Source organism: Myripristis murdjan, chromosome 4 (genome assembly GCF_902150065.1).
Source record: "Myripristis murdjan chromosome 4, fMyrMur1.1, whole genome shotgun sequence".
Lineage (NCBI taxonomy): Eukaryota > Metazoa > Chordata > Actinopteri > Holocentriformes > Holocentridae > Myripristis > Myripristis murdjan.
The window spans coordinates 8713897-8835792 of NC_043983.1; the positions used below are offsets into that span (position 1 = coordinate 8713897).

General features: G+C 42.5%; 5 protein-coding genes across 13 annotated transcripts; 2 read left to right on the plus strand and 3 right to left on the minus strand.

The window, feature by feature from the left end:
* Positions 1–1251: 1251 nt before the first annotated feature.
* Positions 1252–14740, minus strand: alkal1 (ALK and LTK ligand 1). Of its 3 annotated transcripts, none has more exons than XM_030050500.1 (6): positions 14550–14740; positions 11610–11891; positions 9000–9053; positions 8304–8387; positions 6531–6604; positions 1252–1788 (listed from the first exon to the last, which is right to left on the minus strand). In XM_030050500.1, the coding sequence occupies exons 1-5, from the start codon at positions 14596–14598 to the stop codon at positions 6540–6542; spliced, it is 534 nt and encodes a 177-aa protein (XP_029906360.1). In that variant the 5' UTR covers positions 14599–14740; the 3' UTR covers positions 1252–1788; positions 6531–6539. The 3 variants fall into 3 exon arrangements, with proteins under 3 accessions (XP_029906360.1, XP_029906361.1, XP_029906362.1); XM_030050501.1 differs by having other exon boundaries at positions 8304–8384; positions 14550–14739; XM_030050502.1 differs by lacking the exon at positions 14550–14740 and adding an exon at positions 12243–12354.
* LOC115358476 (dynein regulatory complex protein 11) lies at positions 13957–21610 on the plus strand. 2 transcript variants are annotated; one of them, XM_030050474.1, is made up of 19 exons: positions 13957–14120; positions 14699–15026; positions 15674–15793; positions 15982–16167; positions 16303–16374; positions 16793–16998; positions 17130–17214; positions 17329–17454; positions 17559–17640; positions 18009–18115; positions 18433–18513; positions 18607–18668; positions 18833–18915; positions 19303–19410; positions 19695–19894; positions 20484–20570; positions 20684–20861; positions 20982–21220; positions 21367–21610. In XM_030050474.1, exons 1-19 carry the CDS (start codon positions 14110–14112, stop codon positions 21478–21480), a joined length of 2475 nt encoding a protein of 824 aa, XP_029906334.1. In that variant the 5' UTR covers positions 13957–14109; the 3' UTR covers positions 21481–21610. The 2 variants fall into 2 exon arrangements, with proteins under 2 accessions (XP_029906334.1, XP_029906335.1); XM_030050475.1 differs by having other exon boundaries at positions 17562–17640.
* A 4007-nt stretch (positions 21611–25617) lies between these two features.
* obscna (obscurin, cytoskeletal calmodulin and titin-interacting RhoGEF a) lies at positions 25618–74020 on the plus strand. The gene is made up of 76 exons (XM_030050473.1): positions 25618–25657; positions 25766–26032; positions 27361–27522; positions 27718–27822; positions 28217–28483; positions 28753–29022; positions 29302–29568; positions 29728–29991; positions 30140–30406; positions 31147–31416; positions 31602–31868; positions 32055–32321; positions 33869–34141; positions 34233–34496; positions 35056–35322; positions 35977–36243; positions 36519–36788; positions 37339–37605; positions 37834–38109; positions 38957–39223; positions 39339–39365; positions 41117–41383; positions 41771–42037; positions 43044–43310; positions 43886–44152; positions 44728–44994; positions 45450–45716; positions 46147–46416; positions 46636–46914; positions 47101–47358; positions 47541–47807; positions 48031–48297; positions 48719–48985; positions 49129–49395; positions 50202–50468; positions 51044–53323; positions 53422–53491; positions 53598–53692; positions 53820–53929; positions 54112–54312; positions 54455–54537; positions 54913–55086; positions 56213–56372; positions 56494–56595; positions 56862–57026; positions 57792–57950; positions 58055–58232; positions 58367–58480; positions 58714–58881; positions 59204–59306; positions 59401–59530; positions 59785–59890; positions 61890–61998; positions 62210–62343; positions 62424–62536; positions 62616–62784; positions 63031–63118; positions 63209–63409; positions 63509–63569; positions 63664–63741; positions 63842–64014; positions 64296–64322; positions 64439–64591; positions 64905–64950; positions 65055–65132; positions 65375–67127; positions 67406–67534; positions 67645–67767; positions 68400–68567; positions 68892–68988; positions 69472–69711; positions 71507–71730; positions 71864–71878; positions 72143–72239; positions 72785–72934; positions 73219–74020. The coding sequence occupies exons 1-76, from the start codon at positions 25618–25620 to the stop codon at positions 73397–73399; spliced, it is 17640 nt and encodes a 5879-aa protein (XP_029906333.1). The 3' UTR covers positions 73400–74020.
* guk1b (guanylate kinase 1b) lies at positions 74019–82386 on the minus strand. 6 transcript variants are annotated; one of them, XM_030050492.1, is made up of 9 exons: positions 82236–82386; positions 80651–80766; positions 80360–80401; positions 78820–78945; positions 77364–77460; positions 75943–76081; positions 75552–75636; positions 75092–75177; positions 74024–74840 (listed from the first exon to the last, which is right to left on the minus strand). In XM_030050492.1, exons 2-9 carry the CDS (start codon positions 80760–80762, stop codon positions 74808–74810), a joined length of 720 nt encoding a protein of 239 aa, XP_029906352.1. In that variant the 5' UTR covers positions 80763–80766; positions 82236–82386; the 3' UTR covers positions 74024–74807. The 6 variants fall into 6 exon arrangements, with proteins under 6 accessions (XP_029906356.1, XP_029906352.1, XP_029906351.1 ...); XM_030050491.1 differs by having other exon boundaries at positions 75092–75173; positions 75548–75636; XM_030050495.1 differs by lacking the exon at positions 78820–78945.
* Positions 82387–83296: 910 nt separating this feature from the next.
* On the minus strand, positions 83297–112524 carry rnf220b (ring finger protein 220b). Its single transcript, XM_030050483.1, has 15 exons — positions 111933–112524; positions 94318–94444; positions 93236–93278; positions 93046–93138; positions 92118–92160; positions 91747–91836; positions 89325–89368; positions 88868–88955; positions 88294–88390; positions 87691–87750; positions 87288–87346; positions 86993–87083; positions 84917–85025; positions 84132–84206; positions 83297–84041 (listed from the first exon to the last, which is right to left on the minus strand). The coding sequence occupies exons 1-15, from the start codon at positions 112522–112524 to the stop codon at positions 83970–83972; spliced, it is 1683 nt and encodes a 560-aa protein (XP_029906343.1). The 3' UTR covers positions 83297–83969.
* Positions 112525–121896: the final 9372 nt, after the last annotated feature.

Here is a 121896-nt window from a genome sequence, read left to right on the forward strand (position 1 = left end):
GATGGGTAGTAAAAAGTTTGCAGGAGTGAGATTCTAACCTTACTTGTTTGGCAAGTGGCTGGTTGGCTAGTGTCTCACAGGCTATGACACACCTTGTTAACTATGCAAACTGTTGACAAGTCAAAGCATTCATTAACCCTTTGATGCATGAATTATGAAAGCCTGAATCAAGATTTTTTTCTTATGTGTTTTTACTCTTCTTAGGGCATGAACACTTTTGTGAGTCTCCATACTTCTTTAAGGATGCAGGACTGGTGTTACCATGTCATGATACTAGTAGTAATATGTTTTCAGCAACAAGAATTGACAGTCTCTGCATAAACCTCAATGGTGGGGAGCAGCAGAGAGCATTCTAACAGCTGATATGCAATTCCACCATTGAAACCTCTGCATTTAGGAGAAATGACTTTAAAACAGCTGTCCACTGTGGTGATCGCTATGCGCCAAATTAAAACCTGGTTGTATGTGGCATCATTTACACCAGGAAGTACACTGTGATTATAAGTGTCCTTGGTTTTGTTGACAACCAGAGGGTTCTAATAGGGTCTTAGACAGCTGCTCACATTATCATTCAAATAACGTTACATTAACAAGTCCTTTGGTAAATTACATATCGAAAGTGCAATTCTTATTTCACTCAACCCTCAGAATTGGTGTTTTACTGGTGTGGTTTGGTTTTGCTGGTCTTAAAATCAGATGAAGGCTGAGAGGGAGACAATAAAGAGTCATTTTTTGTGTGCTTGAATTGCTTAACATCCTATTGCCCAACAGTCTGAGATTTTTGAAAGCTGAGTGAATGTGGATGTGTGTATGTGTGTGTGCGTGTGTGTGTGTGTCCATGTGTGTTCTCCAGAGACAAACAGAAAAAATCTGCCAAACATTTTTGAAATGAACTCCAGTTCAGAAGGGGGAATTCAGCAATGGTAACACCTGCTTCCACCCATAGGGGATTGCATCACTAAGGTGCTGAGAAACATTAACTTTCAAACTTTCCTGACAGAAAAAAAAATATTTATAACACTACAGCCAGTCTGTAGTGAAACTCTTGTCTGTTTAATGCTTTTAACACATTTTAAATGACGCTGAGCAGAGAATTGTTTATACATTAATTCTCAAGGCTGTGGGGCGTCTTCATTAAGAGACCTTTAATAGTTTAATAGTTTAATAGTTTATTTGCAAAGCCCATTACACCTCCTTCCTCCACAAGGCTGCCCCCCTCAACCCCCTCCCCTCCAAGGATAGCAAAATATGCTGTGCTTCAATATCTTTATTGTTCGGTACTGCAGTGCATTATCACCATTGTCGTCATTCCACATGTTCTCATTGTCAGAAATCACTCAAGTGCCAAATAAAATATAATGAAGACAATGACAGAGCATGGCAGATGTTTCAGACCAAGGCAGCCCATCTCAGAATATGATATCAACAAAAGAAAAATGGGAAAGGAATTCACACGATGAGGGATAAGAAATGCTTCGCCCGCACCAAATGAAACCTTTACCAAAATTATCATATTTTGGATGATTGTGAATAATTCTATACATACCCCTCCAATAAATAGGTGTATTTAATATTAAATTAATGTTTCCTTAAAAATACACAGTACATACAGTTCAAGGTACATTAAAATAAAAAGTATATCTATTCAAAATAACCAAGCATTTTCAATATCAACAACAAGAACAACAAAAATAGAAAGACTATAAACAAAACAATGTTCTTATGACTGCTGTGGATTTGAAGGCACTTCCTTGGCAACACATAGATCCCTCTTTCAGTATTTTGGACCTGAAACAAAATAAAGTAAAAATTAAAAACTTAATAGTAATAAAACAAAAAAGACATCCTATTAAAACATATCCAATTCATGCACTGTGTGATTCTACGTAATGTTCTTCTGTATAGTGTTGACAAGACACATCTTTGGCTTGCTAAAGTAGATGAGAAAGTGGTAAAAGGGGACAATGAATGGATGTGGCCTGTCATTTCTGGTATTCCTAGATGTTATATGTACAGACTTAGCTCCTTCAGAAATGACCAAGATGACTCAATAATGAATCACTTAATATGCCTCCAAAGGTCCCCCGTTTGTGACATACATTTGGCAGATTTCTCAGAACAGTGCAGACAGGATCTCATTATGTGGTTCACTTGCGAAACTGAATACCTGCTAATGTGTCAGTCTCTCCAATTTTCCAATCAAAAGAATTCCTATACCACGAAAAACTAAAACGGTCACTTCTGGAAATTTTCATCACCAGCTACACCTAATTGCATTAATTCACTGAGACCATGTGCTTTCTCTCAGATTTGGTTCTTGGACTAAACACCTATGAGCGCATCAGAGCTGCTGTCGTCAAAAGATCACATTAACAAAGGGTTATTAGCCTGTGACTGCCTCAAAAATTAATCCACTTAAGATAGTCTGAGTCTTTCTCTGTCATCGTCTGGTGAACCTATGATGAGCTTTTAATATTCAATAAGTCCATATTTACGAAGTCAAAAGTTTGTCTCAGTTAGCCTATGGATGCAGTACTTTAATACTGGGAATGTGTACAACGGTGGTTCTAGCATCCAGGTCCACTTCCAAATCGAAGGTTACGACATTGTAACCATAGTTCTATATGCACAGGTCGAGCCCTCTATTGGGCTCTGTGGGTAATACTCTCCTCCAATCATATGCGCAGAGTAGCTCACTGAAATTTGCATAAACGCAGTTGGTCAATCAGGACAGCCTTCCTAGGGTGGGCAGAGGATGCCAAGCTGCTGGCATCTGTAACCCTCTTCAGTGAGCGGTAAAGGAGGGTCCATATTGCAGGATCCATAGTTAGAGGGCTCCACCTGTGCTTTCCGGCCAAGGGTTAAAATATTATAATCTTCGCTCTATCTCACACAATGAATGAATACCCTGATGTGACATTATCATCAGACAACAGCCTCACTAAGTCCTGACTGACTACAGGTTAATTGCCACCACCCTCATCGATCGCTAGATCGCTTAAGTGAAAAAAAAAAAAAAAACATAAGAGGCCCAATGTTGCCCCGTAAAACCAGGTGGATCAGCAGACCTGATCTCACAGACACATCCTACTCATCTCATTACTCGGGTCAAGGAGCATGGAAGAATGCAGGTAACATGTATAATGCCACGGGTGTCAGGTGTAAAAATAGGTGATGCTCAAACCCTCCTTTCCACAAATCCTGCGTTGTTGCAGCAAGCACAGACCTCAAAAAGGAACTTGTCATGTCCAAGCGATAGACCCATATGAATGGACAGGGTAGACCACAATGCTGCTTTGTATATGTTATCAACACTCAACCCACTGAAAAAAAAAAAAAAAAAACACTGCCACTGCCACACAGCATGCCAAGTGTATAAGCACTGTAGTGGTAGGGTCTCTTCCTGCCTGCCAATAGGCTTAGGAGATGCACTCACAAAACCATAAGGTAAAGAACTTCTTGGATAGGTCTTTGCCAGCTACACCATCCCCATCGGGGCCTGTGTTCAACATAACATACCAACGCACGGCTGGCATGAGAGCAGCAGATGCAATTTTTCCTGTTTGTCTCCAGCATGGGGTGGAAGACAAAACAAATCTAGCTGTATTATTTTTGACCAAAATTAAGTCCTTATTCTTGTTCTTGGTAAAAAAGGGGGTCTTTGGTCTGAGAGTGGCACCACTAGTCATCATAAAGCAGAGTGGAGCTAACCCTAACCCTAACCCTAACCCTGAACCAAAGGGGCACTCAATGTCAATGCAAGCAGCAAAGCTGCCTTCAGTGACAGCGCTCTCAGGGAGGAGCACTACATAGGCTCATATGGCTCCTGGCTAGAACCTACACACTAACACCAGTTCCCGTTGGGGGTTGAAGACACTCATCACTGGGTGTTGTCTCCTGATCCCTTAAAGGAAACATTTAAACATTCAGCCTTCAGAGACAAAGGTGCTCTGAGGTCCACAGCCACAGGACCTCTGATATCTTCAACAGGGATGACAGATGCTGTTGGGTCCCCAAGTATTGCAGGTTGCTGTGCACCAATGGAGGAATGGTTACCAGACAATGGTTGTGCTTCTTGGCATCTAAGCGGAGACTGGCAAATCATCTTTGCAGGATTCTCGGGCACAATGGAACCACTGGGTGCTTTGGGTTGCTGCCATGAACCCAAAGACCTGCAGTGCTGTCACAACTGACCCCTGCCGCCATCAGTGTACAGCTTTCAGTAGGGTTGTCTGTCTGTCGCCATAAAGCCTGTAGCTTGGCTGAGTTAAGCATGATGCCCAGATAGTCTGCCTGTTGGCGTGACTGAAATCCTAACTCGGTTATGTGTAAGATCAACTGGGCTGTGTGAAATCGTGCCCATTCTTTGGACCTGGCCTTGACAATGAGATCATCTAGATAAAAGAAGACCCTCATGTCCAAGCTGCACAATGGATGAAGTGCTGTAACCACACATTTGCTGAAAGTGCAGGGGCTCAGGGAGTAGCCAAACAATAGTCTGTTGTACTTGTACATTGCTTCCTGAAATGCGAAACGCAGGAATTTCCTGTGTTCTGGTGCCACCTTGACATGAACACTTGTTTCAGGTCGATTTTGGTGGAGCTGTTACCTGGCTGCACCAGCTCCAGTAATCTCTTCATGGTTAACATGCAGAACATTTTGCGAAAGACGCAACGGTTCAGAAGGCAGAGATCTAACGAAGTAGCTTAAGTAAAACTCTTCTGTCTGTTGTGAGTGGGAACGAAAGATACAGCCTGTTTCTGTAACATGTCCTGGGTCTCTTAGGGAAAAAAATCTATCTCTTTTTGGGAGGATAAATTTACCTCCCAATGCTGTTGAAAGGAGGAGGGACCGAGAAAAACTGGACTCCCTCTAGCTCAAATTCACTCTTGGCATAGCTGAGTACCGGCTTGTCATAGCACCTACAGTGTCTCCACTGCTGCTGGTGTTGGAGAAATGCTGACCGTCATGAGATACAGCACATTCAGGTGTGTCCTCAACAGGTGCCATGTGGTTGAGGCTGCATGCCCACCCAGCACAGTGACCAAGCCCGGGCACTCCTTGCTCTGTTGGTGATTCCAATCCGTTGGAGGTCTGGCTTGCTTCCAGTGACCTCCTCTTGCTATTTGCTGAAGAGGGTTATGGATTATGGCAGCTTGGTATGCTGCCTTATATACTGTGCAGACCACGCACAGGCTAGGCAAACCATCTTGACTGGCGGACTGTGTTTATTCAAATTTCAGTGAGGTAGTCCGCGTGTATGATTAGAGGAGAGTTTCACCCACACAGTCCAGTAGAGTGCAGAGCCTGTCTGAGATAGAGCTATTGTTTCCCAGATCTGGTTTTCTGTGTCTTATTCTACTTTTCTCAAATTGTATGTCTCTTATTATGGTTCTAATTTATTTTATTATGATTCAAATTCATTGTGCTGCTGCTGCTGTCTTGGCCATCTTTCCCATATGAAAAAAATCCTTGATCTCAATGGGACTAGCTTCAAGGTTTAATAAAAGAGCACATAGAGACCAAAAACAAATAAAAAAGCATTTACTCAACATTTCCCATTCCTTTACCAACACACAAATCAGGGTCCTACACTGACTTGGACATCAAATTCAAGGGCTACTCAGTGACTGATGATTGGTATGATTAGAGTGAAGGACTTAACTGGCATGTTTTGAGGACATTGTAAAGGGTTTTAACTTATGATCTTGTTAAGTCAAGAACTCAGGGGTGAAATCATCAAAGCTGTGTCCATCTCAGCACAAATATCCATCATAAGGGTTTTCCTCAGAAAGTGTTTATCCTGTATGAACAGAAACCTGACAGCTGAGGCATACTGCTGAATTTGGGTGCTATATTTTAACAGAAATCAGGGGCCCTCAGTGTCATTTAGTCATTTTCAAAAGTTTTTAAAGCTGAATATTACCACAAACTTTCAAAGAATGTGTAGAGGTGGTGACTAATGACATGAGGACGTTAAACTTACAACCTGACTTTTGAAAAAATATAGATTTTCACCTTTTTTCAGCAATGTTTGAATGTATGAAAGTTGGGTCAGATCACATAACCAGCTGCCCTTTATTATGATGACTTGTATGTGAGCAAAATGACTTTTAATTTATGATATGATTGGCTATTTTCAGCCAATTAAGACTAACGTTAAGTAAAAGTTAAATATATCAGAGCCTCTTTCTGACTAGAAGCTGTTTTCAAAGGTCAAATAATATTGTTGTCTGAGACCATGCAAATGCAGGACAGATGTGCTAGCAGCATATGTTTGTGATTATGTGAAAACAAGTTTTCCTCAGTATTTATATGCGGCATCACTTGCAGATGTCAGACACACATTAGAATACAACTGACTGACCAACAGCAGGGAATCTGGCTGGAAAATGTTGCACAATTATATCTTAATTACATCTGTCCATCATGTGCATCATAATTAATTCAAGTTCCCTTTGAAGAATTAAGGCATGTTGAGAAAGAATAAAAGTATCTCCACCCAAGCAGAGGAAAGCACTTTTACTTACATGCAATATCTATGATTGCGTGCAGAGTGGACTCAATGCTAATCGTGTTAGCAATCTCGCACATCTTTTGTAATCTGAAAAAAGAGAATATAAAAATGGGAAAAGGGCTATTAATCATCATATGCCCCCAAGCTCTCCTGTCTTTGAATTAAAGTGATAGTTTGGATCTGTACCTATATAGTGGTATTTGCTGCTAAATGCAGGTGTGTTGCTGCTGAAAATTGTGTTGTTTTCTAACCCATATCTACCTCATTCATTTTGGAGCAGTATACTCCTGGTGAAACACGGAAGGATTTAATGGATAAACTTTGGTGGATGTATTGCATGTGCAGCGACCAGAAAATACCACTATATATTATCTGGGCAAGAATGAGAACTATCACTATATAAACCCAAAGATATCACTTGTGTCTATAAACACATGTTTGAAAGTTGGAACCTGAATAAAAAGTATTATTCTGAAATAATGGTTATTAAAAATCATGCTGACTGGAACATATTTCTACACCTAACATTCATGTTTTGTTCAACAGATTCAAAACAAATAGTTTTATGTACTGCCAGACCTTCATCTGTGAACATTGCCAATCAAAATGTGAACAAGACTGAACAAAGAAAGTTATTAAACCAGTGAAATAAACATAAGTGAGTAGCAGGGTGGTGCTGACATCAGAGAGGGTGTTGTGCCACATCTGCATACAGACTACACAGCTCCACTTTCATGGGTTTCCAGTATAAACATCAGGGCAATCATGATGAAGAATGGACTGATACTGTTGAATGCAACAACACCCCGCCCAATCCCAGGCCAAATAACACATAAATGAATCGATCTCCAACTGCATGTTGTCTGCTACAGAATGTCCTCCTATCTGGCCTGGGAGAAGTGCTAGAGGCCAGCGAATGAGATGATAAATTGCTATAAGCACACATGTTCTCCCTTACTTTACTGTGGGGAGGTTCCAAAAAACGAACTCAACTATCGACAGTCCATCAAAGCTAGGCAATCGCACAGGGCCTCTAGGCCGTAGGCCTGTTGATGCTCATTTGACGGCACCGCAAAATACATGGAGGGAGGGAGAGCAACTTCATTTATTGATTCATCATGTTCATAATAAAGCAAAAGACTAGCTGAACAGATATGCATCTGTGACAAGAAGCCACCATCTGATGTCATTGTCCAATTTCAGCCTGAAGTCATTTTTCCATTTCTCCAATGTAAACAACCCTAACAAACTGTCTAATCAGTCAGTTTGAAAACTGAATGTACATTGTTTATGTAATTCAATGTAATCCAATGAATGTGGGTGAATCTGCTTAGTGAAACTACTGACTTGCCAGTGTCTATGAGTTATCCACGAAGGAGAAGCAATTATATTGTCTACGCAAGTAATACTCTGAATAATGAAGTTGTCAGCTCGGCTATGACACTGCTGCCATTACATGCTCATTCACAGCGGGATGACTAGGACTGGCAAAAACTCTTACGCTGAAGGGGATATTGCTTCAACTGAGATGGTTTTGGTCATGACAAGTAAAGTGGAGGAATAGCAGGAGAGTATTATTTTTGCAGACAAACTAATTCACAGCAGAGATCGAGAACCACCAGAGTGTATCTCTGTCCCTCTAGAGTACTAGAGGGACATAGATACTCGTTTATAGTACAGCAATTTCATCCTTGATAAAATGAAACCAGAAACATCTTTGTAGTGATAAAGCAAAGATATAATACATGATGCATACAGTAACATAACAGTAGAAAGGCATACATACATGCTGGTCTTGAGCAATCCCTTGTGTTGTGATAAAGTCTATGAAAGTGTGTTCTGCATTCCGATGAGAACTTGACTGGTCCTGCTTAATAGAAAAGGTCTCATCAGGCAAAAGGAATGAAAGACCCCATAAGCTCTATTATTTCCTTTTAAGCTACATAGCTTTGCCTAAGACCACAGTCAATCAGTAAGTGATGAATGAAAAGAAAAGCAAGTAACAAAATAATATCTTAGAATATGTGGTTATGGACTCAACAGGTTTTTAGCATTTCTCTTCAGTACTTTAGAGATGACATCTGTGTTATTTCTGCACCAGCAGCAGGTTTCCAAATGTTCTCACCATAACGAAGACAAGGGCTGGTCTAGAGACAAATAATCAGCTTTACTTCACATTGCCCTCAACTTTACTCTGTTGGCTTCAAACCAGGTAAGTTTTAAGTTTCTCTGCACTGTTAAGTGAAAGCTGGAAACCCTCTGCTGGACCACAGCAGTGTTCATGCAGCTTTATGGGACTTCATCTTACACTGTCTTATAAAAAGGACTGAAAAGGTCTCCTCAAATTGGAAAAGTGAGTAGTTTAGATAAAAGAAGCATGGGAAATGTACCAGTTATACTCTTGCAAAGTCTGTACTGAGTTAAGCTGCAATAAAAACTGTTTTCACAGTTACAGTGACGATTTTAATGGCAATTTTCTTACCTGTGAAATGCTGAATGAATTTGTCCTTCAGGTTTACCTCTCTAGGAACAATCTCTGGAAAACAGAACTTCTGTTAGCTTCATAATGTTTGATTATGCATGGGAGACAAAAAAATATAACAGTTTGTCACTGTCAAATTTACCTAGCCCTGCATCTATCGTGTATTACGCTGGAAGAATTTCCAAACATTTTGTCTTGCAGATGGAAACAGTATTGAATCTTTCATAAACACTTTGACTATTTTTCCCATTTACTTTTCCACAGCAGACATTCCAAATTAAACGACAAATTTCAAGATAGCTGAAATTGCTGAATTCTGAAAATTAAAGCTGTGACATAAAATTGTACAAAATGAATTGAGCAACCCCAGTTCAACTGCAAACATGCAGCAAACATGACATGATGTGAGAGCAGTCATTAATGCAGGGGTAAGTCATAAGGTGAAGGCCAGTAAGAACACAAAGCCCACCCCTCCCTATGCGATGTCCACCCAGCCAGTGCATGCAGGTGTCTGGTAACACATCGGGCATGCTAACAGGCTAAAGAGATTATTGTTTAGGAGTTGTAATGCTGATTAATGTCATGACAATAATTCCATGCAAGTAGTTAGGCTGACATTATGTTAGCCCCCAAACCTATGAATATGTAGTACTTGCTGTGGGACAACAGTTAAAAATGATCATTTAACCAACTTTGAAACAGAGGAAGTCATGGCAGGAGTTTTGATTTCGATGCAAACCTCTCATAAGGCCTTATAAGGCAAAAGGACAAATCAGCTCTAATCACTTTAAATAAGAGAAATAAACAGGCCTCTTGGTCTTATGGTTATATAAGGAGATACAGACATGTAATTAGGAATCTAGCCTAAAGCCAGGCGTGACGAGTGAAATCGTCAGGTAAATTGTTACAGCCAATATTGTTTTGGCTGCTGACGCCCTGCCATTTAAAATGCATGTCAATAAGCAATATATGGGATTAGATAAATGAGTTTCAGTCTAACACGTACCGCCTCTGCCAGTATGCAAAAAGAGAGACCTTGGAGTTGCAGCCAGTTATATATGTAGATGGATGAGTTTCTCTGCTTATCAAATAATGTCTAACATTATAATGAAGTCGTGATAAAGAGCTGAGCACTTCATAGCCATGGGACTTCAGGAGAAGAAAGAAATGTTTTTGCAGGTATTTCTTTTGTTTCCTCCTCACTGCATGCAAAACATCCATCCACGTGTGGCTGTAGTGCTTGGGTAATGTCACATGCACCGATTGTGAATATGCTACATTTAATATCCTCAAATGGTAAATTCCGTCCAGTCAGTGGTCTGAGAGAGGTGCTTTTCCAATTGCATAAGCCAGGGGCCGAGACAGCTCTTGAACAATGATCCAGCCACTCTTTGACCTGCACAATGTAACATCACTAAAAATGTGATCTGACAGATAATTATGACTGAGTCTGACAATCCAAATAAACATACAGTACATCTAGAGCTGAATCTTCCCAGTAACACTCCACTATGTGCAATCCTAGACTACAGTCCTAAGTGAACTTTGTTTGCTGCAGCAATAAAAACACGTACATGAAGGGTCTGTCAAGGATACTTTTTCTTTATTACAATATGAATTGGGAAATCCTCAAAGGCAACTTGTGGCTTGACTCGTCTTACTTAAATGGCTAAATTCCAGTCAGGACATATTACATTATGTAAGCCATTAAAGGCACAGCAACACCAAGCACATTCTTGCTTGTCGGAGCCCAAAATGATACATCAAAGCTACGATTTATTCAAGGGAAATAATCAAAGCTCAATAATAGTGGTAAGAATGCAATATCCAACAAAACCTGGACTTAAATAGTCTACATGGATCAGACAGGCACTTGTAAAGGCTTTTCATCTTGTGTCACTCCATAACCAAAACAGGTATATGACCAAAATACTGTGGTGCAGGGCCATTAGGCTTCATGAATGTTACCGCGTAGCCCTGTTGTGTGTGATGGTTTATGCAGAGATGCCTGCGATTGGAGATGCTTTCAGGAACGTCATAGAGGAGGGGAGGGAGGGGGGGTCATTCATGTTTAAGATTCCACAGTGAATCATACTGAATGAATCATTCACAAGTTTGGCTTGACAATGCTCCGTCTAAATGAATTCCATGATACCTATCAACCTTACAATCCATCTCTCCATAAATTAGCATTTGAAAGAGGGGGTGATGTGTCCATTGAGGTGAAAAGTGTACAGATGGAGAGAAACACTATTTTGTCAGTGTCTCGAGTGTGATAAATCTGCCATAGTCTATATCCCACACAGGTGCACTACACCTGCCTTTTGTAACAATTTGGAATTTAGTGAAACAGGGATGTACAGAAAGATCTATAACACAGTTGTTGCTTGCCAGTCCTGATTTCACTGTTCCACATGTCTTAGATCAAGAAAAACATAAAACAAACAAACAAACAAACAAACAAAATAATAATTCACATTCCAGCCAACCTAAGTTATGTTCTTAAATGAGGTGTGCTGCAGACACCCGACCAATGACAGCTGTCTCCCACGGTAAAATGAGGATTAGCCATTCATCATCAGGGGCTAAAAATAAATCTTATCAGCTTACCTATGGGTCTACTGTTATCCAGCCTAGGAACATAGAAAGGCTTTTCGCGGGAGGAGAACTTCATGTCTTGGGCTGCAGTGAAGAGTCCACTGCTATAGCGCCTGGAGACGGGCTTGTCCCGTTGCTGGCTGTCTCCGATAACCTGCAAGATTAGATCCAACAGGGTCCTTTTCTCTTTCTGCTTGACCTCCTTGCTGTCCATGCACTGGCCCGAGGTGATGAGCAGAAGGAAGATAGTCAACACTATGTGCCATTTCCTCTCTACCTGCATGGCTTCACTGTCTGAAAAGACAAGCAAATAGAAGTCAAGTTACATTACACAGCTGCTGTTTCTATTAAATCCTATTTTTTTTTTTTTAACTAAAATAAATCCCTAATTGCATTCTAGCAATGCAACATGGATAACTGTGCATCTTTGCATAACAGATGTCTTAAGATCTTGCCACTAGAGATCCTTTGCATTTGTCATTGCTCAACAGTAACACCCAAAGTTTACAATGTCCATTGCCTCTAAGTGGTCTGGTACCCTAAACTCCAATAGTTTGTGTTAATTTCAAATAAACTGTAAGTCACTATGCATCTAAGATGATTTACTGCACATAGAAGAACAAGTCAATCTAACTTCTAACTTACTAGTCTGGGAGTGAAAGATGCTTATGTCCTGTAGAGTGGACACAGTTGTCTTCAGCAAATTCCTCCAGTCGTTGTCTGCGGTCCCGACGGCAGAGAGAACAGCCAGCAGATCGCGTTCACCACCGTCTTTCTTGAAATAATGCGTCCCGTTTTATACGAGGAGCCAGCTTCTTGAAGGTAATACAATCGATTTCGAGTGGGTGGCAAAGCAATGTTGACATCTTTGGTTCAATTTCTAGTGGCAGTCGCTCCCTTTGGCACGCGCCCCCCCTTTTACGCACCGAAACATCATTAGATGTAGTCAACTCCAAAAAGAACTTAATATTTTCCAGCAAAGCAATGTTGAATGTTAACATGCAAAGAACGCTCCTATTGAAATCTCCATTGGCAAAAAATGGGGGGGAAATACCTTGATGGCGCAGCGGTGCGTAAAAAGTAGTTTCCAAAGTAGGTTATTGAGCAACTTGTTGGATGTTGGATGCAGACAGAGGAGAGTCTGTGGGTCTGGAAGCTTAAAGCTGACCTGTCAGCTAATTGACGTGCCGATGTTTTTGTTCATCGATGTCCAAGTCTTGTGACCGCCTAAGCGCTGCAGAGAATGCGCTCTCAGGATCAACCCTCAGACTGTTTTCCAGCCCCAGTGAATAGAAATCTAATAATTGTGGATTAGGTTTTAATACTGAAAACTAAAGCTAGTGCGCCTAACTTTACAGACTAAAGAGGAGCAGCCTATAATGATGAGTGTTAATATTCATCTATCACTTCTGACATGGGTTTGATATTCACTTTCTGTTCTCTTGGCATTTTATCAAACAGCAGACTACAGTAATGTAGTAGGCTATTTGGATTTTGCTTGCGTCCCATGCTCTGCGGTGATGCATGAGGAGCAAAGTTTCTGGCACAGCACTGACCATATTTAGCCTCTCAAACTGTGAAAGTGTGACTGTGGCTTCGGGAATCTGAAGGAAGGACGTCACCTAGTGGTGCCATGGCCTGTCCGTGTCGCGCACTGTGAAATTAATTGCTTGAATAGCTGCATGCCATTAACAACTTATTTCTGAATGCCGAAGTACACACATTGCGCTGCGTATCCTGTCATCTTCTCATTTACTGTCCAACTGGTGCCGTCGTCTACACCCCTTTTTGCAGAGGTGGTGGTTCCCCACGTTAATTCATAAATATCTTGCGGGCCTCAGGGCTCCTGTCAGCTAGACTCCCAGGGTGCACTCCTGCATCTGACTTCTCCATCATGTAGCACATTAACCCAGGAGTCAGTGTGGAACAGTCTGTAGGCCTGAACCATGACCAATCACTGTTGGGCATACAGTTACTAATATGAAAATAAATATAAATATAATAATAATAAATAAATACATAAATAATATAAATATAAAAATAAAGCGTGCTTTATTAAGGTTCACGTAAATTGGATTTGATTAACTTCTCAATAAACATAATGTAGTGATTGTTAAATCAACAACAACGACAAAATAACAACAACAACAACAACAATAATAATAACGATGATGATGATAACAATAACAATAACAATAATCATCATCATCCTCGTATGATTTACATATATGGGGGTACTATCTTCTTCTTCTTTTTTTTTTTTTTTAATTAAAAAAATATGTATGCAGACCTAAAAAGGTGGAGTAACGGTGGCTATTTGCATTTGTCCAGGGTGTCTACTTCCGGAGTCTCCGTTACTATGGTCACAAACCGAACAACGGCAACACTAGAAACAGCTCTAATTTTTTTTTATACACCGCCGTGTTATTTGGCTGAGCTAATGGGAGATAACAGGATAAGACCTTAGATATGAAGCACTGAAAATAAAAGTAGTGCCTGTGCCTGCAGAGCCATGTCGCAGAGGTAAAGTTGCGCTCCAGCAGCAGCGGACCTTTAAGATGTGCTACCACGGTAGCCAGCGGCTACCTTAGTCTTAAGCTTAGTTTTGGGGAAAACAAAGTTTAAACAAGAGCTCAGAGAAACGTCACACTATCTAAGTATAACGTTAAGTTAATAAAATCATAAGTAGCTAACTTTGGATAGTGACCTCTTGTACTCCCTTCACAAGTTTGCAGTTGTGCTGCATGAGGACACTGACTGCGCTAGCTTGAGGCTGGACAGTGGGAACTGGGTTAAGGTTTGCGGTTTACTTTAGGATGGATTTTAAAAACAAACCGTTGCGCTTTTGTAAATTATGGACGATACATACAGTAGGCTCTATCTGTAACGTAGCCACAGGGTCTCAGGTTAAATACGGCAATATTAATGATAGGTTAGATATCACATGCTCACCAGGCTTTGAAGCACACATTAATGCTGCTACTGAATGAATTGTGGTCATTGGCTCTGCTTTGAACTGCAGTGATATTCCAGCTTGACTATTGCTTGCATATCATGAATGAAGAGGATCACAACTCATGAGACGTTTTCCTCTGTTCCAGGACATACAATAAACTGTGGGCGGGTGCCCAGGTGGAGTTGAGTAGTCTGCTGACTCAAGAGCTCCCTCCTCAGCCGCTTCGCCCAGAGAGAGACAGGGTAGTGTTCTTCCAGCGTGTGGCCACCCTCTATGTGCGCTACCTTCAAATCTTCAGACAGCTGGTGGAGGCCCATGACCAGGTGGTCCACCCCCAGAAGAGGTCTGTCATTCGGATGATTCTGGATGGTGTGATGGGGAGAGTGCTGGAGCTCAAGAATGAAATGGTGGAGAAGGAATTCTCTGAGTACCACTACATGGACGATGTGCTCCAGGACCTGAAGCTCACACCAGTGAGTTTAAGTAAAGTATAATGAAACTGGACTATCAAGTAGCACACTGACATGTAGTTCACTTATCCATCATCCATGCAGGATAATGTCATTGACAGTTCACTGTGATATAACAGTAGCTCTTCAATAATGCACCTCCTTTGATTTTTTTTTTTTTCCAGCCAAGTACCTCCTGACCAGTGAAAAAAAAAAAGATAGAAAAAAAGCTTGTCTGTGTCTGAAATAGCAACCTGGTACTGATGATGGCTCTGTTTTTGCTTCTTTTTCTGTATCGCTGCTATGTTTCAACCACAAATCCATTTTCTTGATTTTTGTCTGGCTTCCTGTTCATAGCAAACAATCGTCCTCACTCGAGCAGATTTAAACCAGAAACACACACATTTGACACATTAGGAATACCTGGAGTGAACACTGAATATGAAACATAGTTTATCAAAATTACATTTACATTTTTAATGAACATATTGTTGCATAGGCTAATTATTTTAGGAATTATGCATGGCTTTTAAAAAAATAACATTTAAAAAAATCTCTCGTACCCCCTGCAGTACTCCAACATACCCCTAGGGTTATGGGTCCCCATTTGAGAACCACTGCACTGTAGTGACATTCATGACTGTCATCTGCTGTCTTTGTTTTCTCTCTAGGAAGCCATAGAGATCCCCATTCCTCGCTATTTTCTTAGTGAACGCAGCAAAGAAATCCAAGAGCGAAAGGTGATGCTCACAAACATCTTCAACATTATGGATGTTACAGAAGACCCTAACGTGAGTAGATTGGCTACATCTTGTTTTAAGTGTGGAAAAAACACTGGAAAACAGCATAAATGGTAGTTATCATTCATTTGTTGTTTTCAGCAAAGATTACAGTTTTTGATCAAGAATGTCTCTTAGTCCTGATGACGGTATTTCGTTTGACACATTATTACTGAGTTTGTCTTTCTATGCTCGCACAGTCCTTATTAACCCGGAGTCTGAGTCAAGAGGAAGCCATTAAGATCATCCAGGTGGCAGAGAGGGCCCGTCAGGGACGGCTCAGGGCAAAACTAATTGGAGAGATACACAGGGTTATGGATAGGCAGTGGGGGACCAAAGACACGGGGCCGGATGACATTGAGTTGGCTGTGGTCTGCATCCAGAGGGTACCCTATCATCAGATTAACACTAAGTACCTCTCCCTCGCACACTAGACTGTAATTTCTTATTAGAACTTGACAGACATAAGCACGGAAATGTATGGCAATCATGAGGAAAGACGTGTTTAACATTATTTGCAGGTGTGGAGAGGTTACATACAGAGGAAAAGGACAAAGAGGGCTCGAGAGGAAGAGCTGATTTTTCTGGGAATGGTGAGTCAAATGGGCCATCACTTGACGCTAATTATCTTGCACTGTAAAAATAGGTCCATGGCTTCTCACAGAGCCACTAGTACTTGGAACTATAACAGCGACTGAATGTTAAATAATATGTATACTGTCAGATGCTTTATCTTCTCTAAATCATATGCACGGTTGTCATGCTTGAGGGAAAAAAAAAAAAACATCCAAGTATCCAAGCATACTGGCATTCTGCTTCACACATATTTCTCAAAAGGAAGAAATATATTGGTGCTTACATCTTTAAGTAGAAGTGGGAAGAATATGTTTGTGCCTAGATAATTTTTTGTCTCTCAGCTTTTGACTTATGTGCCTTTATGAGGACCTGGAACAAACAAAGGAGTGAAGGCCGTTTCCATTAAAATATGATTGTTTCCTGCATGTCTCTCAGATCATGGATCCAAATCACCAGCAGCCCTGCCCTGCAACACTCACTACCCTAGCCAATAAAGTTTGTACACGAACTAAACAAGAGGAATACGAGGAAGACTACCAGAAATCCATAGTGGCCATCACAAACAAGCTACGAGTTGTGGAGGGGCCTGAAATGATGGAGACCATGAAAGAACAAATCCGACAGTGGTTCATTGAATGCCAGTACGATGGCCCAGAGGGGATTGTTGTGATTGTTTTGATATAATTGCGGCGTATTCACACAGTTAGACTATGAATTTAAGTAGTTGTGTTTTTACTGAATTTTATCCCCCTTTTTGTGTGCATTTCAATAGTGATGCAACAGGATCTTTTCCAGACTACCCAGATGAAGAAGAAGGAGGCTCAGCTCTTATCTTTGCTGAGAAAACCCCTCAACAGGTACAGCACACCTTCAATCAAATATATAATACACTGCATGCTTTTACAGTAATTCACCTAAAAAGAAGGGAGTTTTTTTTTTTTTTTGAGAATCCATACGTATTTTTTTTTCAGCTGATGGAAGAAATAGCTGCAAAGGAAGAGGAGGAAGCAAACGACAAGCCGAAAGGGAAGGAAGAAAAAAAAGACAAGGGGAAGAAAGACAAGGGGAAGAAAGACAAGGGGAAGGATGGACAGGAGGTAAAGGCTTGCACATGTATGAAGTGCAGCTGTGTTTTACTGTGTTATGAACTGTAGCTGATTTCAGGATGTTTGCAACATGTGAGCCTTCTTCTGACCCGTAGGAGGAGGAGGAGGAGGCAGGGCTGAAGATGCTACCTTCAGCTTTTCTGTCTGATTTGGAAGTGGGAAACAAAACCTTTGAAGGTAGGCTGAATAAAGAAGGACATGGTAGTTGGTTATTGGAGTGAAAGGGAGCTTTACTATATTTACACCAACACTAGACACACATGGGCCACTTTCCTACAGTGCAGCTAGCTTGACAATATTAGTAGGTTTTAATTTTTAGCATTTTACTTTTGTTTAGAATGGAGGTCTTCAAATATATAGAAATTAGGCACATCTAGGGTTTAGATTTAGTTGAGGTCTAGTCCAAAACCATATACGTGGGAATCTGCAACCTAGGAATGAGCATATAACATGTCAGCGTGTTTTCTCATTTCTCTGGGTATTCCCCAACTCTCAATATACATCGTTATTTACCCAAGATGAAGCCTGAATCAAATGTTTGGCAGATGTTTGGCAGAACCGCAGCGAGTCCACAAACTTCAGCCAGAGGCACGAGGCTGAGCTCATCAAGGAGGAGAAGAGGAAAGAGATAGAGGCAGAGATTCGCCTTAAGGTGATGTTGACGGCAGAAACCCATGCAAAAAGTTTTGGAAGCATTTCTAGTTATGTGCAACACTTAAACTCAGCGACTGAAGTGAAATCCCATAGTTGTAATCCTACATTCTTATATTGTTGGATATTCAGATATAATGCTGTCATGAATTTCTGCTTTGGAAGACCAATAAAAATTCTATTCTGCCAAGGATGAGAGAATGATGCAGTGTTCTGGTATATATAAGTTGTATATATAAGTTGTCAGCACTGATATTTATAGTGTCTGTGTCACTGATGTTTAAAACTGATCAATGTGCTTTGCTATCTCTGTCTCAGGTGGATGAGCTGATGAGACAAGAGCTGGCCAACTGGAAGCTCGTTGTAGATAAAGACAAGGGTACCAGAGGAAATCCCAAGGTATTAACATGTGGAAGAGAAATAAGAGCAATCCACGTGCTCATTTTTTTTATTACACTGAGCTGCGTGCTGATGATTTATTTTACTTCCTAGAAAAAGAAAGCATCCAAGAGTGGGAAGAAGAAAAAAAAGGACAAAGATCTGACTGCTGATAGGTGAGGTTTGACTCTGCTGGCTGCTGGGCAGACTCGCAAGTGGTGGAGTGCAACTTTTTGTAGCATATCACCTCACGCACAGCATCGAGTTGTATGCAATCCACAGAATTAGCAACATGCAAATGCTTGAGAACGTGATGGCATCGTTTATTCACGTCTAATAGGAGTCTTGAGTCTCTGTGTCAGGAGCTGGTGGAACAGGGCTTGTTGAAAAAGGCAGATAATGTTAAGCTGCAGGATTACTTGGGTAAGATATATATGTTGTTTTGTTGAGATTGGTGTGCAGACTTTCACAGCTACATTTTTCTTACTGTTTTCATAATCAAATGTCATCTTTTGATCTGTTCTGGCTTTTCAACACTTTATGAACAACTGAAATCGATTATGCAGGCACATTGTGATCACAAACAAGTTGTAAAATCCTCAAGGGGTCTGGATTTGTTTTAGTGGTGATGTGCTGCCCTCTTCTGGTTTGCATTTGCCAAAACACCATTTTATTGAACCACAATCTCAAACTGTTAAATAACAAAACAGTAATTAGATCTGGATATATATTTTCATCCTTTCCTGCAGTCTTCATGAAATACTTCTCATTAATATGGCTGGTCTCATAGTTGTTTCCTCTTGTTCCTAGGTGACTATAGCTACCTTGGGACCACGCTAAGGCAACATGACATCGAACCTATGCCGACGTTATCTGATGTGCGGCAGGTCTTAGCTTTGTATGCAGTTTTACCTTTAGGTATGATGGCAGATTCGTTCCTTGCATGCTTTGTGCTTGCAGTGCCATGTTTGAACCCAGCTCATAAGCTCTCTTACGCATAATCTTCTTCCCTGTTTCTACTGTATACTTTAAAATGAAGCAGAAATACAAAAGACCATTTTAAAAACAACATTAAGGATAACGCTTATTAATTTGAGGTTATTTGCCATTAAGAATAATGTCACTATAAAAAAACAACCTTTCAGCACAGAGCACTTTATAGTTAACATCATCGTTGGTGATGAGCTGTGTGTTGTTTGAAGGTTCCCAGGTTGTCCACGAGAAGGCTCCCCTCATCAAGGCCATCCTGCTGGCAGGGCCGGCAGGTGTGGGGAAGAAAATGTTGGTCCACGCCATCTGCCAGGAGACAGGTGCCAACCTGTTCGACCTGTCTCCTCTGAATATTGCAGGAAAGTACCCAGGCAAGAGTGGGCTTGCCATGATGCTTCACATGGTCTTTAAGGTAACGCAGTGGTATCCAGGCAAAACACCCCTCAGACTCGTTTTTAGACAAAAAAGTAAATTAATGATTAAGTTCATCATTGTTTTTTTGTTTTTTTTTTTGAGAGAGTGATTGTCTTGCCACCACGCTACAGTACAGGGCATGCGTAATGTTATGTCCTCACTATGGCATCTGCGTGTGTGTTTATGTGTAGACACATCCTCCAAAATGTGAACACAAGAACTTGATACCAATACAGGATAGAATTATAATACTTACTCTAGAAATTCCCCAGTTGAGTAGATAATCTAATTAGATTTTGGAGTATCCTACTGCATAAATAAGAAATATCTGATTTTCTTGAAACTGCTCTTTAATGATTTAATACACAGAGTTCATATTAATATCACCCATGTGTTAAGTGAAGTCAAGTATGTTGGCACAGAAGTATTTTTAAAGTAATGCATTCATGTTCGTAATTAATTATCGTATTAGCATAATTTATTGGGCAGCTTAAGTGCCTCACAATGCAATTTGGCCAGAAATCAAATCACATAAAAAAATCAAATCAAATCAAAAGCTAAGACAAGTCAAAATCATCTCTACACAGGTTGCAAGATTGATGCAGCCCTCAGTGATATGGATTGGAGATGCAGAGAAAATGTTCTACAAGAAAGTTCCCAAGGAAGAAAAAGAGGTATTCCTGACAAGGATAAAGACTGAGAGGCAATATTACCTTAATATGTTATATTAATTTGACAGTTATCAGAGCAGAAATGATGATTGAAAATGTTTTTCATGTGTACTCAGTTAGATCCCAAACGTCTGAAGAAAGACTTGCCCAAGGTCCTCAAGTCGATCAAAGGGGAGGATCGTGTTCTTGTGGTGGGAACAGCCAAAGACCCGCTAAGTGCTGATATCAAGTCACTTTGTAAGATGTACAGCAAAATCATCCTCATCCCGAGACCCGACTACGGCTCAAGATATAGTAAGCATAAATGCATTTTGAGAGAAAGTTGAGATATCATGCCTCTATGCTCACATCAACAGATCATGAGTGACATTCCTGTTGGCATGACAAATGACCTTTGACTCTGTTTGTCTTCAGTCATGTGGGAGCAACTAATCAGAAAGAACGGAGGTGAGGTAACCAAAGCCCTGGACCTCAGCTCCTTGGCCAAGATTTCTGACGGCTACACACCAGGTCACCTGGTCCAGGTGATCCGCAGCATTCTGACGGAGCGTCGCATCCTGCAGCAAGCAAGGAGACCTCTGACTGCTGCTGAGTTTGTTGCCCCGCTAGCCAAGATCGATCCTGTGTTTCAGAACGAGGAAGAGGCCCTCAAAGTATAGTGGACATGTCATATTTATGACTTTTTTTTTATACTTTCATGTTTGTAGCTGTTTTAATGCTAATCGCTGTTAATTCACGCAAGAGATTTGTTTTGTTTTCCCTTTAATCGTTGATTTTCTTTATTCCTGTGTATCTCCAGAACTGGTATGCAAAGACTCCCCTGGGAAAGAAGCGAGCTAAGGCTGCCACAGGAAAGGATGAAGAGGAGGCACCTGTCAAAGGCAAGGACGTAAAGAAGAAAGGAAAAAAATAAGTTAGTCATCATATATTTACCACAAAAAAATGGACTCGTATTCAGAATAGCGCTCTGTTTAAGTGTCTTTAGTCTCTGCAAAAACTAATAGATGAACATATAAATGAATAAATAAATAAGTAAATAAACAAACTTGTAATAATAATCCTGTTTTCCTGTTGTGTGATTTTCTGCTAGTGGTTGCCAGTTACAGTTACAATTACAATTATCAATGCTGTTGGAGTTCTCCACCCCTAGATAGCAGTGGGATCTTAATGGAGGATGCAGTCATAGTCACTTCTATTAAAAGAGATCTGAGGCCACAACTCTCACGCTCTACATGGGACTGGAGACAGTCTGTAAGGATGGGTACTAACCCCTGTCTTGTGACCATCAAATGCACTTGTAAGAATAGGGCATTATTATCAATTTGTCCAATTTTCTGAAATCACTAAAATAATCTATATCTGCATTATGTTTTGTTTTCAGTTTATAATTGGGGTTATTGTGCTTTGAACAATGTTACGCTGACCTACTACATTTATATTTAAGTAACTCATCATATACACCCATGTACCATGAACCAGACAAACAGTCTGAATATCAATTAACAGAAATTCAGAGGTCCAGCTGTAGTCGGCAGTCAACTCTCATGGCTAGTTGTCAGACTCAAGGCCACACTGTAATTAGATGTGCCAAGTCCGGCTGTACCCTTCACTTCAGTCAAGGGCATCTAATCTTATTCTGCTGTAGAGCAATGGCTGCTGGGAAACTGAAGCTGGGTTGTGGTGGTGGTGATGTTCATGACATTTAAATGAAACAGTAGCTTGTTTTAGTTCACTCCATTCCTTAGGTACTCAACTTTCTAACTCTGTTTTCGGTTACCTGGCCTGGGTAACATCCTGAGGGCTTATGGCAAGGCAGTGACATGGTTGTGATAGGATTTATTGGTTAAACAGACCTAGATTCCCTCGCTAAGACTCGCTGTCAGGTGTGGACAGCATGGACCACAGGAAATGTGAGACACAGCGCGAGTGTTTCCAAACAAGTCTCTGGAGGCTTAGGTGGAGTGTTCAGCTGTTTTGTCAACTTCTAAATGCACTCAGCACATCCTCACATTGCCACAGTCCCCTCAGCGTCACTCTATTTTTAGCCTCCTTGAACCATCAATCGGACGTGAGGTCCCACCTTTAAAGCAAAATCTCAAGTTGATCAGTTAATCAGCATTATCCATTGACATGATTTCCCCAGGAGAGAGGTCATCCCGTTTAGAAAAGAGAATCCTAAAAATGCTAATATCTGTTGGATCTACAGAGCCAAATGCATTCAGGTATATCTTGACTGTCTCCCCGTTCCCGCTCACATCCCCAGAAAACTGATGAAGGCTTTATTAGAAATGAGGTTGTAGAAATCTGAAACGTGAGATTGCTTCGCCAACGTCTGGCCGCCATGCCACTCTCAGCGATGATGGGTTGTTTTTTATGCAGCAGCAGCAGTACAGCACAGAGATTATCCTGTCGATAGGGTTTCACTGGACTTAGTGGGACTCAGTGGCACTTGGACCTGTCTGTCAAACAGAAGGAAAAACAATGCTGGGGAGCGCTGGCTTTGTCCTGTCTGACTGTCTGGACCAGGGAAACGCCACAAATTAAACCCTGTGTAAATTGCCAAACTTAACTTGAGGTATCTTAGAGTAGGAGGAGCTAAAGGTGGGTAGGTTGTCATATCAGACTTTTAAACTGGAGTAAATATTTGTATAACTGTTATTATAAGTGCTTCTTCAGCTGTTAATTTTGAGCTCCATCATTACAAACATACAGTAGCAAACCATATTATCCTTGACTATAAAGTCAGCAATAGACTTCGCTAAGGAATGCAGGTCAGGTGTTACTGAAGAGAGAATGTGTTTTAGTGTGTGCAGAGGCGCAGGTGTATCTGTAACTGCATTTTTGCGTATATACAGACACGGACTCATTCATAGGTGACGGCCCTGTGAAATGGGAGCTTAGTATCGCTTAATCTCTGGTGACCTTTCAACCGTAGTTCCAGCGGAAACTCCCTATGGACGTCCAAGCAGTTTGATCTCTAACTCGAGGCTTAAGCGACTGACAGATATGGGTCACCATGGCAAAGAGCACATGATTAAATCACATCAGTCATCTTTAGTGTGCAGAATTTGCTGCTGCCATCTTGGCCAGCCCCCCTTGCTGAAGGAGATCTTTGATGTCAGTGGGATTAACCTGGTGGTAAAAAAAAAGAAAAAAAAAAGAAAAAAGCTCTGATATAATTTTCGGTCAAAGAGCTGCAATGGAAATCAATGCATCACAACACATTTGCTTGTACATTTTTTAACATGCAATTTTTTTCACATTCACCTACATCATTACCTTGAACACTTTACAACTTGGTTCTATTTGATAATGCCTTGGATGTTAATTTAAATCGAAAAATCTTTATATCTATAAATATATAAAGTTTAGTTTTGGTTTAGGTAGAGGTTCTGTTGATGCTGGATGTGAGTTTCCTCACACTATTAAAGCCAAGGCTATCTTAGCCCTCATAATGACAGAAAGCTATTTTGGAGGCTCGTGTGTAGAGAGAGATATGTCAGCTGTTCAGTACTAGGCTCCATCAATGCAGGAAAAAAAAAAAGAGAAAGCACTATAGGCTCTCTGCTTTGGGGACCAGGACACAGCCTGCTAACCTGGGTATGTTCTCCTCTGGCCAAACTTTTGTTGTTAATATTAAAGGACTTAGGAGAAACAAGACAAAGCTTGGATAGATCTGTGGATGTTTTTTTTCCCATCTTTTGGTGTCCATGTGAAAGTGGGTTATATGCTTTCTCAGCGCAGCGAGAGGGAATGCAAAATGATATTTTTCTTGGAATATAGCTGTACAAACTGAAGGTGGGTGTACTGCAGGTGGCCTAGCACGGTCCTGTATTGTTTTTGGTATTTTGGCTGAGTCTCTATTCATTATGATTGTTTGTATACCTCAGGAGAGCTGGTGGGGCAAAACTACAGTATAATGGAATGTGGTGCGTATGGAATAGTCCTTAAAGCGTATTTTGTGCAGTTGTATTAATTAAAGAGAAAGGTCTTGATAGTCAAATCATTGGTTAGCTGTTATGAGTTTACTCTACTCACTGCAGTGGTATTGTTTTGGCTGTATTGTAAGTCTTTTTTGCTGGCCTTGAAATTCTCTCATTAGACATACATCATGTTGAATACCAATGAAGGTAATGTGGATTGCATTGATTGCAAATGGAGTGTTGCTGTATGACGCAATAACAGATAAGGTGGTGATGTAATGATCTAGGATGCTCGTCCCCCATGACGTACTCAGACAAGCTCATGTTCCTGATGGTAGCTGTTAGGAGCCAGCCTCTCAGAGAGGTGTTGTGTTCTCAAATGTCATATCAATCAGTTCAGTTCAGTGCCAGTTCTCCTTTAGCCCTTTTGTTTTGTTTCTTCCTCCTCTCAGTTTGGCACAGCCTGATGGAGGTGGCATTATAGCCGAGTCTATATTGGTGGTGCTGAGCTCAGCCACGCGAGGTGACAAAGATTACTCTGCTCTTCATAACTGAAAAGGGTTGGCACGCCGACACAGAGATCAACCATGTGAGAGTAATGTCCATCTTGATGGGTCAAAACCTTCCCAGGCACCCGAGCTGCCATTTTGGACGGGATAGATTGTGAGAATGTATCATTTTTAGCCTGAAAGGAATTTGTCTTGCACATGAAACCTGGATTTGTCTTGAGCATGGGTTCAAAACATGTCCACTGCACACGCTGCTGATTCATTGCATAAATTAGACACTAGTTCACGCACGCATTGCATAAATTGTGCATCAGTTCATCCACAAAAAATAACAGGACATTCCTGGAAAGAATTCAGTACTTGAATGCAAAGTATGAATGAGATGCTAAATGATTGTTTTTAAATTGTGGTCTGAAAGCAGGATTGAATATTATGAGAGATCATTAGTGATTTTCTTAGCGAGAAACTGATATATTATGTTTTATTTATTGTATTATAGTCCTAACCCCACAGTCCCCTTAGATATTAAAGTGGTGGAAAGCCAAAGAGATTCCTGCATCATTGAGAGAAGACAAGCATTTTGACAAGAACTGGTTTGGCCATTCAACCAGCTCAGTCATGGGAGACAATAAAACTGGAGGAATAGTAGCGGCTGCAAGTAAGTGGTCTTTGTCCACAGAGTTGTGACTTTCCAAATTATTGTACCGGGAGTGGGTGTCTTTTGACTCGGACAATGTTTATGTGACTTTGCATACATGTGTGTCAGAGAACCGTCTGCAGGTGGTGAAGGGGTTAGAGGACATGGTGGTGTGTGAGTGTGAGAGCTGCTCCCTCGAGGTGACCCTCAACCTGGCCTACATAGAGGGTGTGTGGACTAGGGACGGGACCCAGCTCAAGTCTAAGCCCACCTGTCGTATCAGCACCCACGGGAAAAGACACAGCCTCATACTGACCAGGGTGGCTTTGGGAGACGCAGGCCTGTTCTCTTTTCAGGCCAATGGCATTCAGACCTCAGGGAGACTCATTGTCACAGGTAAGCTGGTACATACAGTGGTGGAAAAAAGTTTTCAGACACCCCATGCATTTGTGAAATACTGCATTAAGAATCACTCTTAGGTCTTCAAGTGCAATTTCTTTTAGTACAGTCACAGCCAAAATACTAAACAAATCCTAAAAAAGCCATTAAAAACTTAAAATTGATTGGTTCCATAAAAACACATAAGAAATTTTGAGTATTGGGTCATTTTGGTACCAGTGATGAAGGTCGTTCTTTTTATTAAAAGACACAATTTTTGTTGCCAAGCTTGGTGTCTATATAAAGCCAGCACATTTGAAAGTTCTTCAGACACAAAAATGGCTAAAACAAGGAACCTAACGCAGGAAACACGCCTGAAGATAAAGATTCTCAGCCAGGAAGGTTACAGCTGCCGCCAGATAGCCAGGAAGTGCAGATGCAGTCCTTCAGCAGTTGGATACACTTTGCAGAAATACAGACAAACCAACAGCTTGGAAGACAAACCAAGATCTGGGCGTCCGAGGGTTTCTTCAGCAAGAAATGACCGCATTCTGATCCGCATGTGCAGGCAAAACCGCCGAATGACATCACAGGAGCTTCAGCAGCAGTGGTCAAACCAAATTGGTGTCCAGTGCTCCACCCGCACTGTACGTGGCCGACTTTTAGATCATGGCTTAAGGTCCTACAAGGCTATCAAGAAGCCCCTGATCAATGAGAGACAGAGGCTAGCCCGGCGTTGTCGGCCCAGGCACACAAGAACTGGACAGCCAGGAACTGGACGAAGATTCTGTGGTCAGAAGAATTTGTCAAGAATTTAGTTTTGTTAGTTTTTCTTGTAAACAATAAACAAAAAAAAAATGTAATTTGTATTTGTTTGTATCTGTCTAATGCAGCCACACATTTTGAAACACAAAAAAAGATTTTTCCACAAATATTTCATGATAATATTTGAGATTGTGTAAAATTTTAAGGGTGTCCGAAAACGTTTTTCCACCACTGTATAGTCAACAGTATAGTAGCTGAGTCTGATTCAGGACTGAAACCGGGTTTGGTCAAGTCAAGTCATGGACAAGACCAGAGTAAATCAAGGCCACAAAACCAAATTGATAAGACAATTACCATGTTACTGCACTCCAAATATACACACTGGATGGAGAAAATGTAGTAAAGCACAGTATTTTTACTTGTTGCTCTTGTGCAATAAACAATTTAGTCCAAGACCATCCAACAAATTAAATCATCAAGAAAAGATCAGTAGACCAGACTTGAACAATACAGCCTGTGACTGAAATCACAGTTGTGGTTGAGTCTCTTTTTGTGTGTGTTCACCTGTGATCGTATGCCAGCCAGAGACATATACATAGTGAAAGAGCTGGAGGATGTTGAGACAATGGAGCGTCAAACTGTAAACTTCCTGTGCGAGGTCAACCAGGTGGATGTGGACGGCCGCTGGTACAGAGATGACAGCAGGATCCGGCCTGGAGACAACATCAAGATCAGACAGCAGGGTTAGTATGTGCCCACTTGGGCTTTTATGAAACCAAACTAACGGTTAATTGCTTGGCTTGGTGATAATATCCAAAACACTCTGGACTCTATGATAAACAAGGGGTCACAATGTTACTCTGAGCAAATAGAGGCAAAAATGCAATGTAAAGCAAATAAGTAAACAAATGAAATATTTTACTTTGATTTGACTGCAGGTAAAACTCATACCCTCACCTTCAAGTCAGTCAGGCCAGAGCATGCTGGGGAGATCAGATTCACTGCAGAGCGGGTCTCATCCTATGCAACTCTCACAGTAAAAGGTAAGCCGTGTGAATTCCTTTATTTCACATCTGACTTGAATCCAGCAGTTTCAAGTCAGCAAACCTGTCATGTCTTACAAAATACGCTTAAAACGCATTACCTACAATTAAATTCAAGTTTTTAAATTAGTATACATCACATTTTTGCACCTCAATCACAAGACTGGTGATATATTTATGACAATGTACTGACTGTAGGTAAGCAATGGTCCAATCAACTGGCTTCAAAAACCTATTTACATATTTTCCTTGTCCTCATGTGCCCAAAGCCACAGTCCTGATGCAATTCTTTAAGCACTGTTTGCATCAGAGATACAGCACTTTCCACAGCACAGCACTTTCCATGTGTATCATGTTCTAATGCATGTTCTAAGCATGTGCCCTTCTCCTTCAGAGCTACCGGTCCAAATAGTGCGTCCTCTGAGGGTCAAGATAGCCATGTATCGCCATCGGGGACTGCTGGAGTGTCAGGTGTCACGACCCAATGCGCAGGTCAGGTGGTACAAGAACAGAAAGGAGCTGCTGCCGGGTAAGAAGTACCAGCTAATCAGCCAGGACGTCTACAGGCAGCTGACCATCGATGACGTTTGCTCCTCAGATGAGGACACATACACCTGTGATGCAGGGGATGACAAAACCTCTTGTCAGCTTCTGGTGGAGGGTGAGATGCTCTCTGTTATAGGAATTTCACCAATCTATGTTAAATATATTGATTGCAACATGTGCATCTACTAGATTTTCATGTAAAAATACATCCTTTCAGTGTGACTAATATAAGATACAAGATACTTGATAAAAGTTAAAAGACTTGCAATGCCCAACTTACTAACATGTACAACATACATCAAATCAGCTGTGGTCTTTTTTTGATTTGATGTAAGTCAGTAGTTGTGCCAGTGGCAGTAATGTGTGTTCTGGCTGTTTATGCAGAGCAGGCTATCAGTATAGTGCGGGGGATGAGCTCAGTGGAGGTGATGGAGCCACAGGCAGCTCTGTTCAAGGTGGAGACCAGTCTGAAGTCGGGGAGGGCCCCAAAGTGGACCCTGAATGGGGATTTACTGGAACCAAGCCCCATGATGATGATGGAAAGGCAGGGCACCCTCCACAGCCTCAGGATCGCCTCCACAGACAGCTCCATGTCCGGGCCCGTGCTCTTCGTTGCTGGCAAGAGCCGCTCCACTGCTCAGCTTACTGTCAAGGGTGAGGAGCCAGGAGTGTCAACACTTTGTGGACAGTTTTTGCATGTAGTCAAATAATTTTTTCATCTTTTTATGTATTTGACTCAACATCCAGGAGTTCTTTTAGGAAATTCTACTTTAATGTGACATTACTGTGTCGATGTTGTGCCTGTTTATCTGTTTTAGCATTGCCATGGACTGGCAATTTGTCAGGCTGCCCTCCTACTTTCTACTGGAGTGAATGAGTGTTGAACTACTTAGTATCGTCTCAGTAAAATGTCTTTGTATCTGTTTCCTCAAGAACGCCCTCTTCAGGTTGCCCACCCCTTGGAAGATGTGGAGGCTAAGGAGAACAGCCCTGTAACTCTGAGCTGTGAGTTTGTCCCATCTCCCAGGGTGGTGCGTTGGTTTAAAGGTCGAACAGCCCTAAAGACCTCGAACAAGTACAGCATGAAGAGAGAGGGGAAACGTGCAGAACTGACCATTCATGGCCTGACAGGGATGGACGCAGGGCAGTACCGCTGCATGGCTGGAGGGTCACAGAGCTCGGCAAAGGTTAAGGTAGAAGGTGAGGTTTGCATTAGTTAAAACTGAGTTGTGAAGCAATGCACAAATACTTGGCAAATTTGGCCATTCAGTATTCTCAGACTTATTCATATCTTTATATTGAGTCATTTGATGATCAGCATTCCCCCTTGGCATAATTAATTGTCTGTTTTTATTATAGTACGAATGCTGAAGTTCATCAAACACCTTGAACCGGTGGAAATCGAGGAAGATGGCAACGCCACGTTCTCATGTGAGCTCAACTACGTGGTCGCCAATGTCGAGTGGCTCCTCAACAACGTCCGCCTCTATTCCAACTCCATCAACAGGATCCAGCACATGGGCACTATGCATAGTCTCACCATCAAGAAGCTCTGCCCACAGGAGAGCAGGGTTACCTTCAAAACAGGCCTTGTTACAGAGACAACCACCCTACAAGTCAAAGGTCAGCTGCATTAAAATGAATTGAGAATAGCTACTCTATGAAATACATCGATACTGAGATGGATGCTTTAGAATGGTTTTGAAATTGTCCTTGGTCAATGTTTGGTAGTGAGGGGCATTTCTGAAATTGTGTTATGCTGTACCTCCAGAGCGCCCTGCAGTGTTCCTGAGGTCTCTGGAGGATGCAGTAGGAGAAGAACAAGGGGACATCTGCCTGCACTGTGAAGCATCCAAGGAGAGAGTGACCCCCATTTGGAGGAAAGATGGTATGGTCCTGACCGCCAGTGACCGACATGAGTTGCTCCAGTATGGGAAGTCCATGGCCCTGATTATTCACTGCCTGAGCAAGGATGACGCTGGACACTACACATGTGACCTGGGCACCAGTCAGAGCAAGGCGAAAGTCATTGTACATGGTGGGTACTAGGAAAAATAGATTTTGTAAGTAATTTTTTTGAAAACTAGTAGACCTAGAAAAAATGTTTTGTTCAGTAATGAGCTAGATGCCATTTGAAAAAAAAAAAAAAAAGACTGTAGGCATAAAGATAAAATGCGACAAAAACAGTGGAGACAACCGTGAAACAAAATCAATAAATACACAAGGAAAGACATGGATTCCACCAGCAATACTGAAAGCGGCTGGTCACACCCGAATAGGCCAATTTCTACAGATAATAAAAATGTTACTCCTAGATCTATTCCCTAAGTGAGAAGGTGAGAAAGCAGGTAACATAATTCCATAGTTAATAATCAACAATCTACATTTTAGAGATATTGAATAATGAAATTCAAATAATACTTTTTTTCTAAAACATACAATATGGTGGTTTTGACTGGTACTCTCAAAATATGAGACTACAATGTCTTGATGCTCGGTCTTATAATATTAAATTAATGGTGAAGAGATGGCACAAGTCAGTGTGAGCTGCTAAAAATAACCGTTGAAAATGTCTTGACAAAGTATTACACCATCACGTTGACTTGATAGCAGAGGTGAAGAGTATGTGGGAGTTTTCATATCATTCAGAATTGTTTCCATGTGGGATTTCCCTCTTAGCAACTCCTGAGAATTGAATTTTGTTTGCATGTTTTTCATCCTGTTCATAAAGCTATATAAAATAGTTCTATTTGATGAAGCTTCTTTATGAATCCACAGACTTGCACATCACCATAGCCCAGCGTTTGAAGACAGTGTCTGTCCTTGAGGGCGAATGCTGCTCTTTTGAGTGTCTCCTCTCTCATGACCTCACTGATGAACCTTCCTGGACCATCAACGGCCAGCTGGTTGTCACCAACAGCCATATCCAGCTCCTGAGGAATGGCCGCACATACAAGATGGCCATCAGAGATGCTATCCTCACTGATGCTGGAGATGTGATCTTCACAATTAAAGACCTAAGCTGCAGGACCATGCTCTTTGTTAAAGGTGAACAGTTTGCTTTCTCACACAAAAGAGGTAGTGGTTAATTCTCACAATGATCAAAGTATTGTTATATCAGTGTGTATCTACGGGTGGATGTCTGTCTCTGTATCTGTCATGTTTATCTGGAATGCAGGTGAATTAATGTTAATGCATGATAATAAAGGCTGTGTGCATTTCCCCCTCTGCAGAGAAGCCAGTGCATATCTTCAGGGACATGCTCAATGTTAAAGCAGTGCCTGGCGAGGATGCAGAGCTAAGCTGTGAGATCACCAAACCGGAAGCCACCATCCGCTGGATGAAGAATGGCCATGTGATCAGACAGAACCCCAAGTATGAAATAAATGTCGAGAAGCACTTGGTGCGCTTGGTGATCAAAAACGCCACCATCAGAGACTCTGGGGAGTACTGCTGTGAGGCCGATGGCATTTCCACGCGTGCCAAGCTAGAGATCAGAGGTGAGAGACTGCGAGGGGTCTTCAAAATAAAACTTTTTTTTAGGAAAAAACACTTGATGTCAGTTAATCGCAGTTAATAATGCAATGTCGTGTTCTGTGCTGGGATCTTGTGTAATATTACATCACGCAAGTCGGGAAGTTCAGAGCCTGGTGTTCTGTGTAACATAACTTTGTCAACCGTTGCAGAGCTCCAGCACACATTTGCACAGGAGTTACGGGACACACGGGCAGAGGAAAAGGCTAAAGTGACCCTGGAGTGTGAGACCAGGCAGCCGGCCAAGAAAGTGAAATGGCTGAAGGGCATGGTGGAGCTGAGGCCTGGTAGGAAGTATACCATGAGGCAGAAGGGTGTGGTGCTCTCGCTGACCATCACCAGTCTGGAGAAATCTGACACAGATGTTTACATATGTGATGTTGGCACCATGCAGAGCCGGGCATTGCTGACTGTACAGGGTGAGCCTACGCTGCATGAAGAACTAAGCATTCTAACATATTGATTTAGGTTTTTTTTTTTTATGTATTTTATTAACATAGGTTTTGGTGGGCCAGTGTCAATAACAATATTTTTGTTCTGAAGATGCTGATAGTTGAGACTGTATGCTGATGACCATTCTCAAAACCCAGATTAATGAAATTTTTGGAAGCTTAACAGTTTTTTCAGGCAACATGACCCACTCAACTGACTGAACCTTTAAATAAACCATTAATAATAATAAAAAACATTATGGAACAATTGATTTAATTCATAAATCAAAAAATTTATTGCAGGTTTTACTTACTTTGTCTATGTAGCTTGGCTCAAGGAAGAATGACCATATTAGTGATGAATGATATGATGCCTGATATTTAACAGAAGGTCATTATCAGCCTAATATGTTGGAAAATGATATTTAAGCAAAGCAAATGATACTGTCAGCTAGAAAGATATTTGACCGATATAACCTATAAGGACTTGCAGTGATGATGTTTCACCAATATTTTATATTTAAAGCATATCACGGCAGCTACTCAGTGTAATAATGAAGTAATGCATGCATGGCTGTTTAAAATGACTTCTATATTGCAGATTTAAGGCTCCACTAACCACCTCTAGTTTATGCAATTGCTATCTGCTTCATGTTGATTAATTATACAATAACCTATAGGAGGCTTATGGGACCACTGACTAGATATCATTACCAAATTTAACATGGTATAGTCCAAATGTGCTGAAAATGGTAAAAAAAATAAATAAATATATATATATATATTAATCCCCATTGAAATAATTTTGTTATGTTTCGTTTTGCAAATCACAACTTAAATTATGAGCACGATGAACTGCCTGCATTAAAATAATAGACACCCACTGCTGTTTGTTAAGATTTGAAAAACAAGACACAAGCATATCAAATGCATTGTGAACTATTAGCACCTTGGCCGTGAGAGGTACACTTGTGCACATGTCAGCTAAGAGAAAACAGCAACCAAAATGAAAGTTCCTTCCAAATGAAGTTCCCTACTGCAGGTTTAAAAGAACACAACCATATAGAAACAAATCAAATCAAATCGAGTGTACAGTGTTCACATATAAGAAGCAAGAAGTAGTGAATGAACAGTTTGCATACTGACCCTGCAGCATGTTCCTCCACTTCTTCTTCAACTAAGGATTTTCTGTTCAGTGTTTGCCTAAAGTACTGGCTGGGCGTGCATGCACCCTGTTACCATTCACATTTAAGAGCAATACAGAATACAGTCATTAACAAACAAAATGTCCATTGTGCACGTAAGAGCCATGCAACGGAAGCATTAAGGAGATTTGGTTGATTGATACTAAACAGTATGTACTGTACTACAAAATAATGAGCGCTCTAATCTACGCACACTAATCAAAAACAATTATCATGATAATTAAAATTTGAATCCGTGTAACTAACCACTGGATATTTTAACACAGTTTACACTAAAACAGGTAATTATTCCAACCACTGACTTCTCCATCTTCTCCATATGCGTCTCAGGCCAGAAGGTACTGATCATGGATGAGCTAGAGGATGTTGAGTGTTTAGAGGGCGATACAGTCATGTTCAAATGTCGGATCTGTCCCAGCGATTATACCGAGGTCAAGTGGTACTTGGATGAGACCCTGCTCTACACCAATGATCTCAATGAAATACAGATAGTTCCAGGAGGCTACCACACTCTTACTTTCAGGCAGCTGGCCCGCAAAGACACTGGCACTATATCATTTGAGGCAGGGGATAAGAGATCCTATGCCTCGCTGCTGGTTAGAGGTGAGGTTTTGTGAGATCAGATGTTCCCATTGCAGTTATGCAGTCTCACATGATTCAGCTTTGAGATAACTTCACCTCTTCATGTCACCAGAGAGGCGTCCCACCATTATCAAATCACTGGAGGACTGTGAGGCCATTGAGGGAGGTGGCTTGGTGTTGTCCTGTGTGACTTCCAAGCCATGCCACATCCTGTGGTACAAAGATGGCTGCCTGATGTGGAACTCCTCGAGGTACTTCGCCAGCCGCTCAGGCTGTGAGGCACGGCTGACCATACGAGAGGTCTGCAACAGTGATGCTGGGGTGTATGAGTGCAGTGCTGGATCTGTTACCACCAGGGCTGTTGTAACGGTCAAAGGTAAGAATGGGAAGTGTTAGTAGTGTAATGTTATTGTATATTGTTGTCGAATTTTAACTGATAGAAGATCGTAAGAGATATTATTTATCACAATGATCAAATCATTTCATAATAAAAACAGGTGAAAATACCAACCAGCCCACATTCTCACAGCTCTGATGTACAAATGTATCAAGACGTTACAAAACCAGTGCTTTGATATGAAAGCTGGCCTCATTACAATTGATCTGGAAGGCAACATAAGTGTTTAAACAATGCTTTTACAAAAGCCAAATACAGTTGTGCATCATTTTGGTTTGGCTCTCTCGATCTACCTCCATTTTATAAGGATAATCATTGTCAAGGTTAGAGTGCCTAGTCTTTGGCGGCAGTGACATCACCTGCCACCACAGGAAAAGGCTCCCTGCTTTTCACCTTTACATGTCCAGCTTCACACAGATTACACACACAGCTGCCCTTTAAAAACTGGCTTACCTGCTTATTATTGGTCAGAAACTTGGATTAGTATATTTCTGTAGATGAGGAGCATGTTCCTCTCTTCCTGTTCTTCCTCATCCAGCCATCCCAGCAGAATTCACCCAGCCTCTGACGCCTGTGGAGGCCAAAGAAGGGGAGACTGTGACCCTGACCTGTGAATACTCTCTGCCTGGAGTCTTGTTCCACTGGAAGAGAGGGTACGAGAGCCTCAGGTCTGGAGACAAGTATGTGATGAGACAGAGGAAGACAACCATCTCTTTAACCATCACAACCCTGAAGCCTGAGGACTCAGGGGAGTACACCTGCCAGTGCCGAGACCACCGCACAACAGCTAGCCTCAAAGTCCATGGTAAAAGCAACATCAGTTTCTTCACTTTGCCAAATCATAAAATGGACCCTGTGCACATTTTAACTAGTCTAAAATCAAGTTAACTTAACTGGACAAAGGTTTATCTGAGGTGTAATTGTGACCTCATACTGTACCAGTTGGCACAAACAAAATCACCAGTAAAACTTTTCCAAAATTTTGAGCAATCCCACCCCTCAACCCATCCCATCAAAGGAAACTGTTTCTCTGCCTAATTGATTTCTGTTGATTTACAGTTTTGAATCATCCTTCCCCATCTAACGACCCCAACGTCTTGTTAAAACAGGAAGCACATAACACTAAGAACATAAGATGTCATTTCATAGGGTCTTTAATTTCATCATAGACCTCAGTCAAATACTATATTTCCATGTTTTTTTGTCTTCTGCCTGGTGTACCGAATGGTAAGGGTGCACTGAGGGTGAGAGGGTTTAGACAAATGTTGAGCAAGAATTTGAAATCGGTGTAATTTTATGTGACTGCTGTCTTAATGCAGTAAACTTCATCTGGTACTCAGTAAGTTTAAAATACATGCCAAGAATTATGAGCAAATAATGGACAGTACATGTCTTATTTACCATTTCCATTGCATTCCTATCTGAATTTGTTAATTAATTGTCACCTCTTACTCTCCAGATATACCCATTACATTCAGACAACAGCTGAGAAACATGCAAGCAGAGGAGGGCAACAATGTCATGTTGCGCTGTGAGCTTTCTAAACCGGGAGTGCCAGTGCAGTGGATGAAGGGAGAAGAGCTGCTGAAGAACGGGGTTAAGTACCAGATAAGGAAGAGGGAGACCACCCTTGAGCTCCTTATCTGGAAGCCTGTGCCCGAGGATAGCGGCGTCTACAGCTGTGTGTGTGCTGATCAGAAGACATCTGCCACTGTCAAAATCACTGGTAGGAAAAGCTTTTGAATTTTGGTGACAACATTCATGTTGATTAGAGAATCAGTCTGGTAATTTTGGTGACCCCATGGCCTTCTTTCCAACCCCACCAGCAAGCCCTGCAGGACATCTGAGCAACAAACAACTCATTTGTTAGGATAGAATAGAATAAATTAGAATACAATAACATAGCGTAGAATATAATAGCATCAAATAGAAATACACAAGTGTATCATGCTGTAGTGCCAATAAATAACATCTCAAGCCATTGTTCACATTGTTCCTCAGCTCTTCCAGTCACTTTCAAGCAGAAGCTGAGGAATGTGCTAATCGAGGAGGGCAACAGTGCAACTCTACGCTGTGAGCTGTCCAAACCTGGTCACACGGTGGAGTGGAGGAAGAGCGGGACTGAACTCATCAGGAATGGAGAGAGGCATCAAATACGCCAGAGAGACACACTAATCGAACTGAAGATCCTTGATGTGACACCAGATGACAGCGATATCTACACGTGCATTTGTGGAAGCATTGAGACTACGGCGACCCTGACTGTGCAGGGTAGAGCTTTACTTTTACTATTTTGTTCAATATATTAGCATTTTTGTTTAAGGTTCATTTTATTTCATCCCTAAAACATGAGAACTTACACTCATCATTACATGCCAGTTACAAAAACAGGAAAACAAAGTTTTTATTGGCCAATTTATTTTATATACTCAAGGTCTTTCAGGTGCTGCATTAAATACAAAACAAACTATTGAATAAAATTATGCAGAAATGTGTAATTATTGCAGACAGTGCTGCACTTGTTTGAGTGTTTTCAAAGCCAAATACTGTACCTATTACTGTAGTTTGAGGATATAAAGAGAGTATAAATATAAATAGGTGTAAACTCAACTCTACAACCAGTGAAGAGTTTGTAGTTAACACTCAATTAATCAGTCAGTTGATATCTGTTATCCTTTTTATGTGGTGCAAAGTGTTAGACTTAAAATAAAAAAACACACAAAATAATGAAATTATATTTTTAACTGATCTACATCTACACCTTTTCCAAAATGCTTTTGACCAAACTGACTGAGCAAATCCAATGCAAAACTCTTTTTAGCTCTTCCCATCACGTTCAAACAAAAGCTGAGGAACCTTCAAGTTGAGGAAGGGAACAACATCACGTTGCAGTGTGAGATCTCTAAACCTGGCATCCCAGTGGAGTGGAGGCTTGCAGGAGATCTGCTGGAGAATGGAGAGAAGTACCAGATCAAGCAGAGGGACTCAGTGCTGGAGCTGATCATCAGAGATGCCCTGCCAGAGGACAGCGGTGTCTACACCTGTGTTTGCAGAGAACAGAAGACAAAGGCCACGGTCAAAGTTATCGGTAGGTTCAGTGACTTGTATATCGTATGGAAAACAGAAAACGGTCACCTGTGAAGGTATAACCGAATGAGTTCTACAGCTTACTGTCTTGTTTCTTGCTTCAGTGGTCAGGACTAGTTTGTAGAAACTCATGAGTGCTCCTCAGGTGTTTCTGTGGTCTTAAGCGCCGCTGGGTATTTTGGACATTTTGGAGGTTTTGTGTCTCAGTCTTTTCTCTTTGATTCATCAGCGGTTCCTGCCACATTCAAAGTGAGCCTGAAGAGCCAGGAGGCCGAAGAATCGAGCAGCTTGACCTTACGCTGTGAGCTGTCAAAGAAGGGGGTTCCTGTGGAGTGGAGGAGGGAGGGTGAGCTGCTGTCAGAGGAGGTCTCCCGAGGGAAGTATCAGATGAAGCTGGAAGAAAAGATAGCCGAGCTGGTCATTCTCAACGTCCAACCAGAAGATGCTGGGAAGTACAGCTGCATCGTGGGAGATGAGAAGACCACTGCTGAAGTTCGAGTGAAACGTAAGTTTACGCTGTGTGAGGGGCTACAACATAGCTGAGTGCTGAACTCTGAAAATTTGACATTCAGAAAACAGGAAAATACAGCATTCAGAAATAAGAAAGAGATTTCACCTCTAACATCATGCAGAGCAACATTTGAGGCCTAAAATAAACTGGTGCAGAAGGGGTGAAGTGTGTCTTTATCTTATTTCGCAGAAGGTAGAGAATGTCTGCTGTCCTGCGCTCTCCTTTGCAAACTGAAAGACAACTGCAATTAAGGGCTGCTGAAGCAATATTAAAGGTTAACAAGGAATAATATTTATTTACAGCAAAAGAGCCGTGTAAAAATTAACCAACTAGAAGCTAAAAGTGCAAAAGGGGCAGCAACATGGCATCAAGGTCACTAAGGCCAAAATAATGAACCAAACACTATGCACAAAATAAAATGTAACTTTACTACAGAACCAAACAGAAAAACAACTCTAAGCTCCGTGTCTAACACAAAAATTGGAGAAAAGGGGGGGGGAGCAAAACAAACAGCAGAGAATCTCCACAAAGCTTCTATAAATGAACCACAATTTAATATCATTATACAACCTGTTGTATAATGACCAATAAACTTCCTTCCTTCCTATCCTTGTATCCTTGTATCCTTGTAAATGTTTCACTAAGACTACGCTAAGATTAACAAAACCACTACTAAAACTAGTCAGCAAAGCAAAGAGTAAACACCAAACAAAGCTGTAGTAGGTGCTACCAAAAACACAGAAAGAGGCCAGTGATTGTGCAGAGGTGAGATATTATTATAGGGTACAGATGACCCGTGAATAATGAATTAAATATGATATTTCATGTTCTTCCACAACAGCTCTTCCTGTTACATTCAAGCGAGAGCTCCAACGTTTGACGGTGAAGGAAGGGGACAGCGCAGTTTTCTTCTGTGAGCTCTCCAAGCCTGGAGCTCCCGTGGACTGGAAGAGAGGCAGAGCCATCCTCAAGCCTGGAGACAAATACGAGATGAGGCAGGAGGGCCGTCTCACTAAACTCATCATCAACAACGTAGAGGAGAGCGATGCTGGCAAATACACCTGCAAGACTAAAGACAGCCAATCAACGGCTGAGCTCTCCGTCAAGGGTAAGACCAGTTTCATTCAGAAGTATTTGATTCATGTCTTGGGGAAGTGTATCATGCGTGCTATACTATAAGTTTTCATTTTGGTAATTTTTTTCTCCCCCAATATATTCAACAGAATCTCCTGAGCGCAGACGAGAAAGAGGTCAGCTCCAAAACAATGCGATAAAAACAAAGTAGAACGCCTCAGTTTTCAAAATGTGTGAGCTCCAATATGTAGCTTCACTAAACATTACTCGAGATTGTGGTTTCCTGTTTAATTACCCAGTTTGATGTCCGTCTGATGGCTAAATGTCACAGTACTTTCTGTGTACTGTACATTACTTCTCAGGTGCTGGGTAAAAAGATCCACCGTAGATAGAACATCAACATGCGGGATGTTTAGACAGTGGCTTGCAATTTCAAACATCCCTTACTCTAGCTTTAGTTTTGTTTCATTTAAGGGGTATCACATCAAAGAGCTTGTGTTAGAAAAAATGACCTGTCTTGTGGTGTGATATGAGATGCAGTACTTACTCACAACTTGAGCTGGATTATCATATAAAATTGTGGCAATCCGCTGTTCAGCTTGAAGGAACTAGTTTGTTTGTCCTAAAGGATGTGAGCATGACTTTTGGTTTTGTGAGCATACCTGCCATGCTTCTCATATCATGGCTCTAAGTGTAACGTCTGCAGTATGATTGCTGTTTTCCTTCCTGGTTAAAACAACACCTGAAACACCGTTTCCATCAAACCTGGTTTATTTAAGTAAAAAAAAAAAAAAAAAAAAAAAAGATGCCAAGAAACTAAGTGTACACTCTCAGTTTAGACGAGGGTCAGAGCCTCAGAAAAAAAGAACAGACACAGAGACAAGACTTGGTAGCAAACAAATGTACAGTATTTAATGGACAATTTCACAATAATAGGCAATAATAAACAACAAAAGGCTCACCATCAACCTCTCCGAGACCCCTCACCCTACCTCATGATGGGAATGACTCAAAGGCCAAAACTTACAATACAATTTCAAGCATAAAAGATATTGAAACTTTTAAAAACAAGAAGGTGGTAAGGCCCAATTGTTAAATGGATAGTTCTCCCATTTACTAAAAAATTATATTATTTCCCCTCCTCCTCCCCACCTGATATGTAGGACAGTAGTGGTCGTCTTTCTACATAACAGTAAGGGGGTACATGAAATAATGACACATTTTTCAAAATGGGTGAACTATCCCTTTAAGACATCATACTGTGAAAGTGCCATCCATCAGGATGTGTGGCCAAGATACAGGCTAAATAGGCCACATATCCCTGAGAGTTTGCTGTATGTGAAGGTATCAAATGTCAAATTTAGTGATTCTCCTGGTTACAGTTTCACAACAACCACAGACGAGGCTCAGAAAATAATAATTACAAGACCCTCTGAAACCAGTTAAGATATCCAAGGACAGCAAAACTGCAAGTTTGAGGGTCTTCTCATGCTTGCATGCAGTGTTTCCCCTGCTGAGGCCATGGGCAACTGCCGTATTCCCTTGTTAGTCAATGGAAATGTCTGCTTGATTTGCTCATGGAGCCAATAGAGGTGCACTGCATCAAGATAAATCCATTTTCTTTGATGATTAGGGGATGAATGGGCGATTTGGTTCCTCTGCTATTTTTGCTCTGTAGTTGTTTTGGAGCACAGGCAAGTAGCTGGATAATGTTTATGTATCCTAGATCTCCATCTGTCTTGATTTAGTCCAGGTGTTATCCTTGAGCAAGCACCAGCAATAAAACTATTCTATTACTTCTAAGCGCAGGAGCCATGCTTGTTCATGCTTTTCATTAATATGTCACACTCTTCTAGCCGGGGCAGGAGGTTTTGTGCTGTGGTGGTGCACCATCAACTGTTTTTTAATGGTTCTTGTGTCATTACAGGTTTACCGCCCAGTTTCAAGCTGCCGCTGGTCAACCAGGAGGTGATGGAGGGCAACAGTGTTGTTATGCGCTGTGAGCTGAACAAACCGGCCACCTCGGTGGAGTGGAGGAGAGGAGAGGAGCTGCTGAGGAACGGAGACAAATACCAGATGAGGAAGAAAGACCTGCAGGTGGAGATGAAGATCGTGGATGTCAGTCTGGAGGACATGGGAGATTATAGCTGTATTTGTGGAGAACAAAAGACGACAGCTACTGTCATGGTGACTGGTGAGTACTACACATACTGCAGGTTACTTTTTATTTTACTCTTTAGGGTGCTCAGTGATGCAGCACTGACCATTTAGCAATACAAAGTATGTAACATAGTAAAAATGGAACATATTAAATAAAAGTAAATACGACAATGAACAAGTAAAACAAGACTGGAAAAATACAGTCAAGACAGAATAATCAGTGTTTCTGTATTTGAGCACGGAAAACGTAAGTGTAGTCATGTATCTGTGCTGAGTATAATTTCCCTGGGGGAAATATACTGAAGAATATACCAGTGCAATAGGTGGCATGATAAGGTGTGTTGTGTGTTAACATAAGAAAATGTTGCAAATTACTACTTCAGTCAGTTTAACACTTGATGACTCTCTTGGTGCTCTCAAGAACGGCCCATCACATTCATCCAGGAGCTGAAGAATATTCAGGTGGAGGAGGGCAACGGGGTGACACTCCGCTGTGAGCTCTCCAAACCAGGGGTCCCAGTGCAGTGGAGGAGAAAAGACAGTGTGCTGACCAGTGGAGAGAAATACCAAATGAAGCAGAGCGGCTCCACTGTGGAGCTGTTCATCAGGAAAAGCCAGCCTGAGGACAGCGGGGTCTACAGCTGTGTGTGTGAAGACTTGAAAACCTCTGCCACCATCATCATCACTGGTGAGCTGCTTTATACTTACAGCACTATACACTAATACTTATTCTGACATCCATTACTGTCTTTCTATTGATCTTGAGTGTTTATAGTAGAGGTCTGACTTTCTCTGGAACAGCGTTGATGCTATGAACTGACTCACTGTCAAGAATTATCAAGTGCTTTGAAGCAACACAATTGAAATTAAAACTGGCAATAAGTAAGAGCATAATAGCATGATATATCTGTGGTCGGGTTGATAGGAGTGTGATTCAAAGTTGTTCCTGACCAGCACTGCATTCACATACCACTGTATCGGAAAATCCAGAAAAAACAAACCCTAAGACATCTTGCAGTCAAACTGATTTAGTTAATGTATAAGTTAATGTGTTTTTTCTTTTATCTCTCTTTTTTTTTTTTTTTTATCTCTGGTGGGAATATGTGAGTTTATTGTTTTATAGTGTCAGTTGCATACCACTGTAATGTCAGTGTAGTATGTAATAATTAGGGATGCACAATATTGGATCCTTTGCCGATATCCAATAAGCCGATATTTTCCAGCTCTTTCAGCTGATAGCCTATACCGATGCATGTATTTTTAACTGCAGAGAACATCAAGTCTCTCCTGTATATGTTAAGAATGTCTACAGGCATAAAGTGCTTTTCAAAGTATACACTTTCTCTGGGCAAAATAAGAAAACTACTTCAACTCATGTTATGTAAAATACATTTATTAATATATAACATTTTCTCTCAAACAAAACTCTGAGACTGATCCTACTGAAACAGGCTGGGGTGATGCTTTCCCTGAGACAATCCTGACAACAGCCACAACCAGGGCAGATCTGACCATTTCACATATTCTATAATATCTATCTGTGTTGCCATTTCATATCGGCGGAAATTTTCATTTTAGACTGATGCTGATATTTCATTTCAAAGCCAATAGTGGCTGATACTGATGGTGTAGCGATATTGTTGTGCATCCCTAGTAGTAACACAGTTGATTTGGTGTTTTGTGATGCTCCTCAGCGATCCCAGTGAGTTTCAAGCAGAAGCTGAAGAACCAGGAGGCTGTTGAGGAGGGCAGTGTGACGCTGCGCTGTGAGCTCTCTAAACCAGGAGTGCCGGTCGAGTGGAGGAGAGACGCCAAGCTCCTGAAGGAGGACAGCAAATACCAGATGAAGCAAGAGGGCAGGGTGGCAGAGATGCTGATCAGAAATGTGGCTCTCCAAGACGCCGGGGAGTACAGCTGTTTTGTTGGCACCGTCGTCACCTCTGCTGACATCAGAGTTCGAGGTACACTCCACGTTTTCTTTTTTTGTTTGTTTCAATGAGGAATTGAAGAAAATATAAATACATTCTTCACTAAACAAATGGGTGATTCTGTACTGCTTTAAGTGTCCTAAACACAGCTAGTAATTTACACAATACTGGAGAAACAGCATAGTTTAGATAATATTTAATTTTGTCAAAATTATTGCATTTCCTCACTCCCCAAAGTGAGGGATTTAAAGCCTATAGCCATAATAGTTTTTATAATATACAAATTGTGGGTCTGTATTCAAATTCCAAATAAGTATGTTGGAGACTAAACTCTGTGACTTAAATATCCAACCATAATTCAAAGAAAAGGTCTTCCAATTCTGACAAACACTAGGATAAATTTTTTGTTTTTTTTTTAAATCTGTCAAGCACTTTTACACCTTGATTCATCCACACAGCCAATCAGTTTTTGCATTTGTTTGCAATACAAATAAAGGAGGGAAAAGAGGGAAAAAGTGGCTACAAACTTAACCAAACTGAGTCGTATCAAAGAGGGAACTATTTCTGGATTGAGCATTTAATTTATATTTGCTTTTTTTCCTCCACAGAGCTCCCTATAACATTTAAGCAAGAGGTGGAGAATTTGGTGGTGAAGGAGGGCCACAGTGCATTTTTCTGCTGTGAGCTCTCCAAGCCTGGAGCTCCTGTGGACTGGAGGAGAGGCAGAGTCATCCTCAAGCCTGGAGACAAATACGAGATGAAGCAGGAGGGCCGTCTCAATAAATTCATCGTCAACAACGTAGAAGAGAGCGATGCTGGAAAATACACCTGCAAGACTAAAGACAGCCAATCAACGGCTGAGCTCACCGTCAAAGGTAAAACATAAATCCCATAATACTTGCTAACTCAACTCAAGAACCTCTGAGAGCTGAACTTGTCAAATTGGACTTATTTACTGTTTCAGCTTTTCAAGACAATCAAACTGTTTCTCTGTCCCCTCTTTAATGAGTTCATATATTCTTTCCTTTATATTGCATGTCATTATTCCAGTAGTTCAGTTTCAACTACCTTCTCAATTAAAACTGTAAACTGCAGCTGCAGTCCACGTAATAATTGTGGCCTCAACCACAGCACGACTTATATTAGCACCAGGGGTGTAGTGGAGGGGGAACACAAGGGAGTGAGTGAGTTATCATCTACAGCTCAAAGTTGCTTCTCATCAAAAAGCAATAAAATAACGTAAAAAACATGAAAAAAAAAAAAAAAAAAAACACAAAAACAAACAAACATAAATAAAAAATCCAAAATAATATTTAAAAAATAAGTAGTAATAAACTTAATAGTAATTGTCTGATTTAAATCCTCTCTTCAATGAATATGTTAATGAAAGGGGTTCAGAGAAGTGCACTGATCTCCACTCCACTGATGTTTCTGTTTCTTCTGCACTCAGCTCTTCCCATCACATTCAAGGTGAAGTTGAGAAACCAGAAAGCAGAGGAGGAGAACAGTGTGACGATGACCTGCGAGCTCTCTAAAGCCGGCCTCGCCGTGGAGTGGAGGAAAGAAGAGGAGCTGCTGAAGAACGGGCTGAAGTACCAGATCAAAAAGAGAGACAGCGTCATGGAGCTGACCATCAGGAACGCCCAGCTGGACGACAGCGGGCTCTACAGCTGCTCCTGCGGCGACATCAAGACCACAGCCAACATCACCATCACACGTAAGGAAAGGCTGAATTTGTGTGTGTTGTTGCATTTTTATGAACGCCTGTTAAGAAAGACAGGACTTAAGAAGTCAACCCTATTTTTAAATTGGTGACTATTTCATTTTTGAAACAGACATGCAGAGTTTAGGTGCAACAGGACAAAAAAATCCCTTGTTTAATTTATTTATTATGTACTGGAAACCAAATTTCCCATCTGAGACAATAAAGGAGACTGAACTGAAAGTACACAAAGGAATTTATTTATATATTTATATATTTATATAAAACAGCATGTCTACTTTACATTTGTTGAAATTGGTGGCAGTTTGCCTTCTATCTTATTGACTGAAATACACTAATAATTTCCTGATTGAACTTAGATTAGATTAGATCTTCTGTTTTCAATCACAAATCTAACGTTCTACTATACTTGAAATTTATGGATTCACCTTACTCTCCCAAACCCACAGCTATTCCCATCACTTTCAAGTTGGGTCTGAAGAACCAGGAGGCCCGAGAGGGAGGGAATGTGACCCTCCGCTGTGAGCTGTCCAAGGCCGGGGTCCCTGTGCAGTGGTGGAAGGGGGAGGACCAGCTGCAGCACGGGGGGAGGTATCAGATGAAGCTGGATGGGAATATAGCTGAGATGCATATCCGAAACATCCAGCCAGAGGATGTGGGGGAGTATAGCTGCGTCTTTGAAGACCAGAAGACAACAGCTGAAGTGAATGTGAGAGGTATTTATGACTTTTTATAACGTTGGGACTTTTCTATTGGTGCTGCCATGTGGTGTTATCATGCCTTTTTTATTGGTGTCCATGTTGCCAAGTCTGTTGTGTGTGTCCGTGCAACAAAATGCCCATGCTACTCCATTTAGAGGCCTTTTGCTGACATCATTGTAAATACTAATTTGTTCTTACCTGGTTAAATAAAGGTAGAAAACAATCAAAAAATATAAATTATGTTCCATAACAATCCCTAAACCTGGTGGTTGTTAAAAGTATTGTATTGATGCAACAGTCTTTAAGTATACCTCTTAGCTGAAGTATATGTTTTCTTCCTAAATAAGCACATCATAATGCTGTTGGTATGATTTTCCATTACTGCCTTAAGTGGCGTTTCATGTCATCATTGCTAACATCATGTCTCCCTCATCCTCTTTGCCAGCGGCAGCATCAGTGTTCTTTGAAAAGGAGCTGGAGAACCAGGTGCTGATGGAGGGGAAATCAATGCTGCTGTCCTGTGAAATCTCAAGTGCTAATGTCCCTGTCACCTGGAAGAAGGACAACAGCCTGGTGGAAGAGGGAGGACGTTACATTGTTAAGAAGAGAGGCCCTTCACACACCCTGGAGATTAAGAAATTGTGTCTGGAGGATGCTGGAGAATACTGTTGTGTCACCAGAGGCAAAAAGAGCACTGCCAAGCTGATTGTTAGGGGTAGGTGGATACTTTAATACCATAGCTACTGCCTTTTCTATTATCTATTGCCCTGAGTTACTGAGTGCAAACAATCTTTGTACAGTTAACTTTGTACGGTGGCCAATTTGCACTGAATTGAACCAACGGACTCTTCTCACCAAATTAGCTGTTTCTTGCAATATATCAGTTTGCACTCTCTAAAAAGCCAGCTGTATCTAGCTCCCTCTTCCTCCACAGAGCGCGTGCGGATTATAACAGAGCTGCAGGACATGACCGTTACGGCGGGTGAGGACGCGGTGTTTGTATGTGAGCTGAGCCATGCAGATGTGAGCGAGGGCGTCTGGTGGCTGGGCTCCAGTCCGCTGCAAAAGAACGAGATGAACCAGATGACGTGCCAGGGTCGCCAGCACCGCCTGGTCCTCACCATGACAACGCCTGAGGAGACGGGCACCGTTGCATTTGTGGTCGGGGAGGAAAGGACCTCTGCACGTCTGCTAGTACTGCCCAAACCTAAAGGTGAGGAGAACCATGAGAGACAGAGGGTGCAAAGGTTTTGATCATTTATTGCATTGTATTTTAGCAACTCTGTCATTAGTTGTCTCTGCTGTAGCGTGACATTTAAATTCAAATGATTAGAATCATGTGTTAAAACTGGAGAATAACCATTTTGTATTCCAATGTGGCATGTGATGCAAATCCTAGTTTTATTTGAGGAGAAGCCTCAGGACGTTGTGATCATGGAAGGGGAGACAGCCACCTTGTCCTGCATCACCTCTGACTTCACCACCCCTGTTACCTGGAGACGCAACCATGTACCTCTCCTAAATTGTGCTAAATATGAATTACGCAAGGAGGGAAAAATCAACCTCCTGCTTATCCAAGATGCAGAGCCTCTTGACACTGGTATATATTACTGTGATACAGGAGATGTGCAGAGCAGTGCCAAACTTACTGTAACAGGTAAAAAAAAATATTCTGTTGCTTTAAAAAATGCACTGATGTTAGACACTGACAGTTTTCATTCTAATGGACACTAATGAACAGGATGTAGATATGAATCACCTAGCTTTTAAGCATTTGAGGATCCTATTACACTACAGCAAAGACTTCCAATTCTGTTTTTCCTATCCCATCTCTCGCAGAGCTTCCTCCATTCTTCCAGGAGGAGTTGCAGAGTGTGGAGGCTGAAGAGGGAGGTACAGCTTCCCTGTACTGTGAGCTCTCTAAACTCGGGGTGCCCATACAATGGAGGAAAAACAAGCTGCCGCTGAGAGCCAGTAGGAAGTATGAGATGAAGCAGGATGGCTGCCTTCTCCAGCTCCTCATCAAGGAGCTCAAACCTGAAGACAGTGGCAGCTACTCATGTCAAGCAGGAAGTGCAGAGACCACTGCAACTGTATCAGTGAAAGGTGGGATTTGGATACTTGCATAATAAGTTGATTGTATGAGACAATTTAATTGGTGCTGGTGAGTACTTTCCTGTGATTGTCTGAACTTTCTCACACTCACTGTGTTATCCGTTTTACCATTTGAAACAAACAATAAGTAAATATAGATCTTTGTCCTGATCTGATAATGTCACAAACACTATTAAAGATGCATAATCCTGTCCTTCTGCACCCATTTTCCTAGAGCCCCCACCCTTTTTCAAGGATGAATTGAGGAGTGTGGAAGCAGAGGAGGGAGGTACAGCCTCCCTTTGCTGTAAACTGTCCAAGCCTGGGGTGACGGTACAGTGGAGGAAGAACAGGCTGCCACTGAGAGCCAGCAAAAAGTATGAGATGAGACAGGATGGCTGCCTGCTCCAGCTCCTCATCAAGGAGCTCAAACCTGAAGACAGAGGCAGCTACTCATGTCAAGCTGGAAGTGCAGAGACCACTGCAAATGTGTCAGTGAAAGGTGAGTGCATTTGGATACATGCATAGCAAAGAGTATTCTGAGTACTGAAGTACTGAAAGACCATTGCAACTGTGCTACTGAAAGGTGTGTGAGTTTGGATACATGCATGGCATATTCAGATAGACAATTCAAAGAGCATTGGCAAGTGGTCCATCACACAAGGGACACCACATTAACTTTCCACATTTACTTTCTGTGATTTTCTTGACTTCATGGAACTCATGGTATTGTCCATTTTAGCAAATTCTACCTATGAATAAGTTAAAAAGATATGAATAAGTTATTCTGCATATGAATAAGTTAAAAAGAAACTGCAGTCATTACTTCCAAGTCATATTTGGCTTACATCTGGTAATATCTCAAACACGGTTCCAGTTACACTAAAGAAATCGTACTCTGCCCCCCCACCCATCTTCCCCAGAGCTCCCTCCATTCTTCAAGGAAGAGTTGAAGAGTGTGGAGGCTGAAGAGGGAGGTACAGCCACCCTGTACTGTGAGCTGTCTAAGCCTGGGGTGTCGGTACAATGGAAGAAGAACAGGCTGCCGTTGAGAGCCAGCAGGAAGTATGAGATGAAGCAGGATGGCTGCCTGCTCCAGCTCCTCATCAAGGAGCTTAACCTTGAGGACAGTGGCAGCTACTCATGTCAAGCAGGAAGTACAACTACCACTGCAACTGTGGCAGTGAAAGGTGCGTGTATTTGGATATATGCATGGCAAGCTTGACAGGATCTATTTAGTCATTTTCTGGTTTATACTATTTCGTCATTTACTAGTGAGATGTCAAACATTAAACATGTATAATTCTGTCCTTCCAAACCGATTTTGTCAAAGAGCCGCCACCATACTTCAAGGAAGAGATGCAGAATGTGGAGGCTGAAGAGGGAGGTACTGCCTCCCTGTATTGTAAGCTGTCTAAGCCTGGTGTGTCGGTACAATGGAAGAAGAACAGGCTGCCACTGAGAGCCAGCAGGAAGTATGAGATGAAGCAGGATGGCTGCCTTTTCCAGCTCCTCATCAAGGAGCTCAAACCTGAAGACAGTGGCAGCTACTCATGTCAAGCCGGTGGAGCAGAGACCACTGCAACTATGTCAGTGAAAGGTGTGTGCATATAGATACATGCATTTCAAATTTAGGTGCATCAGGACTATTATTACCAAACTTTCAATCACAGAAATATATACTGAAGTAATTTTCAAATACTTTCTGTGATTGTCTCATCCATCGAGCAAATTAGTAGGTTAAACCAAACCATAAGAAGTTATTTCCTAATCTTATTTGGCACACATTCCTCAAACACATTATACGATGGATTTGTCCCTTCCCATCCATGTTTCTCAGAGCTCCATGCATTCTTCAAGGAAGAATTGCAGAGTGTGGAGGTTGAAGAGGGAGGTACAGCCTCCCTTTGCTGTAAACTGTCCAAGCCTGAGGTATCAGTGCAGTGGAAAAAGAACAGGCTGCCTCTGAGATCCAATAGAAAGTATGAGATCAAACAGGATGGTTGCCTGCTCCAGCTCCTTATCAAGGAGCTCAAACCTGAAGACAGTGGCAGCTACTCATGTCAAGCAGGAAATACAACAACCAGTGCAACTGTGTCAGTGAAAGGTGTGTACATCTGGGTATGTGTTGGGTAAATTTGATTGAATCAGAACAACTCAGAGTGTCAGTACTGCAGTCAATCACACAAGGTAACCAATTAACCTTCACATAACTTCCTGTGATTGTTGGAACTTTCTGGTACTCAATGTCTCATCCTGTATGGCAGACCCACCCATTCAGTGTGTGTGTTAGCTAAGAAAAACCCATACACATTCACAAAAAGCACTTTGTCATGGTCTGATAAATTCACAAACACTATTTCCTTTATATTAAAATTATGTATCTATCTGTGCCTATTTTCCTAGAGACCCCACTGTTCTTCAAGGAGGAGTTGAAGAGTGTGGAGGTTGAAGAGGGAGGTACTGCCTCCCTTTGCTGTAAACTGTCTAAGCCTGGGGTGCCAGTACAATGGAAGAAGAACAGGCTGCCACTGAGAGCCATTAGGAAGTATGAGATGAAGCAGGATGGCTGCCTTTTCCAGCTCCTCATCAAGGAGCTCAAACCTGAAGACAGTGGCAGCTATTCATGTCAAGCAGGAAGTGCAGAGACCACTGCAACTGTGTCCGTGAAAGGTACATCTTGATATATGTTTGGCAAACTTTGAGACAACATGATATTCAAACTTAAAGCTGCATTAAGTTATTTCTGACCACTAGAGGATGTTGGAAGCTCAAACTATATTTGTAAACAAACAGTCATTCCTGCTTCTAGGTTCATAGCAGATCGGCTTGAACAAAGCCAAAAGTTAAGGCAAAGAATATGTTTTTGGGATAGAAATGAGGTGTAGCTGCAGACATTCAGCTGCAAGGCAAGTAGCTTTGAATGACCTTTTTCTGTTGCCGCATTGCTGATTACAGTGACATTCTGCAGACATTTTTCTGCATAGTGTGTGGTTCCAGAGTTGCTTTGAAAGAGGTTGAAGCGGCAAGGGAGTAAAGTTGGGGGCAGAGGAGGAACTTATTTGGGCTGATACAGAAATTACAACAGAGAAAACAACAGGGTGGCTATAAAAAGTATGGTGGTCATTTTACTGTAGAAAAGTAATACTGCTTATTGTAGCTTTAACTGACACTTCTTTTTCTGTACAACTTCCAACTCTTAATAAATCACGTGCCCACAAAATAATATATTTCATTCTCTTGCCTAGCACTAGAACCTGTCCCACCCAAGACAGAGCCTCCTAAGATATTGCCTCGAGCAAAAGGTACTCTTGCTAAACCCACTGCTGCTCAAGAGAGGGACAAGCCTGGCCTCCCAGAGCCCCAACTTGCTCCTCCAGAGCCAAAGAAACAGGGTGAGACACAAACTTCTACTGCAGCATTAGATGAAGACCTAGACACCAAGTTTGAGTCAAAACAACCAATCACAGCAATGCTGAATGAGATTAATGAAGACAAAAGGGGTATCCATCCAGCCAGGTCTATGGAGGAAGACATTAAACTTTCAATGAAAGTGAATCAGCAAGAAAGGAGAGAGCGGAATGATGCAGGATCACTGGAGAAGGAGAATGAAGTTGACTGGAAGGTCAACCAGACAGCTGTGCCTCCGGAAAAGAAGAGTGAAGTTGACCAGAGGGTGAGACAGCAAGTAAGGTATTCTGAGCAATCACTTGAAGTTGACCAGAAGGTAGATCAGTCAGAAAGGCTTCTGGAGCAGACTGCATTTGAACCAAAGCGGAAACAGCCAAGTTACCTGGAGAAGGACATTGAAGTTGACCAGAAGACTGACCAGAAAACAAAACAACCAACAAGGCCTTTGGAGAAAACAAGTGAAGTTGATAAGAAGGCGAAAGAACCAAAAACACTCCGGTGGAATGATAGAGAAACTGATAGAGAGATTGAACAAATGGAACAGCCCATGAGATCACAGGTGAGGTCTGTAAAGAAAGAAACAACGAAGGAACAAGAAGTGAAATCTGCAGTAAAGGACACTGAAGTAGACACAACAAAAGAGGAACCTTTGAAACCACCCATAAGAACTAAAGGGAAGGTAACAGAAGGAAAGCAATCACTGAAGTTTATCTTACAGGAAACTGAGGACAAACAGTCATTGACAACAGTGGTAAATGATACTAAAGAAGACCAGAAAGAGCATGTGAAACGGCAGCAAATGTCCATAGAGAAAGAGAAGGAGAAAAAGTTGTTGAAACCAGTGTCTTCAATAGATCTGTCGGACAAACAGTCTGTGGAACAACCAGAGAAACCATCAGAAAAAGAGGCTGAATTTGCACCACCAAAGCCACCCATGAGGACCAAAGGCAGGGCAAAGGGGGCAATGGAGAAACGTTTATCAAGGGACAGTGAGACAGATCAAGAAGAAAAACAGCTGTCAAAATCTATGGTTAAAAAGACTGATCAACCAATGAAAGTGTCAGTGAGGACTGTAGAGAAGGAACTTGAAGAGAAACCAAAGATTGAGAGGAAACAGCCAGAAAGAAAGGATGCTGAGATAGCTGAGGAAATGAAACCACCACTGAAGGCTATTGAGAAGGATGCCGAGAACATACAATCAGTCAAACAGCCAGTAAAACCATTGAGAAAAGAACCTCAAACGGACCAGAAACAGTCAGTTAAGCAAATGGGGAAGGAGAATGAGCAACCAAAAGTGACAGAAGATGTTCCTCTTTGCTACATCTCTGAGGATGACACCTTCTCAGATGCTCTGACTGAGGTGAACCACAGCAAATTTCAGCCCTGTGGCCCACCACCCTCCATTCTTCCTCCACCTTTTGCACTCCAGAAGCTACAGCCATCCAAGGAAGTTGCACCAGAGATAGGCATCAGTAATGAAGATGAACCAGAGATGCAAGAGGCTGCCATTAAAATCCAGGCTGCCTTCAAAGGTTACAAAACTCGCAAAGACATGCGACCTGTCTTCAGGGAGGTGTTTAAGAATCAGCATGCTTATCTTCGCGGTACAGTCACTCTAGAGTGTATTGTGGAGGGGAAACCAAGCACAGTGCGCTGGCTGAAAGATGGCCAGCAAATAACTGGTGACAAGCGACGACGTATTGAGACCACAGAGAATGGTGTGTGCACACTTGTGGTCACTGACCTGACCACGAACGACAGTGGTATCTATACATGTGAGGTGATCAATAAGTTTGGTGTGACCTCCTACAATGGAAATGTAGTAGTGATGGAGTCTCAGCCACCTACTTCAACAGCCCAGAGGCCGGTGCACCCACCCCTTGCAGCCATAACCCCCCTGCAGCCAGCCCCACCAAAGCCTGAAGTTGAGGCCAATACACAGCCTCAGGCTCACATTCTGCCCCAGACTCAGGTCCAGATACCTGCATCAGGGAATGAGACCAAGGGCTATGTGGAAAGTGTGAGTGTGTCTCTGTGGGAAGCCTACAACCTGACAGAGCAGGATACTCAGATGAGTCTGCAAGAGAGGAGATCCTCACTCATAGCTGCCAGCTCCAGTAAGTATCATGTTACATGCACCAGATTAATCACAACACTAAGGGATTTCATTTGCTTTTGCAATCATTTTTCATGATCAAACACCTGATTTCAACAGTGTCGAGTCCTTCTGACTATGAAACAGCCCCAGATATGGAACCTGTTGAGATCAGCTCAAAATTACCCAGGTCAGATATTATTGGAATGATTTGTCTTATTGATTTGACCATAAATGCTGATTTTGTTTTGTGTTCTAATACAGCATACCCAAAATATTCATTAATATTGTCACAGGGAAATTTCAAAACCTGAGGACCAAGTGCCACCAAAGGACGATAAAGAACAGATAGCTGCCCCACAACCACCTAAGAAACTTTTGAAGGTTAAAGGTCAGGATACTACTTTTTCATTGTGATTAAGTTGTAATCAATTAAAGTTCTCTTCTACTTCATCAGCTCTTTTCTGCTTCATTTCAATTTCATAACTGGTATAACTGTCCTCTTCCATATTTTCCAGGGGCTGAAACTAGAATGAGGGTACCATCTCCAAAGCACCATCGTGCCCACACACCTTTAACTGGCACTGCCTCTGCATCAGAATCAGATGGAGAAGAGGACAGAGGAGAGGTACAATTCTAATTTATTTTTGTTTGTGTTTATATATGTATATGCACATTCATATTAGTGGACCTGTTCTATGCTAATTTAATAAATGTGATTTCCATTATGACAGTGTTATGTCAATACATGTCTGATTTTAGTTGGGTACACTTTAAATAATTTGCTATTGACTGTTTTTATTCCCTCAGACATTTGAAATGTATGTGGCGAGGGCTGACTGCTCTCCTAACAGTGGAAGTAAGGACAGTTTTGTTCTGAAGGAGGGTCAGTTTGTAGAGGTCCTGGACTCTGTCCATCCTGACAAATGGTTGATAAGGACCAAGCCCACCAAAACCTACCCTGCACGACAGGGATGGGTCTGTCCAGCATACCTGGAAAAGAAGAGAAAGGTAGGATGTATAAATAAAAAGTTGAGATGTTTACCCCAATATTGAGTACTTTGAAGCTGTCCACACAGACATATTAAGTGATCTAGATTCATCAGTAATGAAAAGTAATGTTGATAAGACATGTATGACTGTTGTTGACCAGGAGACCTTCCCACCAGTGAGAGCAGCTCAAGAGGAGCTTGATGGAATAGGGTCTACAGGAGAGGAGTACAGGAGGACTCTCAGGTCAGTCATTCTACCATTACAAACATCGTTAAAAAACACTGGACATTAATGGTTTAGAGGCAACTCATTTTCACACTCTAGATAGAGTATTAAATTGTGTAAGTATGATACCTGGAACCCCAACACACCCTCAAACCTGTGTTCTCACACAACAATGCTCCAAATTGCATTTATATCTATTCCTTTGTTATTTCTATTATTTGGTTGACTGTTTCACTTCTCCCTTAGCACAGCTGAATTATTTGAATTTTTGTTTACATGTTTACTCATGTTTGTTTGTTTTTGTTACAAGTTGTTTAACTCAAAAAAAAAAAAAAAAAAAAAAAAATCCTGCTACATCATATCCAGTATGAATGAAATTCTTTCCAACTTTAGTCAGCTGATCCAAGGTCTGATCGCTGGGGAACAGGAGTTTGTAAAGGAAATGAGGATGTTCACCTCTCACCTTTTGCATCATCTGGAGACTAGCCACCATATCCCCATTAATATCCTCAACCAGAAAGAGACTATTTTCAGGAACATCAAGGACATCGTGGATCTACATGAGAGGTAATGCATGGACACAGGCCTGAATTTGGTTATGAAGTTGTAATCTGACCTGTCTTCTACAGTGTCTACCATCATGTGATGGTGTCAGGGTGGCTGAAACCCATCACATGATGGTAACACAGAGATCACAGGTTTGATTTCCTTTATCTGATTACTCATTGACCATTTCTCTGAATATGAATCAGAGTCAGCTAATGGTTCATGGTGTGTCTCACAAAATGACATGCAAGTGACTGATCGGACATGCTAAGTTTAAGTATGATCCATCTCAAATTGCACTTTTATTAAACTGCAGATTCTGACTTAAGTTGAATCACTACAAGTGAATATGTTTTTGTTATGGATTGATTTGGTCAGTTCTGGCACATAATGGCATTTCCTTCTATGCACTTGTTATAATCACTTCTCACATGAACTAAACATAATAATGTATACATTTTACCACCAGATGTGTAAACTACACAGCACAAATTTGCTAAACAAAAAAAAAACTTTAACATCTTAAAATAATACTCAAAAAATAACTTAACATAAAATATAAAAAAAATACTCAGTGCAAATGTGTATATCCTTATAAAAGATTAGGTAATTTCAATATATTGTAAAATAAATATTACATATATATATTTATATATATATATATATATATATATATACACACACACACACACAATGGTCGTTTGCAATAAATTTTTTTTTTTACTCAATTTTTTTTGTCTCACTCCCATTTCTTCTTTTTGCATTTTGAAGCTCTACTTAGAACCTTCTTAAGATCCTACAGTGCAAAATGTAAATTCTTGCAATTTCTCAACTGGTCTTAAAATTTTGATCAGGAGTGTATATATAAAATCATCAGTACACATCAGTTCATCAACACTCAAAATTCTGCTCTGATAGGATGAATGGATTTATTTTTCCTACCCAGCTGTGGTATGTCATCTTTAAGCAGCAAGATAATGTTGAGCATACACACATTAGGGAGATTTTTGCAATCTTCTTACATTTTTGTTTTACACCCTTTGTGTGAAGTGTGCATATTAAGTCTTGCCATGGTTTACAAGTCTCATTGTATATTATAAAACTGAATCTACTGCTGATCTTAATTATTGTATCACTGTCTTCCCAGTTGCATCCTGCCTAGTCTGAGTGAGTGTGCTACAGACGATGACGTGGCCATGCATCTTATCAAACACACTGAAGACTTTGAGAAGTATCTTCACTACATGGTGGGACAAACACAAGCAGAGGCCTGCGTCACCGACAAGGCTATCCAACAGTATTTCAAAGTATTCAAAAAAATCTTGGGATTCAAAATACTATAAACATTAGGGAAATTAAGGTATTGAGTAGCAGGATAATCACCATGATCTAATGTATTTGTTTGATTTATTGCTCTTCACACTTCAGGAATCCATCGATACTGGCAACCCTGAGGCTGAAGTCATGGATGTTCTCACTTTCCTCCAGAGACCAGTAGAGAGGATTCAGACCTACAATGCATTACTCAAGGTCAGCTGACATGTTTTGCAAATATGATTGTATTGTAATGAATATGTGTGAAAGTGGTTAGTAATAGGAGAGCATGGATAAGCTGTGATGTGTTTTGTAACAATTTTTAAGAGCTGTTTCCCTTGCAGTTCTCCATCACACAGGAATATTCTGGAGAAGCAGGAATAGTTGCACCATCTGTTATTGCTTAGTACTTCTCACTAACAACACGGTACTTGTAATGTTGACAGTCTAGGAAAGATGTCTTGATTGAATGTCATTGGCAGGAGTTAATCAAGAACAAAGCCAAGAGTGGCCAGAGCTGCTGTCTGTTGGAGGATGCCTTCTCCGTGGTGTCCTGTTTACCGTGGAGGTCTGACAACATGCACCAAGTCTCCCTCATAGAAAACTACCCAGCACCCCTCACCGCCCTCGGGGAGCCCATCCGACAGGTGAATAAAAGGGACTGATGAATCTTCACATTCAGTTTAGGTGCTGGGTCCTGCAAACCATTACACACACACGCACAATATTTCACTCCAAAATAGTCCCTTGTCATAACTGTTTTTGTCATAATAAATGGTGAAAATATTCATAGGGTGAAGATTTAAACAGGTTTTTGGAATTTTTTGTGACAGCAAACATTTTTTTTTATTTTATATTTCGGGTTTAAGTATAATTTGCAATAAAAAAAAAAAATCTGCACTGCAAAATGTCTTTTTAGCACAAAGTTACCGTACACTGACCTCTCCATCTGGAGAAATTGCCAGTATAAAATGGCTTATAAGAGAGTGCCTTGGACATTCTTTGGTGTCTAAATCATCCTTATTGTACCCAACCTTAAAAGCACCTGCTGATGGCTTCTCTGACATGACATTTTTGGTGCTAAGTAGCTCGGTGAAATCTCTGGTTTTTCCACACCCGCAGAGCAAATCTCTTGTCCATTCCAGCTGATGATTTAATTCCATAATGTTGATTCAACACAGTATGCCTCTCTAAAAATACACTCAAAGTTTGAAGGGTTATCATCAAAGCATGACAATATACACCCATAAAATAAAGAATATATCATCACTGCTTTTCCTTCATTTCATAGTTGAGGTGTTTAATCATTCTCTCCACTTGTAAATGTGTGATTTTATGAAAATAAAACATGCTGCAACACGCTGAATGAGCACTCTACGTGTCATTATGACTGGTTGTCTTTGCCCTTCCAGGGTGTCTTCACAGTATGGGAGGAATCGCCAGACATTAAGACGGCCTCTAGAGGGCATCAGAGACAGGTGTTTCTCTTCAAGGAGTGTATCATACTGTGCAAGTTGAAAAGAGACCCTGGCATGAGCACTGACACCTACACCTTCAAGAACAAAATGAAGGTAATGCCTGTGCTCACTGGCTGCTTGTTTTTATTTCTCTCCTTGACCAGCATCACTCCCTCTGTCTCATGCTCGCTTTTGCTCTCTGCTTGTGTGCTCTACAGCTGAATGATGTGGAGGTGAAGGAGACTGTGGGTGGAGATGAAAAGTCCTGGGGCTTGTGGCATGAGCACAGGGGCTCAGTGAGGAGGTACACACTGCAGGGCCGCTCCACCCTGGTTAAACTCTCCTGGCTCAAGGACCTGAGAGAGCTTCAGCAACGTTCAAGCCTGTCCACCAACAGTAAGTCTTTTATAGCTATATCCCGGCATTAGCAAAGAGGAAAATACACAGTTATTCAGAGTCAGAGTGTTTTGGAGTGTGTTTAACATTTTCACCACATGCTTTGTCTGTGATATCTGTGTGCGTTTCAACAGGCCCACCAGTGTTTGAGTTACTTCTGTCTGACTACACCACAAAGACTGGAGAGACAATCAAACTGACCTGCAGGGTCACCGGCTCTCCTAAACCAGTGGTCACCTGGCTCAAAGGTAAAAAAAAAAAAAAAAAAAAAAAAAGACATAGTGTATATTGACAAGTTCCAGGGCAGTGTTTTTGTAATGAACTACTATTATTCCATGACACCTTCATTTGCCCAGGGAAATTTTGCATGCTCTTTTTTGCAACATCCTGCTTCACATTCACACAGTTACATTCCTTTCTGTAGGTTTGAGTTTATTTGTAACCATGCTTTGATGATTAGAATATGATGTCCACTTCCTAGATGGTCTTCCTTTGGAGGACGACCCGCACCACATCATCACGGCAGATCGGACAGGCACCTGCAGTCTCATTCTGGATGGCCTGACGGCAGAAGACTCTGGCCAGTATGTGTGCTATGCCACCAGCTGCATGGGCAATGCTAGCACACTGGCCAAGGTCGTGGTGGAGGGTGAGTCTGCAGATGGAAAGCGGTGTGTCACTCCGCAGCCTTGTCTGTCATTGTGTTTGCTGTACATGCGAGTGCTGGAACAGACAAACACCTTGTAATATTACTTTTACTGTGACAGGTATTACTACTCCTACTACTACCACAGCAGTTACTCCTATAATATATTATTATATCCTATTCATAAAGGCAGTCTTATTGTAAAGTGGTACCCTCTTATCACTAGTAGCGATACTAGAAATTTTGAGGTGAATACTCTTTTGCTGATCTAAGGTTTTACAACGTATGGCGGCACAGATAACAATAAATTTGTTCCTCTCTCCAGCTCCACCCAGATTTGTGAGTCGGCTGGAGAGCGCTTGCCTGATGGCGAGTGAAGATATCCAGTTCACCTGTTCCACACTCACTACTCCCTTGCCCCGAATCAGGTATGGAACATGGAGCCGCTTTCATGCAAGAAGTTATAACATAATTTCCTTCGTCATTATGTGTGCCAAGCATGTTTATTTTTGGGTGTGGCAGGTGGTTGAAAGATGGCAAAGAGCTGACCGAGCAGCAGAAATACCACATAGTGAACGACGCCCGCAGTGGAATCCTGTCTCTGACAATAATCAGTCCCACAGAGGCAGATATTGGACTGTACGAGTGTGAGGTATGAGGCCCGTGTTTGTAAAATCTGTAATGTATGTATCGAGAAAATCAAGGTCATCAGCATCAGAAAAGTCCCAAAAATATTTGCACACACACAAAATTCAGGTTAAATGTCAACCACTTTTATTTTTGAATGTGCTACTTTTTATCCTCTGAAGTTCAGTGTCTTTTGATAAGTATTCCAGCAAAGACTGTTCAGCTGATGCATATTTCCATTCTCTATTTGTAGCAGAAAATGTTTGTTTTCTGTTTAAGCTTTCCAATGAGTTGGGCTGTGTCAAGTGCAAGGCAGGGCTGTGCCCCGCCTACGTACCATCGATTGACATCGAGAATGACCAACCACAGGACTTGTCTCCCAAAGGTATGGCAGCTCCAGTCGCTCAAGGTAAATATGTTCCTCGGAGGATGGAAACCCATGACATGTTTTTCTTATGGATGCACCCTAAGTTAGTTCAGCATCTTTTGAGAAGGATTAGGAAGCACATGCCATTGTTCAGTGTCACTTCAGTCCACTTCACTTCACCCTTTTCCACTTCATATCACATCAGTTCACTATGCAACACATTACAACAATTCATCTCAATTTCCAACCTCCACCATTTCCATTCTTTGGTCTTTCAAGTTGATCTCATTTCAAGATTTTACTCACTTTCTCTGTTTTCCATTTTACACACACTCACCATCAGGATTTCCAACTAGTGCACCCTTCACCATACAAACCATACTGTAGTTCCCAACATCCACATCTATGAAAAGACATTGATACATTTATTGTATTGAATGTTTTTCTATTTTTCATCATGTTTCCAATTTAGAGAGGAGATGGATTGGAAAGGACTAGGCCATTTTCCTCCTTTAAATTGATCTTGGTGGTCCAAAAGCCAGTCCAACCAATGAGGTGCCATAACTAACAACGGTGATTTATATATTCTCTAAAGACAGTAACTAATGGTATATAATTATAAATTATGGTAATTTTCAGTTACAGTTACAGTTTTACACCTGTGACACCACTAACTCATCACTCTCACTTTCATATAGGATATGCAGAAGGAGAAAACAGAGACCTTATAGCAGGGTGTCTGCAAGTCCTTAAAAGTCTTAAAATGTCTTAAATTCATTTTGATAAATATTACCTTAAAAGTCATTAAATAGTCTTACGTTAGAATTTATCAGCTCTTAATTTGTACATAAACATTTTATCAAATTTCATTTATTCATCTTTTAATTTCTCAATGTAAAAATTTGTCAAACTGATCTGATGAAATTTCGGATGTTACAAAACATCAATACTTCCTTTATACTAACATGCTACACTTAACCTGTTGGAAAAAGGCCAATTTTAGCTTAAGTTATATCACTTTGCATTTACTCTCAAATAATGAAATTTACATTACACGAACACAAGAAACCATTTTTTTCACTTTTCAAACATGATTAGATTTATTCCGGCAGCTGACCTCAGCACAGGATGAATATATAGCACTTTACATTAACAAAATAACAAAAAGATGATTTTTCCAAAAACCTGTCTGAGTTAAAATGTATCTTCAAAAGGTTTTTAAATAGCATTAAATGTAACTCTCTGATGTCTGTAGACACCCTGTGTAGATACGTTTCACCTCTGATAAGCTTAGTGCTATGAATGTTGCCTCACATATTCATATAATATATAGTTTTTCCTTTGGCTTTTGGACACCAGCCGGCCATTTTAGTCCATCCATTCCCTGTAACCTACCTGTTTTTCATCTTACCTTCCTCTACCAGTCACAAAGCCGGACGTTCCTCACATGGGCCTTGTCATGTAAGTCATCATCGCCACGGTAACATATAACCATTCCACATACATTGATCCCCTTTTTCCTCTTGCCAACGCATGCCCAGCTAACTCTTCACTCCAACACGAGATGGTCATGTGCTGGGCAGGTGTCACCTTCATCTCCCTGTGGGAGTGGGCATGGGCCCATGTGCTGTTGATGTGGTGGGTTAGTGGGGTTGCCCCCTCAAGTCTTGAGGTAAGAAATGCTGTTTTGCCTTCCCTGGTTTGTAAAGGTAACGTACTTTCTCAATTTTCCTTGTTTTTTTTTTTAAACAGTTTGGACAGTATTTAGACAGTGTTGGATTTAGACTTAGATTTTAGATTTAGATTTTATTCACACATGTGCAGTTAAAAGAAACAATTTATGTGCGTATAAAAGAAGGTGCTCCAACATATGTGCTGGAGAGGTAGGAAGCCCAAGGCTTATAAATGCATAAAATTACAGATTAAGGTAGAGTATATCTTTTAACTATATTCGAAAAGAGATATATTTAAGTCTCTGCTCTTTTGCACTCTCTGAGAGGCATTTTGGTTTTTCTAGATGCGGATTCAGAGGGTTGGTCCACTGCCCTTGTGAAGAAATGGTTACAGACGGACATCAGCCCCACCTCTATTGCTAAGATGCCTCTCACCCCTGGATACTCTGAACAGTGAGTTCAACACATTTTGGGATAGCACCATAATTGTTGCATGAGGTAAAACTGACACCACCAAAATAGTACTAAATTATGTGCAATGTTGGTAAAGATTTCAGTTTAACAGCCCTTTTGCCAGATACCAAAAGTCACTGGCAGATGAGTGGTTGATAAAATAGTGAGAGTTTTTAGTGATCTTTCTGTGTATTTTATTTTTTCTCTCTAGACCTGAATATATCCCTGAGGAAGCTGCTGCTGCCACTACATCCATGAGGCAGATGGTCCAGGAGCCTCTGTACTACCCAGAGGAAGAGGAGGAAGAGCTCTACATCTCAGAGCCAATGCAGGAGATTCTAGATGGTACTCTTGTCACTTAAACATAAGATCATGGCTGTTGTCATACTTCAGATGGTCACTAAGTGATCCAATTTCCTGTCCAGTTCCTCCCTCCATTCATGTACCCCCTGAGGACCTGTGTGTAGAGCCCGGCCAATCAGCTACCTTCACTGCCATCATCACAGGAAGGCCCACCCCACAGATACAGTGGTACAAGGTAAGAGCTGCGCAGAGACTTCATGATAAGCCTAGTCGCCATCCTCATAAAAACATCACTCTTTCTTCTATGATGGAAGGATGGGGAGGAACTTTCTGCCAGTGAGAATGTGGAGATAATACAGCATGGTGCCCGCTGTGCAGTGACCATACTGTGTCCAGAGGGTGAGGACAGTGGCATATACACCTGCTTTTCCTACAATGACTCCGGACATGCTTCATGTCAGGCCCAGCTGACAGTAGAAGAAGGTAAGACATTAATTTGATTAATTTGCACGGCTACACATTGTCCACAATCAATGGACCTTGAACATAAATATTCATATCTTGATGTCTAGATTGTCATTCATTCCTTTTGGCCCATACCTGTTCAATGTTACACACAGCATTCTCAGTTCTGAACAACATATCTTAACCAGTAACACTGAGACTTAAAAAACAAGATTGAATGATGATGAAACATGAAACATGATTTCTTGTCATGTTTCTCTGTAGGGTTACTGGAGTCTCAGGAGAGAGAGGTGGAGTTGGGCAAGAGAAGGAAATTATTCTCTGTCTATGATGTTCATGAGGAAATTGGAAGGTGAACCTATAAATCACTTTGGCATAGTCCAAGCTGGCCATTACCTCTGCTTAGACTTGATATGAACTCTACCATCCCTCTGTGATTTAGGGGTACCTTTGGGGTAGTGAAGCGTGTGATCCACAGAAGAACAGGTGAAGTCTTTGCTGCTAAGTTCCTACCACTGAGGAGCAGCACGAGGACCAGGGCCTTCCAGGAGAGGGACTTACTGTCCCGTCTGGCTCACCCCAGAGTGGCCTGCCTGCTGGACTTCTTCTGCACCAGACGCACTCTGGTCTTGGTCACAGAAATGTATCCTCCCCACCAAATGCTCATGATATATTCCTGCACTTACTTTTATTGTATTTAGCTCTCTGTGTTCAGTTAAGATTTCCATAACTTTGTTCCTAGCTGCTGCTCTCATGGACTTCTGGACCATTTACTGCTGAAGGGATCAGTCAAGGAGAGAGAGGTACAATTTTACACATATCCTCTGCAAAAATAGTTTTTGTCATGCGACTGTAATATGTACAACTCTTGACAAATATCTTGTATCTTCATTTCAGGTTCAATTGTATATCCAGCAAATCCTAGAGGGAGTCGGTCACATTCACAGCATGAACATCCTGCATCTGGACATCAAAGTAACATCACGGGACTTCTCAAAATTCTGAAACTTCTTCACAGTGGCACTACTTTTTCTTTTGTATGTCTTAATGGCATGTTCATCTTTAATCCCTGCAGCCTGAGAATATCCTGATGGTGTACCCACCCAGAGATGAAATCAAGATCTGTGACTTTGGCTTCTGCCAGGAAATAGACACATCCAGACACCAGTACAGCAAAGTTGGTACACCAGAGTTTGTTGCCCCTGAGATTGTTCACCAAGAGCCAGTCACTGTAGCCACTGATATTTGGTGAGTGTGTGTGCAAACACTTTGTGTGGTTTTCCTTACATAAACAAATAGCTAGGGTTTTCCATTTATGACTATGCAATAAGTGACAAAAGTATATAACTCATTATAATATCTATTCTGTGTATTCTTCTGCGACTGGCAAATTCCTGACACTATGAATTTAGCATACCACACTCAGTGGTGGGCTATTCCAAATAGGTTAAAGTAAGAATAATTTACATCGATTATGCAAAAATGACCTGTTTGGACATTAGAAAAATGACGTATGTTCTTTATTTCAGGTCTGTGGGTGTTATGGCCTATTTATGGTAGGTATGACTGTGCTTTTAAACTTAGACACCCTCAGAATTCAAAATAGGATATGTAAAAGCAGCAGATATAAATATTAAGTTTCTGTTGACTGTATACATCATGTCTGGTGTAGTCTGATGTGCCGATGCCCATTTGTGGGTGAGACGGATCGTGCTACGCTGCTGAGAGTGGGTGAGGGGACCCTGAACTGGGATACCCCAGATGTTCTGTGCAGGAGTTCTGAGGCCCAGGATTTCCTCCGTATGGTCCTGCAGCCAGATCCAGAGTAAGCAACTTGTGCCATTATCACTCTTACAGTACCGATCACTAAGCCATCAACACACCAAATTGTGAATCCAGAAAATTTTTACCTGTCAGTTGTTTGCAAAGGGACAAAAATCCCATGATTATGTGACAAGAGCAATAAGTATGCCTGTGTGTATAGGTCTTTTTGCAGAAGTGTGGTAAACACCCATTGTGATACGACAAATCAGTTACAGCCAAACATTTTCTGACTAAACTACAAAAGTACTTACTTTTTTTCTATACACATTTTAATAGCAACTAATTTGAGGAATTGTGTTTTTTTGTCCGCTTAGGAAGCGACCATCTGCCTTTGAGTGTTTAAGCCATGAATGGTTCCAGGTGAGATGACATACAGCATGCCACTCCAGATCTTTTAATTAAGGTTTTCTAGGTTCAAGAGTTCATCAGCTCATCATAAACTTGTCCCACTTCATCAATGACAGGATGAAACTGCAGGAGAAGACACTGATGAAATCAACATTAGGAGTTTGAAAGTCTTCATTTCAAGAAGGAAATGGCAGGTAAGTCACCCTCCCTTGCACTATACCTTTCACTGGAGCCTGTTGCCTAATATTTGCTGGTTCTGGGGCTTTGACTTTCTGACCCTGCTATTGGCTGCTCATAATGCTGGGGATCTAGGGATAGATTCTACTGTTGGAGTCACTGTACATCACTCTAAATAAGAGTGTCACTTGAATTTTTAATAAGTAAACTTTTTGACTAAATCTCTCATGATGACTTTAACTCCCATCTTTCCCGGCAGCGCTCCTTGACCTGTATTGGTTCAGTGCTGACCTTGAGGCCCATCCCTGAGCTACTGGATGCCCCTCTCCGAGAGACCGCGGTCACTGTGCCCCGGGAGCCCCAGGAGCACAGCAGTACATCTGTGAGCAGTGGCTCATCATCTGAGTACGATGAGGCTGACTCTTGGGACTTCTTCCAGCACTGCAGCCCTACAGAGGAGGAGGAGGAGACAGAGGAGGACTATGACCCTCTAATGGAGAGAGCGCAGATCCCTGAGCCATTTGCCAAACTCCACCTAGATGCAGAGGAAGGAGGGGAATCAACATTAGGGGAGGAAGAGGATGGGGAAATGAGTGGAAGGAGGAGTGTACTAGAGAGGAGTCTAAGCAGGCTTTCAGTAGGGTCCTCAGACGTGTCGTGCCAACACACACCCCAAAGGGAGCGTAGGTTCAGCATGGAGAGTAGTCCATCCCTTTACCTTTCTGAAGGAGACGAGGGTTCAGGTAGTGAGGGGGGTCGTATCCCCCGTGGCAGCGTCATTCGCAGCACTTTCTACAACACATCTCAGCAGCTGTCACCCATGTCTGCCAGACACATGACGCTGAGGGACAAATTCCAGGCCAAAAAGCAAGAGAGAGGTCGCAAGCCACTCCGCAGAAGCCTCTCGGGACGTCTAAATGAGCCTCTCATTGAATATGTGGAGGACGAGACAGAGGCCAACCGTAGTCAGAGACGGGGGTCAGTCCAGCCTGCCATTCAGAAGTCATGTTCCTTTGACAGTGGAGTTGGTCTCACCCATTCCAACTTGCCTCCTCAGAGAAGGAGCAGGTCTCTTGATCGGTATTCTCAACCATCTCCCAGCTCACCGAAGCGCAACAAGCTAGGTGAAGAAGAGGGCACTCAGAGTCTGAGGGATACTTTTACAAAAGATGAAATAGTGGACAAAACCTTGTTGGCCCCTCCAAGTGCTGGATGGGCAACCAGAAGAAGGGGCTCTGTTGCGCCCACACAGGGGAATCGCACACTTGGTGGAGTTTCTGTTGGCTCAAGCCTCCTCGCTGGAGACAGAAGGAGCCCCATGTTGGATCAGGAACAGAGGGAGGTGGAAAACCTTACTGGCTCTCAGGGTTCTCTGGCTGAGTCATTTATTTTGGAGCATGGTGGCTCAGAGTCTTCCAGTAGACTTGACTCCTGTGAGGACCTGAGTCATGGTCATCCCACAGCCAGATACAGATCAGGGACAAGAGAAGGATATGATGACCAGGAGGAGCCTCTTATCTCACCGTCCCCTCGTTCTCTCCAGCAGAAATCTGAATCGAGGGGCGCTTTTCCTCAGGCACCACCGCGGAACCGCACACGCTCCAACCCGAACTTATCTACAAGGAGTAATGGTCATCTGGAGAAAATCCTGCCAGTGAGACCCAGCCCCAGTCCGAGCCTCTCTTCTCTCCAGGCCCCAGAGAGGCCTCCCAGAGCCAAGGACAAGAGGGAAGGCCATGCCCTCCAGAGGCACGCATCAGCTCCAGCCCTTGATGTCAGACCACCCACAGGAAAGTCACCCAAGCTGGGACTACTAAATATCTTCCGCAGGCAGTCCTGGACAGGCCATTCCTACTCGCAGCTGGAGGACGCAGAGTTGGGACCGACGCTAGGAGAAATCATGAAGCCAGACACCCCCACCATGTCTCTGAGGAAGAGGATGAGAGCATCAGCCTCCAGCCTGACAAAGCTTTTTACCAAGTCCTCTAGTAAGGAGGACCTGAATACAGGAGGTGAGCTATTGCAAGTCATCTTCATTTTATACTATCATTTCTCATGAAATTTTGCTGACCAGCATCCACATAAAGATTAAAATTAAAAGTGTAAAACAGACATGGGTTATGACCTTCATCAGCAGTTGTTTATAATTTTTTAAAACTCAGAGTTGTGGAAATCTACTGACATACTGGAGATCGCATATTCAATGGTAAATGCAATATGGTACATTTTGACAGTTATTGTATCCTGTGTAGTGTTCACTCCTCTTGGGGTTGTATGTTGTTTGTCACAGGACCAATAGTAAAAGGATCCACTCCCGTCCCACCTGAAAGGGGCCGTAGCACTGGTCTTGAGAGCCCGAAAAAGAAGACCTCCAAACTCTTGTCCTCCTTTAAAATACCTGCGTTCAAGAAGACTAAAGGTATAAAACAAATTACTTTCTGTGACATATTTCCTGTCCAAAATGACCTGAAATCCCTCTGTCTTTATTTTGCTGTAAACCTGTGTCTGTGTGTCCTTCTTGCTTTCCAGAACTTTCGGTCCGTCCCAACAGGCCTGATGTGATCCAGCTGGACGGAGGTGGAGTCCTGTTGGTGTGGAGGCCAGTCCTGTCCACTGACACTGCTGTTTACTGTGTACAATACTGCACAGATGGTGGGTGACAGACACATCAGCATAAAAATGCTTGTATTATGATAAAATTAACCAAGTATGTTGTGCATATTGGATATACTATATCAAAGGAGTCTAACCCTAACCCTATAACGAGGAATTCAAATTCTCCTCTGTTTATATACAGATAGAGACTAATTAAAGGTAATTTTGGCATAATTTTGGGCAATGTCCAGTCAGCACATCACAGCTGGACTGAGCCCCTCACTAAACTATCACTAAAATCCGTCCAATCAGGTGAGTTTATAGCATGTGAACTGACTCCTTGGAAATACACTTTTAAGTAAAATATGTTTAGCTCCAAGACATCATGAAGAGCATCGTTCATATCGTGAGAATACAGTACATTTGAAAAAAATAACATACAACCTGAATAATATGGGGCCTATATCTAGGCACATGAAAACATGACTATCTTGTCCATGTTTACTGGTTTACTTTGGAGTCTTGAATCAAGGATGTAAACCCTCTTTCCCTTGAAATTAACGTCAGCAATAGCTTGGTATCCAACCATGTCACTGCCAAGCCATACTTGAATCTAATGCAGAAGCAATAAAATGTGTAAGTATAGAGCAGTTCTTGCAATAAATACTATATGCGGTGTTCCTCCTCAGGTGGGGAATGGAGGGTCCTGTCCGAGGAGGTGACCGACAGCTGTTTTGTGGTGAGGGACTTACCTAGAGGAGCTTCTTATGTGTTCAGGGTGGGCTGCATCACCAAGACAGGAGCAGGACCTTTCAGTGACTCCTCGCCGCCTGTTGTTATGGCTACTCATCCTGAAGGCAAGGAAAAATGCTTTGTTTTCCATTGGCACATATGTGTGATTTTTGTTTTATGTGGTGTTTTTTTTTCCATCAGTGACCAGATACAGTAAATCAGAAACAGATTTAGTTTAACTGACACTTTTCCATGCACTAGGAATTAGCCTTGTTGATTTTATGTGTATTTTCAGCAATGATCTAACATTATAAGATACAATGAATATAGTAAACCAGTAGCATTTCTACACAAGACAATACAGTAATATAGACAATACAATATCCAATACAGTATAATACACAGTAACTATTCACAATATCTTATGTTGAATTTGCTGTATTTTGCAGAGACTCACATTCCTCTCATCCAGACTGAGTCCCTGGGGTCAAAGGCCGGTGGGTCAGCAACACACAAGACATACAGCTTCCTGTCTGAGATCAACAGGTAGAAATTTCACAAAAAATATTCTTACTAGCTCTTAAACAAGTTCTGTCTTTGACTGTATATGTCATGCTGAATAAACATGCAGCACTAAAACAGTCCAGTGAAACACATAGTATTGCAATTATTTTACGTTTAGCAGCTCTTAATGGCCAGGTGTCCTATTTTATTCAGTGGCAGAAAATTTCTGGGATTCATTGCTTCCTAATAATAAAGAGTTGATATACAGAAATAATTATCTGGCAACTAAATAAATGACTATAAAAATTTAATTGTAATTTTATACAGCTGTGATCAGGGAGGAACCTCCATGACATGAACAGTGGACTTGAACCTGATTGATATTTGATAATTAATAAAACACCAATATCAGTGCAGGTCTCTCTAATTCAGTCTGTGCATGTGTGTATCTTCCGTCTCCTGCTCTCTCAGGCACCAGGTTGTCTCAGAGTTTCCTCTCTCACTCTTTCTTTTGGTCTCTCCCAGGGGTCGCTTCAGTGTGTTGGTCCAGTGCAGAGATGAGCAGAGCAGGCAAATGTTTGCTGCCAAGATTACCCCTTACCAGGCGGAGCAGAGGCAGCTGGTGCTGAGGGAGTACCAGCTGCTGAAGAGGCTCCACCACTCCCACCTGGTCCAGCTGCACACCGCCTACATCACTCCCTGCTCCCTGGTGTTAGTGGAGGAACACTGTCCTGGTGAAGAGCTGCTCTACAGCCTCGCTGCAAGGTAGAAAAACAGTCAAAACAGAGATCAAATACTATGTGAACTGTTTCTTATCCATAGGAATGACACTATATATCCATTTTGGAAAAAAAATATTCTTGAAATTCTCCAACATTTCTGATTCCTAAACAAATGTAAATTATTAAGACTCACAGCTTTATCATAAACTCATAATGCCTTTACTTTCATGGCAGTAAACACTGAACGAGTGATACAAAGTGCTTGTTTACAAGTGCTTTCTGTGATTGTTTTTTTCCCTAAGTAAAGTAGTGCAAAGAATGCCATAAAATTTATTATATGTGACTAACAACTTATCTAACTATTTGATTTGTTCTGATCATTTTAATCTTACCTTTCTGGTACTCTCACTAGATTAAAATGAAAGAAATGATTTCTGCAAATAATACTTGTTACTGGTCTGCTGAGTAGGAGTGGTAGCACACACACACGCACGCACGCACGCACGCACGCACGCACGCACGCACGCACGCACACACACACACACACACACACACACACACACACACACGCATACACACACCATTGCTTTCTCTGTCATGCACCCAGCATGCTGGCATTTCTTTAGAAAAGTCTTTTATGGAAGCATCAAAAACAAGAACAACAGCATCAGTGTGTACTTGCACATTGTTTTGTTGTGAGAAATAAATCACAGAAAACCTGTGTCACAAAAAACATTTGTTTATGTAAAGAGTAGACTTTATCAAGGGACCTTGTCCATTACAGTGGAAATCCTCTAAATTATGGGTGAGTTTCACATTAGGTATGTTGTTCCGCACCCAAGCATGTTTGCATTTCTACACACTCCGAGAGAGAGAGAGAGAGAGAGAGAGAGAGAGAGAGAGAGAGAGAGAGAGAGAGAGAGAGAGAGAGAGAGAGAGAGAGAGGAGAGAGAGAGAGAGAGAGAGAGAGAGAGAGAGAGAGAGAGAGAGAGAGAGAGAGAGAGAGAGAGAGAGAGAGAGATCACACACCATGCAGACCACGCTCAGTTGCACTGGACTGTACTCGAGACCACCTCATCCAAGTGGACTCCAGTCCTGAGTCCCTGATATGAAAGCCCCCTAAGTTTCTGTTTAATCTCCTTTTTGTTTCTCCTAAGGGGCTCTTTTGAGAAATAACACAGACTGAAGTGGCCGCTGTATGACTCCAAAATAAATGTTCTGTTTAGTCTCAGGAGATGAGAAACATAGCAGGACTGTGCAACAGATCTTTGCCCACAGGCCAAACTTGGCCCTCTGCCAAACTCTTGCCACTGTAAAGTGGCAGGAAGAATGATGTAAGGTCACAATTACCCAATGAGACAGTCTATTTCGTCTGTTTTGATGCAATTTTATGATATTTGACGAGTGTTTTGGCTATAATGTGCATAGTTAAAGGAATACGCCAATGTTTTGGGCAAAATGTGAATTAAAAAAAAAAAAAAAAAAAAAAAAAAAAAAACTTACAGCAACTTACAGCAGCTCTCTTATTTACCCAATTTTCACTTTGACAGAGCTAGGCTAATGACTCCCATAGACTTCAAGTCTTTATGCTAAGCTAGCACATAGGAACCAAACCACTGAACGTACAGAGGTGAAAATGGTATTGAACATCTTGTCTTAGTCTGGGTAAGACAGAAAAGGGGTATTTTGCCAGTGGACAGTGGAATATTCCTTTAACAAACACTGTGATTGCCCAGAAGAAGTTACTGCTGCATTGATTATTAGTATCACATCTCATTCATTTGTCCCACATGCCATCCTCCATTTTTTCACTTCGGTCTACATTCCTCCCCTCTCAGAGATGTGTATGCAGAGACTGACGTTGCTGAGCTGCTGGTTCAGATCCTGAGCGCTGTCGACTACCTGCACGGCCGCCGTGTCATCCACCTGGACCTCAAGTCGGACAACATGCTGGTGAGCGAGCGCAAGCAGCTGAAGATTGTTGACTTTGGCTCGGCTCAGTCCTTCACCCCCGGCCAGCCGCTCCACATCGAGCACCTCCAGGGCCTGTCTGAAAACAAAGGTACTGACCTCCTAACGATGTGTGTCTCCTCTACAGTTCGAATGACTCATTATAGTATGTAGGTAAAATGCTTTGATTCTGAACTTGGCTCTCATGTACTAAAATCCTTTTTGACTGTCGTGACCTTCAACAGAAAGCACCAGCAAAGGTACTCGTCAAGAGAGGACGGCTTGATGGATGGAAATAACTCAGCTTAACCTCACCACCCCCTCATGCTCAGTTGATCCTAGCTACCATAGCCTAACAAACACTTAAGTCCATTTTATTATCGTTTTTCTTACCCATTTCTTACTGATTTTCTTATTAAAGTTAATTTAGCATGTGAGTGAATATTAATTTCCAGCAATAGCACTACATTTTAATTTATGAAAAATGTCCTCGATCTGCTTTTTTTTTTTTTTTTTTTTGTCAGTTTACATAGTTCTTCCCAAAGCTCCAGAAATCCTGGAGGGACAGGGCGTTGGGCCCGAGACGGACATCTGGGCTGTGGGAGTTCTGGCTTTCATCATGTAAGTTTAGAGATGTAGGGTGATTTGTGGATTATACTAAACTTTATTAATGCTTATGGTGAAACATTATACTGGAAAAAACATAGTTTCAAAATGACATATCCATGATTTTGGCCAAGGTGATGCCTATTCTTTCAAAACAGTCAGCACAAAATCAGAGCAGATATTTAAAAGGACATCGAAATGACTCTACAGAGGGAGTCTTTGATTATTTAGAGAGAGTGAATGACACATTTGTTGTGATTTTTTTCTGGGTTTCATTAGAGATGCACATGAAAACACATCATATTGTTTCTTCCAGAGCAGTTTTTTGCTGCTCCTCCTACAAATTTTCAGCAGTCGGCATGAGTTTTGGTACATAGCAAATCTGGACCAAGCTGGAAAAAAAGTATTATTGAGATTTTTGATATGCGATACCGTTTCCCCAAAAAAACTGCCTTTAAAAAGAATCGAAGGGAGGATCATTTTACGAAACCTGCTATAACTCATGAGTGCATTAAGATATCAATCTGAAATTTGATATGTTTGTTTTTATTGTCATCCAGGTTGAGTGCCGACAGCCCTTTCCACGCAGACCTCAGCTGGGAGCGAGACCGAAACATCAAGAAAGGAAAGATCCAGTTTGGACACTGTTACCCTGGTCTGTCAGAGGGAGCCATAAACTTCATGAAGAGCAGTCTGAACAACAAAGCCTGGTGAGCGTCTCTCTGTATATGTACTCTGCCCAGCCGAAATATTAACTAAACATTTGCAAACAATTCAAGCTCCCCTTCCTTTATTCAACTCTAGCCTTATTGGACAAACCATTGCGTTAAAGGTTTTTAGGTCTTTCAGTCCTACTGTTCAGGCTAAATGCAGGACCAAGAAAGCATAGGGTTTGTGCACTACTGCTCTGTTTTAGCTATGTAGCACATGATTGAAGTGTGCGCTCATTCCATTTAGTGTGTGAGCCGTGTTTTGATAACGTCTGTTTTTCCAGGGGGAGACCCACCGCAGCCGAGTGTCTCCAGAACCCTTGGGTGCGTGGCCATGGCACTCTGTCCAAACACAAAGACTCCATGGTGTGTTTCTCCACAGACAAGCTCAAAGCTTACCTCAAGGAGAGGAAGATCAAACGAGACCAGGTCCGCACCAAACTCCAGGGGCCTTTCTTCCAGTGACACAAACTAGAACACGACGTGTGATTTGCTCTCCCAAAACCATTTTGGCATTGAAGCCGTGAGGTTTATTTGTTTCTGTGTGGCTGTCCTCTGCCTAGCTAGAGCAGGGCTAGATACTGTAGTTAAAAATTATTATATTATCCTCTGATTGTGAAAATGTGATGCGTCTTAATAACTGTTCAAAGTGTACATATACATTTGGTTGTATATGTCCAAGTGTGCGGGATTTTCTTGCTTTGGTTTTTATGGAAACATATCAGGGAAAAGATTTAATCCATGCAATGCGTGCGTACTGATGCATGAGTTGTAAAGTCTTGATGCTGTGATGTAAGAAACTGGTTTATTTTGCTGCTTTGCAACAGTGCAGTGATATTACAAAGTGGCAAATGTTTGCAAGCTCCTCCTATAGATATGAACCACATATTTTTGGGTGATTTACTTTTCATGGATTTACATCTTCTGTCATATGGTTGTAATGTATAAATGAAAAAAAAAATTGATTTGAAGAAAAATTATTTATTCTAGATTTCCAGGTTTTATGCTGCATAATGTCATTGGGTCTCCAACCCAATCAAAGGGCTTATTGAATAAAAGATCAATTAAACAGAACAAAAGTGGCCAGCCTTTGTCCCCATAGCATTTATTCAGCCTCATTTGCATACAAACACACAAACATACATGCAAATCCTGTAGGTGCAACGAGCACATGGGTGTGATCTCACATGCACAGATTTCCCGCATGTGTGGATAATTTGCAGCATGTGAGCTTGAGTCTCCCCTCGTCAAATACATATCATAATCATCTGCAAATATTTTTTCAGGTAGTATAACATCCAACATTACACTCGGCTATGTGTGAATTAACTGCTACTATGTCAGAAATGAATAACAGGACAAATGAGCAAAAGTGTGATAAAAGTGTCACAGGTAATGCAGTTTTATGAGCTTTATGCATCATGCATGACAGCTGATGTCAACATGTGCTCACAGTGCACACAGCTCGACTGTGTAACACAGACCTTTTGATTATAAAGACGTAATATAACATTGATTGTTTTGGCAGTGGTTCCTGGTGTTTCTCTCCGTGGCAGCTGAGCCAGGAGGTTTTCAGTCCTAGATATTGACCATTTGATTGTACTACATCTATCATGTGCCTTCATTTTCTCTGTCAAAGAAAATAAGCCTAAGATTCCCAGACCCTCTGTTCCATCTCAGCAGCGTATGTTTGAATATGTGATTGTACTGACCAAAACCTCTGACCATATTACTGAGAGGATAAGAAAAGATTTTTTGTGTATTGCTGTGTATTCATATTCTGTGAAGATGGAGTCATTCAGGCCAGAGTCAAAGGCGTTGGTTCTCCTGGAAGGGACCTAGCAAGAGAATCAGCTGTGCTGCCGTTCACCTCTTATGACTTGGCCTCCTGGACTTTTGTGATTTCCTGTTAAAACACACATGAGGAATAAGAATGAATGTAATGCAATAGAATAAGCTTAAATTTGTGGAGCAGTGATATTAAAAGTAACCAGCAGCCAGGAGTGGGAGGGTCTATATGACTTTGGGCAGGTAGTACATTTAACTAACTAACTAACTAACTAATAAATAAATAAGAATTAGAATACAAGAGTGATCATCAGTTCCAGGGTTATGTTATGTTATGGCTATACTGTGTTGTTTTATGGTTTTGCTCACCTCATTAAGGACATCTTTCAGCTCCTGGTAGGCCTTTTCTAAATCATCATTGATGATAACAACATCAAACACTCCCGGCTCACTACCTACAGGAGAGGATGGAGTCAGTATGGTTACCTTTAATCTGACATAACAAACTTAAAGGAATACTCCAAAATGACCCTTTTTTTTGTATTTCAAATCCACATGATACCCAGTGTAAATAAGGCAGCTTTGGAGTTGCTGTGAGATTTATTTTTTCACTTCAGTTGAGCCAGGCTAATGACTCCTATAGACGTCAAGCCTTTATGCTAAGCTAACACAAAATACTACACGTAGTAACTGAACCACTGGACGTACAGAGGTGAAAATGGTATTAACCATCTTGTCTCAGGCTAGTTAAAGAGGGAAAAAGGGTCTGCCCAAAATGTCGGAGTATTCCTTTGAGTAGATACCTTAGCAGACCTGCAGGGAAACTTACTGAGCTCCATGTCAATGCGGGCCGCCTCCAGCCGTTTCTGTAGACTTTCTTCCGTCTCTGTCTGCCTGTCCCTCAGACGTTTTTCCTGGGCAAGGCAACACAACAACGTTTTATTTTTCACAGGATCAATCCTAGGTATCAAATTCCAAATTCAGCGGCATGTCAAAGACGTTTTGTTCAGATAACGATAATACTAAACATGTATCCACATGTTCCATAGTTCATATTGCAATCATGATATAACCACAACAAATACTCACAATGATGTATTGTCACAATATGACACTTACCCTTCTTTGCACAAGCTAAACTACTTAATTGGTAACGCTTGGGGAAAAAAAAACACTTAAAGGGAAATGATGAAATACATTGGGTGAGTTTAGACTTTTACCAGGATCTCCATGGACGGGGGCTGAATAGAGATGTAGATGGGGTTCAGGTCAGTCTTTTTAATATTCTTCACACCCTGGATGTCCACATCTAGGATGCAGATGAGGTTCTTGGCCAGCACATCTTCTACTGCAGACTTGCTGAATAGAGAATACATGCATGGTTACAACATAAACTTATGTCAAACCAACAACCAAACAAAAAGATCCCAGCATTTTAAATAGCGTGGACTGTACGTGTGTGCAGGGATGGGGTTAAAAAAAGGACCGAGCAGGCACTGAGTGTGTAATCAAGTAACTCTGTGCTCCTCACATGCAGCAGTTAAGGTAAGAGGATAGCAACATTGATCCAAGCTGCTCAGCATCCACTGACTCCTGCTGCAGTGAGTGTGTTATCTTCAGAATAAGAGGAAGAGATTAAATGTGACACAGGGGCTGCTGAGCTGCAGCGTTGCTCTTTTTAACCTGCTGGAGGTTAAGGCTCCATCTGTCAGCAGACCATTACACAGCCTCCTGATCCTGGTGGCCTGAAGCCCAGCCTTAGAGTGCTTTGTTATGCAAGAGGGCAACAGGTTCATTTTTTACTGGAAAAACTACTGGGGCTGAGCCAATGTGGGTAATAGTTTGTACTTAAGCTGGGGATCAATGCCAATATTGAGTATCTTTAAATTTATCCATTATTGTGCCAAAATTTGTGCAAAGATTCAGCCTGTTCCCCCTGGATTTTACGCTTGACAGAGTAGAAAAGCCTTGAAATTACATTATGGCAATCACCATCAAAGCTGCCCATTGAAGCCAAATGAAATGAAACAAATGAAATTGGCTTTGGTGCTCTGGCGGCTCTGAGAGGCAGAGTGACCCACATCACCAGTTCAGTGGCAGAGAAACTGAGGTGTACATTACTGCCTAAAAATGCTCAAACGTATAAATAAAATTGGAAAAATATTCATTGCAGGTCAGACTAACAGACACTTTTATATGTAGCTGTGCTTGTGGAGGAACGTCTTTCAACATCTGGAGAGAGAACTGGCGAAAAACTGGCGGTTTTCAGCCCAACATACTGGTGTCACCTGTTGAGTGTCATTACTGCAAGTTGAATTATCATCACTTGAGTCTGATTTACTTTGTTGTTCCTTCAGTCACATCAGCCACCAAGAAAAAAACACACAATAATTTGAAACTTGGTTCAGTTCATTTTGCCAAATTAAAGCACAGCTATTCAGCTCCAATATTCATTACATCTGTAAAAGAGGATCAATGACGGCATATCAGTGTTACAGACCTGCTGTTTTTCCAATGAGGTCCTCGATTGTAGGTAAACATGACACTTTGATAGTGCACACTGACACAAATAGTGCACAGACAACAGCACACATACACTTATATTCACACATCACTTTTTCAAAACAGATTTGTGTTTTACCTTGTTCCATACATGTTGCCAGAAAACTCTGCGTTTTCAATGAACTCTCCTTGGTCGATGCCCTCCTGCATAGCCTCTCTGGTTGTGAAGTGGTAGTCTGAAACATGCAACATCCATTAATGAATCTACTTCCTCCTTGAAAATGTGCACAATGGGGGAAAAACAATTTGAGGGGGAGGGGGGCGATGCAAATCAAATGGAGCGCTCACCACAATTTAATGAAGGATGAAGGATGACCCATTTTACACCACAATGTGCAACATCAAGGTGAACACAGACAAAATGAAGGCAAATCCAGGCACAAAGGCTAATCTTAGTGAGTATGTAGTATTGGCTGGATGCTGTTTTTTAGTCATCAGCCAGTGTATTGACATGCAGCTGATGTAAACAGATAAAGGTTCAGGCATGTGCATGCAGAGATGACACCTACTTTACATGCCATCACTGTAACTCTACCAGAGCATGATGTGTTGTCCACACCAGATCCACAGGCCTACTCCTTAGCATCATCAAAAACCAATGAAAATCTAAAACAGTAGAGTTTTTTTTTTACAAGCAAACAAGTTACTAGCACTACCACTAAGACCACATCCTAATGAGCACTGTGATAGCACACAATCATTAGCATGACAACATCAAAGAGTCTGCACGGCCTGAAGTAAGGATCTGCAGAGAAAAGCGAGCGGTCTCGCTGGGTAGGGACAGCCTCTGCTGTAAACAAGTAGATTTAAGCCTGAAAACAATGCAAAGTTGATAAAAAAAAAAAAAAAACACTTTAATAAAACAACTTAGAAAACTATTTGAGTGGAGAAATTGTGAAAATAGAAATAAATAAATCAAATAAATAACCAGCCATAATCCAGAAAGATCCACTGATCTGTTACACATATATGGTGTGTGATTGTTTACAGAAAGAACATTTATACAGTGTCCCATATTTTCAGTAACTAAAACATGAACAGCTGTGATTTTAAGATTGTCAGGTGACATACATTCAGTAGGTTAACCAAATACACATGGGGGATGTAACCCTGTTTCTCAGAGAGCTACTCTCTGCAGCGAAGCCAAGATCAAACCAGAGTGGAGGATCAACACGCTGAGCTGACGTCACTATGGGCAGAGTCAAATTATTTTCCTGTGATGCTAATGGTTGGTTGCAAATCATCAATGCATTAACAGCCACAGTGGGGAATGCGGCAGCAGAAATACTTTTACGGAAACAAAGACCTCATGGGAGTGGAAACGGGAATCGCTAACTGAGGCATCACAGGGGGCTATTTTCAAAAGCTTTTTACTCCAAAGTGTAGACTGTCTGATCTGAATTCCTATGATCATTGATTTGTTTGTTGTTTTGCCATATGCCTGGATTCTTTATATGAGAAAATGTGCCAGGATGATGAAAGTAACCCCCGTCCCTCTGCTTTAAAACTGTGATCAGCAATCACACTGAGGTCACCTTTATCTGTGGTTTCTGATTCGATAGGACACGAAAATGAGGTTGACATATCTATCTCTTCAGAGGATAAGACGTCTGCTACGGGCAGTAACGTAGCCCCCAGAAGCATGGGGAGCTTGTTCAGCCCTATGGAGAAAACAAAAAAGGCACAGAGAAAGGTTGATCCCTCTATATTAAAGGAGCTCTACAGGGGACAGAACCATTTGTGCAGTTCACTTGGGAGTAAGAAGTGTTGTGGGCTTCAGTGTTGACTGGGGAGGCAGGGGAGGTACGTGTGAATGTGAAAGGATTTCTGGGCAATAATCAAGGTAAGAAACAGAGGCTGCTAACAGGAATTACCTGGTTATGACAGTGTGACAAGAAATTCCCACAAATTATTGTGGGGGTTGTTGTTATTAACACAACAGAAGTTCAAATGGCTGCATTTCCTTCAAAACTCAACATATCAACATGCAGCTGGGCAACTATCATAGAATAAAATGGCCTATAATTTCAAGTGCAATGGCTACAGTCTCATGATTTGAGTATTTTGTGCAGCAGACATTTTGTGGATTTTCTGAAAAGGATAATAACTTGGTCATTTGTGGACCAATCCTTTTCACAAACTACAGAAAGCAGTGCTGTACCAAAATTAATATACTCATTAAACTCTGTTTCATTCTGACTGTGGTTCATGTGATAGGGCTGAACACGTAATCAAAATATTATCAAAACTGCAATATGGCCAAGTGCGATATCCAAATCACAGGAGCTGCAATTTATAATGCAGGTAAACTGTGTGAAACAAATAATTTTAAATGCATTATTATTATTTCACAATAATTGCATTTTCCAGATATAAGAAAATATCTGTTTGATACACACCCAGCAAAAATCATTTTAATTTTTTTTTTTCAGTGACAATGAATACTATGATGCAGACATTATCATTTGCAATAAAATTGTGGTTCATATCCCAAATGCGATATCTTTCCAAATAATTACAATCAAATTTTTTAACACCTCATTCAGCCATGGTTCATAAGAAGATTTTTAAAGGTTTTAAATCACAATTTTATGTTGGATTTTGTGCTCTACAAGTACAAATAATCAGCATGTCCAGAAACATAGCTAGACCAAATTTCACATCTCTGTGAAGATGTGGCATGAAGGAACATTGAATGTTGAGGCATTATTATAGCGCCCCCTATGGCCCAATAAGAGCCGTCCTTTGTGTCACTTTTGTCTCACTGGTGATAACTTCATTAGGAATCCCTAGACACGTAATGTCAGGACAGCACTAACCTAAATGTTGGTTATTAAAGTAATGTTTGACACTAACAGAGACACAGATTTCCCATATGTATAAAATACACTCTTCATTTCAGGTCGACAGATTCAAATCAAGTTCAAGTTCAAGGCTGCTGCAGGCCAAATCACACATATCCTCAAGTATGCTGATTCTACCCCAGACTGAAGGGACTAAAAACTTGAACTACCAACATGTAACACTTTGATTGCATTTCAGTCAGATGGCAAAAATGAGACAATTGTACTGTACCTTTGCCATCTTCTTCTCCTGGTCGAGGGTTTCTTGTTGTGTCTGCAAGAGAAAAAAAAAAATCAGTAACTTCAACCCATCCATGGATAAAGTGATAAATTCTAACTAATATCCAGTGGTTGATGGTGAAGTTGAACCATGCAAATGAGCACATGAGGGGATGAGGTATTATGACACAAAGTGGCCTCAGACTCAAGCTGAGAGTGTGTGACTGCAGGTGATTGCTGCCCTACTTCCTCTCCCGGCAGGATGTTTCACGGAAGCCAAAAGCCGGCTGGCGCACAAACATACGTGACACACTGAATCCAAAGACGCCCTCATGGTCCTGCAGCAGCCTCTTCATCAGGGTGCTCTTCCCTGCTCCCGAGGGGCCGCTCAGCACTACAGGCCTGGGTTTTGACATTTCTATAAGATAGAGAGAGAGAGAGAGACAGAACCAGACAGACAGACAGACAGACAGACAGAAACATGCTCAGGTCTGTGCCACAAGCAGATTAAAATCAGATCCTTGGTGCCAGTTAAATCCAGCCTTAGAGGTGCGGCAGCCACTTTTAGAATAGGGTACATGGTGCTGCAGAGTGAATTGCTTGATTATTGTGTAATTTCAACACAATAGTGTGAAAATGACCTCCTTTGGCCACTTGGTAAAGACAAAAACACCAGTTATCCAATATTATGCAACAGTAGAATCAGTCTGTCCATGCAAGCTCCAAACTGCTCCTGCATGGCTGAATTCTAAATAAGTCACCTCAAAAGCGAGCATCAAGGGAACTCGGTCTGACCCCGGTGCTGGCACACTCACCAGCTCGCCTGTTAACAGGTCTAAGGATCCAGCGCTAATGCTAATCCTTTGATCCAGGGTATTAGCCACTCCTGACCACTACACTGGCCGGAGGGAACAAAGGGTTAAATGCAGACTTACAGCCACCAGTGGCCACTAACAATTGATATTTTACAACTTCTACTCCCTTGTTTCCTAAATTACGACATGAAAAAGCCGTCCATTGCCCTAATTGCTGACTGAGCCGTGGTGCTGGGCTGGTGAGACAGCCAGAGCCACTGAGATTGCTTTTAGAAAATGCGTGTTAATGAAGTCGTGGCGGGTCAGTCAGGAGGATTAATTGGATCTGGGCCAGGTGGCACAGGACAGGTGACCCAGCTACCTGTGATAAGAGAGGATTGATGTTTCTGGCACACCGTTGAGTCAATTAAATCAGAATCTCCCATTAGCACAATTGCTTTGTAATCAGGACTCTAATGCATGCACTTGAAAAAAGCATCACACCAGGCTCTGAACATCTTTATCTTATTCATGCCACAGATTTCACCTGTACATTTAGATTAGACCAGCGACAGAAATCAGTGACATCCCATTTGGTCCCTTGTGCTCAAGAAGTTTTGCACTGCATTATTAAACTGTCTGTTTGTAGTTAAGATGTCAAATGACTAGGCTCCTGTCACAGTTTTGCTACCTTTTGTAACATGCTATCTCCACTTTAAGCTTTGTACAGTATTTTTACAGACAGTGTATAGCACATAAGTTTAATCACTGCTCTTGGTTCAGTAAACCACCAGCACATACTCATAGAAATTCACTCAAAGTGCAAATATCATGAACCTTTCTTGACCTCTTTTGTTTCAAAGTACAAGCCTTTAAGTGTTTTTATTTTAGTTAACTCACTTCCAGAAAGAAGTAACTGCATCTCCTCTGTGTTTTTTATACTTTGTAATCTATGAGGTTTTTTTTTTTTTTTTTTTTTTTTTTAATTGAATTCCTTTTTTGGCATCATGCAAATAAGTGCATTTCCTAAACTAATAGTGAACAGCTATCATTATATTTCTAGCATCAGCAAAAGAAGTCAAAAATTCCCCTTACCTTTCCTCGCAGTGCCTTTATTTGTGGTCTGGGTGTCTCACAGTGATTGAATAGCTGATTAGTCTTTGGCCAGGCTTCTTAATGGACTGTGTATAGTGACAGCGTGCTAGAAGTATGTGTGCGTATGTGTGTTTGTGTGTGTGTGTGTGTGACTCAGACCGACACCGAAGCAGCTCAGTGTCAGTCTGAATTACCTCCGCCTCCCATCAGCTCAGTGGCCAATCCCACGAGTGCATGCTGGCTTGTTTTTATCCGCAGCATCCGCACAGGTAGCATCTTGAGCAGGTCACGAAGAGCTGGGGCTTTACATGAACAGTTTTCATGTCATGGCAGCTGTGGCTTGGTGGAGCCCACTCCCCGTCTCTGTCTCTCTTTTTTAAATTGTGATGAAACACCAGAAACCCTTTGATATAACTAATTCCTAGAAAGTCCACACTGGAAAGTCCAGTGGATCTCGGCTGCTTGAGAGAAGAGCAATCAGCCAAGTTTCTGTTCTGTTACGTTCTGTGATAGCATAAACCTAAAAACACCAGTTTGTACATAAAGTAGCTCCGGGGAATGTCTAGGAAAAGTCATGGAAAGACATTTTCCTTGCTAAGATATTGTTAATTACACCATTCAAAACATGTTGTGTAAATGAGGAAATAGAGGTTATTCAACTGTTAAATCATCATCATGCATGAACCTGACATCATAAATGGTGGCTGGTCATGCAGCTGCCTGCAATGAATTTTCAACTGCATTACGTTTTTGTCATGTTTTCACTCTCTCTGCGTCTTTGAGTTGCAAGAGCCAAAGTGGTCCACTGTCCTGAGATGGTAAAAGCTCAGAATAGCAGGGTTTAGCGTCTCCAGGCTGAGATGGGCTCGGCTGGGATAATCCCACACCGACCCATTTCTTACAGGATGTATACACTATACATTCACCATGGCGAGGTTGTGTGTGGACAGGCCTGATCAACACACTGACCTTTGAGCCTGGGAGTTAAGAAAAACCAAGGTCGACATGTTTGCCCCCACCCTTATCGAGTTCTTTGAAAAGATTCTGTGAAACGTCAACTCTTTAGACACAAATTTTATTGTAGTAACATTGATAAAATTAGATTTAATGATCCTATACAAAGAAAACACATCATTGACAAAGACAAAATGAACCTGAATTCTCGTGGAACTATACTGTTATGTTTCCAATCTACTGGAGCTAAACAAATAATAAATGGTCTAAGCAAAGACAAAACTCTGTACAGTAAATACAGTCGGATTGTTCAACTAGTCCACATCATATACACACAACATTCCAAACATACAGAAAACTATGTACATGTGCTTAGCGTGTGATTTAACTATTTGTTATCTTCCTCATAAAACAGACAAAGGATTACAAAAATTGATATTGTCCCAAAGCATTTTCCATATTTTTTTTTTTCATCAGTGCCTGAGCTCTTAGTATGTTTTAGATACTTCTTCCAATCTGGCTGAAGTCGCAGCAGGAACATGAATACCGCATAGGGCTCTTAAGGAAGGTCAAAGGTCATGTGGGGAGGTCACGCTTGCTGTGAGTTCGTCCAGCTGTCAGGGGTCAGAGGATTGAGGATTACACTGAGAGACAGGTGGGATCAGGAAGGTGCGAGGAGGACGAGGGTGGGATTCTATGACAGGCCAGCTGCCCTCATGTCCACCCCTGATAGGCTCAACCACCAGAAGCCCCGCCCCTTCACCACTGTGAGTGGCTGTGTCACAGGTAGACCCGCCTCAGGTCTCCAGGTGAGGTGATGGTGTTGCACTGAGGACACAGCTTCTTTGCTCCCTGAAAGAAAGAAAACACAAAACTGAAATAACCTGTACTGGGAAGGACATTGTCTACGTGTTACCCTGTTGTACATCACTGATGGTTTACCAGCGTCCGAAGCCAACACTCCTCACAGTGGACATGCCAGCACTGGATGGACGTGAGGGGGGTTGTATATGTGTCCTACAGAGAGAGTGAGAGAGAGAGAATGTGTGTGAGAGAGAGAGGTGAATACCCTTTACCTGTAGTTCAAAAAACCGCCACTAGATGGGGGCATGAACCAACATTAAAAGCAGTTAAGGATGCTCCCTTCAAAAGCATATAACACACAACATCAGGCAAAGAGCTAGCAGAAACGTTCAGTGTTTATTGTGCAAATAGTGGGCATTGATGTTTTATTTTCAAATTTGTCATGAAGAAAGAAAGAAAGAAAGAAAGAAAGAAAGAAAGAAAGAAAAAGAAAAAGAAAGAATGAGAACCTGTCATTTGTTAATAAGTTTTGTTGGTTTGTCTTTGCACTGGCCAACATGTGACAAATTGGAGCGGCACTCAGCTAGGCGTATAGAGGAAGATATTCACTTATTCCAGCTGAAATATTGTTGTCTACCAACAAATGCTGTTGAGCAGTAATGCTGTGTTTGCGTGTGTTAAAGAAAAAAGAAAAGTTGGTGAGCAATAAAGTGCCACAGTGCCAGGAGTAGCTCTAATGACAAGGAGCTGTTGTAATGCTATAATAAAAGTTTTAAGATACACAAATATAGGAACATGCTGATATCACAGAAAATAACAGGTATCTCAATGCAGCCTAAAAGATCACAATGAGCTCATGATGCTCTGTTTGCCCTGGTTCTGTCCCTGGTCTGCTGGTTTGATTTGTCCACCTTGATACTCACCATGCAGATGAGGCATTTAAATCTGTCCCCTTTAGACAGCTGTTTCTCCAAATCCCGTATCCGTGCTTTAAGTGCATCCAGAGTTGTCAGCGTGGAATCCTCTGAGAGTCTGCACACACACACACACACACACACACACACACACACACACACACACACACACAATCACACACACACGGACAGACGGGAGGGAAGATAGGAGGGCGCATATGAGTTAGGCAGACACTGGAGAGTCATTTATAAATCGAAGACAGATTAAATTATTCGCTGGCCAACATGGACACTGAGCGTGAAATTTAGCAGCAATCACATTGCCTGCATTCGCTGTCTCATTTATCATAGGCAGAGGAGGGGAGGGAGGGGTGGGGGTGCAGGTGTCAGGGTCCTCACATACACACGCACACACACACACACACACACACACACACACACACACACACACACACACAGTCGCAGGATAGCCTATACACGCAAACATAGCCAACTGTACGGCAAGACAGACGGGATACAAGGCATTAACAGTGATGAAATGTGTGTACAGTGCACGCGTCGCCTCCTATCACCTTGATTGATGATATCATCACATTGATATAGTATTGTACTCTGCACTGCCTGGCAGCCGGGGCAGGTACAGCCCATACTGCTGTGATACACACAAACTATACAAGACGTCAGCTGGGAAGCCAAAACACACATTACAGCTCCGGGACTCAGCTCTGATTGGTTGATTTACAGTCGCATCGCAAGTTATTTAAAAGGTAGGTCATGTGATAGTAAACATTAAAATGGGCTCTATGGTTGTCAATTAGCAGTTAAGATGGATGTTATGGGATATTGGGCAAGCGTCAGAGAAAAGCTTGATGTGATTGCACTCTCTCTAAATCTGTTTTGTTTTATGTCTACTGCCACTCTTTCATGCACATTTCACACGCAGTTTGTGTTGTTTGCACACAACTGTATGACATGCACACGCACATGACAGTTAATATTTCAATTTCAAGTGATGTCAGTTTCATTTTAGCACTTCATTTTATTGAATCCGCCTTATTTACCTCTAAACATGCCAGCTGTCATTCGTTTTAACATGGCTGGCCGACAAATCGATCCATTACACTTCATAAAAAGTGACACTCAACTATCAACAAAATTATTATTGTTATAGAGATCAAAAGATCAAGCTTAAATAAATCAGTGTAAGCAAGTAAATTCATTTTTTTAAATGTGTGCACATGCTATTAACTTGTAGACGTGTCACTGCGTTTGTTTACACAAATTACAAATAATATGTCTTTGTAATATGTATTTTGTGCATTCAGTTACAACAAAGGCATGATATCTACTTCGAAAGTGACAGGATACCATTTAGTGCACTAAATGTAGTAAACTGTGGCCTCGAAATGCTTTTTTTTCTCTTGCAGCCACTCCCAGTCTGTGCAGAAAGCACATATTAAAGCTCTACTTTGTGTTACACAGAAGCTGCTGACTGGAAACAACGCAAATTGCATAAATGTTTCAGCAAAGGAAGCAAACTCGACAGGGAATCCACTGAGGCTCAGTCCAAGGTAATTATCACAATTATTAGTTACACTGATACTAATACAACCAACTCTAATGGCAAAAGTCAAGAAAAATCTGCTCCAGTTTGTGTACGGTTGATTTTAAATTAATTCATAAACCTGATTTGGGATGTGGGCCTTCCAAGTTAAGTGAGCACATTCAAGATTTAACAGCTTCTTCTCCTTCTGCTTCTCATGTGATGTGAAGGCAGGCAAACATATCATGTAGCTACTGTCCAAAAAGTACAATCAATTAAAAAAAAAGATTTATTGAATAGGTTCATTCTTGCTTTTTTGTTTTTTTTTTAAAATGCAATTGTATGTTATCACCACTTTCTAAAAGCAACACAATCATTTTTGAACAGGCTTTCATTCATGCCTACAAGGCTCACTGTTGTTCTAAAATCACCATAAATCACAACCTGTTTGTCGTATTTTTTTTTATCTTCAACAATGTGCCAAATGCGCTTTCATTGTGTACTGTGAGAGTCCAGAGAAGTCACTCATTCTAGACACTTACGTCTCTATCTCAGTGTTTTTACAGGTTTTGGGTAGACCGGCTCCGCTGCCATCTGCTTTGCCGCTCTCTGCACTGCTGGTGGATGGACTCCCTGAATTAACATACATACAAACAAATACAGAAATACATCAATTATTGTGGAAAACTTAATATAATAGAGGGATTTTACTTTGGCAACTTTTACAATAGCAATGCCGCTTAGGAGTATTTACTCGGAGACCTGATGTCATGTATTTCCCAACAGTCACTCCTTCTTGTTAGGTGGTGAAACTCACTCAGTGTTTGTTTGACTCACCCTCATTTGGCCATTTGGGAAATTCAAGGTTTACTCTGGAGTCAGGCAGCATACTGCTACTGCAAAACATAAGAAAACACACATTTAAAAGTGACAGAAGGAGCAAATGGGAAGAAAAATCATGCAGTCTTATCTGATTCTGTATAGAGCGTGAATGGAAAAGAACCTCATGTTCGGTTTTGTTCTATATTTTATTGTTTGATATTATTGTTAAAAATGTGGATGAATGCTTTTACTGTATATAGAGTTAAATTCCACAGTGTAAACATCAGTCGTTTACTACATATTGTGTATTGGGAGTGGTAAATTTGTCACCATATATTGTACTGTTTTTTTTTTTTTTTTTCTTTTGGCCTTATCCAAGTGAAAAAAGAAAACATAAAAAAGAAAATGGGATGCATACTTCAGTGTTGTCTCCTTGGAGCTTTCTCCTGAGCAAGGGATTACATCTGTCTCCGTGTATCTGAGAGCAACGCTTAGGAAACGTACAGCAGCACAGACATAACAGCAAGTGACTCATTCACTGTAGAAGAAAAAAAAAATCTCCATCTTCACAAGTCATTTAGCCTCTAATTCAGTCTTAAAATCTTGAGTGAGGGCAGATCAGCCCACGAGGATCAATAAAACGACACTTGATTCAAGTCCCTGGAACAAGTGGATAAGCACTGGAAATAAGTGGAATTATCTCATCTCACTGGCAGATTTTTGCACTTGTTTTAAGAGAAAATTTTAAGACTGAATATGAGACTAAATGCCTGTTAAGATGGAGAATTTTTCTAGTGTTAATATAGTTTGCAGAAAATGCAGAAACAGGAGATTGTGATTCACTCGGTAAAGACGATGGTACGAGGGAAACTTTTCAGGGGAACAGAAACTTATTCAACTCGCTGGGTTCTAACAGTGAATAGAGAAGCAGCAACAAAAAGAGAATGGGTTTTCTTGTGATTCACAGTTTGGGAGGTTAATTCTGGTTTCGCTCTGTATTTGCGGTGTTGCTAAAGGATACTGTGCTCTCCCGTACTCCAGAGTGTCATCTCCATCCACGTCCAGGTCTGCATCGCTGTCCCGACACTCCTTAGATGTCGTGCTCACCAACACCGCGCCTGGTGAAACGTTTTCACATCTTAGGCATCCAAACAGCTTCACATGTTGCTTTGTAGTAACTGATACTGTGATGATAAGTATTTAGCGGTGAGGCTGGACAAGCCGGAAACATGGGCTGTTCTTACGTCAGCGCTCATGATCGGGTAAATTTTGGATTCATGAAATGTTGCGCCACGCGACCTCTTTTCCCTCTGTGCCTCTTTCTGTCACTCTCTGTGTCTAACAAGTTTGCAGGTCATGGCTTTCTTCTTGGCTAAAGCAAAGCGTTACTTTTAACCTAACCTTCGAGGCATCCTGCTGCGGTGTAATCCGGACTGAAAAGTTCAGTGATTTTTCAACTGCCACTCAGTCACATTATACACCCTCCACTGAACAAGATCATACACATGGGTACCTCCACGGCTCACACACACATACACACAGGCACAACTGCACACACGCACACACACCACAACGCAGCTCCAATTTATGCTTACCTTTGAACCCCCCTAGGATAGACGTCATCTGTATCCTTCTCTTCTCATTCCACTCGTCCTCCAATGGCACCAGGTCTGCAGAACTCTCCTGATATACAGACAGACAGAGACACACACACACACGCATACACACACAAATGCTTTTACCATCTCGGTGAATATGTCCATATGTCTTCCATAGCCTTTGGCTACATATCCAGTACTGTTTTCATAGCTGTGAACCAATGCCAGTGGTGTTTTCACATGGATACACACAGAGCTGACAGTGATCCTGATGTAAAGTGAACAAAAGCAGTGGGCAGTGTCGGGGGTTCGGACCACCACTGCTCTCTTAAGCAAATGTTTCTCAATAAGAAAGGAACAGCTACATCATGTTCATCTCAGATTACAATAAAAACACCAGGGAGTAAAAAAAAAATATCTATCTCTCATTTTCTCGCTAAAAAGTAGAACATACCTGTCCCTCGTCTGGTTTCCTCCTCTTCAGCTTGCCAATCCTGACTGGGGACAGACAGAGAGCGAACGGGTCAAGAAAAGCACGCACATCCAATATGGTAAGATAATGGAGATGTAATTACTTTAAATGAGATCTGAGCGGCATTATGCAGTCATATAAAGTGGAAAAAACCTGTATTGCAGTAGATGGCACACAGTTATTTATTGTTGAGTATTCAGCACTAAACTCACACACAACACTACACAGAGGTGTTGCAGTGTCGCTTTTTTTTTTTTTTCATGCCTGATATGATTCTCCCCAATTGCATCAGGAACTAGGATGATTTGGTGACTGAAACATTTTTGGTATGTGCACTGTTTTTTTGGTGACGTTGCCTTTCTGTATCTACTGGCCTCTTTTTTTTTTTAATCAGGGTGTAAATTCGTGTTTGCATATTTTGTCTATGATTTTGAACACAATTCATTCATAACACATAACCTGAAATTTAACCAGAGTTTGGGTAAATTTCATGGATTTTACTACTTATGTGTGGACCAGTCCTTGTTTGTTTTTTGTATGTACGAGATACATGAGACAGTCACATTCATACACAGATCCTGGAACACAGCTCATCACACAAGCAGGAGGGACAGGTAGACGTGGCTTGCAGCTCGCTATGTGCCACAAGTTCAGTTTTCTGAAAATGTTCCCATATCCTCCACAGATTTCCCCCACTTGTCACTCCACCCTCCTCCACCCGCTCTCCTCCCATAGACTGTAATATAAAAGTTAACACAGCAGAACAACCAACTGCACCTCCTCTCCCACTGTGCCCTGACTGACTGCAGATTGCATAAGGGGACATTAAGTTTTAGGACCCTCTAATTCCCGCTGGATGACAGCGGGCCCGCGGGGACGGACAGGGAGCCGGTGGCCGTGACCCGAGCTCTGCCATCCCCGGGAACATAATGAGGGTTAAAGAGACGGTCATAGATGAGGAGGAGCTCATCAAGCAGACACAGGAAGGAGAGAGAGAGAAAGGTTGATTAACCAACAGAGGGAACCCCCCCCTCTCTTCCTTCTTTCTCCTCCCTGACGAGTATTTAGAAGCTCATTATGCTGTCCTGTTATAAGGCCCAATAAAGGCTAACAGACCTCGACAGCGCTGGCAGTTTGAAGAGTCAGCTAAGAGCCGGGGCAGCTAGACAGTAATGATAACAGTAGTAAGACGTCTACAGTGTCAGCCATACCCTCAAGTGTGCTGTGTAGGTCTCCTGCTATTATTCATCCATTCACTCACTGTCTATACCCGCTCATTCCTATTCAGTGTCATGGAAGATTGGAATGCCATAATGTTACCCTTAAAATGGTCAAATGAACAATATAGTATAACAATATAGAAGACATTAAAATCCCAACGAAATGACATTTTGAGAGCCTCTTGCCCCTTAATTTGATCTATATCCTGTTGAAAAAGGTCGTAGGGGCGGGGCTTAACCTGGAGAGGGATCTCTCAAAAGTTAAAACCAACAAGTGATCAGTGTGCCACCAGCTTTAGGGGGAGAAAGGCGGCTTTATTTGCTGGTTTTGTTCGGTTGAAAATTTTTTTTTGTTCACGCCTGGTGGTTCAGCACGAAGTCATCATTGAAAATACACTCCAGGATGCAGAAGTAATGGGGTTATGATATTAAAAACAAAACAAAACAAAACAAAAAAAAAAAACAATAAATAAATAAATAAATAAAATTCAGTCCATTTTTTGGCATTTGTTGTGAAACTGTTAATATTTCAGAACAAAAAACTGCAAGTTGAAAAAGTCATTTTTCATGTCACTGTGACTTGAAAGAGTTAGGTGAAAAAAGAAAAGAGAGAAAGAAAGAAAGAAAGAAAGAAAGAAAGAAAGAAAGAAAGAAAGAAAGAAAGAAAGAAAACAAAATCCCTTAACCCTACATATCTATTTTTTCAAGGAAAAAAAATGTTAAATTAAGTGTCACCTGTAAGACACTTTGTCAACAAAGCACTGAAGCTCCTTACTGTCTGCTGTCTCCTACATACACCATGATTTTAATTTGGTGTTGCTTTTTCTGAATGGGGTACTGAGTACATTTGGGCAATTATTATCAAACTCATTAAGAGAAATTATTTCAGTATTATTATTCTGCCAATATATGCAGTATCATGTTAAATAATCAAGTGATGCTTTACACACTGAACTGCATGGTAATGTCAAGCATGTGATAAAACTTCATGTGTGTTTCATAGACTCAAAGCAGTGATAAAAAATGGCAGGAAAAGCGAACATGCCCCCTTTCCCTTTCCCTCCTAAAATGTGGGCCTACACGTACACACGTTTCAAAACAGGATCTGACCACTGACTCATCTCCTGAGGGACAGTTTCATAAAATGAGTGTGGGAATGAGAAGTGCCGCTCGGTGTGTCTTACCAGCTTGTGTGCAGTCTAGGTGGGCTCCTGCGCTGTGGGGGCGTAATGGGGCGGATTTGACGTAGCACCTGCACCAGCAGAGGTCATCGACTGTTAACATATCAAGAAGGTCAAAGTTGAGAGGTTAATAGCTCCTCTGCTCGTGTGGGCGCTAGGTCAGTGGAGGTGGTGTGGGAAAGGGGGGGGGAATCTCAACGACGGGGAGGGGATTGGACGAAACACACGACTGTTTGCGTCAGAAAGGACACAATTTGTTTTGTTCACTTGATATGGTTAAAAACTGCAGGTGGAAAAGTCTCAAACGGAGACAAAAGAGACAAACTGAGACAAAAGCACTGAACATTTAGCACAGCCTGCATGCATCAACATACCATTTAGTCTTGTGTGTCTGTTGGCCCTCACACGGAGAAATGTCTGTGGAAAATATTACAACAGGGTTAAAGACCAGACCGCAGCAGGATATTAACATATTGCATTCCTTAATTTAGGAATTTCTAGCTTAATTCATGCTGTTGATCTGGTTCATTCAGTTTTAATAAGGCAACATTAAAAGCAGAAAGCATTTCCATACAGTATATGTAATATTTTAAATGAAGTTTTCCCAATAACAGAAATCAACAGGGCTTCCAAAATTGGACAGATTTACAATTTGGGTTGCAATTCAGGTAAAATGTCAGTTTTATTCAACTTGCAGTTCAGCAAATGAGGTGTTGCTGAGGCACTGAAGTTACATCTTCAGGAAATCCAGGGTCAATATGCAAATCTTTGTTCAAACAGTATTTACATCATGGATTTTTTCCATTTCAAAAAAAAAAAACAAAAAAAAAAAAACATGCCCACATGTAACTTGTGTACACTAACATGTATAATAATTTAATTAACCTCTTCAACTCTGCCCCTCCCTTCGCTCACAGAGTTGGTCATTGTATGGCCCAGCTTTGTTCAAACCCACAGAGCTTTTTTTTTAATTCTAGAGGAGATCCCAAGGTTTCCTGTGATACCAAACATGTCTTGCTGAGTTACAGGGAAATGTGTATAAACTGATGTACAAAACATCTAGATATTTTCTGTTTGATGTAATGGTGCAGCAATAAAACAATTACATCTTGGCTTTGAATATTTCCCTCAATATGAGTGTGATGCAGCTTCAGTGAAGCGTTGCAGCCAGAAGATAGACAATATGTATGTGATGTAATTGTACAATATGGAAAAAAAAAACTTAACTTAAACTTTGAAGCTGCTTTGAATCAGAATTAAATGGGTTAAGATTCAGATGGATTTGATTGTTCTTCCTCTTACCTGGTATCGGTCGGAGTGGGCGTCCTCAGCCGGCCGAGGGGGCGAGGTGGGCGAGCACCCTTCACGTTTTATGTGCAGAGAGAGAGAAAGGGACTACAGGCAAAAAGCAGAGAGAAAAGAGAGTTTAAAGGTAAGGCTAATAGTAAGGACGTTGACCTGGAGCTCACATAAATGTCACTGCTCTGTTTACCTTGGGCGTCCCAATGAGATGGTCACGCTGCACTGGAGTGGCACTATTGAGAAAAAAAAGTCACGCCAAAACTGGCTTTAATTAAGCCGGACACATTTTATCCTCAAACACACATATGCACAAATCACACTACAGTACTTCCTCCCAAATAAGCTCTCCCTTTATCATGTGTATATTTGTATTGTCTGTGTGTATCCTCATTTCACTCTCATGTCTACCACAAAGATACTGTACACACACACACTCGCAAAGACACACACACACACACACAGACATACACTCAGCGCCCCCGTGGGCCAAGTTCAATTTGAAACCATTACTGTCCACGGAGCGGTCGTTAAGCAGATTTGGAGTGTAATGTCTTTATTGGAGGAATCATTCTTCTGGTCTAAGCAGCAGGTAATGTGTGTGTGGGCGCGTGTGTCTGTGTGCATTTCTGGGTCCTTGTCTTTGTGTTTGTGCGTGTGTGTTTGTGTGTGTGTGTGTGTGCAAAGCTCAAAGCGGCCATTAGCGGGACATTATTCGCCCGCCGTATGATTTGTCGCCTCAAGGCCAGAGGCTCTCATATGAAATATGTAGGGAACAATGAGGCAGCTTGTAAACATCGCACTCAGGTGACAGAGAAGACGGGAGATACCACGAGGCGAGGATATTGGGGGTGGGGGGGGGGGGGGGGGGGGGGGGCAGGTTGTCCCTCCAGCTATAGTATCTGTCAACATTAATTATCACCAACACACCTGAAAGCTAGAAAAAGAGGCAAAATCGAAAATCTGCTATGCAAATAAAGAGAACAGCAGGAGTAAAAAAATAAATAAATAAATCAAAGGAGGAAGAGAGGAGAAATGGTGCTGTGAAAGGTGAAAAAAAGAGAAAACAGAGACTGAATGAAGGATGTGATCCTGCAGAGGGTAAAGCATGGCGCCGACACCGCCGGGGTTACAGGACTGACTATTTGCGAGGTGCTGCGGATGAGAGCGTATGTAAACTCGAGACGAGGGAGGCACAGATAGAGGAGATTTACTGGATTACAGAGCGACTGGAGTGAAATCAGACGACGCTGCTGTGTTGTCAGAGTGCAGTACCTGATCTGGAGCTGGGAGAGCTTGGCTAACTCCTGCTCCATGTGCTCCTGGAGCTCCCCGGGTCGCAGCACGGCCTGGCAGACGGGACACACCGGGGCCTGGGAGTCGTAGAGACCCTTCACCTTGCCTGGACAGAGGGGGGCCGGGGAGTGGGAGAGGGTGGGATGAGGTTAGACACACACACACACACACACACACACACACACAAATCATTGGGAAGAGTTAAAAGAGTGTATGTGCACTACACAGGATACTAGAGTACACTGGTATGATAGTGTGTTGCCCTGGCTACCTGTTCATTTCAGAATTGATTTTCAGATTCTACTCATAACTGTTTTTTTTCCCCCAAACTCCTGACTACATTTTTGCTCTTTTATCCTGAGGTCTGCTCCTAGATGTAGCTCAAGAGGCGATCGCTGATTCAAAACCCCTAAACTGTAAAATTCAAGTCTTTTACAGCTTTTAAAAAGCTCTTACAGGCATATTTTTTAAAATATATTTTTAAGATTGTCTTTTCTGTGAACTCTTTATTTATTAACTATTTATTATTAATTATTTATTTTCATCAGTTTCAATTGTTTTCTTTTAAACATTTCTCATTAAATTTTTGTTGCATCTTTCTTTATTTGTTTAACTGTTGCTATTATTCTTATTTTTATTTATTATTAAATGCTATATAAATGAAGTTCATTCTTACTATTGTGTGTTTGTTTCCACATAAACTTTTTTTTTGGTTTTTGCAAAGCCTGCCTTTTACTTGATTACCCAAGCAGTGTACTAATACTGCTGGGCCCATTTAGAAAAGCTTTTGTTGTTGTTGTTGTTGTTGTTGTTGTCTGCCTATTAATTTTTTGTTACTCTATGCCAAGAACAATTATCACTGAGGAATAAATAATTGTTTGTCTCTGACAAACACTAAATATAGAAGATCAGTTTGCATGCCTTCATGAATTTCCTGGGGGGGAAATAAGATATGAGAAAATATTCATATTTATCAGAAATAGAAAAAAGATCATTTGACAGGCTCAAAAAAGTCTACAACTATTAGTCAGCTCAGGATTTCTTTAGTCAAGTCACAGTCTTCCGTGTGTGTGTGTGTGTGTGTGTGTGTGTGTGTGAGTGTGTGCAGCAGACCTATCTGTACTATTGACAGACAGTGGGAGAGAGAGTAAAATAAGGTTAGAAACACACACAGACACACTGCTATGGCCCCCTGCTGTCAGTGTGTTGACATCATAGGCTGTCAATAGGAACATTACCCAGGAGGGCCGCTCGGCCCATTGGGTCCCACTGATGGATTACTGCCATAAGCAGCCAGCTGGGAGCCACAGGAGCTCTACTATATCAAGATTTTACCTAGTAGATGAGGTGATTTACTCCTGAAAGCCATCAATCACATGGAGAGAGCTAGTAGGCAAGATGCACCTAATTTCCCATCTCTGCACAGTCAAGGAAAAACAAATGACAGGTCTGGCTATCAGAATTTAGCATTTTTTAATATGTAACATTATAAATAGCTTAGTATTTGTGACAGTTTGTGACCCTACACTGGTCCGGGGAGCAAATAGTGGACTGAACTTCCTTGAGGACCTTATTATCTGAACACCGGACTAACACTTCAGCCCAGCTCCACTCCAAATGACCGGTGACATGACAAGCTCGATGCCGATGTCTGTCGGCAAGTGCCGTCCCCTGACATCAGTTGAGCTATGAGCCCCCATAATGAGGAACCAAATAGGACAAAATGGCCTCTAAATAAAACATGGGGGTGGAAAATAGAAAGCGGAATCGGGTGTCCTTGGGAGAGTGACAGCTCGCCTCATTTCCACCCCTCCTCCTGCCTTTTTTGCATCCCCTCGCGGAAGCCTAAATGAGTTTTCCCGACACGCATCGAACGTTCCCGGGCTTTCTGCGCTCCGCCGCCCGGAACACGCAGGCGTCAGTAAACAATGAAATCTCTGGGCTGAAATTGAATTTATAACCGCATTACCTGCACAGATAACGTCTCTGAGTGGCGCCGCGATAAGAGCAATGGGATTTGATTTTCAGGTGTTTTATTGGTCCACTTTTTGGATAAGCCCCCTCCTCCTGCAGCCCACAAACCCACCCCTCCCTCACAACTCTGGTCCTCACAAACATCCAATCTAATAGTGTGCAAGGGTGTGTGTTTGTATGCGTACATAAGAGTCAGTGTGTGTGTGTGTGTGTGTGTGCGTGTGTTTGCATGCTTGCATGCTTGCGCTGAGGCCTGACTCAGTGCTTGTGCTGTGCTCTCTTAAGTGACAGTTGTTGGTTCATGACCACGTATTACACCCCCACCCCGCCCACATAAACCCTGTCAGTATCAGTCAGCCTCAGCCCCTCTCCAGCCTGGGGGGTCTCAGACACACAACAGGGGGCTGTAAAACTTGCCCGGGGCTTGTTAACCGTTCCCTCACTACGGCAACTGGCTGGGATGGATTGGCCCTCTTTGGCCGGGCTGGGCTCTGCCTTTGACTTGCCCATCTCCTAATGGATTCACTCTCTCGGTGTCTCTGATTGTTTCCTTTCTCTATCTTTGTGTCTCGCCAGTTCAAGACCTCCTTTCCTGGCTGTCTCGCCTTTGTCCAGCTGTCATTCGCTCTCCTCCCCTACTGATGCCTCTTGGGAGAAAGCTGCGACTGTAGTTAAAACTTACATTTGAAGCAGAATGTGCGGATCACAATAGGATAACACGTTCATTTTATCTGTATTCTATGGCCACCTAAAAAGTGACTTTTTTCTTATTTTCATAATCAATTTACAATGTTGCCTGACCCTAAATTTAATCTATCTTGAAAGTAAATCAGTTTTTGTACAGCTTTTGTTGTCAGGAAGGAATCAAACTGATGAGCTTAAGACAACATGCCTGAGCACAATTTCTATCTTATCTCCCAATAGATTTGAAGAGTGTGCAGCCTTGGGGTGACTAACCCATCAAAACACTGCAATAGGTCTCTATGCTATCACCACTATCAAGAGCATCATGAGATAGTAAAGTTCATGTCTTGAAATGAAGCAAGATATCTCAGTCCTTCTTTCCCCCTTGTATGATTGATGATCAAAGCCAGTTTCTGTTTTTCCACATCAAGATGTGTACAGCGACTAGCCAGGGTTCAACACTCACCAGAGAAACAGAGAGATCAGAATCCCACTGACAAATCCTCAAAGCATCGGGTCCCCCTGCGGGCCTGGGTAATGGCCGATGCCAGCGCCCATATGACGGCTGCCAGTTCTGCTGATGCAGACGGAGCGGAGATGCCTAACGTGACCTTTAGTGAATGCCACATCACATCAGGCCTTGATGTCACCCGTTGACATTATGCTGGGGCATGAAAAGGCTGTTCTGCAGGGGAGACATGGTGACGAACGTCCCCCCAGTGACAAAACCTGAGGACGTGGTATAATCCTGATTGACATGGGGAGGTTTGGACAGCTTTGAATGGCAGGGGATGAACAGGGAGCCATCCAAGGAAGGCTGTGGAGTTTGTTTTATGTCAACTGGACCTGTTTTTCTCTGTGTTCTTCGGCGATAAAGTGCTGAGACAACTCACCCTGACTGGCATCATTAGCCCAATCATCAAACAATTCTCTAAGCACATCAGAAATCCATCTATAAAGCCATAACAAGCACAGACTCTATATAACCAGTGGGCATGTAGAGATTGGAGGGGGGAGTAAAGTTAACGCTTGGCGGCTAAAGCAGCAACAGTGGGTTGTGTGGGCAGGTCCTTGGCACACTTTCAGAGGAGACGGAGGGCTATAAAAGTCATTGGCTCCTGCCACACCTGTACCCCACCCTATCCTGCTGCCTGCTTCCTATTTAAAAGCATCACATGCAGGATATTAGTCAGGGGTTTTTGCCGTCTGTGAGGTAGAGCTAACCTCTGAAGCGGAGGGGGGAGAGGGGAAAGTATGCAGGCTGTCGTTTGTTTTTTATTGGGGAAATAATGGCCTATTGAGAGGTTGGGTATTTAATGAGCAACATAATAGGCCCTGTAGTAACACATCTGCTATGAGCAGAGTCATTTCCTCAGCTTTCAAAGGCTGCTGCTCCAGTTGATTCCAGTCGATCTGCTTTTTATTCAATGCAGAATTGCTACACCGGTAATACATAAAAGACAAATGTGCTGTTGGGCTCCATCCTGAATCCTAACCACATTCAATGGCCAATGAATGTATACTTCCTATCCCAGCCTGACCTCAAATCTCTCACTGTCCAATCTGATTCCAGCATCATCCACAAATATCCCTCCCACTCGGCAATCAATTGTGTTTAATGTATTAAAGACACTCACCACAACCACCGCAACCTTTGGCACTTGCACAAATCAATGTCTCGTTAGACCACTAATGATCATTCATTGACTAATAAGATCTGTATCAACCTCTTGTAGAACATTGATTGGCCTTTGGCCTCTCTGGTGCTCCGTGCATTACACGGAGCCACCATATGCGATGTTAGATGGCAGTTGTAAGTCCCGAGGAATCGGATGATGAAAAAGCTCCTGGTGGGAATGGACAGGAATCCTAACCTCAAATTGACTCATTGTGAAGCACCTCAGGCCAAAGCCCTTTTCTTCTGCCCTACAGATCAATGGATGTAACCCTTCTGACCACAGGTCAATCAGAACACAACCCCCTATTTCTCTCTCCCTCTCTCATCTTCTCCATTACTCGCCACAATTGTTCCATCAGGTACGGGCGTGGCCCCACATGTGTCTGGCCAATCATCTGGTTGATGGAGAGTGGACTGGGTAGCTGTGCGACTCCGTCCCTCTGACCATGTTTCCCTTCTCAGGACCCAAAGGGCTAAGATCGAACCCTGCCTCCACTCTGCTCTAGCCAATCAATCTGGCCCTCATTGAGATGCATGGCTCAATGATCTTTGATACAGACTTACAGATCAGAACGGCAAGAGAGCAAGGCAATACAAGACAGAGGGAAAGTTAGGACGGTCCTCGGGTGTTACCATTGAAAGCCGGCTACTTATGAGCTACCTGACTGGAAAATATCTGTGGGATGTATTTTAAGATTTTGATTCTGAAGTGAGATACCCACCATTTGAAAATGTGAAACCTCCTTCGACAAAATGACTCCAAACAGCAGACTTAACAATGATGGGGCCAACACTGTAGCTGAAATACTGATCATGAACTCCAGGAATCGGAGATTGACAGCAACGAAAACCTACCAGTATAGACTTCTATGATCATATATCCAAACGCTGAGATGTAATAAAGGTTATACTCTGGGCAGCAAAATGTCAAATGTGGACTTGAAAATTCGTTTGCTGACTGCTGTCTGTCAAACTCAGTGCAGTCATACCGGATCAAGTCCTGAACGACAGCGGACAGGGATAGAGCTGTTCACCGGTGGCCTGTCACTCATTCTGATGCCATCAACCTGCACCGACTTGACAGATTGAAATATACAGAGATCCAACACTGCCACACTATATCACACTGTTAGGACTTGAACCTCTCTTGCCACACTTGAGGCGATCACTTGACGTATTCAGTTTTACTTCAACTTGCGTGAATTTTCATCAGGCACTCTTCACATTGTGAGGTGAAGTTTTCACTTTTGGCCCCTAGTTTCCTTATCGCTGTCATCACATGACTCATAAGGCAGTGGTGGTCAAGCCAGTGGGGCTTATTTTCTTAGCTTTTGAATAGCTGACATTTTGGAGATACACATTTTTCACCTAAGAGCAACGATATGCTTGTTAGCATTCTTAGCAGTCTTCATTAAGGCTGATGGCTACAGTAAGTTTCCAGCTCTCCATTTTCTCGTGTAAAACAATGCAACTGAGGACAGTAGAGAAACTTGATTTTTCTGCAAAAAAAAATCTGTATCTTTTTCATTGTATTAAGCACATGATATGATACTGATATTATTATGTTATAGTGTATGCATATTTCATGTAATATTATGTTTTTCTTGCAGCGACAAAAATAGTAGATATACCTATTAAGCAGTACACTTTTAAATATGTTGCAGAGTTATTGTTATAGTGGGCCTAGGCTAACCCTGCACCTGGATGGAGATAATGCTCTCAGCACATTGAAGTGCAGGGCTTTTAATTCAATCTATAATTCCTGTCATGATCCAATTTCTGTGTGTGTGTGCGTGTGTGTGTGTGTGTGTGTGTGTGAATGAGGTGAAGTGAAGAAGCTAATAGACAAATCAAAGCCCCTCATTAGACAATAATTAGATTGCCTCTCAAAATACACATCACCATTACCCGACCCAGTGATTAACACACAGGCTCTCTCTCTGGCTCTCCCATTATTCCATCATCCTCTCACCACTTTGCTCACAGTTTCTTTTCCCCCGTCTTGATCTGAGTAGTTAAAAAAGGGAACATGAGATGCTTGTTCTGTTCAAATGCTCCACTTTTCTAAAGAGTCCTGGACAAACAGTCCAACCCTGACAAATGATGCACACTCACCTAAGAGTTTTAATAATAAAAGGACTCACCAGTAATACCAGATTCACCAGTGTGTAGGTATCTTACATCCTGCAAAAGCATCTCCTGCTGCTTCAGTTTCCCAACATTTCCCACAGAGACTTTCAACAAATCCCACAGAAAAACAACAGGTACGAAGTTTTATGTAGGCGATGAGAGTAACGGTGAGCCAGAGAGCAAGTCAAGTTTTTCCAGTTGAGAAAAAGCAACAGTCACATCACTACTCAAAACACAATGGTTGCATTACATTCTGTCAGTGGAGGAATCAGTATCTCTGCCTCCTCTCCAACAGATTTTTGAATGTAGGTGCACAATGCTGAGTCTAGAAATCAGTTCTTGCTCTTTGTTTCTGAGGGACTGACACCAAAACCTGATGTTTTGTCAGATAGCTGACATGTTTTCTGCTATCAGTTTCCATAATCCATGTTGAGAAGATACCTCAATGTGACTTAATATCATCTAAGTTTGGCCAGTTGCAAATAAGAAAAATAGACTTAAGAAAAAACTAAACTGACCTGGAGATGATATCACCAATAACTGTTTTTAAGTGTGTTTTAGGATGGACTTTGATTTTAAGTTATGCAGGTAATCTGGTACTGCTGACACACACACACACACACACACACACACACACACACACCCCTTCCCGATCTGCTGAAAAAATACACCCACCTGTCTTCCCCTCTCACACCTGTCCCACATGCACTGTGGTCAGTGCAGGTGAGAAGCGGAAGGCTTTGCAATGAGCCTGCACACCACAGAGAGACTGATGTATCCTCCCAGCCCCCCCCTCCTCAGTCTCATCAGTGGGGATCATTACAGATAAGCCATCTCTCCCCCCAGATAACATCTGATACTGTCAGAAACACTGTGTTGACTGCTGCTGGTACGAGGGGACCGCAACCAGCTGCTGCTCTGTCACACACCTGTGTTTGGGTTAGTCACACTTCCTATAGGATGTTATTGTGTCTGCCGGGATCAAAAAACAATTACGGAAAATGACGATGGTTTTTATCTTCAAAATGTCAGATTCAACAGTACAGAATATTGAGCTGCTTATCTCCAATAACCCTTACATGAAAGGACAGCAAATCCAGGGGGTTTAAAGCACCGAGCTTTGGACTTCATTTATCACAAATTCTTCCACAGTATCACTGGATAACATCTAAATATGCAAAGTATTTGCATGTGTTTGCGTGTGCCTAAAGTGGTAAATATGTCAGCATCAGGACAATCAGTATATTACCATCCAGAGAAAAATATACTAAATGCACATTAAGATTTCTGTGAGAGCAGATTCAGTCTGACTGAGGAGACCTATTGTGTGATTTCATCATGAGGTTGTAAAGAAAGGTCAGCGCTAAGGAATGATTTGGTCTTGGTTTTGGTTTTGTTTTTGTTTTTGTTGAGGAAAAGGGCACAGCTAGCATCCCTGGGTGCTGCGTGGGGTTTCCCAGCACCGGGCTGGCTCCGCTCTCTGACCCTGAGCCCTTGTTGGGAGAGTGAGATGGGCTTCAATATAACACTCAGCTGAGTGGATGTGTCTGCAGCCTGAAAATCAGTGCTGGAAATCACTGTTACTGATAGCTCTATTGTGCCTGTAAATGTACGCGTGTGTGTGGGAAAGTGTGTGAGAATATGCACACACTCAAATGGTTGTTCATATGTGTGTGCTTGTGGGAATACAAGAGAGTGGAGCTGTGAGTGCGAACACAAGTTTCTGTGTGTGGCGGTGTGTGTGCGTGTGTGTGTGTGTAGAGTGCGCGCACGCCCCGGTGTAGCCGTGGTGAGAGCAGCCTGGTGTGAGCCCCTGTCGATACGCCCCTCCGATCCCCCTGTCAGCGAACACAGCAGAACAAAGAGGCCTGTGGCAGCGCCGGCGGGTATAGATCTTCTCCCCTGTGTTCTCCTTCAATAGGGTCACACAGGCGCCGTGCGGAGCCGCTCAGAGCTCAATCTCCTCTACTTGACTGATCAGGAGCTTTGAGCTGCAGCTAATGAGACTGGATCCTCTCCAGTGGCGTTTCTGCTGGACCCAGATCCATCCAGCCCACCCAGAGAAATGCTGCTCTGCTTCCAGGAGCCTGCCAGGGTACTGCGCACAAACACAGCGTCTAGCTGCTCCAGCTGATTATATGTAACCAAAAAATGATCACAGCTGGCTAAAGCCTCTTATAGCCAGAAGTGTTTGTGGTGTTTATTGCTCTTTATCTAGTACTAAACACCACTAATAGCATTAAAACAATTTCACCAACAAAAATCTCAGCTTTTGCTCTTATAATTACGATGATAGCACATTAGCCTATGTTTTAAATAGGGTTTAATGAAAACGATCTAAATGCACAGTAGTGTTTTAATAAGGTACTGGTCGTTTAATAAAAAAATTTAAAAAATTTAAAAAATTACAGATCAACCAAGGTGTTCAAGATATGATATGATACTTTTCAGAGTGAAGCTCTTGATAGCTGAGTCTTGTGCTTTTGATATCTTTAAATCTGACCATTTTCATGCCAAAAAAAAAATCACAGACAATGAAATTCAGGCTGAAAAAAAAAAAAAAAAAAAAAAACATGCCTCTGCCAAAGCCTGGGAAAGATTTTGGCACTGCATTTTCCTCTGACAGCCAGGATAATGAAAGTAACACACATTCTTTCATCCACTCTAAGCATTAGGATCAGTTTTGGTTCAGCCCCATAGACAGCTAATATGGTATTGAGTACAGAATAAAGGTGTATTTAAACCCTGTACAGTGCACCATATCCTTCATATTAGGGTGAGAATGAATTGCCAAAATCTGATTTTAATAAAAGGCCAATATTGATAGATCAGTGTAACCTTAATTTTAAATATAACAATTCAGTGCCCCCCTCAGGTCCCTTTGACCTTCCATTATAAGGCAAAGCTGCGATGTGACTTTGCCTCCTGTGTGACTCCCGGCGACAGTGGGACGGCCACTGGATGCGTTATAATGGTGTCATTTACATTGAAACAATGCATGGTATGTATCCCATAATCATTCGGTGATCGATATGTAATAGCACTAATAGGGTCATGACCGAAACAATGGGATGTGTAAAGAGCTGCGCCTGCTCTTACTCGGCCTCATAGACTCACAGCAGGCCCGCCGAGCGCTGCCTGTGTAGTCTATGGGGACAATTAGCACAATCTCCATACTAATGGCTGCCTGTAATGGAGACTGCTGTGCCTGCCAGCCAGCCAGCCAGTGTGTGTGTGTGTGTGTGTGTGTGTGTGTGTGTTTGCATATGCATGTGTGTGTGTGAGGGAATGTTTGCATACGCGCATATCCATTGGTGGGTGTGCTTTCCTGTGTACATGTGTGTGTACTTCAGTGTTTGCCTGCCCTTCAGTGTGAGTGTGTAATTACATGTGCAACTCTACCCACTGTGTTTAGCTGTGTGTGCATGTATGTACCTACCAGTGTATGTGCAGGTGTGTGTGGGTGCACTGAGTAGCCAGTGGCCCACATATGAGCTGAACCCCCCCCCCCAACACACACACACACACACACACACACACACCCCTCCACCCCAATTCCCCCCTTAGCTTGCGGCCCTAACCCTGATCCACGGCCACTCATTAGCACCATAATAAAGAGCTGAGACGACACGTAAAAGGTTATATACTGCTGGACTGCTGTTTTCCTACCAATTATCAGGCCTGTGATTTATGGCCCGGGCCCGCTGCTTTTCTCTGTGGAGAATCGGGGGAGTGTTTACGCCCCTACACAGCGGGGTGAGGGGGTCAATCCCGGTGAACTCTGACCTCAGAAGGCCAGGGGTAAACACACCCGCGCTGACAAGAGTTTGGCGAAGCAGCAAAGTGGAACTGGACTCATCAGAGCATCTTTGGGGTACAGCTTGTAAACAAACCCATATACTGTACATAAGTAAACCATACTATGTCCTATAATTCCCATTGTAATGGTTATAAACCCCAGTTGACAATCCAGTGACTGTCTGTTCCATAAGTTAGCTTTCTTCCACACTAATGACTCCTTACCCCCTAAAAAGACACTTCTTTGAGTGTAAATTAACAAAAAGCTGCGTATATGTGGCAATTTATAGCTGTTTAAAAAGATGTAATGTATAAAAAGATGTTGAGATGTCATGTGTTCGGGAGGTAAAGCCATCGCTTCGAATCTAACGCTGTGTGGTGTGCGCTTGGCATTCCTTTGACGTATCGGCTTTTGTCAAGCTCTTCCACAGCTGGGAGAGTTGCAACAAGCAGGAGTGACATGCAGTAATGAGGTCTGTCTGTGGCACCACACACACACACACACACACACACACATACGTAGGTTCCTGGCTGCCATCCAGGCGTGTAGGATTGGTGTGGTCTTGCTGTCTGTGCTGCTCCTCCGCAGCATGTGTTTAACCCCAGCATTTGGCCTTCCTGCCCTCTCTATCTGCCTGACTGATTTGTTAGGCTCAGGGGACGGGACAGAGGATGTGAGGGAGTGTGTGCGTGTGTGTGTGTGTGTGTGTGTGTGTGTGTGCCACTTCTTACGAAACATGCGATTCAATCCACAGACCCTCCCCTACCCCTCGACTTTACCCATAGCCTTTTCTATACGCATACATCCACACACACATCCACACACACAGAGACACACAGCGGGTCTTTGATGTGAGATCAGAGGCAGCCGTGATGCAGGTCGATCAGGTGCAGAAAAGCAAGTAGAGAGGAAAAGAGGGGGAAAGGGAGAGAGGGAACAGGGGAGAAATGGTGGAGGGCCTCTGTTAAAACAGGCCTGTTGTTTTAACGACCTCTGGTCTCTGCACTCATTATGACTCTCTCTCCCTCTCTCTCTCTCTCTTTCTCCCTTACAGTGTGTGTATGTGTGTGTGTGTGTGTGTCAGCACACAGAAGCCTGTCTCCCTTTACTCAACTGATCACATCACTAGATGGGAGCAGATGTAGTGACTAAAAGATGTGTTATGACTCATGTTTCGACAGACACTCTGTTGACCATCCAACAGGTGCTGCTGGTCACTGCCAAAGCCCCCACTGCACACACACACACACACACACACACACACACACACATGCACAACCATTTCCCCCTGCTACTGTAAAAGCCTAGTGCCAGACTTATAGAAGTCCTGTCTGTCTCTGTCAAGGCGTGTGGTCCCTGCGTCTCGCTTCCTTTTAACTCTGAAAGAATGAAGACGCATCGGCCTTCACGGAATCTGAGTCACTAAACACACACATGCGCGCGTGTTTGCGCAAATAAATAAAACAAAACCCACTGGCATTAAAATGCAAATGTATAAAAACACACTGCAGAACAGTCCGGTGGAGCATGTTCCTCCTAACTCCAACATTCAAGCTCCCCAAGATGAAGGGGAAGGAGGAGAAAAAAAAAAAAAAAAAAAAAAAAAAAAAAAGCTGAGAAGAGTTTCCCCTCCTGCCAGGATGAAAGCTCCTTTCACTTAGGAGAACATTAAGAGAACAAACTAGCATCACAACAGGAGGGGGAACAGTCAACCGTGGCCTGCTCTCACATCAAATGCAGCCCCCATTAATATTGTAATGCTTCCTCCCTAAGAGTCTGAAATCAAATACAAGACTACCAACGTGGTCAAAAAGAGAGCGGGCTGCAGACTTCTCTTTTATCTGGGATAACTTCTCACATAGACTGAATAACACCCGGCGCTCTGGTTTTTGCCTGCTACAGTGTAAACATGTATGTTGTACAATAACGCCTGGTGTAAATATTCATGCACATGCAAATAACTGTAAATCTGGACCAGCTTCATGTTATTCACTTTGGGTGCTTTCTGCTTGATTTCTTTTCTTTATGACTTGTATTTTCAATCCTTTTGTGCAGTTGTGTTGCTCATGCCTCCACCTGGTTCTTCCTGCATTTCTTCAGCTTTCTTCCTTCAAGGTTTGTACGTGACAAACCTCTCCAACACAAAATCAAATCCAAAAATTGAAGAAAAAAAAAACAACAAAAAACAGAAAAATAACGTGTAATTGTGCGTGCGCGTGTCTGCGTGTCTGTTAATGCATGCCGGTGTGAGTGCACACGCGAGCATGTCTGACTCTCGAGTGTACACCCTGGGAATAATAGCAGGCAGCAGATACTATATGTGTATGCATGAGCATCGAGTGGTTGCTATTGATCTCCTGTGGTCTGCCAGTGGGATGTAAACACTGTGTCTTTCAACAGGAAGCTCCACTCAATACCGGCCGCCGTCAACGACAGCTTCACAGAAAACACAGCGCACCGACGCCCTCCCTGTTATCGAATCAGCACACACAGCTAGGGTAAGCAACCACCATTGGAGTGTGTGTGCGTGTGCATGTGCGTGTGTGTGTGTGTGTGTGTGTGTGTGTGACCTCAGTATACACATGCACTACACCTCTGCATGCACACAATATGCATACAAACGCAGTGCAGTTGGGCGAAAACATTGTAAACTCCAGTTCTGATGATTTTCATGGTTTAACTTCCTGTGAAGGATTTCATGCTCCTCTGTGGGTTCAAACTATTTGGCCTTTCTTGGCTTTACAAAATTTGGTAAACACAGAACGCCCGATTCTCAAGCTAAAAACAAGAGTGTTTTTATTAACACACAAAAAAAAAAAAAAAAAAAAAAAAAACAAGTCTTAACAAGTCATTTAGCCTCATATTTGGTATTAAAATCTTGTTTTTCTTAAAACAGTTGAAAAAAATCTGCCAGTGCAATGACATAATCCCAACTGTACTTAATGCTAATCAACTTCTTTGCATAATTTTCTTGAATCAAGAGTAATTTTATTGAAACATATTTCAACATATTTCTACTTCTTCTTATGCAACTCTATCAGGAACAAATGGGACTATCTCATCTCAATAGTAGATTTTTTTTTTTTACTTGTTTTGAGAAAGTCAATAATTTTCACACTGAAAATGAGATTTGTTAAAACAGATTTTTTTTTTTTTTTACAGCGTACACCTGAAAAGTTGACATTTTGGACATGCTCCAACAGTGGCGTGTTCGTTTAGAAATTACACCCACACAAGTGCAAATGGGTAGAGCAGCACAAACATACAAACACATGTATCCAGGCACACACACATACACACGCACACACACGCATACACACGCACACGCATACAACAAACACATGTATGCTGCGTCTAGAACAAGCTGAGGCCGTCAAACAGAGGAGATAATCCATCTGCCAAGTCTAAGATGAATCTATGTAATATTGATTCTGTCCAGGCAGCGCGCTACTCCGCTAACAAACCATGAATAACCGACCGTGGAGGACACTTACACACACCACCTACAGCACATCTGGCGGGGAAACCTCGGTGTGTGCGACGCTTAAATGTTTCCCCTCCGTTAACTTCCCCGGGTGTTTCTTTACACTCGGCTGAAGATCCGGCCGGTGTCTCTCAGCCGCGGCTCAGTGGCTGCTCGTCCCAGAAAGAGGGGCTGATTCAGGGGCCTGACGCCGGAGTCAACAGCCCCACACTTTACACCCAAATCCTGCCATGATGAAGAGTCTGTCCGCCTCAAAAACACTTGAGGTTACATTTTAAACTCAACAGATTAAGCTGCGTAAATGTAGTGTATGTGCCACATTACCAGATTGTGTCTTCAGTGAGCAAACCCTCCTGAGGTCGAGGGGTCAGGTCTCATGGGGCGGCCGCACTCAAAGTGAATGCATTTTTAAGGCACTTTGGAGGAAAATGTAAAGCAAATGGCATGAGTTATAATATAAATGTGCAAAATAGGTGAATGTCTGCTGTTTGCTCCCCTTTTTGGAAGACTTTGTCCGCTCTGCAGGTGAGACATTTCAGCTGCAAATCAGGAGTTAGATAGTACCACAGCACAGAGGCACTCCAACATCTGGCTCCAGTTATCACAACTCTCACTCAACCCTGCCACCACAGATGCTGTCTCGCCTGGGCAGAACAACACACACACACACACACACACACATACACACACACACATGCCATTCCATCAACGTCTGGCCACGGTGTGTTTTGTCACCCCGTTCCTCCGTTCTCCCAACTCGTGTTTCTGGTAAAGGGCCTTTTTAGTTCCAGCTCGGGCCTGCGGTTGAAAGCATCTCCCTGAGGAAAATAAGCATGACTCGCTCCAGTGAAGACATCTGCCCTTTGAAAGCGAGCGTGGCTGTTTGAACAGCTGTCAGAGCACACCATGCGTCTCAGACCTTCCCTGATAAAACAGAGGCGAGTCTGGAGGGGATGGGGTGGCGTGGGGGGGGCAGCGGCAGAGGATGGGGAGAAGGAGACGTCCACTGGTGCTGATGCACAAGGCAGATGGGAACCAGCCCCCCCAACCTGCATACTGCTCTGGAGACAACACCGGGGCTACCAGAGAAGCTACCATGAGCTTTTTGGGTTGAAACTGGACACACGAATTTACACTGGCATTTCAGGTGTGACACTGACACGCTCATCCAAGGTGCCACACAATGAGTCCAACCGCAGAGGAAGCTTAAATTCCTCAGAATCTTTACATTCCTTTAGACTGACATTATAAGCAACTACAGCTAAGAGGCACAGCGTCCAGGCAAACTTACTGCAGAACAGTCAACAACTGGAAAACTGAAGAAAATAAAGGTTAACTGCACTCAAAAGAGGAAAACAGAGGAAACCCATGTTGTGACACACAAACTTAAGACCATATCCTCCTGAAACACAGACGCTTTAACCACTTTTTGTCATTGCAGAGCAGCCAGGATTTGCTGAAACCCTTGGAACTTTATTTCAAATTCTAGAAAAGATCCCAAGGTTTCCAGAGATCCCAAACACTTCCTAAATTACAGGGAAAAGTGCATAAAAGATATGTAGATATTTTTTTATTTGATGTAATGCTGCAGCCATAAAATAAGGGCTTAGGTTTGAATATTTCACTCAGTGTAAGTGTGATGTCGCTTCAGTGAAGCACTGCAACCAGCAGACACAGAGTATTTATTATGTGACATTGTTATACAATATGTTTTTCCTAATTTGAAGCTACTTAAGATGAAATTTAAAGGGAATCAGAGTCCAAAGAGGCAAAGTCAAAGTGACTATATTGAATGAGAAGTATCTCGAAAAAGAAATATGTGAAAACCAGGCATTAATGACATGACTAAGGACATGAGAAGCGCAGTGCAGTTTGTGAGAGCCACGGCGGTCATTTCAATGAAGCAGAAGATTAGCAAAGTATAAATGTTGATTTTTATGGTCCATTTTGTGCTTCAGTGTGACTTTGCACGGCTCCTGCTGGAGCAGTACGCCAGCAGGCAGACTCTCACATCCCAAGAAGATTTGAAGCTTAAGACTTTTGGTCCTGAAGTGACTGTCTGTTAACCAGTCAAGAGGAACAAGCGCATGTCAGACTTAGAAAAGTGCTGGGAGCTCAATTGCATTAAAGCTCTTAGTTTGCCTGAGCTCCAATCTAATTGGATAAAGCTGGAAAAGAGGCTTCCAATGTGCAAGAATCCGTTTTTTTTTTTTTCTTTTCTTTTTTTTTTTTTTTTTCGTTTCCCAAACTCACTTTTGGAGGAGAGATGCTCCCCATGTTCCATTCCACCCTATCTTTTGTCCTTGTCAACATTCCCCAAATGAGATTCCCAAAATCAGGAGGTGAGGGGAACACGCATGCACGAGTGCACAGGCAAACATTGTCAGACAGACACACCTCTCACACCAGCACTCCGGCTGGCATCTTTTCCTTTCCTGTCCTTATTAAAATTCCATATTGAGATTCCTTCCTGCCACTCCGCCTCCCTGGCCCTGTCACTCAGCCGGCACCACACATAAAATAAGGAAGTTTCAACAAAGACACGCACACACAGACACACACACACACGCATGCATACACACACTCACATGCACAATCCAAACTTTTCTTAAGACAGCTCGTCCCTGCTCCCGCCCTTTATGTGTGGGATGAAAGTTTCCTTTAGGTGATATGTATGAGAGGGTATATCAGCGTGTCCCCCTCCCACCTTCTCCCCTCTCCGGCTCCCCCCCCCCCCTTATCATTGTCATTATTTTCGATGGTGTCCCCCTCTGATCTGCTGAGCCTTTGGGTCCTCTCTCTCTCTCCTCTCTCTCTCTGTCTTCCTCTAGTTCCTTTCATCTGTCAGGCGCTCCCCTTGGCGACCGCCACTGAGGGGGTTTGATTTCCCATCATGCCTAGCATTGCCTCCCCTGACTTCGGTTCTCTCTCTCTCTCTCTCTCTCTCAGTTCCTGTCTCACTCACTCACTCTCTCTTTCTCTCTCTCTCTCTCTCTGAGAGACGGAGGCGAGGCGAGCGTCGTGCCCCCGCGCCGTTGGGCAATTATCCCCGGGAGTAATGAGGAGCGGCTCTCTCTCCGCGCCGCGCTGACTGACACCTCTCCCACTCATTTGTCAACAAATCAGACGGCTGGTGTGGGCGGCCATATTGAGCTGAGGGTTGTCGTTGGGAAGCTGAGGCTGAGGCGCATCGCCACAGCTCTCTCTCTCTCTCTCTCCCTCTCTCTCTCTCCCTCTTTCTTTTTCTCTATCCTCCTCCATCCCTCCCTCCTTCGCTCCCTCTCTATCTCTGCCACCTCGTTATCTCTGACAGGGTGTCATTCGTTCAGACTCTCACTCCTCCTATGTCAACCCTCCATACGCTCCGATGTATTTGTGTTCCTCAGCGCAGAGAAATGTCTGACTTCCAATAGGCCTAATGGTCATATGTGGCTAATGATCACTAAGCTGAATAAGTGACACTATTCAATTTACTTGTGTCAAAGTCAGTCACAGCCAGTCGGTGTAAACACTTTGCCCAACTAGGCGATGATGACTAGAGTGCAAAAGGGGAAACAGCAACGTCCTCACACACAAAGCTTCCTTTCAATTTGTCACATTTTTGCCAATGCAGTTGTAGAGGATATGTAAATCTCATCTGCCGCGTCGTGTCAGGTTGTGTGAGGCCTTTGATGTGGCAATTAAAGTCGGCATGTTTCCCTTCATAGTGAAAGGTGCTGTGAGATGAGGGGCTGTGTGTGAGTGTGTGTGTGTGCGTGTCTACCTGCATGCGTGCGTATAGAAATGTTTGCATGTCTGAACACACGCCGCATGTGTATTTTGGTGTGTATTCAGTGTGCACTCACTGCGCTCCTTGCGTTCCTCGGGGCTGGACGAGGCCTCTCCATCCGACAGCAGTCCAGACATGGAAAACAGCTTCCTCCCTGAGTCTTCCCCCGCCTTGAGGGAGCCCCCCGGAGAGCCAAAGTCAAACTCTTTCCCCTCCGCCTCGGGGAAGCAACCCTTCAGCCTCTTGGCGGGGGTGAAAGCTGACTGGTACCCCCCTGCCTCCCTCTCCTCGTGTGGGGAGGAGAAGGGTCGGAAGGCCCCCACCCCGCTGTGGTTGAGCATGCCCAGGGTGGAGCAGTCCAGGTTGGGGGGGGTGAACTGGGGGTGCAGGTGGAGCAGGGAGGTGGGGAAGTCTCGGGAGGGGAAGGCGCCCGACACGGGGCCCTGGCGGTGATACATGGAGGTGAAGGTGTAGGAGGCCGAGGGGAAGGGGAGGTGGAGGTCCTTCTCCACGGAAGCGGGGACGCCGAAGGGCCTGGGCGCCTGGCACGGGACGGAGGCGTCTCGACCGGCCTCGGCGGTGGAGGCGAGGACCATCAGGGCGGGGGAGGCCAGGGGGGCCGGCAGGTAGGAGGGGCTGTCCATCTTGAAGGGGCGGTGGAGGTCCATTCACACCTCCCTGTTGGCGGTCCTCTCTCTGTGTCTGAGGAGAGCAAGAGGACAGCTGGACTCAGCGGAGAGAGAGAGAGAGTCCTGAGGCAGAGCAAGCGGCAGTCTGGCCGGCAAGCCTCACAGAGGGTCCATCCTAAACAGCTGAGCTATGACAGAGCATGAAGAGAAAATACAATTTGTATTTAGAAATTATATTAATTTTAAAAGGCACCTTTTTTTCTTTCAAATATCCCACATGAAAAAGTCCTTTTTGTTATTTTCACATTTATAGTGTAATTTATGGTGTTCAGTTGAGCTGTGTTACCATCAAATAATCTTAGGTGGGCTGAAAATTTTATGTGAGTTTCTAAACTGTTTACAGGGCACTTGTTTTTATGATCTTCAATTTGCCAAAACCTTCACAATGTTCATCCCTTCATTTTGAAAAGCAGAGCCAAACTAACTTCTGAGGCATTTTTCTAAATTAGGGATTTGGGCTGATTTCAGTAGAGAGTAAGGAGGCCTACTTTGCCTGTAAATAATTACAACGGAATAAATAGCCAGTAAAACACAGCCAAGGCCTGTAACAGATAAATGCAATACTGAAGTAAGCAGTTGCATTTGGGTAAATCATCCAATTATGTTCGGAAAATAAGACGATCCCTCTTTTTCTCTGTAATAAGCATTGAATACGAATAAATAGTCTCAGTAAATCAATATAACATAAACCACGCTAATTGTGCTCAATAAAATAAAATCGGTGGTGGGTCCTGTGAATTGGCTATGCACTCTGCAATAAAAGTTGCTCGACATAACCTATAAACGTATAAAACAACAGTAAAAAATAAATAAATAAATAAATAAATAAAATAAAATAAAAACAAATAAACATATTGCTTCAGGATTAACTGAATAGGATTAATTATGGCCTCTTGAAAATGATTACCTAGAGCCAGATAATAATATATTCTAAACAGAAGAAGACCGTTTCACCCCAATTAGCGATTTCACAGTTTGACAGTATCTTTGCCAAAGTAAAATGCAGTGACTAGAATAAGATTAGCATAGATTAGTTCCGGGAGAAAGGCCTAATTAAGAATATAAGGTTTGGGCCTATTGATTTGAGGCAGTCCACTTTATTGAACTGCATTAATCCCGTTCCACGTTACGAGCAACCAAAAACATCTGTTGAAAAGATCCAAGACGGTATTGCATGGAAGTTTGCGCAATGACTTATGACATTTTTTTTTCTCAGAAAAAAGTTAACACTCTTACAAAATCCTGAACTAAATTACAGCAAATAAACAAATGAACAAAGGCTCTAATTTGTAAATCATCGATAATATAGAAGGCTTTTTATAGAGGCACGTCTCGAAACGCGTTAGGAGCGCAAAAGAGGGAAAAGTAGGTTGGGACTGGACCTTGTGAAGCGCTCACAATTTCAAATTCCCTCTAAAGTCTTTACCCTCTTCACTCTTCACCTTGCCATGGTTGCAACACACACCAAACCAAACTTAGAACAGTTTTTGCAACTAGAGCGACAAGAAAAAAAAAAAAAAAAAAAAAAAAAAACTCCCTTCATTACAGCGCCAAACCACCACAAAGCCTCGCACCCGGCAGAACACACGGCAATCAAATCCCCAATTAAGGCAATTAAAACAATTACAAGCGCTAATCAGTTCTCTTATCACTCATGATCAGCAGAGACTTACCGGGATGTGGTACTCAACGTGGGTTTATTTTGCCGTCAAGGAACTCGGGCTCTATCTCTAAACTTCTAATTTCAAGGAAGCGGCACTTTTCCCTCGTCGCGCAGGAAAGAGAGAGAGAGTGAGAGAGAGAGAGTGAGAGAGAGAGAGAGAGAGAGAGAGAGGAGGAAAAAAAGCGCAGCTGCGGGGCTGGAGGCTGCGTCGGCTTTTACAGCCCCGCTCCAGATGTTGCGCGCAGAGAAACAAGTAAATACCTCTGAAATGTATCTAGTTTTGAGAGGTGAGCTCGCCGGGTTCCTGGGCAGGAGCAGGGCATCAGTGGACTGACGAGGCTGTGGGGTCTGTCTGTCTGCCTCTGTCGGCTTGCTCCTCGGAGCTCTCCGTGTGACAAATCCCCCCCTCTCCCTTTCCCTGCCCTCTTTCTCTGTAGCCTCTACCCCCCTCTCTCCCCTGCGCTCCCCCTGAGACGCGGCTGCCTTGCCTTGCTGTGGACACACTCAGTTTGTTGCCCTCGGAGTTGTGGGCAGGTTCAGCCAAAAGAAAGAGCCAACGCTGACCCTCACCATCAGAAAGCACACAAAAACTCTTCACCCTCACCAAACCCAGTAGATGCCATTGATCACAAATGGAGTGTTTATTGCCTCATCTCTACTTGTAAATACTCTATAAACATCCTTGCACTTCTGATTTTCCTCAGAGTGAATAACTATGTGTTTTTACCATTGCAAAGTGTGTCAAACAAACAAAAATAGCCTGTCGGAGATGAGAAAGATCATTTTTGCCATTTCTATGACTTAAAAAAAAAAAAAAAAAAAAAAAAAAAAAACTTAAATTGTGTGTGTGCAGGTTAAGTGTGTGTGAGAGAAGTTGGGCCACCTCTGCTTTGTTATGGTGAATGGCAGCTGATTGAGTTATCCTCCCCTCCTATCCGGCTCACTGAGCCTGTCCATTTTCCACCGGTTGACCAGGCACCTCTCCAATGTGATTGACACTTAGGAACATTCCCTTTTGATGAGACACAGCATAAACCGATGGGATTATTTGTCACAGATAATCTGCTTTCAACTCCAACACATTAGCCGTGGCGTAATATCCACATTATTCATATCTGATTTCCAGCATATTGTCAGAAAGCACAGCTCAGAGGGCCACAAATCTGCCCAAATCACTCTTAATTTGTTTTTATCGGTATTGGTATTGCTTAAAGACTTTTTGAAATAATGTAATTGAAATAATTCCTTATTCCCCGGAGCCAAACCAGAGGCTTTACACTGCTAATCTAATGTGACACGCAATTTCCGTCTCTCAGACGATTGCTTCCCCTCAGGTCCCTGTCTTTAATGAACAGCCTTTTGGCCGGGCACGAGCCTATGTGTGCATGTGTGTGTTCGTGTGTGTGTGTGTGGAGTCAGAGAGTGTGAGAAAGCTCAGAGATAGGAAATGGGAGATTTGGGAATATCAGAGCTGCAAAGAGGAGGAATCACTGTGTGGGGAGAAATTGCTGGAAATCAGTGGGTTCAATTTCAACTTGCTAACTCAGCCTTAAAGTGGTAATTGGGGTATAAAAATAAATATTTCCTCCCTTGTCAGTCTGCGCTACCTGACACAGGACAGAGGCATGATTTAGCTCGGATGGTTCATCTGTCCCTCACATTTGTTCAGAGCTCGCTCACTATCCTCTTCACCACACTTTCCGTGTCTGCCACTTCCCTTCTACACCTAAAAACAGCCAGCTGGTGAAGAGGTGGGGGGGCAGACAGCAGATGCAGACCTTTAAATGGCCACATAAACGAGAGAGTCCAGACTGACTCTCTAACAGTCTCGCCCTCAGACCGATATGGGAGCATGTAACACATGTCTTCCCTGTGACAAGGGAAGGTCATTACTCCACTAAATGAGCTCCCTCTCCCTCACACATTGTTTTGCGGTTAGACAAGACACACACACACTCACACACACACGCACACACACACACACACACAGCATCGTCATAGCATATTGCCAACATGCAGAAGGTGCGAGATGACTGAATTAAGCTGGAATTGGATTCAAGAAAAAACAGCTTAGGGCAAGGATAGCCTCTATTTCATTATACAAAGGTGAACAAAGATAATCTTTATGTTAAGACGCTTCTGGGAAAGCAGGCGGTGGTTCACCCTCCAAGAAATGCTTGAAAAATCCCAATATGCCCGCTGATCACTGCACATACAGACTACAAGTGGCTCCATTGACATCTTATTATTATTATTTCCACCCTGTACCTCCAATTTGCCCTGTGTGGTGGTGGCTGTGGGTGGTGTGTAGTGGATGATGGGTGCGTGTCCTGCAGGCCCAGTGAAGTGTTAATGATGTCCCTGCTGCCTCAGCCAGGTTATGGCACAGGGGCCGTTATCCGCCCTGGGTAAACTGCATGGCTCCCAGAATAAATTGCCACCCGGAGCCACGCAGACTGGTCAGCCAGCCAATTACAGGCCTGCCCGCTCAGCTGAGGATGATGGGATGCGATGTTAATTGTATGTCTTGATTTTCTGGCAGGAGGTGAGTCACTTGGCTGTCTTTTTGACTGCCACACATTCGCGCGCGCGCGCACACACACACACACACACACACACACGCACACACACACACACACACACACTGCATTACATCTTAATTCATGCCATTTATTCTTTGATTTATTCTCCTGCATCTTTGTTCATTTCAGGCGAGCTGATTATCAACCTAGTCGTATCCCCGGTCTCGCAGTTAGGATGCCTTTTTTTTTTTTTTTTTCTTTCTTTCTTTAATGTTATTCTGAATGTAGTTAAGAAATATCGTCAAGAAATTTTAATGACATTCACATTTCGCAGGCTAATTTCTACAGCCTCCTGTTTAATTCCCAAAAAGTAAGAGATGAGAAGAGGTAAATTAAATCAGAGCGGCTTGATGAGAGTTCTCCACTTCTTTTATTAGGATGCCAGAGGTCATCAACAGAGTCTTTTAACTTTCTCAATGTCTAATTGGCGTGGTGAACGGTAAATAGTCAGGAGTCTTTTTCCCCCCCCCTCTCTCCACTCCTCCCTTCATTCTCTTCTTCGTTCTCTTCTTCAGGGCGCGGAGTAAACCCAGTCACTGCTGTAATCATTTCCACAGACTCATTAGTGGTAATTGCCGTTTGCTGAGAGACTCGCATTTCCCCGAGTTAGATCGTCCTAAAAATTTGTGCATACATGGCTGTAGATCAGCACTGAAACAAGGCCAAGATCCTCGATAATCAGAGAACAAAAGAGGAGAAGTGGTTTCAAGTCTTTTAAAAAGGGATAAAATATAGCTTGAGCTGTCATTGCATCTGCTGGTATGGCTGATTCCAGATTTGCCACAGTGGCTGCACCAACACTTTAACAAAGGACAACACATGCCCGGGCAGGAGGCATGCAGTGGCAGCGGCGGAGATGGAGAGTGCTCAGTGCAGAGTCAGTAGGGTAGTAGTTGTGCGCCGCAGTGCCACACTCTCCTCAGTATATCAACATAGAGACTGTCTGGTAGCAGTGCTATGGAGAGAGAGGTTAGCTACTATATTAACATAGGGAGAGACAGCGCCAGAGCAGAGCAGTCTGCCAAAGACTGAGCAGTGGAAGTGAGAGAGAGAGAGAGAGAGAGAGAGAGAGAGAGAGAGAGAGAGAGAGAGAGAGAGAGGCCATCGACCAGACAGCTACAAGATGGAGTGGAAGGGAACGTGTGAGAGATGAGCTGTCGAACACGCGACAATGTGTGTGTGACTGAACGGGAGAGTGGATGTATGTGTGCATGTGTGTCTGCGTGTGTCTGTGTGTGTGACAGCTCCCCAAAGCAGCCAGTGAGCGTGAATGTGAGGAGGAATACAGAGAGGTGCATTATGGTCTCAATCATTGATCGCTTCCTCCCAAGGGGGCTGGTGACTGCCCTCACCACACACACACACACACACACGCACGCACGCACGCACACACAAAACACACACACATATGCACGCACATGCACAAACACACACTCACCGGTGTCCTGTGTGTTTTCACATTCACAGCACACCCGGTGTCAGCGGGCCGATATTGTTTGCATGTACTCCTCAACTTTGTGTTTGCAAGCCACTAAAGTGAAACTGGCTGAACTAAACGGAGATTTATGAGAAAACTGTGGGTTAAAAATAACTCCACAAGAGGCGAAAGGTTCAACAGGAAGAGAGGAGAACAGGCCACGCAGGCCACGGGGCCTTCAGGGAGCTGTCCGATAACTTAAGGGAAATGGCTGCTCAAAGCTGAGGGCACAAACAGGAGCGAGGAGAAATAATAAAATTGCATGCGGATCCCATTTTATCTCACTCACTTCCATCTTTATTCCTTCACGTTATGCAGCCAAGTGGCTAACGGTAAAGAGCCATGACAGCCTATCCTCAGCCCACCACTCCCTCCCCGGCTACACACACACACACATACACACACATACACTGTCCACCACCAAACATCACACCCTCTCCCCTCTCCCCTCGCCCTCCGCCTCACCCAGCCAGCCAGGGCCCACCGCCCCGTCCTCTCTCTCTCCTCCTTCACCGCCGCGAGGCTGACACTAATGTGACACTCTGGAAAATAATTACCAACAAACGCACTGCTGACTGCAAACAGCTCGCTCCCCTCAGTGGACTGTCACTAGTCATTAGTCTGAACCCTGCGAGAGGACGGGACCACCGAGGGGAGGATGGGTGTTGCGGGGCGATGGGGTGGGGTGGGGGGCGCGGACGGTGAGGAGGACAGTACCATGTCTGAGGGACGAACACAGATTAAAGAATGGAGATCTGACAGATGAGATGAAAAAGAAGTAATTCGCCTTGCGCCCGTACAACATGTAAAACACTGGATGCTTTGTTTTACGCCTGTGTGTGTGTGTGTGTCTGCTCGCTCTCCAGTGTGCACTCGAGTCCTCATCGCTGGCCCCCTCTGGTGGTTTGCATTATATTAACTGAGGTACAGCAGCAGCGGCTGACCCACTCTTTCCAGGACCAATACACTCAGAGGACTAACGTGTGCAGCTGGAGTGGCTTAGTTTGAGAGATTTGAAGAGGAAGTGGCACTGAAGTGGGACTGAAAAGGGAACTGATCCTAAATCCAACACTCGGGGCGAGAGGACAGAGGAATCTATAGCCCGGGAAAGCAAGGAGGTAAACTAAATGTGGGGCGCTCAGCCTTGAAACCGTTCAAGGTGGCGGCAATTCCAGCCACAATTATACAAATGCCACAGGGTACATCAATTCTTTGAGCACCAGCCCCCCCTCCTGAAGACCGTTATCTGAGTCGCCTTGGGGTGCAGCCGTGCCAGCGAGAGATTACAATTCTTTAGGCCTCCCACAATGGACAATATTAAAATGTCTCAATACATCTGCTTGGCTTTTTTGATTGGTAACTTAACCCCTGACTCCTGAGCGAAAAAAGGCCTATTTGCTGAGCTGTTGTCAGCAGAGTGGAGTCTAATTCTTCTATGATTCTGGCTAATGAGCCGGTAATAGGCTGTGTGTGTATGTGTGTGTGTGTGTGTGTGTGTGTGGATGAAAGGGATATTACAGTGTGGTGCAGCAGGGAAGAGGAGGGGTGGGTCTTATTGTTCAGTAATCAGAGGGTACAAGGTTTAATCTGTGAGCAAGGAGCAGTTTTCTCTTGGTCGAGGACCCTGGCACACACATGCACGCGTGCAAACACGCACACACACACGCATAGGCCACTGAAATTGAAATAACAAGCATTCCCAGCCACATATATATATATTTTTTCTCTCGTTCTCAAGTTAAGACGGAGAGAGAGCGAGAGACAGGGAGTTAGAGAGAAAGTAAGAGACAGACTGTCTGTGTGTCACCCAGCCAATGGCTTTATCCAGCCTTATCCTGAACCATGAAACCATAGTGCATGACACCCTTCTGTGCTCTGAACAGATATGGCTATTCACTGTTAGCACAGAGATTTGACAAGCCAGACTGCCTTCACTCAGCGGCCTGGGTCAAATGGATGACTGTCACCATCTCTCTCTCTCTCTCTCTCTCTCCCTCTCTCTCTCTCCCCCTCTCTATTTTGCTCTGTGCACCCTCCTTTTACTCCCCACTTTTCCCAATCTCTCAACTTTGCCTGTTCAAATTGACAAATTCAGCCAGCGACAAAAGACAAAATGAAAGAGAGGGAGGAGACCTCTGAAGGGGATAATCTTTGCGCAGAGGAAGATCTGGTTGACTGGGAGTCAGGGCAGGTGAACAGGTTTGTCTGCCTTTACCTTCCTGTCATTCCCAATGTAAATATTCCTATTGTAGGCGAAAGATTTTTTTTTTTTTTTGCCCTCTACAAAAATCTGTGTCAAAGTAAAAACCTTAATTCGATGGTAATTCTAAGTGATATTTTATCAGTTCGGCAGGTAACAAAGTGTGTGTGTGTGTGTTTCTTGACTTTACCGCTCTGGTGTGGTGTGTCACCTTTGTGCATGTCTAGCGACCGCTAAGCCCCATGAGGCCTTTTCATGCAGCCTGTGCTTCTGTGTGTGTCAAAATCCTAATCACCACACAGTCCCCAGCAAACCCCCCCCCCTCCACCAACGTGCACACACACACACACACACACAGACACACACACGCTGGGTCTATCGGTGCTCAGTCAGGTAAAGGTCTCTCAGTCGTGCTCTGTGAGTGGCCTCTGCTCAAACAGATCAATAGCCGCTGGCACGTCCCTCCACCAACCAGGAGAAAACAATTAAAAGCCATCGATCCTGTGCCAGGCTCCTCCATGAATATGCATGTGTCCTTGACCTTCCCTTCGAGAGGAGAGGAGAGGGAGACGGATAGACTGACAGACAGGTGTGGGAGTTCTCTCTCTCTCTCTCTCTCTCTCTCTCTCTGTCTCTCTCTTCTCCCAGTGGGTTAATGTTGATCATGCTGTCTTTTTGGGTTTTCTTTAGCACTTTTTTTGGCAATGTTTATTGTTTTGTGACTTGCATTTCGCAACACGGTGTATGAGTCGCTCCTCACTCAACTGTGAAGTCACTCACACATCAACGACGAAAAAACGCGCCTCCAAACCTCACATGAGGCGAATCGACACATTAAAGCCTGTGAAACCAGTTGCTCTTTTACAAGCCCGTTCGAGGCAGAGATTGCTCTTCTCCAGCCCGGCCCGAGAACAGAGATCCTCGAGTGGCCCCGCAAACAGCTGTCCCCTGCAGCTCTCCCTGCGCCTGCCTCTTTTCTAATTACAGATGTGTGACATGCACTGGGGACGTCTCCGTGTTAGCACATCACTTCAGCCTGCCCGTCCTGACACATCCTGTGGTCACAACAGCGGGGGCCGCAGGGGACAGCCCTGCCCTGTCCCCCGTCACTGGGGATTAGCATTAGCATGCTAACAGGACCCCTGGGGGAGCGCCGCGCTAAGGGTCACGCTGACAACTGTCAACAGCCTGCTTTAATTAGCCAAGCCTGGTCATCAAGGGAGCTGGGGCTGACTCTACATTCAAAGTGGTGTTTAGTAAGAGCACAGCCTGCACAGATCATACAAAAATATCACTTTAGCTTTGATTGGGGGTGCACATCTGTAAGTGACTAAAGGACTCAAGGATTACAGGTGTTACCATGGCATAAAAAAATGAATCTTACACCTGTATCGCCCCCAATCCATCATTCCCCCACATGGTCTCCTTT

What these genes read in the sequence shown, in the direction of transcription:
- rnf220b (XM_030050483.1), bottom strand. Translation starts at nt 112,524, where the DNA reads ATGGACCTCCACCGCCCCTTCAAGATGGACAGCCCCTCCTACCTGCCG. An exon ending in CCTAGACTGCACACAAGCTG is followed by an intron (nt 89,369 to 91,746) that starts GTAAGACACACC and finishes GTCTGTCCCCAG; the next exon opens with TCAGGATTGGCAAGCTGAAG. An exon ending in GGAAACCAGACGAGGGACAG is followed by an intron (nt 88,956 to 89,324) that starts GTATGTTCTACT and finishes TCTGTATATCAG; the next exon opens with GAGAGTTCTGCAGACCTGGT.
- obscna (XM_030050473.1), top strand. Translation starts at nt 25,618, where the DNA reads ATGGGAGACAATAAAACTGGAGGAATAGTAGCGGCTGCAA. An exon ending in TGCCACTGTCAAAATCACTG is followed by an intron (nt 36,244 to 36,518) that starts GTAGGAAAAGCT and finishes ATTGTTCCTCAG; the next exon opens with CTCTTCCAGTCACTTTCAAG. An exon ending in CTGGTCTTGGTCACAGAAAT is followed by an intron (nt 63,410 to 63,508) that starts GTATCCTCCCCA and finishes CTTTGTTCCTAG; the next exon opens with CTGCTGCTCTCATGGACTTC.
- LOC115358476 (XM_030050474.1), top strand. An exon ending in AGCTGATTTTTCTGGGAATG is followed by an intron (nt 16,375 to 16,792) that starts GTGAGTCAAATG and finishes CATGTCTCTCAG; the next exon opens with ATCATGGATCCAAATCACCA. An exon ending in AGGCAGAGATTCGCCTTAAG is followed by an intron (nt 18,116 to 18,432) that starts GTGATGTTGACG and finishes TCTCTGTCTCAG; the next exon opens with GTGGATGAGCTGATGAGACA.
- alkal1 (XM_030050500.1), bottom strand. Translation starts at nt 14,598, where the DNA reads ATGACCACAATTCATTCAGTAGCAGCATTAATGTGTGCTTCAAAGCCT. An exon ending in GGATAACAGTAGACCCATAG is followed by an intron (nt 9,054 to 11,609) that starts GTAAGCTGATAA and finishes TCTGTTTTCCAG; the next exon opens with AGATTGTTCCTAGAGAGGTA. An exon ending in ATTCATTCAGCATTTCACAG is followed by an intron (nt 8,388 to 8,999) that starts GTAAGAAAATTG and finishes TTTTCTATTAAG; the next exon opens with CAGGACCAGTCAAGTTCTCA.
- guk1b (XM_030050492.1), bottom strand. Translation starts at nt 80,762, where the DNA reads ATGTCAAAACCCAGGCCTGTAGTGCTGAGCGGCCCCTCGGGAGCAGGG. An exon ending in CTTTGGATTCAGTGTGTCAC is followed by an intron (nt 80,402 to 80,650) that starts GTATGTTTGTGC and finishes TTTCTCTTGCAG; the next exon opens with ACACAACAAGAAACCCTCGA. An exon ending in CCCCGTCCATGGAGATCCTG is followed by an intron (nt 75,637 to 75,942) that starts GTAAAAGTCTAA and finishes TGCCTTGCCCAG; the next exon opens with GAAAAACGTCTGAGGGACAG.